General features: G+C 35.4%; 5 protein-coding genes and 2 long non-coding RNA genes across 24 annotated transcripts; 5 read left to right on the forward strand and 2 right to left on the reverse strand.

Moving 5' to 3' along the window:
- Positions 1-15,121: 15,121 nt before the first annotated feature.
- LOC109068705 lies at positions 15,122-16,535 on the forward strand. Of its 2 annotated transcripts, XR_006161433.1 has the most exons (3): positions 15,122-15,394; positions 16,267-16,344; positions 16,473-16,535. It is a non-coding gene; the product is annotated as an uncharacterized LOC109068705 (long non-coding RNA). The 2 variants fall into 2 exon arrangements; XR_006161432.1 differs by lacking the exon at positions 15,122-15,394 and having other exon boundaries at positions 15,957-16,344.
- A 22,115-nt stretch (positions 16,536-38,650) lies between these two features.
- Positions 38,651-54,173, forward strand: LOC109070679 (protein phosphatase 2, regulatory subunit B, delta). Its single transcript, XM_042768042.1, has 10 exons — positions 38,651-38,819; positions 39,049-39,123; positions 47,988-48,085; positions 48,172-48,337; positions 48,966-49,078; positions 50,230-50,407; positions 50,977-51,141; positions 52,324-52,493; positions 52,710-52,801; positions 53,586-54,173. Exons 1-10 carry the CDS (start codon positions 38,810-38,812, stop codon positions 53,863-53,865), a joined length of 1,347 nt encoding a protein of 448 aa, XP_042623976.1. The 5' UTR covers positions 38,651-38,809; the 3' UTR covers positions 53,866-54,173.
- A 2,218-nt stretch (positions 54,174-56,391) lies between these two features.
- Positions 56,392-66,808, reverse strand: LOC109070680 (BCL2/adenovirus E1B 19 kDa protein-interacting protein 3-like). Its single transcript, XM_019087216.2, has 6 exons — positions 66,511-66,808; positions 64,464-64,632; positions 64,289-64,367; positions 63,319-63,425; positions 63,053-63,202; positions 56,392-57,373 (listed from the first exon to the last, which is right to left on the reverse strand). Exons 1-6 carry the CDS (start codon positions 66,551-66,553, stop codon positions 57,331-57,333), a joined length of 591 nt encoding a protein of 196 aa, XP_018942761.1. The 5' UTR covers positions 66,554-66,808; the 3' UTR covers positions 56,392-57,330.
- On the forward strand, positions 59,951-61,521 carry LOC109070513. The gene is made up of 6 exons (XR_002014393.2): positions 59,951-59,995; positions 60,083-60,124; positions 60,193-60,367; positions 60,447-60,482; positions 60,581-60,725; positions 60,820-61,521. It is a non-coding gene; the product is annotated as an uncharacterized LOC109070513 (long non-coding RNA).
- A 1,258-nt stretch (positions 66,809-68,066) lies between the features above and the next one.
- Positions 68,067-103,213, forward strand: LOC109064803 (janus kinase and microtubule-interacting protein 3). Of its 15 annotated transcripts, none has more exons than XM_042768048.1 (24): positions 68,067-68,204; positions 73,270-73,508; positions 80,195-80,437; positions 80,558-80,800; positions 88,470-88,670; positions 92,213-92,332; positions 93,170-93,316; positions 94,493-94,624; positions 94,749-94,784; positions 95,136-95,207; positions 95,933-96,049; positions 96,124-96,252; positions 96,806-96,889; positions 97,928-97,990; positions 98,333-98,431; positions 98,550-98,648; positions 99,756-99,815; positions 99,930-99,995; positions 100,094-100,162; positions 100,858-100,935; positions 101,110-101,316; positions 101,503-101,568; positions 101,736-101,833; positions 102,683-103,213. In XM_042768048.1, exons 2-23 carry the CDS (start codon positions 73,374-73,376, stop codon positions 101,784-101,786), a joined length of 2,517 nt encoding a protein of 838 aa, XP_042623982.1. In that variant the 5' UTR covers positions 68,067-68,204; positions 73,270-73,373; the 3' UTR covers positions 101,787-101,833; positions 102,683-103,213. The 15 variants fall into 15 exon arrangements, with proteins under 15 accessions (XP_042623982.1, XP_042623978.1, XP_042623983.1 ...); XM_042768044.1 differs by having other exon boundaries at positions 101,767-101,833; XM_042768049.1 differs by having other exon boundaries at positions 99,756-99,809.
- A 2,777-nt stretch (positions 103,214-105,990) lies between these two features.
- Positions 105,991-117,545, forward strand: LOC109097697 (dihydropyrimidinase-related protein 2-like). 2 transcript variants are annotated; one of them, XM_042768059.1, is made up of 14 exons: positions 105,991-106,438; positions 110,306-110,394; positions 110,689-110,873; positions 111,919-112,081; positions 112,240-112,303; positions 112,916-112,996; positions 113,169-113,237; positions 113,308-113,428; positions 113,515-113,671; positions 113,980-114,121; positions 114,392-114,562; positions 114,745-114,924; positions 115,066-115,237; positions 115,738-117,545. In XM_042768059.1, the coding sequence occupies exons 1-14, from the start codon at positions 106,079-106,081 to the stop codon at positions 115,827-115,829; spliced, it is 2,046 nt and encodes a 681-aa protein (XP_042623993.1). In that variant the 5' UTR covers positions 105,991-106,078; the 3' UTR covers positions 115,830-117,545. The 2 variants fall into 2 exon arrangements, with proteins under 2 accessions (XP_042623993.1, XP_042623994.1); XM_042768060.1 differs by lacking the exon at positions 105,991-106,438 and adding an exon at positions 107,442-107,753 and having other exon boundaries at positions 115,738-117,543.
- Positions 117,546-119,033: 1,488 nt separating this feature from the next.
- LOC109076426 (kinesin-1 heavy chain) lies at positions 119,034-136,539 on the reverse strand. 2 transcript variants are annotated; one of them, XM_042768062.1, is made up of 26 exons: positions 136,264-136,537; positions 131,127-131,214; positions 130,831-130,904; positions 130,508-130,612; positions 130,171-130,219; positions 129,999-130,054; positions 129,836-129,923; positions 129,488-129,612; positions 129,195-129,299; positions 128,331-128,476; positions 128,097-128,245; positions 127,828-128,018; positions 126,653-126,721; positions 126,149-126,355; positions 125,677-125,820; positions 125,317-125,502; positions 124,920-125,037; positions 124,711-124,766; positions 124,395-124,504; positions 124,211-124,312; positions 124,064-124,124; positions 123,916-123,987; positions 123,197-123,301; positions 122,897-123,113; positions 122,043-122,178; positions 119,034-121,937 (listed from the first exon to the last, which is right to left on the reverse strand). In XM_042768062.1, the coding sequence occupies exons 1-25, from the start codon at positions 136,387-136,389 to the stop codon at positions 122,048-122,050; spliced, it is 2,880 nt and encodes a 959-aa protein (XP_042623996.1). In that variant the 5' UTR covers positions 136,390-136,537; the 3' UTR covers positions 119,034-121,937; positions 122,043-122,047. The 2 variants fall into 2 exon arrangements, with proteins under 2 accessions (XP_042623996.1, XP_042623995.1); XM_042768061.1 differs by having other exon boundaries at positions 127,828-128,245; positions 136,264-136,539.
- Between the last annotated feature and the right edge of the window lie 7,640 nt (positions 136,540-144,179).

The following is a 144,179-nucleotide window of genomic DNA, read 5'->3' on the forward strand; positions in this document are numbered from 1 at the left end:
CTAATTGTTATTAATTATGCACTTAGTATCTGAATACATAAGTAGATATGTGTGCTGCTGCCATGTGTGTTGGCTTCTATAGGACAGTTTCAATCAGCTTTTGATGGTCTTCAGACAAAGTACACATTTTAATTACTGTCACAAAGAGCTTGTTTGTTTTTTGTAAATATGTGAATTCAATGACTGTATGTTTCCATTTATCACATTTTCTAAACATCTGTGCTTACCTTAATGGAAACATCTGTCATTTGCATTATTTGATTCAAAGCATGCCATATATACAGGTCCTTTTCAAAAAATTAGCATATTGTGATAAAAGTTCATTATTTTCCATAATGTAATGATAAAATTGAAATTTTCATATATTTTAGATTCATTGCACACCAACTGAAATATTTCAGGTCTTTTATTGTTTTAATACTGATGATTTTGGCATACAGCTCATGAAAACCCAAAATTCCTATCTCAAAAAATTAGCATATCATGAAAAGGTTCTCTAAACGAGCTATTAACCTAATCATCTGAATCAACTAATTAACTCTAAACACCTGCAAAAGATTCCTGAGGCTTTTAAAAACTCCCAGCCTGGTTCATTACTCAAAACCGCAATCATGGGTAAGACTGCCGACCTGACTGCTGTCCAGAAGGCCATCATTGACACCCTCAAGCGAGAGGGTAAGACACAGAAAGAAATTTCTGAACGAATAGGCTGTTCCCAGAGTGCTGTATCAAGGCACCTCAGTGGGAAGTCTGTGGGAAGGAAAAAGTGTTGCAAAAAACGCTGCACAACGAGAAGAGGTGACCGGACCCTGAGGAAGATTGTGGAGAAGGACCGATTCCAGACCTTGGGGGACCTGCGGAAGCAGTGGACTGAGTCTGGAGTAGAAACATCCAGAGCCACCGTGCACAGGGGTGTGCTTTTGAACCAGAAACAGCGGCAGAAGCGCCTGACCTGGGCTACAGAGAAGCAGCACTGGACTGTTGCTCAGTGGTCCAAAGTACTTTTTTTCGGATGAAAGCTAATTTTGCATGTCATTCGGAAATCAAGGTGCCAGAGTCTGGAGGAAGACAGGGGAGAAAGAAATGCCAAAATGCCTGAAGTCCAGTGTCAAGTACCCACAGTCAGTGATGGTCTGGGGTGCCATGTCAGCTGCTGGTGTTGGTCCACTGTTTTTTTTCAAGGGCAGGGTCAATGCAGCTAGCTATCAGGAGATTTTGGAGCACTTCATGCTTCCATCTGCTGAAAAGCTTTATGGAGATGAAGATTTCGTTTTTCAGCACGACCTGGCACCTGCTCACAGTGCCAAAACCACTGGTAAATGGTTTACTGACCATGGTATTACTGTGCTCAATTGGCCTGCCAACTCTCCTGACCTGAACCCCATAGAGAATCTGTGGGATATTGTGAAGAGAAAGTTGAGAGACGCAAGACCCAACACTCTGGATGAGCTTAAGGCCACTATCGAAGCATCCTGGGCCTCCATAACACCTCAGCAGTGCCACAGGCTGATTGCCTCCGTGCCATGGCGCATTGAAGCAGTCATTTCTGCAAAAGGATTCCCGACCAAGTATTGAGTGCATAACTGAACATAATTTTTTTGTATTAAAAACACTTTTCTTTTATTGGTCGGATGAAATATGCTAATTTTTTGAGATAGGAATTTTGGGTTTTCATGAGCTGTATGCCAAAATCATCAGTATTAAAACAATAAAAGACCTGACATATCTCAGTTGGTGTGGTATATATATGCCCGAAAACCAGCCCTAAGGGTGTAAACAAGTCTGGCCCTGTGAGGCTCAGGCTGGAATGCAGGGCTCTAATGATGGGAAACACAGATTTTTTACAATTCTAAAACATATGCATTGAATGAACTAGTCTTAAGCAACTGACCTTTTTACATAACGAGAAACCATAAAAATTTTCATTTCATCTCTCCATTCAAATGCTCGGTTCACGCATGTGCATATCACCAGCTTGACAGTCTTCAGTCCGACTCATAACTGTTTCCTCAGTTCAGTGACAGGAACTGGACTGCTGAATGATTCGGCAAATCCAGTTTCATAGTATCATATACGCTGTTATTTTGGCTCATTTCAAGTCAGAGTGACTGTCAGGCTCGCCCAGTTTTGATTAAGTAAATCTGTGCTGCTCAAACCGCAAACTGTTTCAGACAATTCAGTCCAATTGTGAACTGGTTCCATTTGCCCGATGCTATGGATTACAGGTAACAATTTTGTAAATAATGATCAGCTTTTTCAACAGACTGATGATTTCCCTTCATAAGACCTCAATATATTGTCAGGAGCCACAGGTATTAATTTTGTGTTCCCCTGTATGCTTTTTTTGACTATCAAAGTGACGGTAGCCACTTGCATTTTATGAATCACAATGGAACACAGTTTCAGCTAAAAATCATCTTTACTTTTCTGCAGAAGAAAAAAGTCACCTGCATCTTGGATGGCCTGAGGGTGAGTAAATTAACAGCAAATTTTATTTTCTGGTGGAACTATCCCTTTAAGACAATTCAATCAAATGGATCAACTTAACATAATCAATTAATTTTATTAGGAATGAGTCATGATGTTGACTAGCCTAAGTCTTTTCTATTCAGTTGTGGTCTGATCAGCCCTAATAAGTCAGCTAGTTGTTTAGAGATTACCAACTAGTCAATTATGAATATGTTATTTTGCACAGGCTTAAAATTTATAATTTGTAATGCAATATAGTAACATTTTATGTTTGAAAGTTACATTCCCTAATGCCATCCAATATCGCATACAGTTCTTGGGCTTCCACTGAGTGTATTGTATGGGAAATGCAATCCACTGTGATTGACTCAAGGAAGCTGTTTTTGTGTGCTGGCCGTACTGATTAGTTTCAGATGTCTGCAGGCAGTCAGTGAGGCACAAGAGAGAGTGAGAGTGAAGGACAAAGCGAACAAGGAAAGACAAGAGAAGATAAATAATTATATAACCTGGAGTCTATACATCCACACGAATAACGCTGGACGATTGACAAGGTCATGTCAGGTGAACACTCTCGAGGCTTAACCATGTAACCATCCTTTACATCCTAAAGTCTTTTGTCATCCATTTCAAATCATTAGTGTTTGCACATTGCACATTTAATTTAAGCATTAAATCAATGCTGAATTAGACTCCACTATAAAGACAATCTTAATTTGCTCATACAATACTTGGTTTAGGGATCAAATGGTCAAAAGTCACAAAACAAACAAGATTTTCTACAGTCTATGCATAATGCTACATTTTCCAAAGTGGTTGCTATTTTGTTTACAGGGATTTTAAGCATGTTACTAGGGTGTTCAGTGTTGCTATGCAGTTACCAAAGTGTTGATAGTGGGTTTTATGTTGATAGGGTGCCCTGGTTGATTGTAAAGGTGTTGCTATGCAGTTACCAAAGTGTTTATAGTGGGTTTTATGTTGCTAGGATGAACAGGGTGGTTGTCGGGGTGTTGCTGTGCAGTTACCAATGTGTTTATAGTGGGTTTTATGTTGCTAGGGTGTTCAGGGTGTTCGTCAGGGTGTTGCTATGGAGTTACAAACGTATTCATAGTGGGTTTTATGTTGCTAGGGTGTTCAGAGTGTTTGTCAGGGTGTTGATATGCAGTTACCAATGTGTTTATAGTGGGTTTTGTGTTGATAGGGTGCTCAGGGTGTTCGTCAGGGTGTTGCTATGGAGTTACCAACATGTTCATAGTGGGTTTTATGTTGCTAGGGTGTTCAGAGTGCTTGTCAGGGTGTTGATATGCAGATATCAATGTGTTCATAGTGGGTTTTATGTTGCTAGAATGTACAGGGTGATTGTCAGTGTGTTGTTAGCAGTTACCCATGTGTTCACAATGTTTTATTTTAGCATGTTGCCAGGGTGTTCAGGGTTATCAACATGTTTATGGTGTTTTTTTTTTGTTTTGTTTTTTTTGGATACTGCTATGATGTTCATGGTGATTGCCAGACATGTCAGTGTCTTTACAATAATTTTTAGTTTAGTTCATTGCCAAGGTGTTCTGGATGGTTGCTAGGTGGGTATTTACCGCCACAGTCTAGTTATGGTCCTTAGATGGCTGGTGGTCTTTAGAAAGTCCCTCTTTTAGTTTAAGTCTATAGTATTTTTCCATTCATTTTATTGGACTGCAAACTCTAAGGCCTGTTTTACACACCCTGCATCTGCTGTGTGTGAGTGGCACATATCTATTTTGGTCCCTATATTAACATTTTACAGCATTCACACTGTACAGATGAGCAGTGTGACGCTGCATTCCAGAAGCGCCACTGTGAGTAAAATATCACTGAACCTCTTTTTGCTGCATGTCACACATCAGAAAACAAGTATTTTATCAGTCCACATGCAGAGACAGACTAACACTTTCACTATTCATTTATCAAACATGAATTCAGATGTAAGCAGTTTATAAATACAGTGGCATGTGATTAATTATTATCCTGATGTGAATTACATTTCAGAATGTTTGTAGTAGCCAGTGCTGGTTAGTAACTGATTACATGAAATCTGGATTATGAAATCAGATTCCAAAAATGACATACTTGTAATTAGATTATATTACATTTGTTACTTTTTTATTGATAACATGATTACATATTATTTACACATGATTCCTTATTTATCGATTGAACCTGAATTTTATATATTTTCTTCCTTTTTGGTTTTTATATCAATATGATTATCATATTTGAATGAATGTGATAAACAAGTTAGGTCAAAAGTAATCAAAAAGTAGTCTGATTATATTACCATAATCATGTGATGTAATGGATTATGCTATACTAACTAAAGTTTTTGTCATGCAATTTGCAAACAGAAACATACTACAATTTGCAATCTCAAGACAGTTCTCAATGTGTTAATCCAGAAATCAGTTGATTTACACAGCTTTACATACAAGTGTCAATTGAAACACCACATAGGGCTGTCTCACTGATTTAAATGAGTCTTAATTGTACCTGATCTCTCTAATTAAAAGCAGTTGAGTTTGTCAAGAGACTGAGACTGAATAAATTCATCTCTATTATTTTAAAGCTCTGTCTGAGATTACAGACTAAAGTCTTTCATATAAAAACCCAATGATATCTGGCTGAATAACCATTAATTCATTATTAACACTAGCCCACTGGCACACATTTAAAACACAGCCTCTATTATATTTCAGATTCATGTTGAAAATCAACCCGAAGGTGACTGGCTCCTCAGAAATGGGGGATTTAAGAATTAGGGGTTTGCATATGTTAGAATCGCACTGCTGCATTTCAAACACATTTCTTTGATATGCGTGTATAAGGATTATCATTTGCCTTACATCTGAAGTGATTCAGAATGTGCACAGTAATGAGAAATGGTTTCTTTCATTGCTTTAATGTTCTGCAAAGCCAAAAATACACTACCAACTTTGAGAAACACAGCCACAAAGTTGCAGTAATTAGTTGCATGGAGTATCAGAAAGATACACGCAATAAATCATGTGTCATGCTGCATCTTAAAATATATAAGAACACACAGTGTATGGTCAATTATATCCATATGCGTTTACAATACATAAGTCCCTTTGACACAAACAGATTATACAGAGCGATATTTCACCTCACCTAATTGGCCCTTTTCTGGACCCAGGCACAATAGATGCATCTGCCTGGGAGTAAATTTTGGGTCCTGATAGTGTCATCAATCACTTGGCCAGCAGCTTGGGCCGCAGGCTTTCACAGTGCCAGTGTGTGAGGATTTTCAGTGCCACATTGTTTGGTAGGGAGAACCACACTAAGTGGCTTTGTGCAATTTGACAGTCTGCAAACAACTGTGCTGTTCCAGTATTTCTGAAGATACTTTTGCCAGAATTAAGTATTGCATAAGTCCAAAACAGAAAAAGAAATCCATAGCAGTACTTTAAAAAGTCCTTTAAAGGAGAAGTGATTGCTGCAGCACCAAACAGGACTTCAAGAATATTGACTCTTTTATGAGCATTTTTAAAGAAGAATCACGTTCAATGTGTTTTCTACATTAAAATAAAAGGGTTATGTTTGTTTTTCTGATGCGCAGATATGACCTGGAGGAGATTCTTTTATTACTGAACCTTCTGTTTATGTTCTCCTCTTTGTCAGCCTTTTAACAACCTGTCAGATGGTTGAATGTTATGTCTGGGAAGTGTTGTTCCTTATAAGTGCCTAAAAGCCCAAATATATTATAGTTATTTCTACAGCAGTGTATGTGTATTCTGACACTGATTTGACTGTTTTTACAAACTAGTTTTGTGAATTCAGAATGGTTCCTTTTTTTATTTGATACGCAGAACAGAGATTTGATTCAGCAACATTTTAAAATTCTTTTAAATGATTCATAAAACTTCCAATAGTCTTAGACATGAAAAAGAACAACAATCTACTTCAGACATTTTATTGGACCAAAGGTAAATTGAAAGGAAATATAAATATTACTTTAAAATGTATTCCAGTAGAAATGATTAATTACTAAAAATATAATAATATAGCATTTTTCATGCATAATATAATATAATATAATATAATATAATATAATATAATATATAAAAAATAACTTAACATAATAGTTTTATGTATAATTTGCATATATTTAGCTTTTTTTCTTTTTTTTTTCTTTTTTTTTTTTGTAAGTCATTTTAAAGTGAATATTGACAGAAATTGATTATGCCAAGTCATATTTAAAGACTGATGCCGTTTCATTTGCAAGATATTTAATCTAAGCCTTGAGAAAATCAATGGATTTTTACAATCCTGTCTAAAATGTAATTAATTAAATGGTGTGAAGGGTTATTTTAATGAAATAATGTTGCAGTATTTATCATGTGCACATAATATAACTGATAGATAAATAGTCTGTAAATTGAAACTAAATCTGCAAATCAGTTTGTATAGCCTGACAAATCTAGAAAAACTCATCCAAACATTAATCCATCAGTTCCCATTACTGTTCTGAGGCTACAGACTTTGTTGTTCTACCTTCAGAAGAAACAGAGCATTCCTAAATCGATAAAACAGTCAGAATACCTTGAATTGATCTTGACATAAGGGTAAATCTGTGGTGTAGCAGGTCTAATTCCAGCAACTGCTCTTATCGGCTGCTCTCGAGGCAGAGGTTTGTGCTCCGTTTGCTCTCAGTGTAGTGGATATACCGCTGTCAAATATAAATGTTATCTTACGGCTGAGCAATGATGTGGAATAAAGAAGGCCCTCACAGTACCACAGTGATGCACAAATACCCCGGTGTAACTCAACATCTGCTTTTAAGATACTGTGTTTCATGAAAGTTTAACTAAAACTTATGTTTTACAGATTGGGCAAGAGGGAAAAGAATAAATAAATACTAACACCAAAAGAGACTTGAAACCCTCACTACTGTCATCTGACTGTAATCATAAATTATGAATATTTATTAAAATGCAACTTTTTAATTAATATATTAAATAAAATGTTAATTAAAATATAAATATGCAGTCTGTGTTTTTGTAAATCCTATGCAGAATTGGCTTTTGACACCATCGACCTGGGTCAAATCTGCCTTTTGCCAAGCGTTAAATAATCATTTGCACTCTATGTTATTATTGCATCCTGTTAATGTACAAAAATACTGAAGTGTAAATAGTATCTACAATAATTAGTAATTACACTTACTGCAAAGGTTGCTGCTGGTCCAGGAGAGCATTGTTGCAATCAAGTAAGTGTGTGTGTGGGGGGGGGGGGGGGTCTCTGAATTCTTAATCCAGGCCTGCATAGCACAGTACGCTACATTACTGAAAGTATTTTTTTCACAGCATTAGCTATTACGGTTGTTTTGTGACAAAAAGCATAATCACAGAGCGTTTTTGTAGAACATCTGTACCTGTACCTGTCCATTAGTGATGTACAGCTTGTATGTGTGCTTGGATGACACAAATAGATTACTGAAAAATAACAGAGATGGAAAGCAAAAAGGTGGGGAACCGATAGAGTGAGAGAGAAGAGAGATCCAGGAAAAAACAACAACAATAAAACTCAGAAGAATGAGTCATGGTCTATTGTTGAGGGAGTGCTCCTCGGCTAATGTTCATCTTCTATAGATAAAGCCAGACCTGCCAACTTTCTTTGTGTGTTTCATAACCGCGAACGAAAGCATCGCACCCATATTAACAGACAGAGTACAGACAGAGACAGAGTTTGTTGGTCAGATTGAGATGAATATGCAAGAAAACCTGTTTAAATGCCTGTTTAATTTCTACTTTGCTATGACGGCTATCAGTTACTTTATTTTTTTACTAGCCACTGGCCAGTGTTTGAGAAAAGTACAGTTTATGCTTTTGAATATCTCTTATGCTCAGTAAGTCTGCATTTATTTGAACAAAAAAGCAATAAAAAAACAGTAATATTGTGAAATATGATTAGAATTTAAAAGAACTATTTTCCAACTGAATACATTTAAAAAAAAATAGAATTTATTATTGTGATGCAAAGCTATTTTCAGCATCATTACTCCAGCCTTCAGTGTCACATGATCCTCCAGAAATCATTCTTATATGCTGATTTGCTGTTCAAGAAACATTTCTTATTATCATTGTGGAGAAATAGCTGATGAGATCACTTGATGTTACAGACATTTTTGTAGCTTGTTACTGGAATGGTTGCTCTATTGTGAAAGCAGTTGAGTTCCCAGGACTTATGCAGAACTATTAGAAAGTGATGCAAATATGAGTTTTGCAGAGCACCTGCCAATTATGTGTTGAATTCAGCTGGGCCGAATGCCAGACAGTAGAAAATGAAGACTTCAGATATCAAGGGAAATTGCAAGCCAGACATCATAGCAACTACGCGCTGCCTCCTTATTTTCATTCACTCATCCCTCCATCCATCCACCTGACCCAGAAAGCTGGAGCACTGCTATGACATGCAGGCAAAGCACAGCTGTTCCTTTCTTCACAAAAGCAGGCTGAGAGGGAATGAGCTGGCTGATATCCCACTGGCTCTTGGGCCTGGAATTCTTTAGAAAAGTATAAAGACGGTGTAGGGTCATGGAAGAGAAGGGGAATGTCAAGGCTCAGTGGGAAATGCAATCAAACAGTGAGAAGAGTTGAGAGTTGTCCACTTGTAAGAGATGCACTCTGAAATATTCATGTGAGAAAGTGTGAAGGAGAGCATGCTAAATAACATGGTGCAGATAAATCCCAATGTTTTATTTTAGGTATCTGATGGCTCTTTTTTGATGATTCTTTTAAAGCTCTTTTTATGAGATGGAGTGCTCAGTATGACATATATAAAAACCAAGACAAATTTCCCTTCAGGCCTAATAAAATATATTTTTGTTCACTTTAAGATACTTTCAGGCTGCTTGTGTGTACAGGGTTTCCAAGTCTTCCATGATATAAAAAAAGAGTTACGTTAATGCCAGAATACACAACATGACTTTTAAAAAAGAACATATTTTAAAACATTAGGCATTGTGCACTTGCTGACTTCGTAGTTACAGAGGAAAAACCTTGCATCATAAACTAAACAACTAAGCATCACACACTACCAGATTTTCAAGTCATTCTGAACACAACAAACTTACACAGAAACCTCTGATTGAAAGAAATTATAGTCTGAAGCTAAGAAAAAAAAAAAGAATTAAAAAAATAATAATTGATTATTGGAGTAGCCTACATTTTTCATGGATATACCATTTTGGTCTCTCTACTTCAAAATTGTATGCTTAATTCAAATTGTTACTTGCGGTTTCTTTGTAATTAAGTGTGAAAATTAAGAAAATTAAGAGTTTTTTTTTTCTTTATATTTCTAGTACATATTATTTTATTAGGATTAGGGCTACACGATGAATCATATTTTAATTGTGATCATGATTTCTGCAATTTATTAAGCTTAACTGTGTCTGATATTTGCATGCTGGTTATTAATCTAATAATTGTTTCAATTTAATTTGGCATTTTCATTCTTGTATTGGTAACAAGTTTCCACAAGCTTTCATGGTTGAGGTTGCCAGATGTCAAGAGTTTAAATCCCCCAGTCAGAGCTTTTTCATAAATAAACACATTTTCTGCCTGGTGGTTTACCTTATCTTTCCAACCTGGCAACCATGAATACACGCTGTCTCTACATTACAGCTGAAGTGCTGTGATCTGAAAATATGGCCAAATATGTAAGGGTCATTTCCACAACAACAATTATACTAAAAATTTTAAAGTTTTTTCTTTGTGCTTCGAAAAACACTGTCAAAACATTCCCCATTCACACAAATCCACGAAAATGACTGAAAACACTGCATTACGCATGTCAGGCCAGTAGTTGCCAATGTCACTTTGCCTGCCACATATGCATTCATGTAATGAACATGCACACCTCTGTCATGTAAATGAACGGTCAAAACACATAAACAGTTTTCAGTTTTTTAGTTGAAAATGGTGTAAACTGGTGTAAACCCCTAAGTTGGAGTTTAGTGATCTCTATTGAGATTTTCCGCTCAAATATAAATGTAATAAGGTCTGTTTAATCACTTAGTCTTTTGCGCTGTTTGCTGTGAACTAAATTTATGAACAAATCATGCAAGTTTAAATTCTCTTCATTTGTGCTTATGTGAATGTGCAAAAATTCTGATTTAAGAAAAAAAAAAGACAATATTCAATATGACAATAAAGAAATGACCTTCAGACCTTGAGATCTTCTCAGATTCCAGGAAGGGAATTGGAAAACTCTGGGAGTTTGATCTAATTACTGTAGCTGGATGCTACTGCACAGAGTCTAATGGTTCAGGACTTGTCTCATAAGCTTACTTGGTTGACCAGTCATTCAAATCCAAGATGCCATGGATAGGCGAGCTAAAATGTGCTAATGACCATAATTGAAGCACTCTCTGAACTAAAGCAGGGTGGAGTGAATTGACTTGACTTCAGGCAGCATTTTAATTAGCAAAGTTGTTCCACATCTTGAGCCGCAGGTGGAGGGCCTCAGGGATTGACTTATCTTGAGATATCATTATGGTGATTAACCACAGTGCCGTCGGAGAGGATTGAGAGCACTGTAACACTAGATCTAATGAATTAATGAAAAGTGTATGTTTCTTATGTAACCGGAGTAACCCGTGGCACCTCGAGTTGTCACTTTTGATACAAAGAACCATGTTTCTTCTTCTTCAGTAACTTCTGTAGTTTCCCAAGGGCATCTGCTCTTGTTCGTGAATACAGTACAGGACTGCATCCATCTCAGGAAGATGGTGTGCTATCAGTTGGCCACAGACGATGTGCCGATGCGTGCTACACAAAGGGAACAATATCCATGGAGGAGGAGGAAATATTGAGACACCTGGATAATGGAGGAAAGAGAAAAGAATGAACAAATTTATAGAGCCTCCTCTTCTCCAGCTGAGGCCACGGTCACCAATAAACCATCATCTGCTATCAGAGGAAACTGGGTTTTTTTATGCGGTTTATCAGCCAGACTCACACAGGCCTCTGCAACACTAATAATAACTAGAGCTGTCAGCTTAACATGTTTATTTACTGTGATTTATTAGAAGGAAAATAATGTGATAAAATAATTAATAATTCCAATTAAACACTGACACAAGAACATATCTTAAATTAAGTTTATTTTTCTTCCCCATTGGCAATTTTTATTTATTTATTTATTTTTATTTAAAGCATAAATCTAATAGCATTTAGTGAGGTTTATACTTAAAATGAAAAAAAAAAAGACTATTTATCAATGGGGTATAAGAAAACCATGGAAGCTTGTTTCATAAAAAAAGAAATCTCACAATTTAGACTTTTTTTCTTGCGATTCTAAGAAAAGAGTCAGAAGTGCGAGATATAAACTCAGAATTCTGTTTTTATTTTATTTTTTCAATTCTAAGTTTGCCTTTTGCATTGCTGTGTTTGTCTCACAATTTTTTTCCATTTGGATCATTATTCCCCTTTGGAGAAAGCTGACGATGTGTGTCTGTGGTTTAAGAAAAGGAATCCTGGCCTACAACCTCGGTGTGACCTTTCTAATTCCAGTCACCCTCTGTCTGTGACAGAAGTGAATTAAATCAGAGAAAAGAGGGAGAGAGACGAAGATGTGTGAAAGACTGAAAACGTCAAAGACAAAGATGAGAAAAGATTGTGAAGATGTGAATGTGTTTCAGCAAACAAACATATCTCTGCACCGCAGCATCAGTACCCTGGGTTCTCGCCTGTCTTGGCTGGAGCGAGAAAAGCGAAGAGTGGCAGAGGACTTTTCTGGAACTTTCTCTGAGGATTAGGAGCTTATGAAGGGAAATTCTCTCTGTTCTTGCCTGTATTTAGGCCATCTCTCCAGTTTTCCATTTACTATAGACTAGATCAGACTGAACTCATTTCAGTTCTTTGCAGGGTTTACTGTGAGTATGTTTGATGAGAAATATGTGTGTGGCCAATCAGTGACCAGAACAACCAAAGACTTAGGTTTAAAGGCTTGAACTCTTTCAGATCGGTTCTGGTTGGCAAGCTTTTTTAATATGAATTGACCAATCCCCACATGCACAATTTACTTATAAAAAATATTGTGATAACATTTAAAAAAAAAAAAAAAAAAAAAAAAAAAGAACATTAGAAATATATTACACTTGTTACATATTGGCCAGGCTAAATAATTTATTAATTTTAATTAAATTTTATTCACAGTTTTGAGTTTATTGACAACTGTTCAAAGTGAAAAATGGTAAAAATGTGTCAGTTCCGAAAATCAACTTTGTCTCTGGCTAATGCATGTTTTCAGTTTTAAATTGATTTAACCCCTGTGCTGTGCAATGAGACTGACAATCAACCAGTTCCAAAAAGAAATTTGAAGTCTGTGCTAATTGGAATATTTGGTAATAATATTGCATAACTTTATAAGCAATTTTTAAAAGGCTGATCATTTTTGACTGGGAACCCCACAAATGTAACAATGTGTAACAATGTACTAAAAAAAAAAAGTACAAAAATATTTGGGAAGTTGCTATAACCTGTGTAAGCGGAGTCAGTACATTTTAGTCCAATAAGGCAACAATATTAAATTAACAAGCATTTTCATAATAATAATAAAAATATGAATAATAAAATAAATAAATAAAAAGAAGAAGAAAATACTCTCATCCTGTCCCAAACTACATGAGGGTTAAAAAGACCACTTAATATTGAAAATATAGCTAAAAACGGGATGTGTGCATTTTGGGGTTAATGTTTTGAGCTAAAAAAAACAGAAAAAAAATGAGATACTAGGGAAAATGCAAAAAGAAATATGCAAAAATGGATATGGCTTATTTCCCATCGTTTCATTTTCATCCGGACTACTTGCATGCAGATTTTGTGTAATTTCCGCAAGTGAAAGAGTATGATTTCGCACATTTATATGGAAATTATATTCCTCCCACCCTGTAAATCACACACTGACACAAATGATGCTTGCTTAAGGGAATCCTGCGGGAATGCTAAGAAACACTGAACCACACTGTGACTCGAGCTCAGATGATCAGCTTGTGCTTTATTTCAATGTATTTTTCTTTGCTTAGTGAAAAATATGCAAAATATGCATCATTTTTAAATTTACCTTTTTCTTTACCTTTTCTTATTCAGTTTTCATTCACACTGTAAAAAAATAAAATAAAATAAATGTTCTGTTATGTAACCTAAAATGTGCTTTATGTAGTAACTACATTTTTTTTTTTCAAATCAAAAATACGATTTAATATGAATAATCAACCCGACTACATTACAGCATGAGGTAGAATAAGCTTCTTAAGTGCATTTTAAATTTTATGATTAAGTTTTATGATCATAATGAAGGATCTAAAATAGGACCTTTATGTGGCCATATCTTATTTTCTCTAGAATGCATATGTTAATATCCTCAATTTACCATTAAATTGAGTGTATAATATGTGACGTATATAATCTTGACTTGCTTAAGAAACATCATATATGGATGAACTGCATATATGCATAATTTTGTCTGTAGCATATACACAGATTTTGGGGATATTTTATGGAGTTGTTTGTTGTGAAATCATTAGTGCTTGAGAACAGATAGAAGCTGTGTGATAATCTAATAGCGCCTTGACAAGAAACAAAATGAGTGCATTTACATACCAAACTGACCGTTTGACAGATCAAACCAGAAGCGGTGGTAGTTTGATTAAAATTGAAATCTTTGTTTTGCTTGTCATCACAGCTTCAGGTGACAGCATAAGCAGAAGATGCATTGACAACCGAGGACAGAAATCCAAAGAGCTATATTATTATCCCATAAATAACAGTTTTATGGTGCTGTAATCAAATTCCACTCCAGTCTTGGCATTTCTAAATGATGCTTTATGACATCTTACTATGTGTCATGAAGTCATTTACTGGTATTATCATTTAATTTAGATGGAGATTTATCTAAACTGGATGATAAAGTATGATGTGCACTACATAATATAAAGCTATCTTTATTAATTATATGGTGTTTGCAGAGAAATAAAACTCACTGTTGTTTCCATGACATTGTTTTGTAGCTGGGTTATTGTATCGTGAGGGATAAAAGTCACGCATCGTGAGATAAAAAGTCACAATTACCTTTTATGCAGTGGCAAAAACAGGCGTCCACAGTTATCAGCCAGTGTGGTCCAAACTGGTTATAGTTATCTGTAAAATTCATTCTCATACACTTCTTCTCAAGAAACATGTTTGCGGAATTATTGGTGTCCGTAGGACAGATGTTATGCTGAAGTTTAGTATTTCAGATAAGAAGATCGTTCGGATTACTAACCCTTAATATGAACAAAGTAATAGTGATGATTGTGGATCAATCCACAAGAGGCAGCAATGGTGAACTATAAACAGGAAATATGAGAGAAGGGAAAATGGTGGTGATTATTCACTGCCGGTGTGAGTGACTGTATTGAGCTAAGCTTCAGATCAAATAGACACGCTCCATTAAGCCCACATGGTGGTAGCTGTAAAATATTTCCATATGAAAAGGAAAGGAAGGTCATTTCTCCTTTCCGTTGGGACAGTCACACACCTCTTCTGAAAAAGAAAGAACCAGCTATCTGCGGTCCACTTTATAGATGAGCGGGCAATGACGTTTAGTGTAACAAAACACCCAGATGATACACTCTAAAAAATGTTGGGTTATTTTTTCTACCCAACCGCTGGGTTAAGCCTGTTGGGTCATTTTATTGGGTTATTTTCTCAGCGTTGGGTAGTTTTTAGTGTAACCCAGCCGCTGGGTTACCGGTTGGGTCAATTTTAGTGACAGTTGACACAGTGAGCCCCTCCCCCTCCTCTACGCCTAAACTCTACCTTCGCGGTCATTTTGAATCACCTCAGGAGTCAAGAGCCATCGTTTTCCATCGAGGACAGCTGTTATTCGGAGAAAAAGGGTATGTGTGTGTGCCATTTTTGTCTATACAACTATAAAATAACAGAATATGCAAAATAAGGCGGTTCGATTGACATTAACAGTTTTAAAAAGTAACTCCTTGCTTCGTAAGCTTTGTAGGCTAGTCTGTTATGTTACAGCTTTTTCATGCTTTTTGAATAAATCGAACGTCTCCTTTGGTAAACATTTCCTCTGAAATATGTTACTTACAGTATATGAGCTATTTAGTTGGTTTAAGGTAGATATTGAGATATATGACGCGAGTGTCGCGTCATTAAGCAAACATTTAACGTTAACGTTAAGTTATAACGTTATATGCGACGCGACACTCGATCGCCTCATGTGTACATAAACTATCGAATTTTGTTCAAAATTAATAACTTAAGTACATCATCATGAGTCCATCTTCCAAACCGTGTTTTTGTCCTGTCTTGAAACACTAGGGTACGTACAATAAGTGTTTATAATCTGACTAACGTTACTTTAACGTTACACCTTTAGTGATTATTATGCAGCAATAAACTATCCAGTATTTCTTAATGCATGTTTTTTTACCTTTGATAATTGAAAACATAATCAAAACAAACGTGTTTTAATGAGAAAAGTTCAAATAAGTGAGCAAATGAAAAAAATCGGCATCAGGCAAAAAAATCGTATTGGTGTTTCCCTAGTGCAGGGGTTCTCAACTTTTGCAACCTGCCCCCCAAAAAAAGCTGGTTCATTGAGGTTGGGGCCCCAGAATATCTCATGTGCTTATCTTTTTGATATACAGACCATTGTGTCTAATTTTGAATGCTTTTAATGTTTTTAAATGTAATGCCTTCTTAAAATTCACAGACACTGCCTCTTCTTTGCTCATACTCCCACTGACAGGGTGCAGAATAATGGATAATTTTGTACAGGAGAACCTGAAAGAATGGAACTTGGAAGTCCTGATACCAAGCTTTAAAGGTAAACTTTATTTAGGTAAAATTAAAATGCACCTCTCTATATGTTCATAATAACCAAGTGTGTTCTGAGTAAGACAGTTTTCTTACGTTTTTCTCTTCTTGTCTTTTTTATTCTCTTTCTCTTTACAGATGAACAAATTGATGAAGAAACCCTCCTGCTGCTTGATGAAAAATCACTAGAAGCTATGATACTAAGCCAATTCTCAAATAACTGCTATGATGGCTTTTGTTCTACCCGCTTAAATGTTAGAAGTACTTGCGCTGTCCAATCTATTAATACTTTGTCTGTTCCCCGAATAATGAGGTCAAAATATAAATTTAATGTAGGATCTAGAAAAAATCTTATCGTGATTAAACCAGAGAAAAACGTAAAATAAATGAACAAAAAACAATTTTTAAAGTTTGGGCTCATAAACATTAGATCACTCACACCCAAAGCGGTTATTGTAAATGAAATGATCACAGATAATAGTTTTGATGTACTCTGCTTGACTGAAACCTGGCTTAAAACAAATTACTATACAAGTCTAAATGAGTCTACTCCACCAAACTACTGTTATAAACATGAGCCCCGTCAGACTGGTCGAGGTGGAGGTGTTGCAACAATATATAGTGATATTCTCAATGTTACCCAGAAAACAGGATACAGGTTTAAATCATTTGAAATACTTATGCTTAATGTTACACTGTCAGATATGCAAAAAGAAATCTATTGTATCTCTTTCTCTGGCTACTGTGTATAGAGCACCAGGGCCATATATAGAATTCCTAAAAGAATTTGGAGATTTCCTCTCAGACCTGTTGGTTACCGCTGATAAAGCGCTAATTTTTGGAGATTTTAACATTCATGTTGATAATAAAATGATGCATTAGAACTTGCGTTTACTAACTTATTAAACTGTTTTGGAGTAAAGCAAAGTGTCACCAGGCCCACTCATCGTTTTAATCATACGCTAGATTTATTTATATCACATGGAATCGATCTTACTGACATAGATATCGTACCTCAAAGTGATGATGTTACGCAAATGGAGAAAAGCTAACTTGGAAGTTTTTAGAATTGCGTGGAAAAACAGTATGTCCAGCTATAGACAGGCTCTAAAAACTGCCAGGGCCGAGCATATCCACAAACTCATAGAAAATAACCAAAATAATCCAAGGTTTTTATTTAGCACAGTGGCTAGATTAACAAATTACCAGACGCCACCCGATCTAAATATTCCCTCACAGTTAAATAGTAATGACTTTATGAATTTCTTCACTGATAAAATAGATAACATCAGAAATACAATAACAAATACAATAACAAATGTAGATTCTACTAATACTAAAACTTCTACTAATAAGTTTTATCCATCGCACCCAAAGATAAACTGCAGTGCTTTACAACTATAGGACAGGAAGAGCTAAATAAACTTATCACTGCATCTAAACCAACAACATGTTTATTAGATCCTGTACCCACTAAGTTACTGAAAAAAAATTTTTGTTACCTGTAGCAGAAAAATCGCTTCTCAATATTATTAACTCGTCGTTATCTTTAGGTCACGTCCCAAAACCATTCAAGCTGGCGGTAATTAAACCTCTTATTAAGAAACCACAACTAGATCCTAGTGAACTGGCAAATTACAGACCCATTTCAAATCTTCCCTTTATGTCTAAAATTTTAGAAAAAGTTGTGTCTGCTCAATTGTGCTCCTACCTGCAAAAAAATGATCTCTATCAAGAATTTCAGTCACGTTTCAGGCCCCATCATAGCACAGAAACTGCACTTGTTAAAATTACAAATGACTTGCTTCTTGCGTCAGACCAAGGCTGCATCTAATTGCTAGTTTTACTTGATCTTAGTGCTGCGTTCGACACCATAGATCACGACATACTCATAGATAGATTACAAAACTATACAGGTATCCAAGGGCAGGCTTTAAGATGGTTTAGATCCTACCTGTCCGATCGCTAACACTTTGTTTATCTAAATGGGGAGTCATCTCATTTATCACCAGTAAAATATGGAGTGCCACAAGGATCTGTCCTAGGTCCTCTGCTATTTCCAATATACATGTTGCCACTTGGTAATATCATTAGAAAATACGGGATTAGTTTCCACTGTTATGCTGATGATACTCAACTATATATCTCAACGAGACCAGATGAAACTTCAAAATTATCTAAGCTAACAGAGTGTGTTAAAAATGTAAAAGATTGGATGACCAATAATTTTCTCCTATTAAATTCAGATAAGACAGAGATATTACTTATTAGACCGGAAACAGTACACAGAATCTCGTAGATTACAATTTGCAATTAGACGGATGAACTGTTAATTCCTCTACGGTCAAAAATCTGGGTGTTAAATTAGACAGTAACTTGTCTTTTGAAAATCATATTTCCCATGTTACAAAAACAGCATTCTTCCATCTTAGAAACATTGCCAAGCTACGAAACATGTTACCTGTTTCTGATGCAGAAAAGCTAGTTCATGCATTCATGACCTCTAGACGGGACTATTGTAATGCACTGCTAGGTGGTTGTCCTGCATCCTCAATAAACAAGCTACAGGTAGTCCAAAATGCAGCGGCTAGAGTCCTTACCAGGTCAAGAAAATATGATCATATTACCCCAATACTACAGTCTCTGCACTGGCTACCTATTAAGTTCTGTATCAGTTACAAAATATTATTACTTACTTATAAGGCCCTTAATGGTTTAGTTCCTGCGTACCTAACTAGTCTTCTACCACGCTACAATCCATCACCCTCCCTAAGGTCACAAAACGCTGGACTTTTGATAGTACCTAGGATAGCAAAGTCCACTAAAGGAGGTAGAGCTTTTTCGCATTTGGCTCCCAAACTCTGGAATAGCCTTCCTGATAATGTCCGGGGTTCAGACACACTTCCTCTGTTTAAATCTAGATTAAAAACACACCTCTTTGACCAAGCATTCAAATAATGCATCTTATAATTTTGGACTGCAGTTATATCTGATCAAATGCGCATTATTATTCTTTAACTTGGGTTAAACTAATTAATTTTACTTGGCTGGAACAGCAGCTACGCTAATTATGTCTCTATTTTGTTTCTCTGTTTTGCCACGGGATTTACACAAGCTCCAGTCTGGATCCAGAACACCTGAGAAGAGATGATGCCCAACCCCTCAGAGGACCTCAGATGATGCTAACCCAGAGACAACATACAGAACTACCACATTTTGCTATAAGTTTGATTGCATAATTGCTGTTAATATTGTTAATCGTCTGTTGTTACGTCTTTTATTGATTTTTCTGAACATTTCTGCCGTGTGCACATAAACTGACAGTCACCACTGATAAGCTACTACTAAATATTGTAGAAACTTAATTTTCTGTAAAGTTGCTTTGCAATGATTTGTATCGTAAAAAGCGCTATACAAATAAACTTAAATTGAATTGAATTGAATTGAACTAATATATGAAGCATTGTACTTGTGTCTTATACTTGTGTATATAATGTAAATGTTTAAATCTAAGCTACTTTAATTTATTGATATTTATTTATTATATTTATAAAATGGAAGTTGTATTTATATTTTATATGTTGTTTTATTGTTCACTGAGCATGAAAAAATATCATGCTTTTTTGCTATATGAATTATATATGCTTTTATGTCTTGCATTTGGATGTTCTTTTTTATTAATAAATCTTCACCTTTTGAGTTATTACTGTTGCTTTTAGTGATTCTCTGTGATTCTTTTATTATTATTATTATTATTATTAATAAACCTATTTCAGGTTTGTTTTTAACCAGCAATGTAGTCATTTTAATCAATAATGGAGTTAAATAAAACAACCCAACAAGTTGGGTCAAAGATTTAACCCAACCGGCTGGGTTAAAACAACCCAACGCTGGGTTTGTCCATATTTGACCCAGCGTTGGGTTGCCAAAATAACCCAAGTTGGGTTGTTTTAACCCAGCATTTTTTTAGAGTGTAGGCTAACACACACAGATTATGCCGTCAAGGTCAATAGCTATTTAAGAACATTCCTTTATGCATCTACTGTATGAACAGGAAAGTCAAGAGGCTTTAGCTCTCCAAATATTAAACTATGATTCTCTCGTGGTTTGGACAAGCAGGCTAGTTACACCATCAGAGCTGGGGAAGATACAAGCAACCCATTTAAAGTAGTTGAATTAACGTCAAGCTGCTCTTTGAAAAAGTAGTGATGTACTCAAGCTAACTCAAGAAAAGTAGCTAATTAGATTAGATTCATTTAAAGGAGAGAGAGTCCCATGAAATCAAAATTAATTTATTTGTCTTTACAAAACATGACAGACTTACTTTCTTTTGCGGAAAACAAAAGATCATATTTTTAAGAATTAGTTTTTGACCATGCAATGAAAGTTAAAGGGTCCAAAACAACACTGGACCACAGTGACTTTTCTATATATATATATTTTTTTCAATTATATTTACATTATTCTTGTATAATTTTTGTGTTTCACTGAATAAAGAAAGCCAAAAAATCATAAAAAACAAACAAACAATGAAATCATTTAATTTTTTATTTATTTATTTATTTATTTATTTATTTATTTATTTATTGACTGAAATATTCTTTAAAGGGGGCAATATCATATTAAATAAAAGTCAGTAAGGCTATATATTTTTTACAATTATTACATTTGAACAGAAACACTAATAAAACTATTAAAACAAACTAACTTCTATAACTAAAATCAAAAACAGTGATGAACAGTATAGTGTTTAACTAAATATTTTGATATAGATTAAATGACTCGAATCGCATCGTTTTTGTGAACTGATTTGTTCAGACATACAGTACCATGTAAATTAAGTGGTTCACAATGTGAAAGGATTAGAAAACAAATCATAAAAGTTGTGAAAAAGATGTGAAAGAAGGTGAAATACTTTTGCCTTTTGTAGGAGTTGTATGACTGTTGATATGATAGCACAGATGCACAGCCAACATCTTGATTCAAATGAAACATTTAAATGGAAAAAAGTATTCATGTCAAACAGTTGATAAAAAGTGAATTGTCTAAATGAAACGATTCACTAACTGATGAATCTGATTTTCAGTGTACTTTAGGCTATAGCACACTGAAAGTCAGATTCATCAGTCAGTGAATATATATATATATATATATATATATATATATATATATATATATATATATATGCACTTGCACAAATAATGTGATGCAAATATTAAAAATGTGGGGGAAAAAATAGCTTGTTGTCTGAGAAGCTACACCTCTTTGTAAACATCTAAGCCCCTGAACAATCTAGTAATGTTGCTTTTCTATTCATCACTCCCCAACACTATACATTATCGAAATCATGTTCTTCGCTAGTTGCTTGATCTTGTACTTGTGCACCTCCAAAGACCTCATATTTCAGATGTTATCTTGGAAACCGGGTGTTAATAAGCTCATGTCTGCATAGCATAGCACATCTGCTTTTTTTTACAAGTGCAGAGTACACATTAACATTTCACAGCTCTTTTTAACCTGAGCCCTACCTCTCCATGTAAGTGAACTCTACAGGATTAAAGGCAGAGAATAAAGACAAATGTTTGCCACAAATATGGCTCTGGAAGATCATGAGGAGTAGTCTCTCTGTTCTCAGCACTGCATGTGGACCAAAGTGAGCGATCGCTCTCACTTAAGTCAAGATATCATTACTGGGTCATCCATCTCTTTCTCAGTCCCATCAAGAGAGAGATTTCATCTCCTAATGTGACTCTCTCACTGAGGAAGGCACAGAGAGAAGACAGATATCAGTCAAATTCTGCAATCATCTGCTTCCACTGGTATGATGAGAGTTTCTGTCTATTCTATGGGGTCGGCCTTCGAGGACCTCGGTTGCTTGACGGGCGAGAACAAACCTCGTTGGTTCTTGCAGAAGCTCAAATGTTCTTCCATAACATGTGGAAAAAATCCCACTGGTTCTTGTTTAAGTTTCCATTTACCATATTTGAACTCAATTAAATCCTAAATTAAATCTGTGCATATAAGGTGATATATTATGTCTCTTTAAGACTTGGATTAAACCACTTCATTTTTAGATTTATTTTGCGGGTTGTTTTTCAGGTCCGCAGTTTAAAGACACCACAAGAACGTGATATTTAGCCCCTAAAATGCTAATTTTACCAAGGGAACCCTGCCATAAAACGTGTATTTTAGCCCCCAGAGTGCGATTTTTACTGGGGGGAACCCCCTCGAAATGAGATTGGGCTAGTTTTAAAAGAAGTAAGTAAATGAGAAGTAAATGAGTTTGTTTCTTCACCAGAACAGATTTGGAGAAATGTAGCATTGCATCACTTGTAGATCCTCTGCCGTGAATGGGTGCCATCAGAATGAGAGTCCAAACAGCTGATAAAAACATCACAATAATCCACACAACTCCAGTCTATCAATTAATGTCTTGTGAAGACAAAAGGTGTTTGTAAGAAACAAATCCACCATTAGATGAACAAAAATCTTATGGGTTTGCAACAAATAAGGGTGATTAAAGAATTTCTTTAATTAAAATGTTGTTGTTTTTCATTTATATTTTTTATTCCTTTAAGTATGAACAATAATTTCAGGTTATTTTATTGTCACATTTTTGATGATAACATTTTAAATTGATGAAAACAGTGTGGATTAAACAGTAAAAACAAATTTTATATTTATATTATATATCAAATATTTATTCTATTATTATTAAAAAGAATAATGTATCGATGGAAATACTGTTCTTTTCTCAGGAGGTGCAGTCAAACATATTATAGTTAAGCTGCTTTCATTTTCCCTGACAGACAGTGAGACATTTTGAGCGTTCAGGAACAACTAGTAGTTATCCTGATGTTTCCCAGCTCTGCTGCATGGTTGGTCAGCTCTCATACCCAGCATGCGTCCTTTCAAAAGCTCCAGCAAGGGTTTGTGAGGACAATGCAAAGATTTCTGCAGAAAAACATCTCTGAGCAAAGACAGCCCTTATACCATGGCTTCAGAGAAGTGTTTGAAATGGCTAGTCTGGATGTGGCTGGGAGCCAGAAATGTCAAGATGTCCTCGCCTCTACTCAGTTCCTAACTTGTTGTTGAAGCTGTGTATAAGCATTATTCTCTTCTTCTGACAGCCTTCTTTGTGGAAAACCCCAAGAAACAACAGGACTGCATTCCAATTTGTTTTCAAAAGCAGCCACACATTTGAAAGATAATTTGTGGCTCTGTATATGGTGTTGGAAACCTTTAAAGCATTATGCTTTTCTAGTGAGAATGATGTTCAGTTCCCAGGTTTGTTTTCAAAAGCTTTCTGGGTTTTAATGACCCGTCAGCTTTGCTCTTATCTTTACAGAAACAGCAGCCTGGGATGAAAAAGGTCTGTTTTGTTTACATATATTGTTAATGCTGTCTATCATACAGTAAGCTGTGCTACCTAAGGATTGTAAAGTGTACAGTTTTGGAGGTAGAGTGTTAGATTTTCTCTTCATAAGATGTCTAGTTATTAATAAAGTAAAGTAAAGATTGTTTTACATTAACAATGATGTGCAACTAAATTTGGTGGAGCATTAGTAGACCAATATCCATCCTGAGTCCTTTGCGGCCACGTGATATTGTTTAACTGCAAATTCTTCAGAAATGTAGATAACTGAAGTTCTATTTCTATAGACATATGAGATGGCAGTGTTTCATTTTAATGATAATAATAATGCAGTGGTCTAGTTGCCGGATAAAGTGTCCTCCTGACATAAATGGATAATAATGCTAAAATAATCTTCTAATCGGTTTCATGTAGAAATATAATCAACCCTTTCTTCCTCTAATAAAAGGACATCAGCAAGGTCAGCAGTTGGCTCTTAAAGAGCTTCAGTAAATTGTAGCTCAGAATGAAATGGTCTGATTTTAAGTGTTTTCGTGTGTGTGTGTGTGTGTGTGTGTGTGTGTGTGTGTGTGTTTTGTCCTCTTTCCTCTTTTAGACGTTCTTACATGTTCCCAGCACACTGAACTGAATTGTTCAGGTCTAAATTTACAATAGGAACTGCTCATTAAAAATAAATATGCATATCATAACACAACGCGCTAGAAAAATACAAGTTCAAAGATTCTGTAGAAAATGCTTTTCTGCAAAATCAAATGCTATACTTTCTTAAAGGAATAGTTCGCTCACAAACGAAACTCCTGGAAATAAAGCAATGTAAAAGTCATGAATACTATACTTGTACACTATATACAAGTCTTCTGAAGTCATACGAAAGCTTTGTGTGAGGAGACTTCAGAAGCATTGTAGTATAGCGCGCAGTCATTTGGACTGCATTTATGGTTCTGGTATTTTTTGGGGGTTCTTTTTGGAAACAAGGATCCTGTTGTGTGGAAGAGAGATACAAAAATTACAGCAGGTTTAATAAATGATGAGCGATTTTTCATTTTTGGGTGAAGTATTCATTTAAAACTTTCACTGTGATCAAAACAGAGTTTATCACATAATTAATTAGGCTGTTCAATGCCTGTGATGGGATCTAGTAGCTTTTTGAACGCTGATGCAATGTGGGTTAAAGTTGTATCCCTTGACACCACATGCAGGACATGATAATTGGGCAGGTTTAAAAGCCCAATTATGTCTGGAGATGTGAAAAGAATGAATCTGATGTCAGGAAGATATCAGGCATGTGTCTGGAGGTATTAAGGTAAACAACACTAATGGGCAGGAGTCCTGAAAGCTGGTTGAGAATCAAATCTTGCCTCTGAGTTTGGAGAGATCAGACTGGTTTAGTTTTCTGTGCATCCGTAGTAGTTCAAACAAATCCATTAGGGTATGTTTACTGATTCATGTGTGGTGATGTGAGTGCTTCTTGCGGATATTTCAGTCCAGCATCACAATTGTGAAAAGAACAAGTAAACATGTCAGAGTTGCCAGATATCGTTAGAAAAACAAACAACTTTGTCTGTCAAAATAAGCCTAAATGAGTGACACCAGGATCTGGGAAAGCGGCTCAAACAGCAGGTGGGGATATCTGAAAACCGTTATTAGTGGTCTGTCATATTTTATTAAGCTATGGGGGCCATGAACAAAAACACAACTGTATTCTTGTTTTTTTATTTTTATTTTCTTTTTTTCATGCATAAAAATAGATCTTATAAAAAGTGTGTTCTATACTAAGTATTTTTAAGGCACACAAGAGATTTTTTTATATAATTATTCATATTTAAGTATGGCACTATCAAACCAACAAACTAATAATAATAATAATAATTATTATTATTATTCTTTTATTTTATTTTTAATTATAAATATTATTTTTAATATATATATATATATATATATATGCGTGTACGTGTGTGTGTGTGTGTGTGTGTGTGTGTGTGTGTGTGTGTGTGTGTGTGTGTATTTTTTAATATAAATAGCAGTTATCCTTCAATCTAAATATTCACGATGCATTGGTATTGCATCTTTATTGGTTTTGGTCACAGTAAACTGGTTGATGAAAAATATGTTATTAAATTCAATCCAAAAATGTATTAATAATTGATCATTTATATTATGCATTCCTGTAGAAAGGTCTAAAAAGCTTTGGTCCGATAACATTCACACAGACATACACATATTGGATCCGAGAGCTTTATGCTGGTTCTCTTTATGACAAATCTATTGCAATTAGCAGCATGTCACCACTGCCCAGTTTTACGTTGCAATTAGTAGTTCTTTACCCCCGATGCTTCATTTATAATGGATTCTTGTATTGGCATGGAGCATTCTGGATTAATTCCCCTGGCTGTCAACATACCCCAAAGATTTGTTTAATTAAATGTTTACTATAAATGACTGAGTCAATGGAAACCAATTAATTCTGTGCTCAACAACACTGTGTCCATAGAGGAGTTTCAAATAGGAAGTGGTTTACATGCAGACCATGCCAAGGTTTCACGTGGGTTTATCAATCTTAATATTTTTATTTTTATTTTACTTATTTTTTTGAAAGGGAATGATAAGACCGTCATATTTTACAAAGACAAATTTAGGTCATTTGATGGTGTAATGTCAGGCAATTTATTCCGATCTTAAATCAAGTCTTGTTTGTGAGAGATATTACCTCTAGTAAGGGCTATTGATTTCGGCCTTGCTCCTATCTGAATGTAGGACAGCAACGTATGTGAGCTGCCCCCTCAGGACAGTCATTAGTAAAAGGACTGACTGATAGAGGCAAACTTGTCACACCTCATGCTATAACCAGGAGCGTTTTTTAACATTTTTTCCATCATAACTCTCCCTTCAGACTACTACAAATCCACCTGCCATCTTTTGGTTTAAGAAATATTTATATGTGCCAAAACTAGCTGTTCCAGACTTCTAATGTATCTGAAATATGAGCACACATTAAAGTAATGTCATTGCTTTAATGCTTTACTACTATTATTTTACTTGTCAGAAATCTGTGTTTATGTGAATTTATATGAATATGAGTTAAAGTGGTCTTAAACAGGTTAATTTGCTTTAAGCTATTTAAGCTATTTTCTTTTTCAGCAGGAATGAACAAAGTATCTACATTTTATTAATGTTTAAGATTTTTTTTATTGCATTTAGTCATATATTTGCCATACAATTGCTCTCGATCACAATCACAGTATAAGCATCTGTTATCCATGTAAACATTAAACCAACAAACTAGAGTTAAAATAGATATCATAGGCAACTTCATATGGCAGAAGAAAAATATTGGATGTCCAAAAAACTGCTGTTATATTTTAAAATCTGTGTTTTGTTGAACATTTCTCACCAAGTGTTTTTCTCAGCCAGAGAGAGAACTATGAGCATGAATTGAAAATTGAAAATTGAATCATGACACCATATTGTTTTTCCTGCCTCTACGACTCCACTGCATTTTTATCACAATATCTCAAAACATGCTGCCTATAATTTACCATCTGTCTTGTTTCCATCTCTCACCTGTGATGCCCTCAGACAAAAAGTCAGCCTTTTTGGAAGACTGCTACAGGACACATATTCAAAGTAATGTGCCAAGCTGCTGCAGTCTTAAGAAAGCATAACAAACTGTTACTGAGGTCAGTAGTAAACAACATTTTTCAAATTGCATTATAATTATTGTGCACACAGTTTTTTAAGATGGAGTTTAGCGTTGTTTTCAGCAGTCAGACTCCCATCTAGTTTCCAAGTAAATCTCTTTCCAGGATGTGAAGGAGTCACACTGCAAGACTGAACAAATGAACTTGGAAGTATTTCCACAAATATATTATAAATGTTATTATTTGTAGAGGTAAAAATCTCCCTATTCCACTTACAAGCTTGAAAATGTGGAAACTGCAAGGGGCTAGTAAGTTATTTTAAACTTAAATAAGGAATTAACAATCGAAACAGTAGGCAAGCAAAGATGGAATAAACCTCATATTTTCGGGTTACTTCAATTAAATAATTGAGATCATATGGGTTCAGCAAACAAAAAAAAATATTTGCTTATGATGAGGTTCAAATCTTAAGTCTTACTTTGGTCAGGAAACAGCCATGCAAATTTGAAATACTTGTGCTTCTTTCCTACTCATTTGCAAATGTCTCTGGAATATGCAAAAACTGAAGGCCACAGAATTGCTCATAAATGCTAGCTTGGCGCTTCCCATAGTTCTCACTCACTGTGTCCTGTCACTGGGTTTTAATAGACTCACAGTATGTGAGCACCATTTGCTAGTCTCTTTCCAGTGTTTCACTCTCAGGAGTGAATCTCCATTGATTTAATAGGCACTGGGAATCATTAGAGCTCTACTGCTTCACCATTCACTGAGCATGATGGAACACTCGCCTACCTGTAAATAACGGTGAGGCAGGTGAATGCAGAAACCTGCGGAAAGTTTAATAAACACACTGTTTCTGTTAACAGAACCTTTGCACTTAAAGGGCCGACAACATGCCAATTAAACAGCACTAGCTACGAAACCTCTGTTGAGTTTTGAGAGATGGTGCCAACGAGCTCTTGGCCCACAGTGCCTCTGCTCTGTGGCAATATTGAAGCATGCTCCATCATGACAGGAGACGCATACTAAACTGAATACAAAAAATGACTGCACTCAAGCACAGCAGTATGCCACAGGCTGGATCTCACAGGGGAATGACTTGCTAATCTTCTCCAAATAGAGATGTTGCTCTGGGATATGTTGGGGTGATGCACAGGTACAAAGTATGACGTTTTGAAAACTAAAAGTTTAATGGCGGATAATTATCAGTGTTAACACACTTTTGTGTAGTATAATATTATCTTTTACAGCTCACAAAGATGAATGGTTTTGTTTTAAAGTGAAAATATGAGGAACATGTCTGAAGTAAGTGACTGAATAAATATTAGAGATGTCGCTCAATTAATGTCATGTGAGTTTATTCTGAGATTTGTGTCCTCCATCAGCATTGAATGCATTGTATTGAACTGAGAGAAATTCAAAAAGTTTTGCATGGAACAAGAAGTGAATACATTTGGAGACAGAATGTCAGAAGAAAGCTGATCACAACACAAAAGCCTTCACAGATGTGTTTATGATGGCTCAAACTTGACTACACCAGCTTATATATTTTTGAGTGTACTAAATATTTTGCGCTTCTTCAAAGCTTTCCAAAGGGCATAGAAAACTTTATAGTAAATTTGTATGTAACTTTGTAATAAGAATTGGATGCTTGAAATTTTAAACTTGCTTTTCCTATGAAATGACTCAAATTAGGTGAATATAGTAGTGACGTGAATATACAAAAACCTCCCCAAAAGTGGTGTTTCATGACTGTTCATTACTGATGTCACACTTTAATGCACGCGCTTCATAAACTCAGGATCAAAGCCTCAATTAACAGAAAAAAATGAAGATCAGTGTCATGGTACTAACAAAGCTGGACTGGATTGGTCTGGTTTTGTCATAAACAAGGTCTTAGTATTATAAAATGTTACCTTTCTGTCTATGTGCTTTCTTTCTCCCCCACTAAATCACAGAGAACTTTAAATGAATTAACTACCAAGATGATTAATTACGAGGAGCTTATTAGATTAGTGTTTATGAGTGGTGGGTCTGACATTTCAAGAGACTGAAACATCGCTGTAACAAGATGATGCATTAACTATTTTTTATCGAGCCAGACATACACAAACCAGACAGCTTGGAATAACAGCAGCCAGGATGGGAAAAAGGTCCTGTAGTATAACTACCAATCAGACACGCTGCTAGCATGGCATTAACACCAGTTGGGTGATTCAAGAGTAAACTATTTCAAAAGGCAACCTCATGGCGAGTATTTAATGCTGTTAGCTTTTCTATCACTTTGTGTGTTTGATTTCCTGCTTCGGGCAGTTTGTGGCGGCGAAGGAAGACCCCATGATCCTGTCAGCTTTCATTTAGGAGCCAGTGACAACAGCCTTACTGTGTTAAATCACTCTGTCGCATGGTATTACTGGGTGAACGCTAGCTGAGCTTGTGGAGTCCTGACTGAGTAATCCTGCTGATAAAATCACTTTCTGTGTTCGCACTGGTGTCTGCAGGATCCAGATAGGGGCTCAGACACCCGGTGCAATCCAAATACAGCGGGAATGAGCAATTAATCGCAGGGGTTAAAGTGTGTCAGCAGCACCACAGCGTTAATGTAAGCTGATGTAAGCCTCATTATTACTACAGTTTTTAGCTTGACGCAAGCTGTGTGGTTTCACTGTTTTCCTGCAAGCATATTTCTGGCTTTTTTCTTATCGTTCGGCATTAACATGTTTAATCAACAAGCCCCGGAGAACAAATGATAATGCCAAATGACTGGAAGTCAGCAAAGCGCTGCAATCCAAATAGATCTCTCTGGTTCATTTCTTTTGAAAATGAATAGCGATATCAAAGAGTAATAAACTGCTGAGTCAGAATATTTGCCTGCTGTAATTTTAATAACTCAAAGGGAACAGCCTCCCAATATTCAACAAGTCACGTCTTGATAGCCTTGCAAAATGTTTAAATGAGTCTATTAATAAAGACTTTGTTAAAAGGGCAGGTTATATGATATTTTTTGAGCTCTTTAATTCAAATGTGCTTGTGTTGTAACTTGTTACATGTTTCTGTAGAACTTAATTATTTACATAATGACAAGAAAGTAGCAGGATGCCTAAAGGCCGGTTCACATCAACGGACGATATCTATAAAGATAACGATAAAGATATAGGTCTAAAAATCATTCCCAATATTAAAGAAAAGCAGAGTCAACACCACAGCTATAACAATAAAGGCACAAAGAAATGATATAATTGGAATCACTTTCAGAACCATTTTTTCCAGTTGATAAAAACATTGACACCCAATCAAAATGAAAAAATTGTGTGCGCTTATAATAAACAGACAATATCATCCACTGACCTGGCAACCCTGCAGTGCTGTTGTTACTTCTCTATCACTCTGACCTCTGTTAATCACATCAGTCGACTTAATTAGATGAAGTTTGCTGTTCTTCTTACCGTTAGACAACAGATTAATTACTATGATAGAGTCTTTAGCTGCTGTAACAGTTTAATGTAGTTTATGATAAGCCAGAGGACACCTTCAAAATGTAGCTGTCCTAAAATGTGTCCGACGGCCTCAGGAATACAAAAGTCAAAACATGTTCTCTAGCTTCAGGCATTGTGTGGAACCTTTGCTTTTGAAAACTACATTTTTGACAATGAAGGAAATTGCAGTCATACTGTGTGTTTGGACAGGGTTCAACTCAATTTTAAAAAGTAAAGGTGTCCTAAATCATGTTCAGATAAAGTTGTCAGACTCCAGAATGCCCAAGGCCACCCCAAGCATCCAGACAGTGAGAAAACTCGGTCATCTGAAAATCAGATATGTTAGAAATGTTGTCCTCAATACTGTCCTTAAATTGGATGTATTATTATGGTTTTTAAAAGCTTTTACCTTATAAATATATGTATGGAGGATGGGTTTCCTAAAGGAATAGTTCACCCAAAAATGAAAATTCTGTAATAATTAACAACCTCCTATTATTCCAAAGGTACCATTAAAAGTAACTGAAAAGACAGAAAGCCACATAGGGTGAATAATGACAGAATTCTCCTTTCTGAGTGAACTATTCCCTTATAATTAAATTAACATGGCAGTCTTGCACTATTGTATCAAAGTTCAAAGCTTTTCATAGTTTCTTTGGATCTGCAGGGAAACCCCAAGGGATGAACCTAATCACAAAATATGTTACATCTCTTGTTCTGAGTCTTTGTATAAAACACAGATCTGTCTATCGGTGCTGGGGTTTACAGTGTTTGCACCAGAATAATAATACCCTTCAGTAGGGCAGATGGGAGGTCATTCCAACCTATCAGCCTTGATTTTTCCGCGTATTTGCGATACAATTGGCTGGAAATGCAAACAATTAAGCTGATAAAATATGCTCAACCTAAACGGTCTGCAAAACTCAAACAAGTTCCTAATGAACTGTTTTGGGAGGTCAGCAAACAGTTATTGTTCAATTTACATCCCAAGCCTCGGTGCATACGGAAAGAGCTCCAGTCAGGTTTGTGTTGAGTCGGCTGGTTTACAGCCCTGGAAAGGGCACTTGGGGAATGAACGCGGAGCATCGGCATTTGTTATGCCTTAAATAATTCAACAACACTATTCCAAGGCTTTTTGTCAGCAGTAATTTCTTGTGCAGTCTATTGTGACAAAACATTTTTGTATACACGTCACATGCATCATTATAGAGAACAGAACAATGTTACAATCTTACAAATGTTGTATTTAATGTAATGTAATGAAAAATGGGATTTTCATGTAATGTTGTAATGTAAAGTTAATAATAAATATAAATGTAATTAATAATTTTCAAAAATAATGATAACAAAAATGTAATGCATGAGTTTATGATTATAATTATTATATTTAACATAAATTAGCTTTATACTGATAATGTTTTTAATAATAAATGTTTTATTATTATTATAAATGTATATATTTTATATAAATTAAACATTCATGCAAAGGTATATGTAAACTTTTGACCTCAACTGTATATATTCTGATCAATATCCAATTGTGCAATAAAACTGTGCAAGCTAAAACACATGTACACACCTTCTGAATTAAAACACACCTTAAGGTGTGTTTCGCACTGGGACACAAGCCCTTACTAGCCGCAAAGTATGTCAGGCACAAAATTCAATTCTCACAGAGTTGTTTTACAGTGACCCTGAACCACAAAACCAGTCTTAAGTCGCTGAGGTATATTTGTAGCAATAGCCAGAAATACATTGTATGGGTCAAAATTGTTGATTTTTATTTTATGCCAAAAATCATTAGGATATTAAGTAATGATCATGTTCCATTAAAATATTTTGTACATTTTCTACTGTAAATATATTAAAACTGAATTTTTGATTAGTAATATGCATTGCTAAGAACTTCATTTGGACAATTTTAAAGGCGATTTTCTCAGTATTTAGATTTTTTTTTTTTATTCCAGATTTTCAAATAGGTGTATCTCGGCCAAATATTGTCCTAACAAACCATACATAAATGGAAAGCTTATTTATTCAGCTTTCATATGATGTAGAAATCTCAATTTTGAAAAATTGACACTTAAGACTGGTTTTGTGGTCCAGGGTCACATATTTGGTGCACTGTAAATGTTCAGTAAATAAACCCTCAAGCACTAGCCAGAAGAATAAGCATTTGTATTTTTGAAACCAGTAACACTTCCTGAATCAATGTCTTCACTGTAAACCACTGTTATGACATCTAAGCATCTGATCATCCCAGCTCAATAATGTGCTGCCTTATGCATGCTTTAATTTGAAGGTGATGTCATGTGCCTGTTATTGTTGCTCTTGCTGTGACGAATCATCGCTTGCTTTCTCTCCCCCGTCGTGTAAAGAGTCATCACATCAACACAATGTAATCACAAACATCAATCTCATCTTGCTCCTCCTGAACACTAGTGAGATGTCTCGACCAAACATAATACAAAAGCATTGTTCCAAAACATAGAGAGCTGCCAGCCTAGACAGAGCTGCTGATGGCTAGGATGCAGTCTTGGAAGACGGCTCCCTATGTAGGCAGTAGCAGTGTGTACAACAGCACTGGTGCATTTATTCACTGACAGGATAAAGTTGTATTCTGATTCTCTTCTGGTTTAATGCAGAGATTATAACTTGGGATTTTGTCCAGAGCATCTGCTTTCCAATTGTTTATTCAGCTGAGATTCTAAAGTTTAAAAGGCCTGTTCTCATTACTCCCATGACTCAGTTTGATCTGCGTATAAATAGTTCAGTGAAAAAAGTGTTATAAATTTTTCATGAACATGGAAAAGTAGGGCTGAATATCAATACAACTAATGAAATCAGAGTAAAGGGGTAGAAGATATAAGAAGAAAGAAGAAAATGGAGAAGCAGTACTACATGATACTTCTACATAGTCTTCTGATGGACAAAGTATGCTGTGATGATGAACTGAGTTCTTAAAGGAATAGTTCACCCATAAATTAAAATCTGATGACCTTCAGGCTATCCAAGATGTAGATGAGTTTGTTTCTTCATCAGAACAGATTTGGAGAGATTTAGCATTGCATCACTTGTTAACCAATGGATCCTCTGCAGTGAATGGGTGCCGTCAGAATGAGAGTCCAAACAGCTGATAAAAAAAATCACAATAATCCACAAGTAATCCACACCACTCCAGTCCATGAGTTAATGACTTGTAAAGCGAAAGCTGTGTGTTTGTGAAAACAAATCCATCATCAAGTTATTTTTAACTTTAAACCGTTGCTTCTGCCTAAAATAAAAGTCTTCTATCCATAATATTTGTTTATCCAGTGGAAAAATGTGTCTCGTCTGAATCAGGAGAGAAATATACACAGATCAAGAGAGTTCTAAATAAATATGTCTGTGGATTTTGAACAACAGGGGATGGACTTTTTCACTGGAGGAAGCGTTATTATGGATTATGGAATCATATTTTGGCCAGAAGCGATGGTTTGAAGTTAAATTGTTTTAATGCTGTATTTGTTTACACAAACATGTAACTTTTCTCTTCACATGACATTAATAAATGGACTGGAGTCGTGTGAATTGCTTGTGGATTATTGTGATGTTTTTATCAGCTGTTTTGACTCTCATTCTGACGGCATCCATTCACTGCAGAGGATCCAGTGGTGAGCAAGTGATATAGCAATACGTTTCTCAAAATCTATTCCAGTGAAAAAATAAACTCATCTACATCCTGAATGGCTGCAGGGTTTGCATTTTTTGTTGACCTATTCCATAAGTTTGCCCATAAAATTTACTTTCTGTCATCATTTACTCACTATCATGTCAATCCAAACCTGCATGATTTGTTTTATGTTTTCCCAATAAGTTAGTCTGGAGTAGCTGTCTTAAAACAAGTGAGCTAAGCCTCATGGGTCACCATTAACTCAAAATCATCAGTTTTATTTCTCTTCTTACATAATTAAATCTTTTAATTGAGCATCTGATTTTACATAAATAACAGAAACAATATTCCAAGGATACTGATCCAATGACAACAGTTATAGACTTCATGGGTGCTTGAAAGAAACGTGTCCCAGCTAATGTGTATTCAGAATTGTGAGAAATTGCTTTCATGCAATATAAGTGGTGTAATTTCACATTACGTCTGGAATGAACTATAAAGGCTATATAATTAAGGTGAGTGAGATGAAGGCATGTTTTTCTTCCTCTTTCTAAGTGGCCGGCATATTCAGAGTGATTTCTAAACTAATTTAATTTTGTTTATTACACTTAAAAGCTTGCGCTACTCCACACATCACTGGCAAAGGCTTTCATTTTCAGAGTGTCTGTTTCATTAAAGCATATAAAAACACTTCCTTATATAACACAATAGCATTTCCCATTTTCTGTTTCTCTCATGGTATAGGCCCTATACTACCCAACACTTATATTGTTCAGCGTACAAATTTAACTAAAATGTGTTTAAAATCTAGTGAAACTAATTAATATTAGGCCCTAATGTTAATATTAATATTAAAACGAACTTCATAGCTATATGCAAAATGAATAATGTGAAAAGTCTGGGTTTAGTATGATTATGCTCACCGAGCCTAAATTTATTTGATCAAAAAATACAGTAAAAACAGTAATATTGTTTTCTATTTTAATATATTTTAAAATATAATTTATTCCTGTGATACAATGCTGAATTTTCAGCATCATTACTCCAGTCTTCAGTGTCAAATGATCCTTCAAAAATCACACTAATATGCTGATTTGCTTAAAAATATATATTGTTATTAATATTGAATATCGAGTTTTTGTGGAAGAATATTGACAAAATTATATACATACATAATTATATATATATATATATATATATATATATATATATATATATATATATATAAAAATAATTATTATTAAAATTTCACATTTATATTGTCTATATTGTTAATTGAATTATTAATAATAATAATAAAAATCTAGTAATATTAATTATTATTATTATTTTATATATATTTGATATTTATTATTTTGTAGATTTAGAAATTCAGCTAAACTCAAGTTTCAAATTTTTTTACGTCACATTTTTTTTTTTTTTTTTTTTTTATCAAAGATTAGCTTTAAAGTGCCAGGTACAATCTTCAGAAATAAATGTCAGTTTTGTGTCATTTTTTGTCACTCTGTGGAACTTGATTAGATTTCTGCCTATGCTGCACAGATGATATATATATAAATAACCACAACAAAATGCTCTGCCTGCCTCTTATCTGCAGACAAGCAGCACTGCATATGTTAGACACTGTAGTAAATCAGGCTGCTGAAAGCTAAATCAGACCCTTAAATTACTGTTGATGCCTATACGGCCGCCAGGGCAGACGCATTATACACATTACCGTTTACACAGTGCTGGACGTGATGAAGAGGACATAGCTGCATTTAAAGTCTGCAGGCTTCAGTTAGAGTCTATTAAAAAGAAAAAGAGCCATTTATATTTAAAGACTGCCATCTGCTGGTCATTAAAGGTTTCTGTATTACAGTAAATCATCTTGGCCTACTAAATTATGGTGCAATCAATCCCTCAGTAGGGCGCTAATGCACAATCACCTTATTTATTGAATTTTGTGACTAGTTTGGGTGGCAATCAACCTCATAGGACCTTTTCAGACTTGAAAACGTCAACACAGACAGATTGACAGCATCTTTAATGTGACCAATAAAAGTCCTAAAATAATACAAGCTCAAATGTTCGGTTGCATTCAGAGAAGTAAAACATTTGGATAAATATTCCTGGTGTTTCTGAAGTGGACAGAGGAATCAATCAAAAAAAAAAAAAAAAAAATTACATTAATATTCATGAGGATCCTTCAGCTTTGTTGAAAGTTAATGGAAATATAAACAAACCCTAATCTTCTGATTGACACACAGGAATAGCAGAGCAGATTACTGCTGGCCAGTAGCTGATTAATAAACCATCAGTGAATTAATTACATATTATGCATTAATTAGGTGTTAGAGAAGCACTCATGTGTACTTTAAATCACTGCTCACTTATTCTGTTTCTCATTAGCAGTGCGGTACGATGTGTTTTTGGTGCTGTTATGGTTCAGGGTAAAGAATCCCCTTTGCAGGATGTCTCTGTTGATATACACTCTAATTTTGTCCTGCGCTGCTCTCTGTAAAACACGGATTTACAGACATCTGCCATATCCACATGGGTCTTGCAAAACAGATCAATTATTCATTCGATATTATTCTGTATGCTTTATTTATGTTCTTCAATGAAGAGCACAGTGTGATTTTCTCAAAGAAACTACATATAGATATGGTATTGCTGTTAAATTGGCTTTACAGTTATTTATTGTTTTGTGATGTGTGTTGATGTTTTAATCACAGGTTAGCACAAGAATAAATGCACAAGTACTCATGTGGTGCTCAGAGACTGCTCAAATTATCATTGTGCAGTTATAAAGAACCTTAAATCCACTGTTTTCAAACATACTCTCTCTCTTTTTTTTTCTCGTTCTCACACAAAGATAGCGGCTCCTCCATGTGGCAAACCTCTGCAATAACAATAAAGTACTGTAATGAATTATACTGTCAGAATACTCAGAGAAAAGTTTAAAAGATGTTAGGCGACCTTAGTTTCAGATTATATTTATTGTTGATTTATTTAAAAATGAAAATTATTTTCAAACATTTCATGCACTGAACTGCTTTAATCAGAAGAAGGTCTCTATGAATGTAAATTCTCAAATGCATTAAAATACATGTATGAAGGGCCAATAAAATGTGTTTTTTGTTTGTTTATTTTTTTTGTCATGTGCAACAGTACAGAATATAGCAGTAAAAGTTCTAAATTACTAAGATGAGAGAAAATTATGAAGAATGAGAGCAATGTTGCAATATAAAACACAACATAAGGTACTTATTACACACACACACACACACACACACACACACACACACACACACACACACACACACATATATATATATATATATATATATATATATATATATATATATATATATATATATATATATATATATATATATACATATACATATACATATATATGTAAAACCTACATATGTAAATATAACAAATATTTGGAACCCAGACACACACACATAGGTTTATGGGTGAACTGTCCCTTCATTTACAATTTTATTATTTTTTAATTACATTTAATTAAAAATATTATTTTTATTATAGAGTGTATGTAGCCTAGTTTAATATATATATATATATATATATATATATATATATATATATATATATATATATATATATATATATATATATATATATATATATATATATATGCCCAATTACACTTTAGTAATATTGTCTAATGATATGCATTTCCGTTTTCTCTTTTACTCTTCATGAACAAATGTCACTTTCAGCACATTTCAAAATTATGTTTAATGTTGTGGAGGAAAGGCCGGAATATATTTTCGAAGCAGAAATATATTTTAAATTCTCAAAACACTGTCTAAATTCTTTGTCCTGTCAAATTTAGCATTTTATGTATGGTAAGTAGGCCTACAAAATTACATAATACTTCACAGTTTTTGCATCATTTGACCAAACTACCGCTAGAAATGACAAATGCTAATGTATTCTGTTTACAAGACAGACTCAAAGATACATAAATACAGCTAGCTTTACATAAACACTGCTAGCTGGATGACATTTCACCTGTCACTCATCCATTCATCCAAACAAACAAACAAACAAACAAACAAACAAGGACGTTTGATATTTGCGTAACTTCCACAGCGTCTGCGCAAACCTCAGCGCAGCGAGGACGCGGCGGGCGCACGGCGCGCTCGGTTAAATGACGTCACTGTGTCATGTCGACGGGCGGCGTGCGCCATCTTGAAGCGAAACCAAATCACGGGCAGATCCCGCGCGCCTCCGCTTGCTCTCATTCCGCGCTCGTTCACACTGACCGCCCGGCTGAGCTCGAGGATAAGCCGCACTGAAGGCTCCAGGCACAGGCGATGATGGCAGGTAAACGCGCCGCGCGGGGGATTTGTGTTGGTAGGCGGGGGCGCGAGCGGCAGCAGTGCGGCCTAAACATCAAACCAGCCCCCTTAACTGACACTAAATCAAACCCACATCCACTGCACTATCTCAGTATGCATGCTCGTGCGGGCAGGGCTCGGAGTTCTGCGTGATGAAATGCTTTTTGGAGGCTGATCTGAGCATGCATTTCAATGCACTTGTGTTGTTGTTGCAGGGGTTGGTGGAGGCAATGATTTCCAGTGGTGCTTCTCCCAGGTCAAAGGAGCCATAGATGAAGATGTTGCAGAAGGTAAATATCGCGTTGCATTGGTTTTAAACTCCCTTGGGTGAGTATGCATGAGTGATGAACGCATTGGAGGAGTTCTGTATTGTAAAGCATGCATTGCAAGGTATGATATAAAAAGATGGAGGCAGGGGTGTTGAAGATCCATGAAAATGTACATGCTCATCCTAAATATTGTAATTAGCCTTAAAAAAAATTGTATATGGAGGGAAGTCAATAGACATCCTCTTATTCTTGAGGCTTTGCATTGCAGTGCTATAAATATTGTTGGCTCATTTGACAGAATGCTTTTGATGTTCTTTATTTCTAAGTTGCTTTGGGTAAAAACACCCGCTTAATGATTCGATGTAATAGATGGAAGGAATAATGCAGAGTCAGCACAGACAGATTATTTTGTTATCCATTTTTATAATATCCTGATTATTACAATGGCAAAAATATTTATGACTGAGGTTGCACTCATAGGCGTGTCCAAATTGTTGTCCAATCAAATGCTCTCAAGAATGAGAATTATACTCCCCCTTATGCCACTTAATTACAAAAATAGCACTAATTTTCATGCCTGTCCATTAAGCCAGATTAAAATTGCTTTGTTTTGTTGACAGATTTTACTGGGGGGGGATATGGATATCTCTTTTTATCACTCTATAAATCAGAAAATATCAGTAAAATGAATAATGTTTCACCATGTTTTGAGAAATAAAATGTTACATAAATAAAGCAAGTGATGAACAAACACCTCTGTAAAAAATCTTTGGAATATAGATTGGAATAAACCTTTAAAGTTTGGAATAAGTTCTGCAGAATTGGACATTTTTGACTGAGAAAACAACTTTTAAATATATGCTATGTAATTGTATATGTATGTAATATATGTATGTATTGCTAGGGTGCCTGGGGCATTTGCTAGGGTGTTGCTATGTGGTTGCTAGGGAACCCGGGTCGTTTCCAAGGTTTTGTTATGTTTGCTATGCAGTTTCTAAATTAATCTGTGTGTGTGTGTGTATGATCTCAAGAGGTTGCTAGGGTACCCAGGGTGGTTGCTAGGGTGTTGCTATGCGGTTGCTAGGGAACTCTAGGTGGTTGCTAGGGTGTTGCTATGTGGTTGCTAGGGTACCTGGGGTGGTTGCTATGGTGTTGCTATGCGGTTGCTGCAAAATAGTATTAAATCTCAAAAATTTACCAGTTCAGTCAAGTTTTTTCCTGTACTCAGACTAGCATTGACATGAAGCAGATGAGTGGCTGCTTTTTTTAAATAAAACATTGTCTGTTTCAGTAGGAAATATGGCAGCGTGGGAAAGAACACAGTGTCATACTGTTTTGTGAGGTTTTAATCCCATGAAGGCAATTGTTGGCAAACCGGCAGTCAATGTAGTACAGTAGTAGTAATAAATCCAAAAACATGTATTAATATGGCATGGCACATTGCGGATTGGTCTGCTGGTGGGCGCGTCAGTGAACATTTTTGCCGTTTTCTGGGGCTCCTCTAGGGAAGCACATCCTGCCTTTGAAACGGCGGAAAGCACGTCCAACTGGTCCGACCAGCTCACATTATCCATGTGCCGTGTCCGAGGGTGCGCTCTGCTCCATCCAGAGATCAGTCCTTGAGGCTTTACAGGGAGGTTTGGGAATACAGATGTGCTTGTGAGTCTTAGAGAGCAAATTGAGCTTTACTGGAGTGTTGAAATTGTCTGTTCTTATTTGCTTTTTATTTAGCTTTTGCATTATTTTGCAAAAAATATCAGGGTTGTGTTTCTTGTCATGTTAAATGAGACAAAATGTTTTATTCAGTTCAGAGACATTCGTAAGGAAGTTTAATGTTGAAACAAAAGTTTAGTAATTTAGTTGAGTGTTGTTTGTATGGTGGCAGATGGTTGTTGATGTTTTTGCCTCTTCCCGCTCTCCGCTTTGCCCTTCTGTGAAAAATAAAACGGATTTCTAGGAAAGGGACACATGTTGACTGGTGTAATATCATCTGAGCCGAGTGGCCCTAATGTGGAAGAGAAGGTTATTTAGAGACCAGACTGTGAGGTGTGATTTTTCCGAGTGATAATCTTTCTTTCTGTCTGTGGAATTCTATGGAAATGGGAATTTTTAGAGCTGTAGTGATAAGGATGCATGGAAATTTGGATTCAAAACAATATTGTCCATATTGTGTTTATTTTTAGCGGACCTTCAGACTGTGTGCTTGCAGGATGCAAACATAGAATTACATGTGCTCTGACTTGAGCTCTGAGAAAGTCCATCTAAGTGTTTCCTAAGCATAAAGACTTCCGGTTTTCTTTTTTTGCTGCTTTTGGTGTTTTAGAGCAGGAACCTGAGCATAAGCTGTTCTTATTGCCTTATTAAAGCGCCCCTATTATGGGTAATGAAAAGTTCATATTTTGGTTTTGGGAGTCCCCAACAACAGGTTGACATGCATGCAAGGTCAAAAAACACTTTCATTGTCTTATAATATGCATTTATTTTTTACCTTACTTGCTCAAGGACTCCCAAATGATTCGCTCAACGATTCATTTTTCCAAACCCCTCCTTTGCATGACGCTAATCTGCGGTGATTGGTCCGATTGGGCTCCGTTTCATTACATCATGCCTGTGATTAGGGCTGAACGATTTAGGAAAAATATCTAATTGTGATTTTTTTTTTTTTTATCAATATTGCGATTATTTTTTTTAAAGCTCTTTATGTTCTGTATTGTTCAACAAAGACAAGCTAAAAATCATTGTTTAGTATGACCAACACAATATTAGATCGATTAAACACAAATGTTCTTTTCTGTAGGCCAGGCCAATGTTACAATAAAATTAGGTGATGCATGGATTGATATGAATGACATTTTTATTAAAACAACTACAATCACAGTATTACGTTGACTGATTTGTTGAACTTCCAACCTTGTAAGCATGTAATAATTATGACAACATAAAGCACTGACAAATAAGCGTGTAAACATTAATATACAAATCACACAAACTAAAGTAGATTGCAGAAATATAAAAACAAATCTGTTGCTTTACCACACTACTTTAGGTAATTCAAAGTCACTATAGTAAACATGTAAACATGTGGACTGCACACACTGTCTGTTAACTTTAGACCAGTGCTTCTCAAACTTTTTTGATCGCGCCTAATTATTTCACTAAACATTATGAAAAATTAATGCTTTTTTAATAAAAAAAAAATACAGGGAAAAAAAACACCTGCATCACTTGAAACATTGAAAAATAGCATAGTTATTATTATTATTCTCTCTGTTATTGTGGTTTCATGCTGTCCGCTAAAGGCAAAGTACACACACAGGCTTTCCTCCTCAGCAACGACATTAAACTCCGTGTCTACACCAGACCCGAGCGGCATAGACCATAGACTGTATTTAGAAAAAGAGTAGAACCCATTATAGGCTAATCAGTGATGCTGTCTAAACTGGCCACCGCGACACGACAAAACCCGACATTAAACTGAAGCCCTATTTCTATTTATGACGTACTGACACAAAGTTAAAATGATTTGCAACGGTTGCGTCCAGTGTACAGTAGAGCTGTTGCGGAATGATGCGTCAACTGTAGCGTCTGGTATAGACACAGTGAGTGAAGCCAAGAGCAAGATATGCCTCGTCATATTTTCTGCATTTAGCTTTTGAATGACTAGCATCTGCCTGGGTCTGTGCGACATCATCTATGGCTTTTCTCTTCCCTTTTACAAACTGATCCATCTCCCATTCTAAGTTACGTTCTTTGGCTGTTTACTGTTTTATTTCTTTTCCTTTTCTGCTGATGGCCCATGCGCCCTACACTTTGAGAAAATTTGAATATACATATTACCTTATCATATATAATATTTGAAAGTCTTCAGTAATGAAATGCACAGTAACAGTGTTACTGCTTGAGTAATTTCAATGTGCCGTTTTGAAGTACGTTCATATTATATACGCTTTCAAACATTTCCGTGCGTAGCGTGCCAGGGTTGCCAGGTTTTCACAACAAAACCCGGCCAATTGCTACTCAAAACTAGCCCAATCATGTTTCGAGGGGGGTATGCCGATATTCCAGGTGGTAACATACACGTTTTATGGAGGGGTTCCCCAAACCGCGGACTTGGCAACACTGTAGTGTGTCAACTTGATGCTTCCTCTGAAGACTGCTTAGATGTGTTCGACTTAAAGCAGCGCTGATTAGACCAATCGGTGCGTGTCATCAAAGTACTGTGCGGACTTTAAGAGAGCGGACGTCTCTTTATGCTTTCTCTTGCTGTACTTTGATGTCATACACCGATCGATCTTCAAGTCCAGTTGAACACACCTCTTTACTCTCATGTGTCACGTGACTGAATGTAATCGCAACCTCTGCAATTGAAAAATCAAATTTTTAGCGCAAATGCAAGTAATCGTTCAGCCCTACCTGTGATGCCTGATAAAGCAGCGTTTGTGAGCACAGTGCTGCTTCGTGTACAGCGTTGCCAGGGAAACCGCTATTTTTATTGCTCCAAAAGCGGCACCTAGTGGCAAAAAATGAATTCGCATTTTCATTCAGACCAACCCAAAAAGACCAACAAGTGGGCGGGTAATATGCTAATGTTTCATGTTGGGATTCGTTTTAAAAACGACTCTGTTTCAATGATTCAGAGTCGACTCTTTCTTTTGAGAGACAATAACTTTATACACGGTGCACTTTCAGATTTAAAACTTTGCAGGATGTTTTCATTCACTTAGAGCCATGTTACACAAACAAAAAAATTTAATTCAAAAAAAACCATAATATCCCAAATTTAACTTTGTATATGACTTATTGGAATAAATGTGCAAAATGGGGATCTTATTGATTCTGGATTGTTTGTCTGACTGAACATTTAGGTATAAATAAGGTGTTTTGCACAGTGATATGCCAGACTTTAGTGCAATAAATAATCCATTAAAGTATACTAATATATATCTTGAAACAATAGCCATTGTTGTCAGTCTATTGTATCAACTACTGTTCAAAAGTTTGGGGTCAGTATAATTATTATTTTTATTTTAAATTCTATTTTTAAAAAAATCCTGTTTTTTTTTTTTTGTTTTTTTTACCTTATTCATCAAATAATCCTGAAAACAGTATCACAGTTTCCAAAAAATATTAAGCAGCACAACTGTTTCCAATATTGATATTAAATCAGCATATTAGAATGATTTCTGAAGGATCATGTGACACTGAAGACTGGAGTAATTACATTTAAAAAAAAAAAATTTTTAGGGGCCACAGAACAAACATGTTTTATTTTATTATCTTACATTTTAACATTTCAATCATACTGTCATGTGACTTTATCAGCATTTTAATCCATCTTTTAGATGACCTGGGGGAGCTAAGGTTCACTTAAAGTGGGAACTAAATGTATTTTCCAACTTGAAATAACAGTGTACAGTAATAAAGAGAAATATTTGTATACACATTTGTGCAGAAATCTCAGATATTATGTAAAGTGGAATTTATTTTTAAGTCTTGGTGAATATATTGTTGTAGTTGCTTGTTTGCTTTTTCTCTACCCCTGAAAGACATTTAAACAGGAAGTGAGTCATTTGTTTGTGGGAAGGACTGCACTGCAAACTTGAAGTTTTATGTTGATGTTTATGAGTCCATAATTAATTCGGGATCTCACATGAAGGGTCTGTGTCAAGTGTGCGTGTGTGGAGGGATTCCCTCACGATCTTATCTGTCCAACATGGCCACGCTGCACCCCTCGCTCACCCTCCCTGCAGACGAGCCAGTGCCATCCGTACCGCAGCTTCTCCCAGGCTCTTAAATCTTCCTCTGTCTTATGTGCGCTGCTGACAGCAACAGCCTGGAACTGTGCTATAATGGCCTCTCTCTATCTTTCAGAATGGGTATGTGTGCGTTTATCTCCGTCTGCCTCTCACGCCGGGGGCTCTGATTGTTTTTGAGCTTTGCGAGGTCAGGCTTGGTCTGCTTTGCCTAGCGCTAACGGACTCTTCTGTGATGTAACGTGTTGTTTGGGGTGCTGTATGATGCTCTTATTTGAGCTGGTTTTGGGAGGTGCTGGTGTAATGTTGCTGGAGGTTGTGGCTGATGTCTGATGTGGATGTCAATCGTTAATGTTTGCTTGGATGGGTTATTTACGAGATGGTCACCGTCCGTCATGTAGTACCCGCTGCTGCTGCGGCTGTTTTGGTTTGTGTTGTGATACAGTAGAGTGGTGTTTCCTCTCTGTCTGTACTTGCATCATCTTCATATGCACAGCACAGGATGAAAGATCAGGATAGTTAATGGCCGCGGCTCTCTATGCTAAAATTAATCTCACAAAATCATGTCTAGGTCACATTACACCTCAAATTTTTTTTTTTTTTAAATGTCTGACTGTTTAGTACCATTAAGATGCATTTCCATTTTTACATTATGACAATTAAACTGTTATTCAGCGTAAGAAGTTTACAAAAGTTTATAACCCCTCCTCTTTTTTTTTAGATTTTTTTTTTTTTAGATTTACTGATTTTAATTTAGATTTAAAATTGATGAATATTTCTTATTTTCGATTAATGTTTATTATTATTGATCAACATTTGTTGTCGTTATTATTATTATTATTATTATGTGAAATTTTCTTATTTTTTGCACACTATTAAATCAACTTGTTAATAATAATAATAATAATACATTATATTATATTAATAATGATAATAACAACTGTATTAGTAGTAGTAGTAGTATTTAACATGCTAATATAGTGTAAGTATAAAATAATTATTTAAAATGTTTAATTGATTAAATATCGTGTAAAATAAGTTTTGCTTTAATTTATTGCGCGCGTCTTATTTGCTTTCATTAAATTGATTATACTTGCATACCATAGTAAATAATAACAAAATACTTTTATTAGTATTATGTAGTAAGTATATGAAGATGAATAATAGTACTTAATATTTTTAAAATATTGAATTGATTAAATACAGTCTGAACTAAGTGTTGATGTAACTTTTTGTGCACCTCTCATTTAATGGCATCAGCTTGAACGTTATTTTAACAGGAGTTTAAGGGGATTTCATGTGCTTGGATATATCACAATGCAAAGAATTGGAATGGTCATCAAAATATCCTTCGTTTTCTCTATGCATCATTATCCTATATCTTTATGTTGATGTTAGAGTGAAATAAGACCGAGCATGTTGTTGCAGTGTTTCGTGAGGTTCACCCGCTGATGTTTGTGAGTCATCAGATTACTCGCTGTCACTGGTGTGACTAGAGATTGATTAATCAGACACAGACGGTCCAGAACACACACATGTCATGGACAGAGGCCGAGGCCGAGGCCGAGGCCGCCGCTTGTTTGTTGCTCATTAGCTGATTCCTTTCAACCCAGGATTTCTGTTGGTTTTATATCCTAACTGATGCTTTTTCTCTTTTTTTTTTTTTTTTTTTTTTTTTTTTTTTTTTTTGAGCCTATTTGTTTAAATGGACATAATCATTTGCTTACCCTTATGTTGTGTTATGGGCCCTTTTGATTTGTTTTTACAAAAGGAGAAATTCAGAAAACTTTGGTGCCTATTAACCTTCATTGTAGCAACAGTTAAGCCTCCTAAATGTGAACTACAGCCACTTTCATTCTTTGTGTCTTTTTAAAATAAAATTGTATGTACACGTTTTGCTTGTGAATGGATATCTGTTTTATTTCTTGTATATTATTGCTCTTTTGTTGATTTTGATTGCGTCCATTGTCCTCATTTGTAAGTCGCTTCAGAAAAAAGCGTCTGCTAAATGACTAAATGAAATGAAATGAAAATACATTTCTTATATATTTAAGTAATTTGACCAATATCTAAAAGTCAGCTTGAAATAGAATAACGAGTGCATTCTCCAAACTGCAGACTTGATGTGTTACATTTATTTTGTGGTCGCAGATCCCTAGCTGAGCACCTCGAACACTCTTAAAATAATAATAATAATAATAATAATACAGCCAAAAAAGTCATTCAGGTGAGTAAATATATTCTCACATTGGCTTTGATGTTACTCAACAGTGAACTTTCTGTGAACCGGGGTTTTTCTGTATAAACTGCAAACAGACCGTAAATCTTTTTGCTGTTCGTCATCTTATCATCTCAGTTTTTTCAGTCATGCTTATCTTTTAAACAACCTGTAGCCAAAACCAGGCCCTACCGATTCATTTCATTAAGATAGCTCCCATTTCTCCATTTTAATTCGCCGCTCATCAGCGGTTCTCAGTGAAGAAATCAAATGGCTGTTAGTTTTGTTTCAGTTCTATAATTGTACAATAAGTGTTTGATTATTTCTTGTACTGTGAACCATCGGCTAAATGAAGCCCAGGCCTGTGTGCGTCTCTGCCTGCGTTGAGCTAATTGTTCTGTTTCAGGAACACTGAATCATGTTTGTCCCTGTGTCCTTCCCTCCGAGCGAGAGAGATCAGAAGGGTGGAGAGAGGAAATGATCCACACTGACTGAGCATAGATCTGTTTTTACTTCAGTTTGAGCTTCAGGATGAAACATCTATCCTAGACTTGAATAATGCATATTTGATGAAATATGTTGGCATAACATGCAATGGTCAGTGTTGCATCGTAAGACCAAGAACATGCATTTAGGGTCAGTAAGCTGTGGATGTTGAACATATGAAATAGATTTGGAATATAGATTTGGTTTTACTCCAGACTGAGTTTAAAACATCTAAACGTAAGCATGCATGAAGATGAGTCTTGAATAATGAATATTTGAATGAAGACAAACATTATTTGTCTTTGGCATGATAAGCAATGATCAGTCTTGCACAGTAAGACCAAAAACAAAGCTTTCTGCTTTCTTAAAGCTGTGCATGTTTAATGTATGAAGTAAATAATTGACTTATCTTTCTTTCTGATATGCAGCGGACATTATCTCAACCGTTGAATTTAACTATTCGGGGGAGTTACTAGCCACAGGAGACAAAGGGGGAAGAGTCGTCATATTTCAGCGAGAACAGGAGGTGATGCAACCTAAAGATTTTCATTGCATTTATTGCACGATCCAATTGTTGTGTTAACTTATGTGTTCATTGTTTTTATTCCATAGAGTAAAAACCGCCTGCTCTCAAGAGGGGAATACAACGTGTACAGCACCTTTCAGAGTCACGAGCCTGAGTTTGATTACTTGAAAAGTTTAGAAATCGAGGAGAAGATCAATAAAATCAGATGGCTCCCGCAACAGAACGCTGCACACTTTCTCCTGTCTGCAAACGGTATGAAAACCAAATTGAGATGTTACTTCTGTTTTTGTGTTTTTTGTTGTACACCACCATTCAAAGGGTTTTTGTTTTTTCTTTAGCAGTGGTGCATTGAATTGATCAAAAGTGACAGTGTATATTGTTATAAAAAGATTTATATTTCAAAGAAAAGGAAAAATGTAATGTTTGTTCATCAAAAAAATCCTGTAAAAAAAAAGTTTCCACAAAAATATTTACTGTTTTCATATAAATGTTTCTGGATAATCAAAAAAGCATATATTCAAAATTTCAAAATTAAACAATAACACTTAATAAACCATAAATCATGCCAAAAAAACACATCTTTGGTGAGCAGAGACTTGTCATTTTAAAATACATTCAGATAGAAAACAGGAATTTTAAATTGTAATATTTTTACAATATTTCTGTTTTTGCTGTATTTGTATATCAAACAAATGCAGCCATGGTAATTATTAGATGCTTTCAAGAACAAAACTAATCTTTGTGAATGGTGGTGTTTCAAAATTATTTGAGCTGCCTAGGTCACTAGGTTTTAGAAAGGAGCTTTGGATGTGCAATTTCTGTTACTGACGTTTTATTTATTTATTTATTTATTTCTGTTTTGTTTTCTCTTATTAAAAAGACAAAACCATCAAGCTATGGAAGATCAGCGAAAGGGACAAACGACCAGAAGGATACAACCTTAAAGATGAAGACGGAAGACTGCGAGATCCGTTTCGGATCACAACACTACGGGTTAGTCTGCCTCTTCCCTTCCGATGACATTTCGAGTTGAGCGTGCAGCCAGTGAAGGTTAGCTGTGCAGTGAAGCACTGGTTTTTAGTTAATAAATATTTAATAAGATTTAAAGTTGGATGTTTCCAGAACTTGTTGTCTGTTGAGTACATGCCATGTGACACAAATGTACAGTATACACCAAGTTGTCAGTGGGGCAGGACTGTTTAAGGGATACTCCATCCCAAAATGAAAATTTTGTCATTAATCACTTACCCCCATGTCGTTCCAAACCCGTAAAAGCTCTGTTCGTCTTTGGAACACAATTTTAGATATTTTGGATGAAAACTTGGAGGCCTGTGACTGTCCCATAGACTGCCAAATAAATAACAGTGTCAGGGTCCATAAAAGGTATGAAAGTCGTCGTCAGAATACTCCATCTGCCATCAGACGTGCAATCTGGGTTATATGAAGAGACGGGAACACTATTTGTAAGCGAAGACAACAAAAATAACGATTTTATTCAATAATTCCTTTGTCAACAGTCTCCTATGTGTCGCTTCGTATGACCTTATGCTGCGTATGCTCTTCTGCGCCACAAGGATGCGCTGTTTTATTTCAAATTAAAGCTAAATACACGTAGAAACAGCACATCCTTGTGGCGCGGATGACACAGAAGCGTATACACAGCATATGGTGATATGGAGAGACACAGAGGAGACTGTTGACAAAGGAATTGTTGAATAAAGTCGTTATTTTTGTTTTCTTCACTTACAAAAAGTGTTCCCGTCGTTTCATATAACCCAGATTGCACGTCTGATGGCAGATGGAGTATTCTGACCACGACTTTCATACCTTTTATGGACCTCGACACTGTTATTTACTTGGCAGTCTATGTGACAGTCTCAAGCCTCCAGGTTTTCATCCAAAATATCTTAAATTGAGGTATGTGATTAATGACAACATTTTCATTTTGGGATGGAGTATCCCTTTTAGTCAAGGCGAGGACATATTTTGGAAAAACTGTACAGCAGTGTACAATAATTTTATTTAATTTAAACATTTTATATATATATATATATATATATATAAATTTTTATTTAAAAATAAAGCCCGCGCAGAATATTTGCAAACGAAAAAACATATTACGTAACTCTCTGGTTGTTTCGCAGGTTCCTGTGCTGATGCCGATGGACTTGATGGTGGAAGCAAGCCCGCGCAGAATATTTGCAAACGCACATACATATCACATCAATTCCATTTCAGTAAATAGTGATTATGAAACATACATTTCTGCAGACGACCTCAGAATAAACCTCTGGCATTTAGAAATCACAGATAGAAGTTTTAGTATCCTTCACACAATCAGTGACATTCATTGTTTTTCCCTCATTTTATTGAAATGTATCGTCCCATCTAGATCTGAATTTGTTTTGCTATTGTTATGTGAGTGTTTCTGCATACACGCATATATTGTGTGTATATATATACATGTACATATATAAGTAGTAGTCATAGTTTAATTTACATAGCCATTTTGCACTTTTAGAATGAAACCGGCCTTTATTTTTATTTTTTATTTTTTATACCTTTAAGACTTCAACATAAACATCCTCGGCGCATGTGAAATGAGGTAATGATATAGTTGGATCTATATGGTCTCATATAATAATCTCTTACACCACAATAGGTTTACAATACAATATATCCCCTTGAACACTTGTATTTTACTTTAAAACATACACATTTTTGTCATTGGCCAGGCTGAATATATTTAAAATGACACCATCAGCTCCTATCATCTTTTTTTACCAACTGTTTCTTCAGAAGCCAAGGCCTGCATCTCTGACACATCTCTAAAACTTTAAAGTGCGTTTGAAGTTATTTCTGTTGGTTTCCTTTACCATTTCCCCCCTCAGACATTGTAGATATAAAACCAGCCAATATGGAGGAGCTGACGGAGGTGATAACGGCAGCCGAGTGTCACCCACACCAGTGTAACGTCTTTGTGTACAGCAGTAGTAAAGGAACCATCCGCCTGTGTGACATGAGAGCCGCCGCGCTCTGCGATAGACATAGCAAATGTGAGTATTTTAAGTGAGTCCAGTCTTTTTTTTTTTCTTTTTTCTTGTATACTCTTGCGTCCCTTTATTTTCCATCAGACGTGGGAATGTTCCCTGACGCAGTGTCCTTTTCTCCTAAAACACGATCAGACTCTCTCACTAGAAGGCCGTGGAAAGTTCTCGTTTTGTCTGTTTTTGCCGTCCACTGTTTAATGTCAGCATGGCCTTGTGTTATGTAATCACTGGGTTATGTAATTAATCGAGCGCTCTGTTCTCAACTTGGACCTCCCTCCAGACCAACAAAGCAAAGCAGCAAACGCTCGTCTTTTACTTCCCGTCAAATCCACTAGTTACAAAACAGATGTCAAGTAAGTGCATCAAATTGAAGTGTGTGGATGGAATAAATGGACTGTTAGTGTTTTTCTTTTTCATTATATACACAATTCAGTCCTTTATTTTTGAAGTTATTTTAGCAAGTATTACATTCACAACTATTCTTAACAAAAAGGAAATGCGTGCTCTTGTTGATAAAGACAACTAATAAACTACAGGTCAGAATATATATATATCAATGTGGGATATATACATGTACTACTGTTCAAAAGCTTGGGGTCAGATTTTTTATTTTTTTATGTTTTTGATAGACACTTATGCTCACAGAGACAATAAAAGAATTATATTGAAATATCATAATGTAAATTAGCTGTTTTTAATGTATTTTATTTATTCATATCTATTTGTATATATTTTAAAATGCTTTTTTATCCTGTGATGTTAAACTGAATTTTCAGCATCCTTACTTGAGTCTTCAGTGTCACATGATCCTTCAGAAATCATTCTAACATACTGATTTTGTGCAAGAAATATTTCTTATCAATATTGAAAACAGTTGTGCTGCTTATTATATTTGTGGAAACTTTTTTATTTTTTTTTTATTTTAACCAAGGATGCTTTGAATGGAACATTCAAAAGAACAGCATTTTGTAACATTATAAGTGTCTTTACTGTCACTTTTGAGCAATTTAATGCATATTTGCTGAATCAAAGTATTATTTCTTTCACAAAAAATAAAAAATTCTAACACCAAACTTTTGAACGGTAGTGATCATGTGCATGATTTTGTGTTCTGCTCAAACAGCCTTTAATGTTTCTGCTGTGAGTCTGAAATCTCATCAGAAATATTGTGTTTTTGTTCCTCCAAAGTTTTTGAGGAGCCAGAAGATCCCAGCAGCCGGTCGTTCTTCTCAGAAATCATCTCCTCCATATCTGACGTCAAGTTCAGCCACAGCGGTCGATACATGATGACCCGCGATTACCTCTCTGTTAAGGTTTGGGACCTGAATATGGAGAACCGGCCCGTAGAGACCTACCAGGTACAGTAGAGATCTTATTGCGACAGCTGACATTCCAGAGCTTGTACGGTCATGTTTTCAGAACATGGTATTTCATGTCTACAATTAATACATTCTTCAAATACTGCCGGCACCTCCCCAAAGTTTCACACCCTCTTAAATGTGTTATTTTGCAAGTGATATGACCGTTCCTCTGTTGGTTTTTGTTGCTGATTCACATGTGCTTCTCTGTTTCAGGTACACGAGTACCTACGCAGCAAGTTGTGCTCACTCTACGAGAATGACTGCATTTTCGACAAGTTTGAGTGCTGTTGGAACGGTTCAGACAGGTGCGAAGCCATATTTAATTAGGGTGGCCGATTCCCACGGTCCCACATTTTAAAGCTGTTGATTCTTCCCAATAATGCGACTACAGGAAGAAAATATTTTCAGTTATTTACATGTGTTGGAAAGATAAACGTTCTGGCAAAATAATATGATATTAATTATATATATATATATATATATATATATATATATATATATATATATATATATATATATATATATATATATATATATATATATATATATAAGCATTATATTTTATAAACAAAATATATATATTTTTTTTTTTTTTGGAATTTTTTTTATAAATATGAATTTAAATATAAAAAAAGGGTTTTTTTTATCAAGTTTTTATTCAAATCTTTTATAAGCTTTAAAAGGGAGTCATTGTATTAATGTTTACTTTAGTAATAATCTTTATCCTGTATGATAAAATGATTTTATTTCTGATCTGGTGTTGATGAAGTGGTACTTGAACATTAGTGTTGGGATTGAAAGAATCAGGTTTTTGAACTGAATCAAAATAGTTCTGCACTAAAAACAAATGCTTAATGCTTAAGATACAAACAAAAAGATCTCAATCCATTTTCAACTTATTATGCAGATAATAATAAGTGTGTTCAGCAACATTGGCTTAATTGAAAACTGTAGTGCAGAAATGCTCCAAAAAAAAAAAACGAAAGCCTGGTGAAACTTTATGTAATGTGCAACAATTTTAATACTAATATATATATATATATTTTTTTTTTCTCCTCTCATCGGCCCCTGCACTTCCGTCCTTCTCAGTGCCATTATGACGGGTTCCTACAACAACTTCTTTAGGATGTTTGACAGGAACACGCGCAGGGACATCACACTGGAGGCGTCGAGGGAGAACAGTAAACCCCGTGCCATGCTCAAACCCCGCAAGGTCTGCACAGGCGGCAAACGGAAGAAAGACGAAATCAGCGTGGACAGCCTGGACTTCAACAAGAAGATCCTACACACCGCCTGGCACCCGAAAGAGAACGTGATAGCTGTGGCCGCCACCAACAACCTGTATATATTCCAGGACAAAATTAATTAAAAAAAGAGAGAGAGAGTGATTTAAAAAACCAAGAAGAAACAAAAATCAAGAAAAAGAAACATCCCCTCCTCCCCGTTTCCCCCCTGCGCAGGTCGGAGGACGCTCAAGAAATCTCGTACTTTGCAATGATAAGCCTAGTCGTTAAATCTGTAAGAGAAATATGGCCCTGTCGTTGACCCAACAATGAAGTGAAGCACTTGTTTTTCACACCAGGAAGCTGAGAGACAGACCGTATATATTGGGGAAAAAAAAAATCTCTTTGGGAGGGCGTCAATAATTCACAACAACCCCAAACCTAAATAAATAAAAATCAAGGAGAAGGCCGATATCAACCTACCCTCCAACCACGGAACCCATTCCAATCAGCATTAAGAGGCTAGATCTACTTTGCAAAGTCGTACATGTATTCGTCTTTCGGCTGAGCCTTACGTTTTTATGATTTGACGACCAAAAGTACGGCAACGCACCATGATGAGTAACGTCTCGCTGTCAATCGTATGTACTCACTGTTCACAATCCAGGCCTTCATGAGCGTTTATTTAATGCCTGTTAACATTCCTTCCCCTGGCCTGACTCTCAGGCCTTCATGTTCTACCTTTTAAGCACTTAAAACAGGTCTCCGTTTTGGTCAGTGGACTGTTTTGTTTATTTTTTCCCATTTATCTCGGTTTTATTTTTGTTCTGGTTTTATTTTATACTTTTTTTTTTTCTTGTTTTCTCATGCATAATATTATCTACTCACTGACTGTATCTATATATTACACCATCTGGTGTCAAACCACTTAATAAAAGTAACATAACATTACAAAGAGAAAGCGTTTTTACATTATGAGCAGGTATGTATGATTTTTTTACGTTCTATATTTGCATGTAATCTGCATATGTAGATCTGGAGCGCCAGTGGTTATAATGTGAAATCGTCCTGCTGAACCCGTATCGGCAGCATTATTGGGGAATTCGACCCAAAAAATTGAAATGACTTTCAACGAAAAGAAAGTGGCCTGATTTTTTTTATTTTTTTTTTTTTAACACAGCATTTGCTTGTATGTTGGACGAGTCTCAAAAAAAGACAGCAAACCAAACATAATTCCCTCATAATGTTCTGGTTGGGAAGCAAATCTCCTTATTGTACTACTTGAATTTGCAGTTGCACTGTTTGATTGAGGACATTGGCCATGATGAGCATCAGTATTGCCGTCTGTTTCGCTTTAGACTTTTCATTTTGAGATTACGTTTTTCTTTTTCGTTTTTACTCCGTAAAGGGATTCTGCCGCCTTAAGTCTGTCTGTATGTCCTATAATAATCCTCACCTGGTAACCTTGAGGACTAGATGATCTCAACATCCCATCGCCATCATGCAGTTGTTTTTTATTTTAGCACTCCATTTGTCCATTCATGTGCTGCTACGATTTGTGCAGCTTAGTATTTGGACACTAATTATGAGATATTATACAGTCGGTGACGGCCATCACAGAATACTCAAATCGAAACCGATGTGTTCGGTGCCTCTTGAGACAAAACTGGCTTTCCTCCAGTCAATCAAAGTTAACAGATCACATCCTGATGTTGAGATGCTCCTTGTGCTCAATTCATTGCGCACAAACTAAACGTATATCGCGTGGAATTTGATCTAAATGGATTTATCTCGCATCAGGATGCGGTTTAAAGAAACCGGTGACAACATGCAGCTGGTGTGCTGCTGAATTTTGACATGCGGCTGGAAAACTGATGTCAAGATGACAAACGTAACTTAACGGTTGACGAGTACAAAGTTGTTGTTCTAGCTGATTGTGACGCTCTTTAAATCTGGGAACTGAGAGGTCGGATGCGTACTCACAGACCTTGTTCCTTGTTAAATGATGAGGATGCTAACATTGTGAAAGTGTACACTTGTTTGATTATTTTTGACCAAAGTTAAATAAAATTTTAATTGTTTATCTGAATCGACACACTGCCCGACACTTATTCAAATGATTTCAGGTGGCCTTAGCAAACTTGTTTTTAAAATATTGCATTTTGCATATTGTTTGTGCAGTACAGTTTATATATTGAGTTCTATGAAAGTATGTGACTATGTAATGATAAACGTGTAAAACTGTGGCTCAGTGGCACATGGAGTCAGAATTGTGTGCAGGTATATTTAACTAATGTTCAAAAGTTTGGGGTCGGTAAGATTTGTTTTTGAAAGAAGTCTCTTATGCTCACCAAGTATGAATTTTATTTGATCAAATATACAGAAACAACAGTAATATTGTGAAATATTATTACAATTTAAAATAACAGTTTTCTTTTTGAATGTATTTTAAAATGTAATTACTGTGATTTTCAGTGTCACATGATCCTTCAGAAATGCTAATATGCTGATTTGCTGCTCAAGAAACATTTATCAGTTCTGATAATGGTTGTGCTGATTAATTATACTTAAAAAAAAAAAAAAAAAAAAAAAAATCTTACTGACCCCATATTTTAAAATAGTAGAGTAAGTGTAAATCTCCTGCAATATTAAGACAGATTCCAAGGGAACCGTTACAGTTGGCAGACATTTATTTGTTGATTCCCTCTGTTGATACAAAACCACTATGAAATTAACACATACACTGAATACGATTTTTAAAAACTACAAAACATGCACAAATTTACACAATTTCCCTTTTACTCCTGCCTGATTCATTAACGGTTTTATTTAAGGCAATCTTTGGGCTGGAACCCGGACCCTTCAGATAAATGTGATTGCAATTCAGGTGAGCAGTAAAGGCAAACTTAAGTTAGGCTTAAAGTATAATGGAAATTTATTTTATTTATTTCAATTGACATTCAGAAAAGTGTTGATATGGTACTTAACATTTTGTCTAGTATTTACTAAAGACCATTGCAGTTGTATAATACTGTATAATACTTGATTCCCAAAGCAAAGGTCCATTTTTGGAGTCTTAAACCTCATAAGTACAGAAGCAACTTCAAGGTAAAACAAGTCCTATAATATACCATCAAATGTTGAGATATGCCATAAGATATATGTAAAATCCCTGTTTTGATTTGGGGGGGATGGTTAAATCTCTTCCCAACTCTCTGTCTGCAGTGTCAGGTACTACATCTCTGGAGATCCAGCATCTCATGATCAAATATTATTCCCCTATTTCTCTCCCATCTCTTGTTTTATGATCCTCTCATAATGCTCTCTCAGTAGTCTTGGTACGAGTAAATGCAAAATTATGAGGATGCAGTATATCTAATTCTGTCAAGTTTAGCCTGTGCTGACAGCCCTAGAATGGATTGGCATTACGGGGGAGGAACTATGGTAAAGCCCAGTGGAATACACAAGGGGGAAGCGAGGCAGCGAGAGGAAATGTGTCACGTGACCTCGTCCTATCTGCGTCTACACAAGCACTGATTCACGATAAAGCAGCTGAGATGGTAGATGTGCGTATATGAGATTTGTCTCGTTTCTTGGCTTCTCCTGCTCCCTCAAAAGGTGCCAGATGTAGTAAAGCGCCTTCCGATGTACACCCTAAAAAAGATGAAATTTAAATTATCAGATATAGCATTGGTGGTCATTTTACTATGTAACACATTAACATGCATTTGAAGCACTTTCAGCTCTTTCAACTTTCTCCTTCAGGTTGGTTTTTCCATTTTCTGGCTGCTTTGAAAGCAGTCTTAAATCAGTGGACTTGTTTTCACGTCAGCAGAGCTGTGAGCCATCAGCAGAAAACTGCCAAGTCATGCTAACCCCTGTGGAGCGATAGCATGCATTCCAGCACGCAGACCGCATCCACTGCTGACTCCAAAATAACCCTGTATTTGTTACTATTAAAGAATCCATATCTAGTATTTTAATATCCTTATTGATAAATACAAAGTTTAAGATCATACATTTGCACAGCAGTCTTTGATTTATGAATTTATTGAAAATATGAAGTTATCTGTGGCTGTTGCTGGATTGCTATGTGGTTGTTAGGGTGTGCCTGTAATGTTTTGGGTTGTTGTTTATTGGCCCAAGTCAATAGAAACCACCCACAGCTCTTTAAAATATTCTGTTCCCTGGAGATGACTTGGTTTCCTCTTTTAATGCAAGTTTATGCTAATTAATAACAAATTAATAATATACTAATAAAATAATTATAAAGACCTGGGGCCTGTTGCACAAAAGTAGAATTAAGACATCCGGGATAAACGACTCAGCTGAGCTCAATAAAGCCAAAACATGTGCGTCCAGGCTTAATTGGTTGCACAAAGACCAAGCCAGGATGAGCAGACACGGATTCATTAAGCCAGGTGAAACCAATCCTGGATAGGTGCGCGCTCACGGCTCACTCAAATAGACCCCGCCACAGATCACAGATTAACTGATTTACCATGGCAACTAGAGCCGCGTACTTTTCCCCGTCGGAAGCACAAATCCTCATGGAGGCATACTAGGAGGTAAAATATATAATTAAGAAGAAATGCAACACCGCCACAGTGATAAAGCAAAGAGAAAAAGCGTGGCAAAGTATTGCAGACCGCCTGAATGCGTAAGTAGTGCACAATTACACACTCACCGCTCCGCTGAAACATCACAATTACAAATCAAATATTTAATTCACATCTCCAAAAACGCAGTTGTACTGTAATTATGAAACGGTTAAATTTTTTATTGAAATGCACTGCATATATGAGTGAAATTGTGTAACGTAACTCCATCACACTGTATAAAGCTATGATATATTATTATTAAAGCCTTACATTATTATTTTACGTTACTACGCTCAGTACGGTTTAATCTTAGCCGTTGTACTCTGCTTATTATGTTGTCCACCGGTTTTTTGTGTTTGTGTTTCCCCTGCTTTTATTAATGTAAAGCAGCTTTGACAGAATGAAACAATTGTGAAAAGTGCTATATAAATAAAATTTTCTTGAATACATAGATGAGCTATAATAATAATCACTTTAATTTATATAGCGCCTTTCAAAGGACCCAAGGTCGGTTGCTCACTGCACTGCAAAAATGTCTTTCTTACTTAGTATTTTTGTCTTGTTTTCAGTCAAAAAAAAATATCTAAAAAAAATCTTAAATATTTTCTAGAGCAAAATAACCTAGGAAAATAAGCAAAAAACTCTGCCAGTGAAACAAGAGAACTTTTCTAAAAGTAAGTGTTTATGGAAAAAGTAAACTTATTTCAAGAGAATTTTTCTTATTATATTGACAGATATTTAAATTTTAAATTTTTTTTTTTTTAATTTGCTTGTTTTAAGCACACATTTACTTGAAGTTTATATTTTTGGTCTAAACCTATACTTATTTTGCTAGGTCATTTAGAAAATCAAGAAAATACATCTTTAGTGTTTTTTTTTATTTTTTATTTTTACTGAAAACAATACAAAAATACCAAGTCATTTTTGTCAGTGTGACTCCATTAAATGTTCTTGTGATAAAGAATGTGTGTGTGTGTGTGTGTGTGTGTGTGTGTGTGTGTGTGCGTGTGATGTAGATTAAACATGAACGGGCCAAAACGGACATGGCAGCAGGTCAAAATCAAATACAAGAACATTCTGCAGAGTGGTATGGTCCCTGACTAATATTTAACAAAGCACAAGCATATATTGTACCCAGAAGGTGCCTGCTCACACATTGTCTGTACTGTTTTAGCAGTGAAAAAGAATACCCACAGACAAGGCACAGGTGGTGGGTCACCAAAGGCTGACCTTACCCCAGCAGAGGACATGGCCTTGGAGCTAAATAAAGGCAGGCCCGTCTTAGAGGGGATCCCTGGGGGTAAAGAGACGAGCATAGGTTCCTCCCAAGATGCCACCCGCTTCATTCAAGGTATGTCCTTCCATCTCTACATGGAATACAACCACATTCATATTGAATCAATTTGGACTGTCTGACTTTGGTTTACCTATTGCCTTGCAGTGTCTGGCAGCACTGTGTTCCTGTTAGAGCCACCAGCACAAGCACCAGACGATGCTGATCCAGTGAGTACTCCATCAAAGGCATACTGTAGGCCTGGCATGTCTTGTCTACTAGCTTCAATATGAATCCGATTAAATGTGATAGGGTGAAAGCCTCAGTGCAGCAGCAACAGCACATGTTGGAGACGATGATGATGAGGAGGAGACCATCTCTGTGGATTCCAGAAGGCATGAGGTATCATGTTAAGACTGTGAAAGTACTATTTACTCTACAATGGTGAGGAGTCCTCATCAAAATCAAAAAATCTAATTTCTTTTACAGGACCCAGATGCTATACAGTGGGAAAACCAGCCTGGCAACATAGTGCGTATTAATAAAAGGACACCACATCCTGCCAAATTCCAGCTGCGCTAATTGTATTGTGTTCACAGAGCTCACAAGCTATCAGAAAGTTGTATGGCAACCACCTCCGGCGCCAAATAGAACTGGCAGACATAGACATTCAGTACAAGAAGAAAAAGATAGAAAATCTTGCACTGGAGTCCGAAATAAAAAAAGAGGACAATTAGGAAACTGGACCTTGAAATAAAAAAACTTGAGAGGGAGGTGAGATATGCCTTCAATGTACACTGTATGCTAACTGTAACACAAATGTATTAATCATTATTTTTCTTTCCTCCCCCAGCTCCAAGAAGATGACACAGCTCAAAATAAAAATTAGGTATATTCTCGTAAAGTCAAGTGAGCCATGACATATGAGCTCTTATTGTGAGCACACAGGACGGTGGCATCTTTCTAAGGTATTTTTTATTTTCACAGCAATCAGTACAACCAAGTCATCGTTATAAGGCACCGGCCTCTTTTGCCCACCCCCCCAGCAGCAATGTTGTGGCAAAATGGCCTGGCTCAGTCCATGACTCCAGAATCTTTCGGGCCTCTGAAATCTATCAGTGCCTATCACAAGGTAAGCCACACAACCCCTATTTATAACCATCATGGCTGTGTCAAGAATATCACTGTGTTTATGAGGTAGTAATGATGAGATTTTGTGTTGACAGGTGAATTCTCTGGTGTGTTGCTGGGAGACAGGGGGTATGGCTGCCAGCCTTTTCTCCTGACACCTTTCACAGACCCCCAGGAAGCACAGCAGGCCTACAACCATGCCCATGCCAGGACCAGGGCCAGAGTTGAAATGACCTTTGGCCTCCTGAAGGCACGCTTTCACTGCCTTCACAAATTAAGGGTCAACCCTGTTAGGGCATGTGATATTACTGTGGCTTGTGCTGTCCTCCACAATGTGGCCTGCCTGAGGAAGGAGAGGGCCCCCAGAGTGCCACCAGCCATGGACTGGGACAATCCGGCAATCTTCCCTGATGACGACAGTGGTCGGCTGCTGAGGGACCAATATGTGTTGAATTATTTTAGTTAGTATGTGTGCTTTCAATTTAGGTAAAAAATGTCCTGCTGTGGCAGAGGAAATAGGGTTTTTTTGGGTTGTTTTTTTTTTTACGAATTTGGCCTCTTATGATGTTTGTGCGGTATACTGTGTGTAATACAAGGCTGCAGGGAGGCTACTGCATCCATTCATTTGTCTGTTCAGTTGATGTGTATGGATTTGTCCTGCATTTATTTTAGTGTGCAGACATGCAGCGTGTGTTATATACAGACCTTTGAATGTGTATGTATCATTTTGTATAATATGCTTTGATTCTGTGCTTTCCATCTTGTAGAGTCACTGTGACTTCAGTTTCGAAAGGAGCTGATAGTGTACCTGCTTTGTTTTGTCCTTATTCAATAAAGGAACATAATGCTACACATTGTGTTTTTATATTCATATGGAATGTGTATTTGTTTATATGAAAGAGTACTAGGGCCCCACTGAGGAAAAAGGATAAAGTCATAAATTTATGAGGCTGGTTCTTTCTGCAGAAAAGCAACATATTCTTTTTACAGTTTTGATAGTTATGACAATGTGATACTTCATATTCTGGCACATCAGCATGTCTTTGTTTATGAAACCATACTGAAGTACAATTTCACGAAATGCCCCACATCTGTCATTTTAACAACTGTCCTCCTTTAAAACAACTGGTTACAATATTATGACTTGTCTTTTTTTTTCCCTCTGTGGCCCTAATATTCTATCATTTTATATATAGCCTTATAGTCTATGGGAAACTGTAAATTATCTAATGATAGCAACATCATCTAAAAATCATTATTTATCCAAAATGATTGAAATTAATAATCACAAATGGTTTAAATAATGACAGTGGGTCTAGTTATATGTGATAACAATGTATAGTGAGCAGTGAAATAACTATTGGTTTCCATTTGTGGCGACTGCTGACTGACATTAGGGATGAGATTAAATAGATCCTGGAATTTAGCCTGGTCTGGAGCAGGCTAGCTCCACAGAATAAATCTCCATGGTAATTTATACCATAACATATCCTCCTGCCTCCTATCCAGCTTTAGTGCAACCGGATTAACTATAAAATTATCCAAAAACACAAATAAATCCTGTCTTAATCCCTAATCCTACTACTTCCCAAAATGCACCTGATCATATTAATACTATACTATTATAGTATTTATTAATATTTAGTATTCTTATATTTCCAGTTTTCATTTTATTTTAGATTGTTTTAGAGATTGTATGTGCTTGTCATTTTCATTATTTTGGGGGTTTTAGATTTTTATATAGCTTTATTTTTATTTCCATTTTAGTCATTTCCATACGTAAACTTAAATTTATTTCAGTTAGCTTCCAAAGCAATAAGGTGTATGATTGTTAACAAAAACTCAAACCATAAGCATTTCATTAATTGAAAAATAATAATAATAATAATAATAATAATAATAAAGTACATTTATCTCAGCTAGTTTCCAAGGCAACATTTTTCATTTTCATTTAAACAAAAACTGAATAAATTAAATCTAAAAACTAAAACTACATTTAAAAAAGACAAACACAACAAAATTACTAAAATGTTATAATGAAAACAGAAGATTATAAAAAATGTCTAATTCGAAATATAAACTATATATTTATAGAAACTATAACAGTATATCAATGAAACTAAAATAACACTAAGAGCAACCCCGATGTGTATATATAACGTTTCTTAAATAATGTTTATATTTTATTCCACTTCATTTCAATTATCATAATTTTAAATGGTTTTAGTTTGCATTAACAACTCTGCAGCTTAGAAAATGTATTAGTACACCAGTTATAGGCTGATGTTTTAAAAATTGAAAGTTTAGAGGGTTGTTTCATTTGCTCACCCGAGACCCACAGCAAGGATGTGCGAAAGGACAAGAGAGGGCAGGAAAACTTTGAGGAATTCTGCGGAGAAGATTCCTCCCTTCTTCATCACACTGGTGTTCCTCATGCTGAGGGTGCTGGAACGCTTCGGGTGCCTCAGCACAAACTCCCTGCAAACACATTCACTGTGTCATCTGCTTGAACTCGTTACTATGTTAAGATGCTTTTCATGCCAAGTTGGTTTATTAACGGCATTAAACTGTATGTTCTCTAAGGTTTTAGGTACTTGGGCGCCAGGTTTTCCGGTCGACTCGACCAGTCCCAGATCCAGTCTGCATTTTTCTTCATCAGGATCTCCACCTCTCTTCTCCTCTCCAAATAGTCTTCCTCTGACTTTAACCAGACCACAACAAAATTAGGATGGCTAACTGATGACTCTCATGTTTCTAGTTCTTTATTTCATCGGCCATCTTGTAAAGTCAGATAACCTATCAGATGACCTACATATAAACAATCATGACTTTTAATTGACTTTGATTTTATTGGAATAATTTGATATAAGTTTTGGTCCCACCTTCTTTTGGGTGTCTTTAACTACAATGTGTTAAAAACATTGTTGAGTGCAGTGCACTTATACTGTGTTCATGTTGTATTGCAAAACACTTTTGCTGCTATTGAGTTGGAATGAGGTTGTGGTTAAGGTAAGGTAGGTTTAAGGGTGGGTCAATAGTGTAATTATAGGAATTATTATATTATCACATGCTTATTTTAATGTTTGCACAATGTACAGTAAAAACATGTACAGTATGGACACAGTAGGTGCCAAATCATTTAAATGTTATTAAGATGTTAAAGACAATTAGTAAAACATATAATACATTAAATTAAAGTGGGTCCAAACTCTGTAGCTGATTAAATATTTTAGATCCATAAAAAAATGCAGATTTCCAATATCATTTTCCATGACTTTGTTTTTATTTTATTCATTCGCTTGTTTTTTAGGTCTGGAAACCACTATTTTAAATTTTTTTTAATTAAATTTCTCTAGGTCTAAATTTCAATTAATTAAATTTCTCAAAAAAAAAAATACCAATAAAAAAAAAAAAAAAATATTTTTTTTTTTTTGAGCATGAGAGCCTTGAATCTTACTTTATAAAGAATTTATCTAGTTGCATAAGAGTCTATATGAAAGCAGTATTACACCTGCACTAGTACAGTTTAACTGAATCAAGGTTAAATGTGCTGCTAATATTTACCTGTGAGCTGTTCTTTTCTCCAGAGCTGTGGACCTCGGAGCCCCTGCGCAAGTGCGAAGGAGTCTGAGATCTTAGAGGACTGGTGAGAGAATTGATGTAAGATTTTATAAAAATTAACATCTTGTGTGCATCTCAGTGCAGTTCATGCACTAAATTAAAATGTGGCCCTACTGACCTCTCACATGGCAGACTTCCTCTTGAGCTGCTCCTGCCCGACTCGTGCTGAGCATCCAGCAGCATCTTCTCCAGGTCTCCGCTTGGGGCGGTGCTGGCAGACTGCTCCTCCGAACCTTCTTTAGGAGTGCTGCCTCCTCCATTATTTAAATTCAGCTCCACCCAGGAACCTGCAGCAAAAGCCAAATAACATATTTCGGTCTTTAGTGTTGCATGAAGGTGTTTTTTGTTGTTGTTGTTTTTTTAAGCCTCTTTTGGATGTTCTTTATTATATAAATGTTAGAATTTTTTTTTAAGCCAAATTTCATAATTCTGACATTGCTATGGCAGCAGCATTGTTATTTGTTTTATTTATATATTTAAGTATGTATTGCAAGTATCACATGTCTTAAGCTGTTATGAATACGTTATCGAATGACATTGAAGACTGGGCTGGGCATGAATCAGTGATCATGACAGCGACCAGAATATCCAGACAAACAGAGAACATGCCAGGACTCGAGACTCAACCCAGCAGTCAGAAGAAAATAAACATACTGTAGCTCTGACTATAAATAGCTCATGATGGCAAAAAGGTGGTGTTGTCTGTGTGAGGTTTTATTTTTTTAATTTTTTTGCGTTGCTACACTCAGCATCCAATGAAACGAGGCTGTGCATAAACACCACCTTTCTCGAGTAGTGATGCGGACTTCTTTCTGCGAATCGGTTCTTTCAGACGGTTCGTTTCAAAGAACCGGTTAAAATGGCTTAGTGATTCTTTGCGTCATTCCGTGTCTTCTTCCCAATGTATTTATTTTTTCCTCTTCATTTTTATTTACGTGATATTAATAAGGTTATTTGCATTTACAAAATTCAGTACTAAACTATTTCGTGTTGATTAAACTGCCACAATTCGTTAACATTGTTTTCATTTTGTTTACATAATTTTAACCAATCACCCACAATTCTGTTGAGCTTAGGAATGCAATGGCCAATCAGAGGCGTCCAGATGAGTCATCGCTGAAACTCATCAGTTTTGAGTGCTCGCGCGTTCCCTTGACTTAATTCCGCGAATGTTCTCATCATAAACGACAAAGCGTAGATGCACTAACAAAGAGATTCATTTCACAGTGTAGACAGCTTCAGTGATTATAACGATAGTTTTTTTTTATTGTTGTTGTTGTTTTTGAGTGCTTAAATTCGCGATAGATCAAAGTGAGCGATAATGTCACTTTCTATATATAATTCGCTGTTTGAATAACAACGGAAAAGAAACGTTATATAGACTAATTATCAATTCCTAATCACCTTTATTCAATTCTAATACACACAAATAAACATCCATCACTACAACAAACACTTCATTATCCCTCAAAACACCCGTTTATGATGTCAACCAAAAAAGACCTCTTTATAATCATTAATACATTTGGCTGCTTTTAGCCTTACCCTGGAGTTGGTTTACCCTCCAGCTATGGCTGGTTGGCAAAATACTACCCAATCAAATCAAATCCGCTACCAATCACTCAATAATAAATCTATACAAAACCATTTATACACACTATACACAAAAACAGTAATTCGGCTCCTTAAGATGCGGACATGTTCAAAAGAGACACTTCTGAATCGGATACGTTCGAAAGATTCGGTTATCCATTCACTGAGTCGGCAAGTTGCCGAATCGAGAACGGTTCAGTTCGATTCCTAAATGAATCATTCAAGAGATCCGGCTCTAAATAATGATGCGTTCACAAATCGCAAAACGTGTCGCTTCCATTTCTATTATTGCAGATGAGATGACGTGCGTCATCACGGTGCTTTTTTAGCCACACCTGTTTCTTCTTATCACATATTATGCCGTTAGATATTAGCAAGCCTTGTACAATTAAATTTGCACAATTTAACTTTATGTGAAACCGGAATTTGATGGATGGCATGATAGTCATCTAATTTCGCATTGTTTTATCCTTAAAAATAATAATCATTTACATTGTGGCATGATGAATGTGGTTTTGAGTAGAAACATGCATAAAAGAACATTATCTCGAGCTGTTTTAATAGCTACATACCCTGAAGGTTTTCCTCGGACACGCTTTGTTTTTCAATCGACATTTCAGCTTCTTTTACCTACAAAACAACCCGCAGAGGATGAGTCCGTCTAAATTCTTAAACAAGAGTCGATAAGACACAGAAACGCAGTGTTATCCAAAGGCATGGGTCGCTCCACGCGCAAAACCTAGAGTTTGTCGATGAAAACAGTCCAGGTGTATGTATTCTGCACGTCCTGTAAAGTAAACAGCATATGGATTCATGTGACAGAAGTGGATCGGGATCTTTATTCCATGAATCCACACAGCTGGTGCTGACGCAACATGCAGCTGTCCTATGGATAAAAATATAGGGCGAACAGAATGACAACAATACTAGCACGAGACGCCAGATTGTGAATCTTCCCTCAGAGTTGTTGCCAGATTGTCCGAATTCTCCTCTAGGTTAGTGACCCAACATCGGTAACTCCGAGGTTCACCATAGGTTTTCTGTCTTTCTATTTATATATATATATATATATGCTATACATTTATATGTAATCTATATTGAGAGTTTTATTTTCGTTTTGAAAACTAAATATATACACAGAGCTAAATGTGTCTTCATTTTTGCAAATACTATTTATTTATTTTTTATTTTTTTGAAGTGCTCTTAAAAGTGTGAAATGCACAGGGATGTTTAATATACTAACATATCTCTCCTTGCAGGTATTCTAGACCTTCTTGGATTATTTCTTGCACTGCTTGCTGCTGTATTGGGACTGCTACTTCATTATAAAAAATTGCCGGTGGGAGCAATGTTTGGAAATCTTGTCTGAAAACAGCATTTTTGCAATTCTGTTTAAAGCACTGCACCTTTAAAATCTGTCATGTTATGTTTTGTTCTCCTGTCTTAGCTCTCCGTCGCCATCCGTTGGGCTGGAGGATAAACCATGCACTACACTAGGAGGAAAATGTTGTTCTGCAGTATTATTTAAACCATGCTCAATGGTGCAGTTTCTAGCAGCAACCATATGGAAGGAACAGCATGCTATGTGAATCTTGGACCGCTTCCAAATAAACAAGAGCTTTGTAGCGAGTAGAGTACATGTATGCAGTTGGTTGTTATTTAATGTATAGACAGGATGATGACGTGATGCTGTGGGACTGAGATGCAGTTGCAGTGCATTGACCAGCGGGCGGTCACAACAGCTGTCTTTCCCCTGTCTCTCTCACAAGGCAACCCAGGATAGAATCCAGGGCTCACGCATCCCGCAGAACTGCCAGATCCTAGTGTGTATGCATGTGCACCCGCCTGCGCATATGTGTGCGCGTGCCACCCTCCCCTCCTCCTTCCTCCCGGCATCATCCCTCGCTCTCCATCAGGGATGGTGAGGGAGTGTTTATGGTAAGTGCGAAGAATCAAATCTCTCTTGCTTCAAAATCTCTCTTCTTACATGCAGTAGCTCCCTGCCGCTACTCCTTTTTTAATGTTATTCCCTCCTGGTGATCCGGCGTCTGAATTGATGAGGATCCAGCTGTCTGTTCAGACCACAAGCGGCTCGGTTCTAAAGGGATTTAAGCATCTTCTGCATGGAATTCAGGGCATGACAACATGCATCCCTTGTCATTGCAGTGCATGTGTTGCGAATCACACAGAATGATGGAGGACCAACAGCTCCCTGGATAAACCCTGCAGACCAAAACAACACCACAACTCAAATCATGCACTTAAGGTTAGTTTTAATCTTTATGCATTGAATTCACTTCTAGCAGGGTGGCATCAAGCGTGCAATTACCATATAATGATCCTGTTATCGGCCTGCTGGGATGTTTGTCAGAACTGTCAAAGCAAACCGGTGCAGAGGGGGAGATGTTGATTAAATGATGCTTGTAGCAGCTACAGCCTCGCTTGCGCAGGTTGGAATAACATCCACAGGCTGGCGTCTGCCCACTGGGACATTTGTTGAAATGTTCTCGGAGGACCATCTGTGATGCAAAGAGGCTTGTTCTGCATGACATCAATTTTCTTCAAAAGCCTGGCAGAGAAACACAGCACAGGTTGCGTAGGTTGTATTTATGATGCAAGCGAAGGATGATGAAATGTGCATCTTTTTTGAGAATGCCGTTGTCTGGCACTCATTGACTTCAGATGTTCAGAGTGTTTGGAAGTTTTGACATGGCAACAAAAATATGAATGTACATAGGCACAGATTTATGTTTAAAGCACTGTTTGTGATGCAGATAATTGAAAGAAGGCGTAGATATTGACTAGATGTCACTTTCAAAACAAGCTTGTCTACAAACAGGTTGCATGAAACTGATGCACATATAATAACATGAGAAATGTGGATGTTATTGTAGCCTCTACAGTAAGTTGTTTTATATAATTGAAGAGGATGCAAATTATAGTAGCATATATTTTTTAAAAAATAGACTAATTAATGATGATGAATAGCATATGTTTAAGCTACTCTTATAATTTTGTGCTAGATCAGAAGCCTGTATACATGCTAAATATCCCATAATGTTTAAGATTCAGTGTTATTTTTGTTTCATTTATATACTATCATAATTTTTGTAAATATTTGAAATAGATTTAATTGGTATATTTTCTGTTTTCACTTAAATTTCTTGATTTTGTTGTTTTATTATTATTTAAATGCAGTTTTTTTAATACATTTTAATAAATGTAAACAAAAATGAAAATTGTTGCCTTGGCAACTATCTGAAATAAAATGAGTATGTATTTTTATATATATATAATTTTATTTCAAGTTAACTAACCCTGTTAAGAGCAGCTAGACATTTTTTATATTTCATTTTAGAGCATATTGCATAAAGTCTGCTGAGTCACTGTAATTCAGTCAGATTAGACGCTTAAAGTAATCTCTCATCCAGAACCTTAAAGAAACAGTTCACTCAAAAAATTAAAGATTTGTCATTATGTGCTCACCGCTTATAGCACGATATGGGATCTGTAAACCTTTTGTGACTTTTACAAGGGTTAAACTCAGTGTTGTATTAGCATTGGACAACAGCTGATTTGTATCCAGGAAACAACTTGTAATATTTGTTTATGTTTGATATGCCGGTAAGAGTTTGGTAAGAGATCCGGCTGAGGCAGAAAGTAATTGAGCTGTACCTCAGAGCTGTCAGTATAGCTGCTGTATGTATGAAAAATGCCGTTATCTTACCCAATGATCCACATAATGTGTTCAGTTCAACTGGGCAAAGCTGAAGGGTGTCTTTCATCACTTCTAAAGTGAGATTATGTTAAAGAATGAGGTTAGAGATGCCTACTTCAGTACAGGATTGCTGTCAGTGTCTATCATACTTTGACAAGTACTACAGAATATTGATGAAAATAAACTGTACTTATTTTGAACAATTTACACAATGTTTTTTTTTTTATAAATATTTCATTAATTGTTCAGTTAAAAGGCTATAAGTACATTTTGAAACTGGTTATTAGATTAATTAATATATAAAAAAAAACAAACAAAAATCAATCAGGTCATTATGTATTCTATAAATAAATATCTAAAACTCAACATAAAAACAAAATGTTTTATACTTGTTCAGTAATCAAACATGCATTAAATTTAAAAACCAAACAAAAAACAAAATTTAATAATTAATCATTAAAGGGATACTCCACCCCAAAAAGAAAATTTTGTCATTAATCACTTATCCCCATGTTGTTCCAAACCCATAAAAGCGTCTTTCGTCTTCGGAACACAATTAAAGATATTTTGCATGAAAACCGGGAGGCCTGTTACTGTCCCATAAACTGCCAAGTAAATAACAGTGTCAAGGTCCTTGAAAGGTATGAAATCCCACAAGGATGAGCTGTTTTTTTTTTTATTTAAATCAAAGCTAAATACACTTAGAAACAGAGCATCCTTGTGGCACGGATGATACAGAAGCGCATACACAGCACGGTGATATGGAGAGACACAGAGGAGACTGTTGACAAAGGAATTGTTGAATAAAGTCATTATTTTTGTTTTCTTCGCTTATAACAAGTGTTCCCATCGCTTCATATAACCCAGATTGCATGTCTGATGGCAGATGGAGTATTCTGATGATGACTTTCATACCTTTTCTGGACCTTGACACTGTTATTAATTTTGGCAGTCTATGGGACAGTCACAGGCCTCCCGTTTTTCATCCAAAATATCTTAAATTGTGTTCTGAAGACGAACAGAGCTTTTACAGGTTTGGAACAACATGGGGGTAAGTGATTAATGACAAAATTTTCATTTTGGGGTGGAGAACCCCTTTAAGTAAGCTACAATATTATAGTGCTTCTTTGAAAAACAACTGATAATTTATAATTTAAAACATAAAAACTGTCAAATGTCAGTTAAGTGATGCAGACATTCTATCCACTGCACTGCTATAATAGGACTACAGCGGAGCCACAAAGTACAAAAGTACAAGAACACAACCAAAGCTCCTTGAGGAAGCCAAGAGCATCCTGGGAAATTGGTGGATTTGATGGAGACATGGATTACATGCTCAATAAAAATGTGAAAACTGAGTGCTTTCAAAGCAAATGAATTAATTTAATGCTTACAATTCTGTATGTGTAATTATTTAGTAATTGTAAAAGTTGTTTAAACTTACAGTAGATGCTTTTCCTTCAATCTAAGGAGGTTAGAGATGTTTTCTGCCCTATTTTGTCCTTTTCCGACAAAATAGCTAAAACAGCAAGCATATCTTTTTAATATAAAGCTCTTTTTATTGCTCAGTTTTCTGTTTCATAGCTCAATAGACTACATAGACTTTGTCTCAGATGTTTCTCCATGGAGGAAGTAAAAGGCAACACTACCTCAGTTGTTGACTATATAGTAAGAGTAGACAGCAGCTCATTTGGTGTAGTTTGATTAGAAATGTTTGAATGCACACTGAGATCTTTATAATTTTGATTTCGATCTTGACAAATTTGAGCTTGGTTTGAGACCTTTTTTCTCAGGAGAAAAAAATGAGAAGCAGGAGACTTTTGCTCCATGTTGCTCTTCACCTAATCTCATTTCTGTCATTTTAGATGTGATTTGAGATCATGTATTGATTAAACTGGTGACAGGTAGTCTCAGAAAAATACAAAAGATTAAGACGCCAGGTACTCATATGGTCTTCTTTGCGAATGAAGAGTTAAACACTTGAAAAAAGACAATTCCAATTAGTACATTATCTGATGTTTATAGAAGAGATAAATCTATAATAATTATAATGAGGGACTTTTATCATTAATTAACCAATGATTATTTAAATGAAGGAATTAAGCAATCAGTGCTGGCCAACAGAGATTATCATTTGTGTGACGTCACAGCGATTATTCCCAGTGCTTGGAATCGTATCTCCTCTAGTTAAGGTGAACCTTATGATTGTGAAACTGTTTTTGACAGGTCAGCATATGAAAGAGAAAGGTGCTGCCTGTTATAAGCACAAAATTACAATCCAATTTGACATGGCAAGCAAGCCAATGAAGTTAAGAATATACTGAGACCCGTGTCTTCCTGCACCTCAGATAAAGGGGAACATCTAAGTGTTAAATTAGCTCTGTTGGTGGAAATAACTATAACACTGTTGATACTAATACCACTATCTAGAAAGCAATGGCTACAGAAAAATATTTACACAATATTTGTTCAGAAAATATGCAATTAAAAAAAGTGTGTATTTAAGGGATTTTTTTTTTTTATCTGTCAGAGAACAGACCCTCTTTTGAAATTCAGATCATGAGTCTGTTTTCTGCACTGTGAGCTTGTGACTTGATCAATAAATGGCACTAATACCATTTTCTCTTTTAAAGTCAACATGAAACGCAGTTTGCAACCCATTTTACTTCCATATTCCTACACTTCTTAAAATGATAGCGCTGCACACCAAAAAGAAGCCATGAAATCAGCTGAAGGTTCATTGCAAGGACAGAGCAATCCATGACATTTGAATAAAATATATTCTTTATTATTATTATTTTGAATAATATGCATGGATTAATTGTCCCAGGAATGTGCAAAGAGTAAATTGATCTTTTTTGATATTATAATGACTTTAAATTATAGGAAAATACACAGTTAGAGAGATTAGAATAGTGTAGAATACACTTTTAAAAATAAAGCTGCTTCACGATGCCATAAAAGAACCTTTTTGTCTAAATGGTTCCATAAAGAACCTTTAACATCTGAAGAACCTTTCTGTTTCACAAAAGGTTCTTTGTGTCGAAAGAAGGTTCTTCAGATTATAAAAAGGTAAGAAAGAGATGGTTCTTTAAAGAACCTTTGACTGAATGGTTCTTTGTGGAACCAAAAATGTATCTACTTATCAATCACAATAAGAACCAAATGAATAACCACTAATATAAAGGTGTCATGTTTATTTATTTATTTATTTATTTATTATTTAGAATTATTAATAAAGAATTTGGATGAAAGGTATCATATAAAAGTTGTCTTGTGTTGATTTTAAGCCTGATGACCTCAAATCCTGTATGCAATCAAATGTTTGTGCCGTTTAGTAAATTTCTGTTTAGTGCAGTGCTTAAAGATGACAAAATCAGTTTCTAGCAGAATGTATAATTGGGTTTTTATTCTAGAAAAAAATAAAAATAAATGCTGTATGTCCTGTCCAAACTTCCTGTTTTAATTGGAAATTTGTCAGCAACAGAAAAGAAAATTGCATGGGTTTTTTCATTTGTATTTCAAGCTAATTTGCTTTTAGTGAAACAGTCAAACTATTATTGTTCTGTGTTTCGGTGAGCTTCCTAAATGCTCGTTTCCTTGTGAACTGCAGGTGGGTGGAAAGATGTAGCTGAGGAACAAACGGAAACCAATCTTGACCGTTCACAATCTCAGGTCTTCCCTGAAAGGGGCGTGGCCTGTGGAGTACCGCCCAACATGTCCAAGAAACCCCACAGTGGGCGGCCCAAAGGGGAACGGCCTGATGCCATGGCAGCACTGCAGGCAGCCAATGAGGAGCTGAGGGCCAAGCTCACTGAAATCCAAATAGAACTTCAGCAAGAGAAAACCAAGGTTAGAATCTAGATCTGCTAATTGTTTGTTTACCAGAATACATGCGAAAGTGTTCTGACTCCATTTCAGAAATATTATTTTGTTTCTGTATTATCATTTGCCTACATTCAGTCTGGAAATGGCTTCTCAGCTGCAATATTGCTTTTAATGTTGACCTCATTTCCTTCTGTATATTTGAATGATTTATTTTCTCTATAGAGTTCAGTCTCTTTGTTGTCACATCATCTGCTTATGTAAATACGATTGCCTTTTAATTCTTGTTCTCTAAGAGTAAAGACTTTATGGCTTCATTAGCACTGGGAAACAGAGTTAAATGAGGGTGAAACAAACTATAGGCATTCTGTCAAAGCTGGTTCAATGTCAGTCTACAGTAGCTTGTGAATGACAGCAGGTCAGGTGGAAATGATTTGGCTTAGTCCATTTCTTGTGTCTTTTTGATCTCAAGGGTGAGGTTGGTCTTTGAGAGGCATGAGAGTATCCAAACCATCCATTTCATGGCCTGATGATTGACGGTGTGAACCTCTGTTCTTATGAACATCTCATTTGATTTGATCAAGGTTGAGCACAACTCACTAATGTCTCAGTTGTTATGTTTTTGCATTGAACTGAAGACATTCTCGGAGATGAAATACTAATGTACTAGATTAAACCTGTGATCTAAACCTGCTCATAAATAATTAAAAACAAAATAGAGCCACTTGGAAAAGACGCAATGAAATTCAGAATGTGATTAAAAGTAGAGTGAAAAACCATTTAAAGTCCAGTGGGGTTCACATTTCGGGAAAAGTTAAAATGGTCTTTTGTCATAGGCTTTTGAAACTTAGACTGAAAATGGCTACAATTTTTTTTCTTCTTCTTTATTGCCAGTTCAGCCTGTAATAGAGCAAATAAACAGCTTGTTCGTGTACTCTTTCATTCTTTCTTGTCTCTTTGGTAATCGACAATCAGTAATCTGTATCAGAATCAGCCCATTTGCTTACAATTGGAATTGTCCATGACAAATCATGATTGGTGCATTTGTAGTTTTTGTAGATAGCCTACTGGTTAGTTTCCTCAAACTGAATCCACTTAAACTGGTATAGACACACATAAACACACACAGTGATAGTGTGTACCTGGTATTCCCTACGTTATGGGGTCCAAATGTGTGTGTGTGGGTGTGTGTGTGTGTGTGTGAGTATGTGTGCGCGCGCGGGTGTATGTTTGTTTGTTTGTGTGTGTGTGTGTGTGTGTCAGACCAAGCATAAGCGAACCAAGCGGTTTCTTAGGGCCCACATGGCCACCAGGGTGCCCCTGAAAGTACATATGTATGTATATATGTATGTATGTATGTATTTATTTATTGTGATATATTATGTCACTGGGCAGTTGTAATTATACAAACACAATATTAAATAATAATTTTTTTTTTTTTTTTTTTTTTGTCATTTAATCCTTAATGTCCATGTTAGTTGATCTACAGTATAATGCGTGCTGGATGCTGCCGTGTGGATCTGTCAGATTAACATCATGTAATTCACCCATTTCTCCAGAAATGCATGAAAGTACGTGGCCAGTGAACTGGAAGAAAAACAGTAAACTTTATGGTTACTTATGTGTATTTGAAAGGAATAAAACATGTCACCAAATAAAAATATAAATTACTAAAATTAACTCTATCCAAATAAATCAAACCTTATTTAACAAACTATTTTTCCCCAGTACTTAATTGAAATGTCTATTTAAATGTCTGAAACCTAAAATAAACTTTATGCGGTTGAAAACACTGAACAGTTGTGATATGTGAAAAGCACTGAGTGCGTCTTTCTCCAAAGTTAATTAGCATAGCCTAGGTAGGGTATCTTCTTGTCTATGAGAAGTTCATGTTTGATTAAACTTCTGTAAATAGCCTGACATCTTAATATATTATGCATCACAGAAATAAATTACATTTTAAAATATATTCAAATAGAAAACAGTTATTTTAAATTGCAATAATATTCCACAATATTACTGTCCTTGCTGTATTCTTGATCAAATAAATGCAGCTTTGGTGAGCATTAGAGACTTCTTTCTAAAACTTTTAAAAAACATCTTACCAACCCCAAACCTTTGAATGTTAGTATTTTTTTGTTGTTGTTGTTGAATTTCCTGTCAAAATTTCTGTTTTAATATATATATATATATATATATATATATATATATATCTCAAGATCAATACATATATATATATATATATATATAGATGTGATACATTTGGTCACTCCTCTCACCCCTATCCTGCACATGGGTGTGTTTTCGTGTCTGCTCATTGTATGTGTGTGTAAATACTGCAGTGGCTCTCAAGATCAATACACGCATCTCAAGGTGAAAACAAATGACAGCGAGGTTCTGCAGGAAAGGACACTAGAAAGTACTGAAGGCCACCAACAAGCATTCATGCTCAGAAAGGATTCTGTACTGTATATTTAAATATCACACATGATATTAATGTACCAACCTTTCTGCTTGACCCTTTCACAGCCGTTTTAAGGGACACCATTATTACTCTAATTAATCATCGTAATGTCGGCCACAGTTATAATAATGCTACCATTAAGAAATGTCGGACTGATTTTAATAAGTGCTATCAGACAATGTATAGCAGACAGAATAATGAGGTTCAATTATCTCACAGTGGTCACTGTGTGTGTGTGTGTGTGTGTGTGTGTGTGTGTGTGTGTGTGTGTGTGTGTGTGTGTGTGTGTGTGTGTGTGTGTGTGTGTGAGAGAGAGCAGAGATCCTGCTGTGTTGTTTTTGGTTATATTCAGGACTTCTATCTGATTCTCCTTGCTGATGCAGTATGATCTTTGATTTATAAGCAAAGTGTAAATGATCTGGAATAATGTGTTTCTCTGTGCACATCCTTCAGCTGTGGGAGAGTTTTATTTTAATATTCTGACTATACTGCAGAACTGGGAAAACACTCTAACAGGCCAATTACTGCCGGTGCCAAAAGTCAAACACACTGCTGTACCTTGTTTTCTGTAAGATTGCTTTTCTGATCGCAGGAACATGAAATGCATTGTTCAGAAATGATTCAGGTCATCTGTACTGTGGAGACGGGGAGAAAGAGAGACAGAATTGATTCAGTATAATTTGTGATAAACAAAGAGTGTTTTGTGATTCAGTGTTGAGATCTGCGGGGAACTAAATTCAGCAGGCTAGTTTTTGTTAAATAGCCAAAAGCGAATCTTGAATTCTGCCCTGCCTGTGAATGACTGTCTCTGAGAATCATGTTACACTAACAGAGAGCCTGGAGAGAACAGCACACGGTTATGACTGCAAAGAAATGATTTTAAAACTGATAGTTCAGCCATAAATAAAAATCACTATTTACTTACCCTCATGTCGTACCAAACACTTTCTTGTTTCCACAGAACACAAAATGAGACTTTTTGAAGGCTGTTTCCATTTTTTTTTTTTTTTATTGCAATGAATGAGGACTGAAGTCTTAAAGGTTCAAAATGAAAGTTCAGTAGTGATGTCCATTTTGTGAATAAATCATTCTTTTGAGTTAGATCTTTTCAGTGAATCAGTTAACCTGATTCACAAAACCTCATATTGTGATTCATTCATGAATCAGATCCACTTCTCAAGTTCAACTCACTGACTGCGTGAATCATCAACAAGATTTTCAGTGAATACGTTTAAATTATGACCTCAAAGCTTGGAACATAGCGCAAAATTAGTAGTTTAAACTAGTTTTATGGTGCTTTTTATGAATCTTTAAAACACCATTCATTGTTATTGGATAGAAAAAATGGACCAGAACAATCTTCAAAATTTCTCCTTTTGTGAGTCATATGAGTCTGAAATTACATGCAGATGAGTAAAACTTAACTAATGACAAACTTTTCATTTATAGGTGAACATTATTTTATTTTTATTTATATACAATTATAGTTTTTGTTAATATTATAAATTAGCTTTTCTTTGTATATTTTCAGTTTTCATTTTATTTCTGGTAAAAAAAAAAAAAAGTATAGTAATTTATGTGCTTTTGTCATGTTTATTCATTTTTTAAATTTATTTATTATTTATTTAACAAATTTAATTTTAAATCAAATATTAATACTTCCATATTAGTTTTAGTGCTCCATCTTAAATTTAAGTTACTATTAAGTTTTTCATCTAATATTTATTTATATTTTTCTTGTATTTATATTTGTTTCAGCCTTATTTCAGTGAGCAAAAATGTTTATGTTAGACTAAATCTAACATTGATTTAGTCAACAATAATAACCCTGTTTATCCCTTTAAGATGTTATAAGATGAAATTCAATTTAAGTGCACTTATATAAACACCACACTTTACCACTGTCAAGCACAAAATGATTTTTTAGCCTTAGCGTGTGATTCAGAGATGAACTGTGACCGTACAGGCTAGTTCTCGTCATCATGCACACACATGAAAATGAAGATCTGGTCTTGCTGAGCGCAGTGACAGCGCAGCACTGTGTGAGAACTGTCAGATCCTCATAGATGTGCCGTCAGACTGCTGCTAGCAGCATGCATCAATGCAGCTATTGTGATGGGCTTCCTTAGACTGACAGTAAGAGGGGACATAGGAGCTGTCTCTACTGTTGTTAGGCCTGAATGAACAATACTCTTCATGTATGATGGAAAGAGACGGTGCTGGTGTCTCACACGGCATGTCTCCATCTGTAAATACTCCCAAGTCTGTGCTATTGCTTGGTGGAGTGGAACAGAAAGGAGAGGATTGGTGGTTTTTTTTGTTTTTTTGGGATCTTTACTTGACCCTATAATTGAATACCATTTTTTTTTTCTTGTGAAGGTCACTTGTAACACTGTCCTGCATCATATTTGCTAAATGAAATCCAATACTTGTTTCTAGCTTATTTTGGGATGCTGATTTCAAAAATAGTAGCAGTTTTGCTGTAGCACTTCATACTTTTTCACAAAATGTTTTGCATTTCGAAAGGAGAAAAAGAAAATGCAATGTTCTCTGCTGCATCTCTGGGTGCTTTACCACATCCAAACGACAGAAAATTACAAAGCCCATTTATTTATAAATGTGTGTTTATCTAAAGTTCTTTGACATTAAATAGAGTATTTGTACATATTGTTGTACTCCTTTGCAGACTGTAAGTTGAATTATACTTTTTTATACTTTTTATACTTATATTATATTTTGAATACTTTCGAAACGAAACTTTTGTACTTTACTTAACTGATACTTAAAATCCTAATAAATCAACAAAACTATTATGTAACAAAACTATAAATAAATGTTTTTATATATATATATATTTTTTTTTTATCTCAGCATCATCAAATTAGTTATTATTTGGGCTTTTTGCAGGTCCCCCCACCCCCCAATAGTTCATGAGGTAAAGAGTCCAAGTTCATGACTGACCGTTAGAATTAAACAGACTGTGTTTGCTCTTGAGCCTTTGAATATATGCAAATTAAGTATGTTCTGATTGGTTAACCTTCTCACACTGTTGTAGTTCAAAGTGTAGGATGAAGTTGTTAAATACTGAATAGGTGCTGATAAGTAAATGTGGTCGGTCATATGTTAATTAGCTCATGTTTTTGATGTCACTGATGAACGAGGCATTTTTGAGGCTTTATCAAATGTTTTTTTTATGGACTGGACAGGGATTTTTGCATTACAGAGTATATCTTCATGCATGTGTGTTATCAGAAAATGGCATTTGTGGACATGTCGTTATTGACGTTATGCCACAGGTGCTGCCAATTGAGCCCTGAACAGATACTGAACCCTGAACATTAATTTAAGGTCACAGATGGCTGGTTCTTCACCAGAGACTCATGGGATCTCACAGCCTCCAGCACTGCTGACTCTCACTGGACTCTAAACCTCATCCCCACGTGCTCTCTTACGCTGCATTAAAATGCAAACTCCCTGTAGGCCTAAAATTACTTCTCATTGCTGTTTTATTCCTTTGAAAACAGGCGAAAGTGTCCAGCGACCGTCTGACCCAGTTCTGGTCCAGGGTGGTGTGGTGTCAGTCATATAATTTCACCTCAGGGTTACTGCCTCCATTTGGCTGTCAGCGATCAGATCTCGATTTATAAAAGGCAGTGGAGCAGAGACTTTTACTTTCAAGACATTCCATCAGACTCCAACCTAGTTTTATTTAGTTGTGTTTGCTAAGGCAGGCATCTCAATGATTGTTGTTACCTGGGTTAGGAAAGTATTCAGCATAAGAATTCAACTTGTCTTCAGTTATGGACAGGGCTTCTGAAAGAAAGGGGATCAAAGTGGTCAGATTTACAATTTTATGTTTTGGAGAGCAGTGATTTTCTAAATCTGTTTTATAAGTTTAGGGCCTAAACATGGGGTATTCATAGCTTTAAATATAGCTTCCTCCAGTGTTGTCTTTGTTTTGTGACTGAATTTCAAGTTCTGTTAGTGCTGTCTATTGCGTCCCTGTGGCAGCATGTGTCAGAACAGAGAGGACTTGTTCTGATTTGATCCCATGTAAGGGTTATTATACATTATACCACACTTAATTGTTTCCAAATATTTTTATACCATTGTTGTTGTTTTTTTTTCAAATACTACACATAAAATATCCCTTCAACATTACAAATATCATTAAAATATGTCAAATATACTGTACATAAGTTTGATCCCATCAGTTTTTAAATAGTAAAGTGAACATCTATTTCCTCAGGTCAGTAAGCTGGAAAGGGAGAAGTCTCAGGAGGTCCGTCACGAGCAGCACAAGTCCACGGTGGTGGTGACTGAGTTAAAAGCCAAACTACATGAGGAGAAACTTCGGGAGCTCCACAGCGTTCGGGAAACACTCCTGCGTCAACACGAGTCTGAACTGGTGCGGGTCATTAAGATCAAAGACGGAGAGATCCAGAGGCTCCAGGCACTCATCAGTGCCCTCAGAGATGGATCCACCGATAAGGTACCATTGGAATAGAAATGAAATAATCTATTATATGTGTACAGAGTTCATCCTTTATTTACAGTTCCTCGACTGGCTGCAGTGTCCAAGTCAATTAATGAACATAGTTCTCACATGTTAGTGAAGTCTGCACTGATGGCAGAGGCGCGAGAGGAGTGCAGGAGGAGTTTCGACGGGGAGCGCATGCGACTGCTGAAGGAGATCTCCGAGCTCAAGGCGGTCAAAAGGCAGATGGAGGAGGCGTTAAACGTGGCTGTGCAAGCCGACAAGATAAAAGCCGCTGAGATCCGCAGCGTCTACCATCTCCACCAGGAGGAAATCAACCGCATCAAGAGAGAGTGTGAAAGAGAGATCCGCAGACTGGTGCGTAATAAAGTTTAGAACATGCACTATTAATCAGTGAATTCATCTGTCAGTACATCGGTCTAAATACATACCCTTATATATATATATATATATATATATATATATATATATATATATATATATATATATATATATATATATATATATATATATATATATATTTCCTTGGGTGGCAGCAGATAATTTAAAGCTGCTCAGGTTGAACAGAACACTTACCCCAGGTTTCTCCACAGGGACTGTCTGTTCCATTAATGTGCTGAATGCAAATCTTTTGTTAACTGGCAGAGCTTCACATTCTTTACAAAGGAAAACCTCATGGGTATCGCCATGATAAGAAATTTCCATTTAATTTGATGAATGGAATTATTAATTTACATTTATTTTGCAATAATTCACATAATTACAACACTTCTGTAAAAAAAATATATATATATACATTTCTGTACAAGTTTCATTCAAATTCAAATCAGTTGTTTGAAGTCCCGCCCCTTGCTTGATAAGCCACACCCACTTTGACTTTTTTTTTTTTTTTTTTTTTCTCACTTAGACAAGCTTTATAAACCATCCCATTGGAATAAACTACAGAGTTTTAATGCAAGTGATGATTTTCAGTCAAATGTGTTTATAAAGTTTTTGGATATTATTTGTGTGTGGGCTGGAATGAATTGTGACACTGCGACACATTTTATCTGCTTTTTTTTTCTTTTCTTTAAATAAATAGTTAAATTATGCTGTAAATTGATTTAAAAACAGCAGACACTGCAAATCTGAATCAAGGAAACATTTATTTACCTTGGAGCAAATGTGGGTGTTTTTACTGATGTTGAAACTGAGTATAATTCCCTGCTATGCACTGTGTATTATTTAGAAAAAAGAACAATTTATACAAGTGGGAAAAAAATATTGTTCCTATTCACTTTGGGTACATTGTCTGGGTACAAGTGCTCCAGTACTGTATCTTTGGATAATTTCTGTAAAAATCCATTCAAAATGATCTGAAAACACAAGATTGCCATAGAACGCCAACAGTTGCTAAAGTAGTATTGGCCAGTAATGTTTCTAAAGCGGGGCTTAAAGTGTAGACTTTGCTCTCCAAATCCCCCACTAAAGCTTCAAGGTTTTATATCAGTTGGTTCACATTTTATTTTTAGCCGCATGTGTGTGTTTCTCAAAATGTACTACACTTAAAGTGAAGCTGCTTTCTTCCCTTCAGAGCCTCTTGTTCTGGGCTTTTTGCCATCCGTTTTTTCCTGGAGTATTAAAATCTCTGTATCTCTGCAGTCAGTGGCCGCTGGTATCGATCGCTCTTGTGTGGCTGAGCGATCTACTCTATATCGCTTCAGGACTGAATGCGAGAAATGCTGTGGAATACAGGATTGAGGCAGGACTATGTAGGTATAGTAGAGGAGCAGAGTGATGGAAAAGATGCAGGACGTGTCACTCTTTTCTGAGAAGTATTTATATTTAGGGCTGTGTATATGGTAGATATATTTGCGTGGCTATCAGTAGGTTTACGTTTTTACATAACAGAGCAACAAAACATTGAGTAATGCTTTTGTACATCTTTTGTTATAAATATCTGATGTTGTGGTATTCAAGAAAATAATCAAATTAAAAGAAACCATTCAAGTAACTGGAAAATTGTGAAAATTATTTTTTTTTATAATTTTTTTAACATTTAAAAAAAATCTGTCTGTCTGTTAGTATTCAATGCCATATGAAAAAAAAGTTTTTATGTTTTAATATTATTATTATAATTATTAGGTTTGGTACTATTGCAGTTACATTATAAATCAATATATTGCTGTTGGTACCATTTAAGTAAATGGAAAAGTGTGCAAATTATTATTGTTATTTCTTTTCATTTATATATATATATATATATATATATATATAATACAATGTAATATAATGTTACTACATATATATATATATATTTTTCATATATATAGTATTTTAAATGTTATACAGTATAATTTTTATTTATAATAATACAATGTAATATAATGGTACTGCTATATATAATAAATAGCAGTTACATTATATAATAATATATTGTTAGTACTGTAGTAGTAATTTTCATATAATATAGCAGTACTGTCATTTACAACTGTATTATTATTATATATTTTTGAATATTGTATTTGCCCATTATACTGATACCGTGATGTAAGATTTTGGTAGTACTTCTCACCCCCATAAACATGTCCTCTTGTTTCTGTCTGTCCCTAATCTTATCCCATTCTATTAACTCATCGTAGAGCTGTTGAATACATGTTACTGATGTATTATCTGGTGGGTTGTAAATCCAAAAGGTCTGTATGCGATTAGAGTCCTGTGTTGTTGTTGTGTATTGATCTTTGGATTATTTATTGTATCGCAGGGCGGGCTGGGGATGTTAATCACATAATCATGTATAGTGAGCGGGGTGGCAGGGTATGCCAAGGGGAACACAGCTTGTGAGTGTGTGTGCATGTTTACTGATCCAAGTCCATGACTGTCCTTTATGGATGGGACTGACCATCCAACCAAAACAACAAAGCCAGCCCATCATTAGAGGTTCTTGCTGAGGCAAGCACTGTTTTTGTTACCGGCAAGTAAGATGCCTCAAATCATGTGACTGGTTGTTAGTTTTCTAAGCATTCAGACTTATGATTTTCATCTGATAGAATAAAAAAGAACTTCAGCATGCAAGCAACCACCCAGTAGAACTCAATAACAAACCAGCATCCGCCTAGCAATACCCTAGCAACCTCATAGCAACAGATATGGATAGTTGAATGGAAGCCAAAGAAAGCATGATGTCAGTAAGCTGAAATAATGAGACTAGAATGAAAGAATGAAATAGCAGAATGACGAATCACACAACGTTTCCTGATTGGTCAGCTGCAGTGATGACATCAGCACCAGTTGGTTGGATGCCAAGCCAGCTGTAGAAATGATCTGATGGGAGGGAGAGTAACTGTGCCTCTGTGATTTTAGATGAAAGAGACATGAAATAATGGGATTTATTCTGGTCTGGGTTGAAGTGAAACATCAGTCAAGGACATGTATTATAGGAGCGTGGAAGGTCTAGCTATATAAGTGCATTTACATGGTTGTTGGTACACAGTCTGAGAGGGATGTGAGCAACACATTGAATACTGAAATTGTTGGGAGGGCATCTTGTGCAATCCACAGGGGAATGCTGGACATTGAGTAGTGGATTTTTGTTTTAAGTAGTGCTGAGTCTCCAGAAAATGCATTATGTGGAGGATTCTTCATTCGTTAGACGATGCAAGTGAGAAATAGCCTATTGTTCCAAGTTTATTTCCCCATAAAGAAAACATGCATGTATGTATGTTGCACTTTATAATAATAATAAAAAGAATGTTGCTAGCATCTCGGCATGTAGTTCTTTTTTGGAGACACAGCAAATTAATTTCAGTTATTGAGTTTTTGGAATCATTTTAACTGTGCTCGTGGCATGTGTTCTTTAATTGCATGCACAAATACAGTGGTGCATGCTGTATATTATCTCATGTTAAAGCGCAAATAAAACTGCGAGCATGCAATGTTGTAGTTATGTCGTCAGTTAAGTCATGAAGTTACCAAAAAGAAGATTAAAGCTGCCTTAAATCTTTGAATGTATGTATAAGTATTAGCTATATGTGAGTCACATTTAAGAATATGTCTCTATGATACTCCCCTTCAGTCATAAGAAATATGCCATTAAACAAATATTAAAAATATACTGTCTTTGTTGTTTCTACATAAATAAAGATTGAATGTGAAATTATTATAATCACGATTAATCAGGATTTCAGAAATATGTGCGATTAATTAGTAAAAATTTTTTTAATTGATTTAATTGACAGCACTAGCAAAAACGTAAACTGCCATGACTTCCTGATCATATAATTTTTTTTTTACAGTAAACAGCCACCTAACCACCAATAACACCCTAGCAACCTCATAGCAACATTTTAAAAATATTCTGAATATGGCAAAACCCTGTCAAACACCCACAGTTCTTCGCATCATGGCAGTCTATTTTTATATTGACAAACATAAGTCACATTTTTCAACATAGTTTCTCTCTTCTCATTTTATACAAGATACATTTTGTGTGTGTTTATGAATTTAATAAGCAACAATAACAGGTAAAGTAAGTACCTTAATAGGTAAAGTGTGTAATATCTATGCCACTAGCATTACCAGATGGAATGGCAAAACTAATAAGTTTTAATATTAAGTAGAAAAATTGCACATCACATTTAATAAGTCATGGCAATATTTGTTTTAGTGCCTGGAAACTAGGAGTGTGATGCTCTTCATAGTTCAAATGTGTCAATCCTCTGCATGCAAACAGACTAAGTTTATTAAGCATGTGTTGAGTGTGAGTGGGTCGTGTTTAAAGGCTGGGTAAATAATGTTGAGTCTGTGGATAAGGGGCGTAACAGGATTAGTTTCAGAGAAGGAGATGCAGTTTTACACATGAAAGAGAGACTCAGTCGTCTGAGGCATTGAGATGTCAATTAGAGACGGGTTCAGACGCTCACAAGGGAAGGTGGATTACAGATGTCCCGCCTTTTCTGCAGAGATGGCTGTGCCTCGGCCATTTGAGGGAGTTTGGATCAGCCTAGTGTTGTTTAGAAAGGTTTTTACATCACTAAATATTCCAAGAAAAAAAGTGAGCTGCTTCAAGATTTTATGTTTACAATAAAATATTGTTATTATTATTACATATATATATATATATATATATATATATATATATATATATATATATATATATATATATATATATATATATATATATATTATTGACACATTTATCATCCTGTATAATAAGGCAAAACCCTGTGTATCATCAGATTTGTCATTTAATATATGATTCTAAACCTAAATGATTTAATATTTCTCTCCTTCTTTGATGTTTAATATACATGAAGAGTGGAAATTCAAATGGTTATGAAATAATGATTTGAGTTACAGTTATTTAAGTGAGAAAAAAAGAGACTGCGGAGTGATTGGAAACTAACACGGTACTGGGAAAAAAAAAACGTCAAATATACTATTTGGCAGCCATTATACAAAAATACCAGACTGCAGATGCTGCATTTAACCAATCAGAATCAAATACAGTAGGCGTGATATGTAGTAATAAATGCATATTCGTGCTGGTTGGCTTCACATTCAAAGCACAGGCCTGCCAGAACGCATTTGATGAAGGAAATTAAAAAAAAAAATTGGACATTTTTGCAGAGCAGCATTGCTCGATGTGTTCAAATCCATGTTAAGCAGCGCACCAGCAGGAGTTTGCTATTGGTGTCTGTCCCTCACGGGTCTGGAGCCCGGATACTGAATGTCCACAGACGATATTCCTAGATTTAATTTATCATGAATCACCAAGGAAACAGTGAGGCATGTGTAATGGCATACATCACAATCAACGTATTCATAAAGCTCTGTGTTTAAAATGTTAATGTCGTGTTATGTGCATTTAAGCTGAATAAGTGTCTTCCTCTAGCCGCAGGGATGTCATATAAGAGAACAGGACCTAATTTTCTCACCGAGCCATGTAGTGCTTTATATAACACAGATAAACATAGGCGCACACTGAGAATTCCTGCAGGAACCTTTGATCACCGTGGTAACGCCTACAGTGGGCGTGCCGATGTGAGTCACCTGACAGAGAGAATGAGTTTCCACCAGAAAGAGATAAAGAGATGTGTACTTTCATTCACTAAACAGTTTTTTTTTTCTTCATCAGTATGTTGAAGTAACACACTTTTTCTACAGAGATTTCAACTGAGGTGGTTGGAATGTATAGGCAAGACCAGGGCTAGTTGTCACACAGAATGGCATGGATGAAAATATTCTTTAGGTTTTTTTTTTTTTTTTTTTTTTTGTAGATGGTATGTGTTTGTACAGAAATTGATTTTCAGAAATAAACCTGAGAAATATTCACTGGAGTAAAAAGTGTGACAACTAGCCACAGTCTCTCTCTTTGCGTTGAGAGTTTAAATGATTTTTATCAGTCCATCACACTTTATACTTAACAGTCAAATATATTCTAATTTCCATTTCCATGCAGATTTTAGAAACTGAGATGTATAAATCCATGCGGTGTTTGAATCAGTGTATAATTGGAGCTTAATGATTCTTTTGAACTGCTGTTTAAGGTCTGTGTGAACTATTTCTGAACTGTACATGAGGCCGTCTTTCCAATTAGGTGATTTATTTAGAGATGTGATTTGTGAAAGGTCAGCCTAAAGATTTTGCATTTGCATGTTCAAATGTGAAAGGAATTGTAAAAGTGTAGTTAGCTCACAGAGAACTGACTATTACTGCAAACCTCAATAAAAGTGGAGCACAATAGGTATAGTAGCTATAAATGAATGTGTGTATTTTAGAGAGAGAATGTCGCGGTATAGAAAGCAAGCAGCACAGTTCATTTCTGTGAGTGGTGCTTCTGCGTATAGTTGCTGTGATGTGAATGTGAGGAGTTTATGAAATGGATTTCTATGGTCTGCCTCTTACTGAACAAGTATGATGGGATCACTTTGTCTCTAGACATGACGCGTGCTGTGAGTGTCAGAACACATCCAATAACACAGAAGAGTCTGATTCTCTGCAGGTTGTGTAGGTGAGCAGAATCACAAGGATTTATGTTACATTTTGACTCCTATACTTTATATAATTTATGCAGTCTAAGAAAAAAAGACAGAAACTGTTACTTGGGCTGTATCATTTCAAAAATGTACACTTTAGGTAATATGCATCATTTAGGGGTCAGTAAGGTTCAGAATTGTCCCTTTTGAAAGGGTTCTTCCCCAGTGACAGCTTTCTGGGGAAAAAAAATAAAATAAAATAAAATAAAATAAAAAACGTAAAGGTTCACAGAGAAATTTTAAATAAATAAATAGTAGTGCTGTCAAACAATTAATCGCATCCAAAATAAAAGTTTTTGTTTACATAATATATGTGTGTATACTGTGTATATTTATTATGTATGTATGAATACAAACACATGTATGTATATAAATAAGAAAAATATGTTTTTTATATATTAAATATATTTTTATATAATATAAAATATAAGAATATAAATGTATATACTGTGTGTGTACAAACACATACACACAATAAATATACACAGTACACATACATATATTAAATAAACACAAACATATATATAATTAAAACAAAAACTTTTATTTTGGATGCGATTAATCGCGATTAATCATTTGACAGCATCAATTATAAATAGTAAATCTAATTAAAAAATTAAGCAGTTTACTCCTCCTAAGTACATTAAATCAGCTTTCTGGAAAATCTGCTTTCTGTTGCTGCATTTGTTTGAATCGGTTCAACTTTTAACCCTTTAAACTAAAACCATAAAAAAAAATCTTAAAATAAATGTTAACTGAAAAAATTTATAAAAACTACATTTTATGAATTTTGGAAACATGGATGGATGGATGGATGGATAGATAGATAGATAGATAGATAGGCATACTAAGATAACCCTGGACTGCTGTGTCTGTGTTGCATTTCCTGTCTTGAGTGAACCAGGTGCGTTTCCTCCTGCGGACTGCCGGTCATGTTTTATATATTCTTACTACGACTGTGTCCTGTTTAAGGCAGAATGTGTGTGACTGTGCTGTGTTCTGTCCTGTAGATGGATGAGATTAAACTAAAGGAGCGTGCTGTCTGTGGGCTGGAGAGAGAGCTCAGCACTCAGGCGGGCCACACGTGGAAACTACAGCAGCAGAAACAGGCTGTAGACACTCAGCTGGCCCTGCTGCGAGACTCCAGCCCCAGACGAGAGGGCCCTTATTCACCCGCTGCAGGAGACGCAGTAGAGAACACAGCTAACCCTGTAAGCACCTCTCCTTCATTACTAAACCTCACTGCTTGCTGCACGTCTGCTTTCACTGTGCTCACCTGCTCGGATCAGTTTTCCTCAACCCAGATTTACCATAGTAAAACAAAGCAGTCAGGTTTCAGAAAATCCCGTTCTTCATAGAGAAACTGATTTTGAGCAATAACATAAAAAGTTTTCAAGACACACCTACCTTGAGCTCCAAAGTTATTAGGTGATGGTGTATGCTACTTTAAAAGCCACAAGCAATTCATGTTCATTTTTAAAAAGTCATGCCAGTTTCCTAGTAAAAAGCTGTACTAGAAAAAAAAACGTATGATTCTATATGTTTGGATATTATGCAGTAAACTTCAGCTGTAAGATCTTTTCAATGACGACTCAGTCAAATGGTTTATTTTTGTACAGTCTTTTTTTTTCTTTGTCTCATGAGATTGTGGGATGAGTAGTTCATTCATTCATTCAGAAAAAATCACTTTTCTATACACTTTTCTACCTTTGTCTTCTGAATACTTTTGAATAGCTTGAATACTTTTATAAATAAAATAATTAATACTTTTATTCATCGAGAACACATTTAATTGATCAAAAGTGACGTTAAAGACATGCTGTTCTTTTAAAAAAATTATATTTATTAAAAAACCCTGCAAAAATGTATCACAGTTTCCACAAAAATAAAAACCAACAAAAAATAATAACAACAATAATAAAAAATAATAGTAAAAAAAAAAAATGTATCTTGTGATGCAAATTAGCATATTAGAATGATTTCTGAAGGATCATGTGACACTGAAGACCGGAGTAATGATGCTGGGGGGAAAAGCTTTGTATCAAAGGAATAAATTACATTCTAACATATATTCAAAAAGAAAACAGTTCTTTTAAATTGTAATAATATTTCACAATATTACAGATTTTACTGTATTTTTGATCAAATAAATTAAGTCTTTGTGAGCATAAGAGACTCTTTCAAAAACAATTTAACAAAATAAAATCTTACTGCTGCCAAACTTTAACTGTAGCTTTAATTCAGATTTTGTAATATGATTTGTTTTGGAGCTGGTTGGTTTGGTTAATGGCTTATATTCTTTAATGAAACATTTTAAATGAATTGGAGAAATTAAATGAGAAAAATACTTCCAGAAACAAGGTTGCGTAAAAGCAATGACCGTTGCACTCTACTGTTTGTTATTCACAGCATCAGTCCTTGAAGAACCTCTAAAAAGATTATTATTCCAATCCAGTGTAAGAACATTCAGGTCGATGATCATCAAAAAGGTCATTAATGTGCATGTGGTATTAACTTCATGCACAACAGATTTCCCTTCTTTGTTTTCAAGAGAGCGAAAATGTTACAAAAGTCTGCAATATGGCACCGGAAAAAAAATGATTAATCGATAGGTTGGAATTAAAAATAACATTTTGTGCAGAGGTTCTGAAGGAATGTAATAGATCTGGGTTTGAGGAAGATATTACCGGTCCGGCTGCTTGTTTCATCTGCTGGAGTGTAAACAGATCTGTCCCGGGATCCTCACGCTTGAAAGCACGTCTCTAATGTTCTGTTCTTTCCTACATCACACATTACAAGCATTAGGATCATAATTACACCTCTTATTGCCTGCACAAACCCCTCTATAGACATAGACTGACAGATTTTCATTATTATTAGTGTTTTTAGTCAATTAACTTTTGTTAGTAATGATTGTATCAGAATGATCATCAACTAAACCAAACACAACATTAATTTGGCCATCATCATGTCTTAATTGAATTTAATATTCTGCATCTAAATAAACCATTAATAGCATGAGCTACTGTATTTCTAAATGCCAAATGCCTGGCATATTTGGCTTTGTGCTTGTTAGGTTTGCAGGTTTACTTATTTCCCTGCACACATGGTCCGAAATGTGTTTAATACAACTTTATTTGCAGAGTCTCCTGTTGCGACTTGAATAAGGGCCTGTTTAATTTGGCATACTGTATATTCTATTTTAATTCTTTCTCTGGAGTCTATGCATTTTACAGAGGATTTCATCCAAAGCATTTTAAAAATTGCATTTAAGGATTTGTGTTTCTTGGGATTGCACCATGCTACCAGTTGAACTACAGAAATTGCATAGGAATATACAGTATATGTATTTTTGTCTTGTTTATTAGTCTAGTTTTAAATGTTTTATGCTTTATTCTTCATATGGCTTGATTGCTGTATAACAGACTCAATTCACCCTGTGAGGTGTATCATGATATTAACTTACTGAGAGAAGCAGTGTTAGTTTTAAAGCAGCTGTTTATCATTTATTACAAATTAATAGTATTTACAATTATTTAAAATATTATTTCATTTTAAAAAAACTGTTTCTAGTTGAATATATTTTAAAATGTAATTTATTCCTGTGATGCAAAGCTGAATTTTCAGCATCATTACTGCTGTCTTCAGTGTTGATGATCACTCAGAAATCATTCTAATATGCCACTCAAGATACATTTCTTATTATCATCAGTGCTAAAGACTGTTTCTGGAGCTTAATATTTTTGTGGAAGTATTGTTCAATGAACAGAAATTTCAAAGATTATTTGAAATATAAATCATTTGTAACATAAATGACTTTACTGTAACTTTTGTTTAATTTAATGGATGCTTGCTGAATAAAATCATTCATTTCTTAAATATAATGTAATATATATAATTTGAGGGCTGTACAACAGACTTGTTTCAATGGTGTGGTGTAGAATGATATCAGCTGTACTAAGAGAAGCAGTGTTAGTTTCAAAGCAGCTGTTTATCAGTTCTGTCACACCAAAACTAGTGTTTCAAAAAATGATGCCTCTTTTCCTACGAGTTTAAACTCTCGTTGGGTTGCCCATTGTTTAGTCAAATTGTTTAGTTTTAGTCAAAACTGATATAAATATGCACATATAGAAATAGATGTAGCTGTGAGAGGGGCTGCCCATGTGTTTTCACTCTGTTATCATGCAGCTGAGAGCAGACGGCTGAAGATGAGAGTGTGAGTGTGATCTTTCCCACATTTCACCTTCTCAGGGCTGATAGGAGATGCATGGATGCACACACTTTACATGTGTGGTGTATTCTTGCATCTTTATAGCCGAGGCTTGTTTCCCAGCAGCAGAACATCCGTGTCTCTGGCTGTATTTGTGTTGCTGCTGGTTTGATGTCCACTTCTGCTGTGGTGGGGGCTGCTGCTTTCATTTTCTCTGCAGGAGAAAAGCTGGATTTGATCTGTGACCTTTCAGCTCTTTCTCAGATGTTGGCAATGCCAGAGCACTCGGACTCTGTTCCCTCCTCCGACTGTTTCTACGGTTACCTGACATAATGGAATATTTCCTAAATACAGCAGCACCAAATGGAATTGAAATTAAATAGATATAGAAAAAAACTTGACTTGATGTTTGTAGAAAGTGTTTGAAGAAGCCTTGCATTTTGACTGACAGACAGACAGATAGATGGATAGATAGATTAACATTAAAAATTATATTAATGAAGAGTGTTTTTTCCAGTTACCTGCAGTTGGTTTGTTTTCCAGATGCAGCAGTTGGATGAGAAGGATGCTCGACGTTTCCAACTGAAAATAGCAGAACTGAGTGCAATTATTCGCAAACTAGAAGACCGCAATGCACTGCTGTCAGAGGAACGCAATGAACTGGTGAGTCTGTGCTAGTGATAGGGTGATTTTTTTTCTCTTAAATTTTATATTTTATTTTAAAGATTTATTTTATTTAGTTTTATTTTATTGTTATGGTAAAAATATGTATTTATTAACATAGACTGTACTTGCTTTGTGTATGTCTTTGTGTATGTATGTATATGTGTGTCTTCTGTATCATGTTTACTGTAATAACATAATGTATTAAAGAGTGTTTTTGCCTTTCTAAGAGTTATTTGATAGTGTGAATGTTCTCTGTAATGGTGGTAAGTGTCTGAGCAGTGATGAATGACTGCAGTGTTTCCTCCTCTCAGCTCAGACAGGTTTAAAGATCAATACAGAGACAGAGTGATTTAAACATAGCAGCTGAAACCTTCAAGAAGGATTCGGATTCAGTTTACCACTCTATACGGTCCTCAACAAAGACATGATGTTCAAGTAGACTGAAATAGCCTAGTTGACTTCTCTATCCATTTAGATTGCATGTCTTATCTAATTTTCCAGCTAGTTAGACAGTCAAGTATACTTCCATACAGTAGATTGGGTGAAATGTATTGCTTGACGGCTCTTCAAAGTACAGTATAAATCAGTTTATTTTGCAAAAACACATTTTATTTAACCATTTTGAAATATTGTGTTGTGTTCAAAATGTGTAACTTCACTGGTTTCATTAGTAAGAGTATTTTCTGAAATCATTACTAGTACAGCTGCCTTTTATTTGACGTCAAGGGTCGAAATATTGTTTAGGGTTACTGCATGCTTTTGCCACTGCAGTTTTTTTATTTATTTATTATTATTTTTTTTTTACAATCTGTTTCTTTGTGTTTCTGTGCCCAGTTAAAGCGTCTCCGTGAAGCTGAGAGCCAGTATAAGCCGTTACTGGACAAGAACAGACGTCTCAGCCGCAAGAATGAGGAGCTGGTTCATGCATTGAGACGCATGGAGAACAAACTGCACTTCATCACACAGGAGAACATCGAAATGGTAATGAAGCGAAACAACTCACTGAATATATCCGTATCTGTATTTGCATAGCATGAGCCCATTTTAATTTAGTGACTTCATAGAATGTTTTTATTTGAAAGAACTTATTGTTATGCCACAGGACCATTTAAAATGAACTAGTGAAGGCAAAATTACTTTAAAAAATTAAAATAAAATATTATATAGTAAAACAGTTAAAGCTCTTAAATACTGATGAAAAAAAGTTGATTGGGTCAGTAATTTTTATTATTATTATTTATTTAGTTAGTTGTAAGTTTCTTAAGCTCACCAAGGCTGTATTTATTTAATTGAAAATGCAAATGCAGTAAAACAGTAATATTGTGAAATATTATTACAATTTAAAACAATGGTTTTAATTTAAAATAGAATTTATTTCTGTCATGGAAAAGCTGAATTTCCAGCATCAGTACTCCAGTCTTCAGTGTCACATGATTCTTCAGAAATCATTCTAATATGCTGATTTCAAGAAACGTTTCTTATTGTTATCGATGTTGAAAACAGCTGTGCTGATTAATATTTTAGCAGAAACCATAATACGTCCAGGATTCTTTGATAAATATAAGGTTTAAAAACAGCATTTATTTCAATCGACCTCGACTTTTCCTAAAGGCATTAGTATTTTATTTGCTAATGCAGTTTTATTGTTTGTATTAAATAAATGCACCTGCTTTTGAACAAATCAGAATTATTCGTATTGTAAATTACAGTAAATGCAGGATGGGGAGGCTGATAGAGCCTGTTCTGCATTGGTTAATTTATATCCAACAAGTGCTGCATTGTTATTAGACATAATTGGCCATTTGCAAAATGACAAAATGACAAAATGAACATCCATCTGCCTATTCTACTGCATAAACCTATAGATGTTTCTATATGTTTGATACTGAAGTAGTCTTTTCAGGTGGACTTTACACTATTTGCATAGAACATTAGCTTTGAATACTGAAGAATCTTTATGTAACATGGCCGTGTCTGCATGTAAAAAATTTGTTGGTTGAGCCGTTCAGCATCCAGCATGTACCCAGCCTTGTTACTGTTCATGTCTAAATGATCTGATCATTATGACAACTCATCAGACATGATTTAATTATCTGTCAGCAGTCTCTGTGCACACATCCGGTCACTTGACATGAAGAATGAGTTTTTAATTTGCAGCGAGAGAAGGCTGGGACGATACGCCGGCCCAGTTCTTTGAACGATCTGGATCAGAGTCAAGAGGAAAGAGAGATTGAGTTTCTCAGACTACAAGTGCTGGAGCAACAGAACATAATCGACGATCTGTCCAAGGTAGCAGAATTTCTTCACACATGGATGCACACAAAAAAAGTATTTTAAAAGCCACAATTTAGAAAAATAATTCTACATGCAAACTGTGTCTTGTGTTCTCTGATCGGCCTGTTTTCATTTCCAGGCGCTGGAAACCGCTGGATACGTGAAGAGTGTGATAGTGAGTCATTTTGCTTCTGGGAAATATTCACACTGTGAAATGCTAAAATATGTTTTATGAAAAATGAAATCAATAAATATTACCTAAAAAAACCAAGATTAAAATAAAAATCACCTTGTACTTTATAAATGATATTAGCAGCTGAAATGAGTGAGTAATGTAGTGTATGTGATGTTCAGACATAATGTAAATACAGTTGCATGCATTTCTTTCTTTCTGTAAAACTGGAAGTGTAGTGGAAGCAGCACCTTGTACTTTATAGAAATGAGCTGTTCATGTATGATAGAGAATCTGATGCAAGTTAATGTGTTTTGTTCTTTAATTTAATCTTATTTTGATCTTGTTTCTCAGGAGAGAGACATGCTGCTGAGATACAGGAGACAGGACAGCCTACGCAGGAAGAAGCCCTTCAGAACCTGTAGGGTACGCAGGCATCAGGACTGAACTACACATGCACATCTCATACACACTTTCAGCAGAAAATAGAATAATTACATTATTATTTTACATTACTGCTTAATGTAATGTCTCATTCTTATATACTAATTGCATTGTTCATACATTACATTATTCTTAATTATGCATTCGTAGTGTGTATATAATATTTGCTTTAAATATAGTATTATTTTATTTTTTATTTGCTTATATTTTATTTTGTTTTGATAATCATATCCTTTGAATAATTTTGCATGGATTATGCATTCATTTTATAATAATATTTTATGTATGAAATATTTACTTTATTATTGTTTTAGGTTTTTGTTTATATTTTATGAACTGATTAATATACTTTAATTATGCATTGAAAGTGCATTTATTTTTATATTAATATTAAAATGTATCATTATAATTATTATATTTTGTTGTCATTTTATGATTAAGCACCACTGCATTGATGAATCCTGGTGATGTTTTATGTCTTTTTTTTACGCAACAATTAACACCAATCAAGAAATATTTACATTATTATATAATATGAAAAATAAAATCCCAATTTATCATTTATTAAACTATTTAAAAAAATAATATATATATATATATATAGATATAATTGTATTTTTTTTTTTTTTTTAATTTTTTTTTCTTTTTCCTTACCTTCTGTGTATTTAAACTTCTTTGGGTTTATCTCTCTCTCATTCTCTCCATAGCCGGTGGTGGAGACGTTTTTTGGCTATGATGAGGAAGGCTCTATAGACTCGGACGGCTCCTCTATTTCCTACCACACAGACCGAACGCCCTGCACGCCAGACGATGACCTCGAAGAGGTGCATGTGTGTTTGGCTGTGTTTGTGAGTGTCTGTAAACTATAACCGTAAACCTGTCATCTCTCTGTGCTCAGGGAATGCTTAAGGAGGAGACTGAGCTGCGCTTCCGTCAGCTGACGATGGAGTATCAGGCTCTTCAGCGAGCTTACGCGCTCCTGCAGGAGCAGGTGGGAGGAACGTTTGATGCAGAGAAAGAGGTCAAGGTAAATCATTTAAACATCCCAGCCATGAAATATTTATATATTCACTCTCTTAACAATAACAACTTCTCAGCTCTTAGCAGATGGCTGTATAGTTCATACGAATATGATTATTTTTGTAATATTACACTGTGGCATAACCATAAAAGCTTTTTCAACCATGACAAATGACAGGACAGTTTGTCAGTCATTGGGTGACTGTAATAATATCTGTAATAATATCTCTTTGGTACAAAATCCAGCTTCACAAAACCTTTGTATTTTTCTCTTCTCAAAACTTTCCTAATCTAACTTTTAAAGACAAAAAATTAAAATTAAAATAAAAAAAAATCAACGTCACCATGAAATCAAAATAGACCCCATTTACTTTAAGCATGTTTTCGATGTTATTGTGAATGATTAATTAATGCACAGTCCCACCCTACATTTGTTTCCTAATTAAATGTAGTAATTTACTCAGAAATATGCAGAAGTAAAATTGGTTTAAATTTCTTTCTTTTTCTTTTTTTTTTTCTTTACAGATGTGCAAAATTTACAATTGTTTTGTCTGTTTTAGACTCGAGAGCAGCTTCAGGCTGAACTGATCCGGTTCCAGACCAGAATAGCAGATCTGGAGTGTGCTCTAAGTCATCAGGGACAGGTAGAACACCAGCATTAGTATGATTAAGAATTAATTTACCCAAGAATGAAAATTTGGCAAAAACTTACTTACCACTCAGGTCATCCAAGACGTAGATTAGTTTTGTTCATCGGAAAAAAATTTGGAGAAATTTTGCATTACATCACTTGCTTAACAATGGTTCCTCTGCAGTGAATGGGTGCCGTCAGAATGTGAGTCCAAAGAGCTGATAAAGACATCACAATAATCCACAAGTGATTATTTTTTCATTTCACAAGGTGTTAACTGATTTATTGCTTGTGGATTATTGTTTGTGATGTTTTTATCAGCTGTGTGGGACTCTCATTCTGACGGCACCCATTCACTGCAGAGGATCCATTAGAGAGCAAGTTATGTAACAATGTGTTCAGATAAAGAAATCAACTCATTCACATCTTGGATGGCCTTTCAACTGTTCCTTTAAAGACTGTGACGATAACACTTTTTCACATATGCACAGTTTCTTGGTGACTTTTTTTCCTTTCTATTGCATGTTCAAACACAATAGTAGCATCAAACTCTTGGAATATAATACAAAGAAAACCAAACTTTTGCTGTGGAACTTTTTGACCCCATTGAAAGAAGTGTAATTTGATGAGAGATGATGAAGTTTCAGTTTATATATATATATATATATATATTATATATATATATATATATATATATATATATAGATATATATATATATATATATATATATATATATATATATATAGATATATATATATATTTTTTTTTTTTTCAACTGAGGGCCGCTTATAGTCTAAATCAAGGTTTTTATAAGGCACTACACACACATGATGACAACCCTAAAACCCTAATCCTATATAATGTGAGCAGTGCTGGTCATGCATCAGTCTGGGTTGTGAGGGTTGCGTGCGCGGCTGAAATTGCTCTGGGACCAGAGATGCACTGAAGGAGAATGAGTCTGGGAGAGTGTTATAGAGGATTTTACACGAAAAGATCTGCTAGCTTCGAATTATTCAAATCATTTGCATTCATATTATATGCCTTTTTCAGGATATGAAGTGGATTGAGGAGAAACAAGCTTTGTATAAACGCAACCAAGAGCTTGTGGAAAAGGTGGGTGACATTCATGTTCATTAGACTGATGGAAGACGAACATCACAATCAGAGCGCATGGTTTCTTTGTTTAAAATGTTTCTATTAATAACACAGTTGAAGTTGTTAAAGTCTGACCTGTATGACTTTGGAAAACTCGTTGTAAAGACAAAAAACGTTTCTTTATTCAAGTTACAATGGCGCCAAATTACAGGAGTGATCCGAAAAATGACCCTCTTTCAGTAGATTGGTTTTTAATTAATTTCATGAAGCTGATTTCAGGCAGTGAATGCAGCTTATTTGGTTTCCTGTCAGATTGCCTTTTTTTTTTTTTAACCCACACTTTGTATTTTTTGTTCCCAGATTAAAAATATGGAGACAGAGGAGACGAGACTGAAAAATGAAATTCAGGATGCAAAAGACCAAAACGAACTCCTGGAGTTCAGAATTCTTGAACTTGAAGTGAGTCTGACTGAAGATTTTTCTACTCCAAAATCTATCGTGTGCTTGCAACTATTAAACTTCTGGAACAGAAGAATTGGTCTGTGAGAATAATAATGATGCTCTTATGTTTCTTCAGGAAAGAGAGAGAAGATCTCCAGCCATAAACTTCCAGAATATCCATTTTGCAGAGGGCGCGAGTCCCCTGCAGTTGTACTGTGAGGCAGAGGGTGTTGCTGTGAGTTACCCTGAACCATATGCCTCATGTCTCCATAGAGAGACCGGGGCTAGTTGTCACAAGTAACTATAAGGTTTTAATAATGAATGATCAGTTTGGGGCAAGTTGTCACAATTATACTGGGACTAAAATACAATAACAAATGTATTTTTTTATACATTCATTAATTTAAAGTTTTGCTAAAAAAAAAAAAAATGATGTTTTAATATCTTACCTTATGTTTTCATATATATAACAGATTTTAAATACAGATATTTACCGTTTTATTTTGTATTTAAAATTTTATTAAATAAGGATTTTATATAATGTTAACTCATTGTGCTTTCATAATTGTTTTATCTATTAAATCTTTTAAAATAAATGTTTTTATATTATCCTACACATAACACATTTTAAATACAGATGTTTTGCCATTTTACTGTACATAGTATTTTACATTTTATTAAATAATGATTTAATGTTGTAACCTTTTTGTTTTTTACAATTGTTTTACTTATTGAATATTTTCAAAGAAATATTTTTATATTACCTTACATATAACACAGTTAAGTACAGGTATTTTATTTTTATATATTTTGCTTTGTTGTATTTCATATTCTATTAAAAAACAATTTGCTATTGTTACCTTATGTTTTCATAATTGTTTTACTGATTATATCTTTTTAAAGAATCTTTTTATATAATATTGCATTATACATTATAACACATTTTAAATACAGATTGTGCCTTTTTCTTTATACATAGTTTAAAAAAAAAACAGTTCTTTCAAATAAACAGCAGATTTCTATTGTGACAACTTACCCCACATAGCTTGACAACGCTATTATGATATTTAAAGATATCATAATATATTTTATACCAATTATCTAAAAATCCAGACATTGATGAAAAGCAGAGGCACAGAACACCAGCTACTGTAGGTATTTGACTAGATTTAAATTCTTTTAAGGCGATTGTTGAATTGTATCTCACATATCAGCTGCAAAATCATTTCTTCTACACGTTTTTCAGATATCAGACCAAACACTTACAGTGAGTGATCCAGCACAGATCTAATCTGCTGATGTCTGGTTTAATATCTCAATTAAAGTGTTTCTCACACCACAGGACATTGTGATCACAGAGCTGATGAAGAAACTCGATATTCTGGGGGATAACGCCGTAAGTGTATGTTGATTTCATATGTAAATGTGTGTGTTTTAACACATGCCTGGGTGTGTTTGGTACACATGCATATCTCTGCCATTGATGTCTCGTCTTTTCATTGGACGTCACGCACAGAATCTGACCAATGAGGAGCAAGTGGTGGTTATTCATGCCAGAACAGTATTAACATTAGCAGAGAAGGTATGAGTCATACTTTTTAAATTATTGATATTTCATATTAATTTCATGCTGTTTTAATGATGGTTTTATAAGTATTTTGACGTATCTGTTGTGTCCAGTGGTTAGAGCAAATCGAAGTCACCAAATCAGCATTACAACAGAAAATGCTAGACATCGAAAGTGAAAAGGTAAGTTCTTCTTACTTATTTTACCCCAATTAAAAGACAATAAGTTATTTAGAAATAAATAATAATTTTATAAATAAGAACATTAAGCCTATGCAAAATGTTTATAATTAAACAAATTTTCCCCCAAATTCCAAACATTTTACTGTTGATTTTTTGATGTTTCTTATTAGATTCTCTGATTACATATATAAATACTTTACATATTTTATCTTTTTTTTTTTTTTTTTTTGTTTTGTTTTGATTTTTTATTTTTTTTTTGTCTTGTCTTTTGTTTTCTTTTGCTTTGCTTTGCTTTGCTTTGCTTTTTTTTTGTTTTGTTTCTTGTCTTTTCTTTTCTTTTGCTGTGCTGTGCTGTGCTTTGCTTTGCTTTGCTTTTTTTTTGTGTGTTTTTGTTTTGTTTTTTGTATTTTGTTTTATTCTGTTTTCTTTTGCTTTGCTTTGCTTTGCTTTGTTTTGTTTAGTCTTTTTCCAATGTAATAATTGGAATTTGGTCGGATTGGTAAATGATTAATATCATGACTATATATACTTAAAAAATAATAATGGTCCTAACAAACTCATTTTTAATTTAAAAATGTGTATGTAATTTAAATTATATAATAATACTAATAATCTAACTAATACATGCATTATGACATTTGTTAATGTGTTTTTACATCAAAACAATTATTTCCTCTTGTCATTTTCCTCCAAAGGAGCTGTTTAGCAAACAAAAAGGATATTTAGACGAGGAATTAGACTACAGAAAGCAGTCTTTGGACCATGCACATAAGGTAAGGACTGTGCATCATCTTTAAGAGATCACACATGGCCAGTGATCCATATGGTTTATTCTCAAGCACTGCAGAGGAGTTTTACTCTATTATGAGATGCAGTTCTGTCCTCCTGTGCCCCCTGGTGGTGCATGCATGCCATCTCTGGCCCACACCCCTCTGTGTTTCTCTCAGCGTATCCTTGAGTTGGAGGCGATGCTGTTTGACGCTCTGCAGCTGGAGGAGACGGGTGGGAAGGTGTCCGAGCTGCTGACCGAGCAGGACCGTGATTCGCTGAGAGGGGCTGTGGATCAGTGGAAGAGGCAGGTCTTGAGTGAATTACGAGAGAGAGATTCACAGATACTCAGAGAGAGGATGGAACTGCTACAACATGCTCAAGCGGTATATACATCTATAAAATATGAGAAATAGAAGTGAATGTGATCATGCTTATTTTTATTGCAACGTGTGTGTGTGTGTGTGTGTGTGTGTGTGTGTGTGTGTGTGTGTGTGTGTGTGTGTGTGTGTGTGTGTGTAATATTGGCCATGTGTTACTGTTGATTGATCTGTTTTTCCTCATCCCATCAGAGGATAAAAGAGCTTGAAGAATGGATAGAGGCACAGAAACGACAGATCAAGGAACTAGAAGAAAAGGTAATCATATAGATCACTCATCTATTATTTTCTGTCAAGGTCAGTACAATCATCTACAGTAATAATATTTTTATCTCAGTCAAAATGTAATGTTTATTTATTCTCTCCTCTTTGTTCCATTGTGGTGTTGTTGTTTTTTTGTCTTTTGTTTTTGTTCCCATGTTCAGTTTTTATTTTTATTTTTATTTTTTTCTTTAGCCTTCATTCTTTGGTCGTAGCTCTTCCAGAATGCAGGAAACGGTGCCATGCGGCTCATTGGACTCCGGTAGTACATGATAACTTCATACACACTAGATTATAAGAATAAATATTCTATATCACATCCACCTACGTAATCTTGATCATATTCCAAATTAAGAAATCCCCATAATGCAGCCAAACATAATTTACAGGGAACATGAATAATTACTTTACCTTCCAAGTCTTTCGTTTTCATTTGCCACGTGACAGACGCAATGAACGAATCGTTCATGAATGACGGATTACTAGTATGCTTATGTAGTGTGAGGACAATATAAAAAGATTTGAAGACTGTATGTTAAAAGCTTTGTGTTATTTGTTATACACTACCATTCAAAAGTTTTTGGGTCAGCAAGATTTTTTTTTTTTTTTAAGAAATGAATACATTTATTTAGCAATGATGCATAAAATTATCAAAAGTGGCTGTATATACATTTATAAAGTTACAAAAGATTTCTGTTTCAAACAAATGCTGTTCTTTTGAACTTTCTATTCTTTAAAAAATCATGAAAAAATACATATACAAAAAGAATCCTGAAAAAACAAAAAACAAAATATGAAGCAGCACTTCCTGAAGGATCATGTGACACTGAAGACGAGAGTAATGGCTGCTGAAAATTCAGCTTTGCATTATTGCTTTTTAAAATATATTCAAAACATAAAACAATTACTTAAAAAAAATAAAAACATATAAAAAAAATATTATTTAAAACTATAGTATAGTAGTATTTATACTGTATTTTTGATCAAATAAATGCAGCCTTGGTGGACATTAGAGACTTCTTTCAAATATCTAAATAAATAAATATATATCTTACAGATAGATAGATCTAGATGTCACCAGGTTCTGAGTGTAAATGTTGTTTTTGTTTAGCTCACAGGCCTCAAGTGTTCTTCTGTACCAGAGGAGGGTGACACACGTGTCATCAGGTGTCCCAGCCATCTCTTCTGCGCTGATACGAGACTTCAAACTGTTCACATCAACTCTGGAACATGGACATGGAATATGGTGCTCTCATCCTTGTGGACTAAAACTGTTTTTATCCTCCTGACCTTTTGAACTTTGCTTTGTGTGACCTCTGTGCGTGTGGAATTTAAGGACTCTTAAATTGAAACGCTCTCTCCTTTCCCTGCTGAGCAGGTGGTGCTGGAGGCTGCTTCCCTTTGGAAGCCTGATGGAATGAGAGGTGTTACGTTAAAATTCTTCCTCCCACTGTTTACACTCACTCTGCTTCAGTTCCTGGTGGTACAGTACGTCTGCTGTTTGCGTGGTGGCACTCGCCCGCTCCTGTGCATTGAGAGAAATGGAACTGAAGGTTTAATCCTGGAATTAAAATTGTCTGGTTTTCTAATGTACAGGAGCAATGTTACAAATAAATTTCTCAGAGGAAGACTGGAAAACTAAGAGGATGTTTCTGCGTCATTTACTGTTCATTGAAAATAAAGTGGCACAGTGGATTCTGAGGTACAGAAGAGCCTCTGAACAGAAACTGTGTAAGGTAAGCTTGATTTGGACATGCTTTGAATATGGTTCATTGAGGAATTAAACTTTTACGTAATATTTATGATATTTTTGTACTTCGGCAAAAAACAGAGAGTAATTCAAAGTCCTTTTTCTAGATTTCTTTCAAAATTAAAGGTTGGGAAATGTGAATGAATAAAAATACATAGGTTGTATATAATAATACTCTAAAATAGTAATACTAATGAACAGCAATAATACTATTTTAATGAAAATGCTTTATATGCTATACTTTATATATAGTATCTTAGTTTAATATATTAGTAATAATGAATTATAATAGTTTGAAATGAAGATAATATAATAATTTTATAATATATTTAAAAAAAAAATATATATATATATATAATATTATAAAAAATAAATATAATAATAATAATATAAATCTTGTATAATAATAGTATTAATAATAAATCTAAACAAGTTATATATACTAAAGATAATATATGTAGATCTTATAAATATGTTGTTGCTGTTATTATTTATTTATTTATTTCTGAATGCAAATTCAGTTTATCTATTTGTCCAGAAGGTTTTAGTTAAAGAGGACTCAGGTGGTCTTTAATGTCAGCAGCAGTTCAGTCAGTAGAGGGCGCTACAGAGCGGTATTAAATTTAAAATTATAAGGGTTTTTGACAAATTTGCAACACTGTATTGGAAAGTCTTAGTTGACGGAATTTCTTTAGAAATATTTTAGTGCAGTACATATTAAAAGGTTACTAAAAAAGTTTTAAATCAATATTGAGGTCTTGCACACACCTTGAGCGGGTTTTTTCTTTTCTTTTTTTAAGGAGCTAAACTAATAAAACTTCATCATGTTATGAACCTCATATACTTTCCTGTCAGGTAAAATTCAGCTCTGGCATGGAAGAGAGAGATAGTGAAGTTGGAGAGGAGATAGTGGTAAAATCTAGGTTTTCTGCCTCCGGCTGCTGCTTCCATCTCACTCTGTTACATCTGCAACTAAGAAATGCCACAGCCTTACAATCAAAGAGAAAACCAGGAAGCGGAAGGCTCTGGAATATGGGCTGCAGCTCACAGATACCCAGGAGTCCTTTGTGTTTTTTAGTAATAAAGAATTGAAAATCTTTTATGATCACAAACTTTGAAGGTTCTGCTTATCTACAAAACATGCAGGAAAGCCCATTTTTGCTACATGATGTGAATTTAAAAAGAGCATTTGATATGGAAATAAACAGCATGTTTAGTTTATTCACACATGCACTCTGCTGCTAAAATTGGTTATGAATTTATGATTGATTGTGTCTGTTACTGTTGGTGATTTTATTTTTTTCACAGTTTCATTGCATATTGATGTTATTGATGATATATTTTATAGATCTGTTTAGATTCCACACGTGTAAGAAATGGTGAGATCATCTCTCTGGTCAGGTATGAATGGAAATTAATGGAAATTAATCATGTATCTGTTTTATTAGATAGATAGATATATTAGAAATGCAAGCCCTATTTTCTCAGGCTATTGTTAGACTGCACCTACTGTGCTTTTATATGATCCATTCTGGCTGTAAAGTGTTTTAACACATTCACTCCCAGAGGCATTCGGCATATGGGGCACATCGTCAAGCCTCCAGATGGACTTTCCCAGATCTCCACATGCACAGATGAGACCAGACACACTGTAAACGACATCTGCAAGCATTTGGTGTGTTTGGCATCTGCCTTTTTGACATGAATTGCAACACTTCTTCCTAATGTAACCCATTAGCTCATTTTTGAAGGCATTGCTTGTCAGTACAATAGTTTTAATTGCACCTACTATAAGCATTATGCCAGCTGTGAATAAGTCATATAAATATATTGCACTACAACGTACAATTTCTTAAAGGATTGATAGAAAATATTTAGAAATGTGTGTAATGTATGCACTATTATTATTATTATTATTATTATTATTATTATTATTATTATTGGTGGTGTATGAAAGTCATACACATATGAATTGCTTAAAGTGATATGGTGCTGACTTCTACTTTTGTATATGATTTTCATAGAGCACAAAATAAATAAGAGTGCTCTGAAATCTATATGAACATTTATTTGTAATATTTTCAATGCAAGTTCAGTATGTCAAGGTATGTCAATTTAGGACATGGCATTTGTATATCATTACATATAATATCTATATTTTATATCACTATACATGCAGTTTTCATGACCTCGTATTAATTTATATTTGTGCAAATTATGAATAACATTAAAATATTTGTTATACAAAAGACCTGGATGGATGGATGGATGGATGGATGGATAGATAGATAGATAGATAGATAGATAGATAGATAGATAGATAGATAGATAGATAGATAGATAGATAGATAGATAGATAGATAGATAGATAGATAGATAGATAGATAGATAGATAGATAAAACTTGTTGACTTCTTGACTTTCAAGCCAATTTAAAAGTAGAGGAATATTGTAACGGTACAATAGTGTACCCTTTTCACACTTACACTTTTGTGAATGAGATAATCTGAAGAGACAGATTCAGAAACAGGACTTTGTATTGATTCTCTCTGATGACTGTTTGTAAAACAATCGATTTACCTTAATCTCGAGGGAGCTCGTGTCTTTCCTAATCCAGTGAGTGGAGGATTTCAGCACCACGCCTCTCTGGACAGCTCCTGTAACAGCACCTGTCTGTCTCTCTCTCTCAGTGGAAGTGTATCTCTGGAATACCAGCGCAAAGATCCCTCAAACAAGCTTCATATTTCTTCTGTGAGCCATGGCTGAGAGAAGACTCCTTCCCCAGGAGGATGACCAGGGTTCCCTGCTGTCCAGACTGGGCACCGACAGCCCTAAACCCCGGGTGAAGTTCGGAGGGATGTTCTGCAACATCGAAGGAGCTTTTGAGAATAAAACCTTGAATTTTGAGTCGTACAGCCCTAGTTCTGTCAGGAGAAACCCTCGAGGACGAGTGGACGATCAGAGGGATAATTTCAGCGACACTTCGAGCATGAGTGATTTCAGCAGCGTGAGTCAAACGGCTCCGAGCCGAACGCAGCCCACACCGTCCCGCAGTTCACAGGGTCAGACCCTCGTTTATCCCACCGAACCCGGGCGCGCGCATATCGGCCGACGAGAGGTAATCACTCCTCTTTCAACTATCCCTGTGTGTTATTGTCTATATCATAACCGCTCACTACAGTTTAAATTATACTAACTTGGTAGCTATTTAATTCCGGTTTGCATCGTGTTTATGTCAAAGCTTTATAAAAAAAAAAAATAAAATTAAAAAAGCAAGTGAAACTTGTAATTTCTCATAAAAAGATCACAGGAGATATGTTAATTGTGTATATAGATACGTACATATAGTAATGAATATGCATGTATGTATATGTGAGTGTATGTAGCCTATATTTGTATGCACAATATCATTCCAATTTCAAAAGTAATAAATAAATAAAATTAACTCTCGCTATTAGTAAAAAATAAATAAATAACTCTTTGATGGCGTCTAATACAGTTATTTTAACCATTCGGGCTTGCATTCAAAATTACATTTGATAATGATAAATTCAAAAATAGCTAAAGTAGTTATTTGGAATATTTTACTTTGTATTGTTTTTTATTTTTCCCTAAGATAGTGGATATATATATTAATGTGCATAATTATTACGGGTATTTAATTAATTTTTTTTTTTCGTTGTGACTTAGGCTAATTGTGCTTCTTGAAGTTTGTACATTACAATAAAAAAAATCGCTCATCAATGGGTTAAATTGACCCTATTATACTAAAACAAAATGCTCGTAAATTTCACAAATAATTACAAAAAAACGGAAGGTAACACATTGAAATAAACGTGAAAATTGTGAAATAAAATTCGTGTAAAATGTAGTAAAAAAAAAAAAAAAAAATCTTAGTTCATTTACAACTTAAAAAAAAATAATAATAATCTTTTCCTAATCGTGGTCAAACTACTTTATTGTAACTATGGTAAAGTGAACAATTCTAAACTCTTGTCGTTTCCCACCTACAAACTTATAACATGCTAGTTTGTTATTAAATGAGTTAATTTGTGGAAGTCCAAAAGATTTTTTTTAGAAATGTGTGTAGAGGCTGGACCTGGGGTTCTTCTGTTGGTTCCGCCTCGCCCTGAGTGCAGAATGGGGTGTGAATACTAAAGCAGCAGATGGTGAGCAGACACAGACAGAGGGTGGGGGCTCTGGAGGGCTTTTGTCTACAGTGACTATTGAACCCCGGTAATCTCAAACTAAACTACACCCCGAATCCCGACACCCGTCCTCGCGCCCTGTCGCTACGCCTTTATTCTGACGTGAGCGCGGATCCGATCGTCATCATCATCACCACCATCCCAGCTCGCGTTCTCGGAAATCAAAGCTGCTCCCACACCGGTGCCATGTCTTTCCCAGGCAAGAAGAACACCCCTCGCGTGACGGTAAGAAATGTTAGCGATTAAAACCCGAGGCCACCGGTGAATGCATGTTGGCTGCACTAACGGAGACACGGTGATGTTGAGGAGGAGGAGGATGCTTTTATTGTGCAGTCAAGGGTGAGCTTCCTCCGCCGCCGGCAACAACCTGCTGTCCTCCAAACACTGCTGAGAAAACATTTTAACATCTAAAATAATCAATAAAACAATCAAACAAACTTACAAAAAAGAATAAAAACGCAGCTTCAGTGATAATGTGTGTTTAATTTGCCATGGCGGCGGAACCGGCGGCTTGTTCCCGGTATCTCATGTCCATTGTGTCTTTCATTCATTCATGTCGGCTCATTTCTGTACCGGTCGGTCTGACATATGCGTAAATATAATATAAGCATTTTGGCTTTGTAATACAGTCGCTGCACCATTTACGCACATTACGCAAAATGTCAGAATTTCACGCACGTCGTTAGCGTTGAATTCTCTTCTCCGGCCTAGACGTTTGTCTGGGGGCCCTGCCCATGAGCACTGTCCCTTCACAGACATTATGGGGTGGGATTGTGATTCCTTTAAAGGAATATTTCACAGGCCATATATGCCTGTGAATGTTGAGCCTTTATATATGTGTGTGTGTGTGTGTGTGTGTGTGTGTGTGTGTGTGTGTGTGTGTGGTGTGTGTGTGTGTGTGTGTGTGTGTGTATATATATATATATATCTATACATATATATATATATACACACACACAACACACACACACACACACACATATATATATATATATATATACATACATAATTACATATATATATATATATATTAGCCTACAAAAAAATCTTATGCATTACAAACATATAGCCTGTGAAATATGCCTTTAAAGGAATCACACCATAGCATATACAGTACATGTAACATGTACTGTACTTTTTTAACAATTTCCCTGTTAATAAAAAAAAATTAACCCTTTGATGCACATATTCTGCTACAGTTTTTTTAACCATTAACATTATTTATTTATTTATTTATTTATTATTTTGTTACAAATAATAAGTTTACAATATTACTTTTCCATAGTTACTGTATTGTGGTAAAGTGAATGGGTAAATTCACTCTTTCACAGTTTCCCACTGATCATAACTGTGACCAAGAATAAAATATTCTTTTACACTCTTTTTTTTTTTTTTTTAATAACCTTTTGTAGGTGTTTTACATAGTTTCATTAATTAATTACGTTTAGAATATTTTACTATGAATGTTAGGAATCGCCTTGTTACACATAGACAGTAAAAGGGTTCAAAAGCGAGGATCCATGTGCACTGCAGCAGAGAGAAAACCCAGGAAAGAGTGATATTAACACGGCCAAATTGGATCCGATTCCCTTCCGCACAGTTTGGCATTGCAGCTAGAGTTCCCTGTCTGACCCACATTCAGAGCACAGAAACACACATATACTCCGCATTATATTGATTTGGAAACATTTGCATTAAAATAAAATAAAAAAAAATTATAAAGTGATACAAATTACTGTAATTATATATATATATATATATATATATATAATTCTTTACTAAAGGCTCTGGATATTCAGTACTATAAGGTGAAGGGTCATCCTGGTGTCACCCCCTCGCTGTCTGTCTCATCTCTACTCAAGCAATATTGTGGTTCAGAATTGGAAATGCTAGGCAGGGATTTGGGCGGTGCCAACGATGAGCCGCCTGTGGAAGTGTCACATTGCATTAAAGTGAAGCTCTGTGGGATGCACACCACCCCGGCACAGTGAATGTGGTGAAATACCCTTTAGCAAAATTCTAGAGATGGACAAAATTCTGTTTGGACTTTGTGCCATGAGTTGAGTTTGGCACTGTCTAACAGCACCGTGAATGATGTCTCACGCCTGGGTGACCTAACAAGCCCAGTTGCCTGGCATAGATCCATGCCAAGGGTAACTGAACAAGCATTGGTCCCCTGTAACTGGTTCTGTGATTTGGACTCATCAGAAATGGTGCAAAAAAGGACAGTGAAAAGTGTCAGTCACTGTGCATTGATGCAAAACAACAGTCATGCATGAATAATAAAGTAGATAGAAAAGTGTTGTTACAGATGAATGGAGTTGCCTGTTATCTTTCTTTTGTATTCTCTGTCTGGATTTTTTTAATGTCTGGTTTTTGAATGATATAATCTCTCAGATTAGCTTCTTAAAGAACGCTGCATAGTGCATAGGAGGATTTGCATGCATTATACAGCTCTTTGTACTTTGAAATGACTGTATATCTACATCCAAAGCTCTCTGGAACTGGGTCAGCATGGTTTCAGTGAAATTCAAAGCATTTTAGTTCAATATTATCTCTTGGGTATCTTAAAACTGAATATCTCAACTTCTTGGTGTCAGTAACACCAAACCTGTGTTAAAAAGTTAGAATATATGCAATATGCAAATTTAAATGAGAAATGATAATGGTATACTCATATGTGATGGAATGATCACTTTCAAGTTACATCACTTACAACTTTTAAAAATATCACGCTGCACTAACGTCATATTGCATGTCTTCTTTTTTCTCCACAGAGTGATAAACTCATCATTAAAGGTGGAAAAATCGTAAATGATGACCAGTCATTTTATGCTGACATTTACATGGAAGATGGAACCATTAAGTAAGATTTCATTATTTAAAAAATCTGCATTAGCCAGTCAAACATTTAAAAACATTCTAAACTTTACATTAAAAATTTGATAATTTATATTATATTATATTATATTATATTATATTCAGGGTTGCCAGGTCTGTATAATTTACCCACAGCATCAGTTTAAAAGTAGCTCAAGACTTGGCAACCCTGATTATATTATATATATTTTACATTTCATTTAGCAGATTCTTTTAGCCAAAGTGATTTAATGAGGGATATCACTTGCAATTTGTATTGATTTATTATTCTGGCATGCAGGCAGATTGGTGAGAACCTCATTGTACCTACCGGCGTGAAGACAGTGGATGCCTATGGGCACATTGTGATCCCGGGAGGCATCGATGTGAACACCTGTCTACAAGCCACTCACCTGGGCATGACCCCAGCAGATGACTTCTATCATGGCACCAGAGCTGCTCTGATGGGAGGAACCACCATGATCAGTATGTCATTACATCTACATCTTATAAGGACAGAGCAGAAGACTTACAGTAGTTATCAGATCATTAAACTCAAAATGGATTTCTTGTGGAAGAGAAAGGAGGGTCTCTGCTAAAGTGTGTGTGTTGTACAGTATTAGGGCATAAGAGCTTGTCAGGTCTCATAAAATCAGTTGAATTGGGGTCACAGTGCTGTCACTGTCTGTTCTCTTCTCTTCTGCCTAACTTTCCTCAGATAAGCCACTGAACTGCTGAACTGCTATGAAGTCATTTTAGGACACAGAAATCATTGTGTTTAAATGCATTATTTAAAATTATAGTGAAACACAAAACAAATCTTGCCTTTATGGTGAAGTTTTAAACAAATAATCTGTGTTTGGGTAGATAACAAATGAACACTAAACATTTTCCCTCAATATTTCTATGTGATATTGCTTTTATGCAACAGGTCCTTAAACGAGAATACTAAGTAAATTGCATCATAAACACAACACTTTAAAATATTCAGCACTTGTTTTCAGAGACACAATGGTAAATCAAATGTGTGCAAAGTTTCTTATCTATAAAAAGACAGAAAGCAATTGCTTGTGTAAACTGAAAACGTGATGCAGAAAAGGGATCCAGGATTTTTACCGCAATTTGCTGTGTGAAAGTGACTATTTGTATTTTTGCTTTTCACTATTATTAATCACCTTTTACTGAAGGTTTTTTTTTTTTCGTTCACTTCAGTTATCCTTCAGTGTGACAAATGATTTTTTTAAAGTACAAAATGCATGTAGTTACTCAATTATAACAGGGTTTCTGCATGTCTTGAAAAGGTCTTAAAATTGCCCTTCCACAAATGAAGGCCATAAAAAAAGGTCTTAAATCTAAGCAGATCATGGCATTATATGTTGCACACATTGTTAAAACTTAATATCCTCCTCAAAATTCTTGTCTTGTTTTCCATTACAAATACCTAAACATCCTTAAATCAAGATACATTTACTTGAGATGCAAACTGAAGATGAAGTGCATTTTTCATCGTCATGCTCTGCTCATCTTTTAGTTGACCATGTTGTGCCTGAACCGGGAACTAGTTTACTGGCAGCGTATGACCAGTGGAGGGATACGGCGGACAAGAGGTCGTGCTGTGACTACTCTCACAACAACAACATCACCCGCCATCAAGAACTGCTTTATGAGCAGCAGCATCATATTAAAAAAAAAAAAGATGATATAATACATCAGTTACTACTATAAAATTTTTTTTTCTTCTTCATTAGGTTTTATTTTATTATGTTTCTTTTTAACCATATAAAAACACATTCTGCATTCAGCTCCAAAAAGATAAATTATATTATAAAAACACAATTCTGTTTCTTGTTTTAGGGGTGAACTCCTTCCTGATCTTCATGGCTTATAAGGACAAGTATCAGAGCTCTGATACACAGGTATATAAAATAAAAATAAAAATAAAGAGGACTATGTTTACACTACAGTTCAAAAGTATGAGGTCTGTAAGATTTTTTTTAATGCTCACCAAGGCTGCATTTATTTGATCAAAAAAAAAAAAAATCAGTAAAAACAGTAATATTGTGAAATATTATTACAATTTAATAATTACGTTTTCTATTTGAATATCTTTTAAAATGAAATTTATTCCTGTGGCGCAAAGCTGAATTTTCAGCATCATTACTCCAGTCTTCAGTGTCACATGATCCATCAGTTATCATTCGAATATGCTGATTTGCTCCTCAAGAAACATTTCCAATTATTAATGTTAATGATTATGTTGAAAACAGCTGCTTAATATTTTTGTGGAAACATGATACTTTTTTTTCAGGATATTTGGATGAATATAAAAAAAGAATTTAAAATAGAATTCCTTTATGACAGTATTAATGTTTTTACTGTGACTTTTGAACAATTTAATGCCTCCTTGCGGAATAAAAATATTAATTTCTTTAAAAAAAAAAAAACTTACCGACCCCAAACTTTTGAACATTTAGCAATGTAGGTTTATAGATCCTGTTTCCAAGAACTAACACTCTCTGTGTCTGTAGATCTATGAGATGTTTAGTGCCATGAGGGAACTGGGTGCCATCGCACAGGTTCATGCTGAAAACGGTGACATCATTGAGGAGGTAACCATGATTTGTCACCATTAATCTACATTACTTCAATTGTTAATGCATTTCAACTATATTCTTTTCCAAAAGATACCTTCCTTTGTTTTCCTTTCCTTTCCAAAATATACCTTCGTTTCTTTCCTTTCTCCATACTTAAATGCATTCTTGGGTTTGTTTGTAACCTCAGGAACAGAAGAAGCTTTTGGATCTGGGAATCACTGGCCCAGAAGGACACGTCCTGAGTCACCCGGAGGAGGTTAGTCTTGAGGGATTGATCTGTTGTACCGCTGGTGAACATCAGCATCACTTCTGCTGTTCTTCTGTAGGTGGAGACTGAGGCTGTGTATCGAGCCATCACCATTGCTAAACAGGCCAACTGCCCTCTCTACATCACAAAGGTGATGAGCAAACCAGCTGCTGATGTCATCGCCAAGGCCAGGAAAAAGGGTACGAGAGTTGATAGAGCTCTATAATACTGTAACAGATACACAAAGACTCAATTGTTTGTGTCATGTGCATGGATTCATTTTCAGGTATGGTCATCTATGGAGAACCAATTGCTGCCAGCCTGGGCACGGACGGCTCGCACTACTGGAGCAAAAACTGGGCCAAAGCTGCTGCATTCGTCATGTCTCCTCCGCTCAGTCCCGACACAAGCACGCCGGAGTACCTCAGCTCACTGCTGTCCTGGTGAGCAGCTAAAATCATGCCACATACCAGCTTTTAATTGGAGCTTTTCACTTAAATTTTCATCGCCTCTGCTAGTTTGTGACCCTACACTAATTTGCGCTGCTCTTGTAAGATTGCATTGGTCGTAATGGAAATGATCTTACTACAACTGTTTTCTTTAATTTGCACATTGACAGTAGAACAAGCATAGAGCTTTTGACTCTCATCTGCGCTTTTAAGGGAATGCGGCCTAATTTGCTGTGTTTAGTAAATCCAGCCCTTAGTCTTCAGAAAGCATTACGCTTACTGACCGTCATGAACTGTTTCAGTGGAGATCTTCAGGTGACGGCCAGCGCTCACTGCACCTTCACCACGGCACAGAAAGCTGTTGGAAAGGACAACTTCACCCTCATTCCGGAGGGGACCAACGGCATCGAGGAGCGTATGAGCATCGTCTGGGACAAAGCTGTGGTAGGTCTCTCTTTCTCAACTAAATAAAAAATAATGCATCTAAGATGTTAAAAAAATTATATACTTCAACGATGCAAACCATACAGCTTTAAGTTTGCATTCTTTGTGATATTTGGATCCTGTATTAGCCATTATGTCATGAATTCCCAGGTCAGAGTTCAAACATGAACAGCAAAAGACAGAACGTCTGTGCATATGCTTGCAAATTCCATTTGTATGTAACAGTGCATTGTCTTATTTGCAGTTTCCGATAATGTTTTTGTTACATAGGCAACCGGTAAAATGGACGAGAATGATTTTGTTGCAGTAACGAGCACAAATGCTGCAAAAATCTTCAACCTGTATCCTCGGAAAGGCCGAATCGCTGTAGGATCGGATGCTGATATAGTCATCTGGAACACCAAGGAGACAAAAACCTTTTCTGCCAAATCTCACAATCTGGTAGGAGAATTTCACAAAAAGATAACCTATTAACAATGGTATTTTATTTATCCCACATCACTGTAAATACCTAACTATTGGTTTAGAGTGGAAACAGTTCTAGTGTTCTACAGCTGGATTCTGTCTAAACTCATCAGAATTCTGTTGAATCTGTTCTGATTCTGATCTATGTGTCTCCGCAGACAGTGGAGGTGAATATCTTTGAGGGAATGGAGTGCCGAGGTTTCCCTGTGGCGGTCATCAGTCAGGGCAGGATCGTTCTAGAGGACGGGAATCTCAATGTGACCGAGGGTTCAGGCCGCTTCATCCCCAGAAAAGCCTATCCGGACTTTGTCTACAAGAGGATCAAGGCACGAGGCAGGGTAAGAATGTCTGTGTGATTATGACTGTTGACTTATTCAGCACAGTAGTTAAATAACAGATAGAAATCCCTCACAGACTTTTCAAGTTTAAAAAGACTCAAGACGTACATTTTTTTTAAAATTATTTGTTATTTTTTGCAGATGGCTGATGCTCGTGGTGTTCCTAGAGGAAACTATGATGGTCCCGTTCATGATGTCATCAGTATGACCAAATCTATGTCAGCCACTCCGTCCACTAGAGGGCCCTCATGTCCAGGAAAGACCCCAGTGGGACCAGCTAGAAATCTGCACCAATCTGGGTTCACTTTATCTGGTAAGCACCTTTGATTTTCATATGTTTGTTGTAGTATAAAACAGTAGGGTTCTAAATATATCATTTGTTTCCATTTGTTTTTTTTATAATAATATTATGCATTTATTTACTTTTTACTGTACTGTTTAACTGTATCTACATACAGTATATACCGTTTTGGGTAAGTGTTAATAAAAAAAAAATTAATAATTTAAGATCATTATAATATATATATATATGGAGAAAAAAAAAAAAGAAAGTACAAAAAAAACCCACAAAAAAGTAGCTCAAAATTAGATCTGTGAGTCACCTATATATATATATATGGAGAAAAAGAATGAGTAAAGTACATCCAGAACAATGCTGCTGAAAAGTAGTGCTGTGTGTGATCTGTGAGTCTCTTTCTCTGTGACCTAAATCAAGTAGACATCATTTGGAGCTCATGCAGACGTGCTTTCATTACGGTGAGCTCTGTGTATCCAAACTAAAGGTGTTTTTTTTGTTGTTGTTTTTACTCAAAGGCACTCAAATGGATGACCACATCCCCAGGCGTACGTCACAGAAGATTGTAGCGCCACCTGGAGGCCGTTCCAATATCTCATCCCTCTCATGAACCACGTCCACCAGGGGATCCAACAACAGCAGTTCGGCCTCCTCCGGCTTCCAGTTTTTTATTACCTGAATCATGCAAATATTAATCGCAATAAATCCATACTGCCAACCCACTAGGCTATGCAGCAACTCACTATAGCTTTCCATGAATTCATATTCACTATATAATCTGCCTCTCCTCTGGTCAGACTCACTCATAATGTAGCATGCTCTTTTATCAGTCACCCAGAATCCATTCTGCTTTAGCGTAGCATTGATGGCGTAAAGACGGCAAGTGGTTGTGTTTGTGAACTACTGAATGAATCTCATTCTAGTACTGCCTTTTAACCGGTGCTTTCCTCCTGTGACTTATAGATTCAGACGAGACGATTAAAAAGGGAAGTGTGTTTTCTATGGAAGCCTGTTTATGCCACAGAAAAAAAAAAAAAATTAAATTAAATAAAACAGGTAATTAATACTTTTTTAAATTGCAGGAATTTAACTCTGAAAATTAAACTTTGGAGGGAAAAAAATTAATTATGAGATCTTAACTCTCAGAACTGTAAAATGTAAATTTGGAAGTCTGGAGAGGAAAAAAAAACAATTATGGAACGTAAACTTGAAATTCTGAGGGGGGTGGGGGGGAGCAGAATTATGAGATACAATTTTGGAATTCTAAGGAAAAAAACTGAATTATGAGATATAAACTCAGAATTGTGAGATGTGTGGATTCTGTGTATGAAATCATGAATTCTGACTTCTCTCATAAAATTGCGAGTTTCTGACTTTTTTCTCAGAATATGCAAATCAAACTGATGTGAAAAACTTGACGTTGATTTGATGTAAATTGAACGTCAAACATATTGGCCTACATATACATTAAATCAATTTCAGTGGGGAATTAACCTCCTATTTTCACCCAATTACCACTGGAAGAAATTGCTGTCCAAACTGAATTTAAAATGATGTTACAGCATCTCGTCTTCATGACTAAAGTTTTATGTCAGATTGATTTCGAGGTGCCTGCTGGGAAGTCACAAGTAGCCTTTTTATTTATTTTTTATTCCATGGTGGAAACAGGCTTCCACAGTTTTCTGCACCAGTAGTGATGTAAAAATAACACTTCATCTTTAAGAGATTGTGTTGCATTGTGCTTTAAAGAAAAATCAAGAACTACCCACTGATGGTCTTAGTTCTAAGATACACAGAAAAAAAGAAACTGTTATTGTTAGGCTTGTCCATGTTGTATCTGAGACTAGAGAAAAAAAAATGGATTGTAGACTTCTGCTTCTAACTGCATTCATGATTTACGGTTTTGTTTTGAAAGCTAAGACTCATCACACAGATACAGCAATCAGAAATGCATTTTTTGTATGTTTCTAAGATGACGTTTGGTGCTCTCAATCTACAGATCCAACACATGCCAATGTGTTACTGTGAGGAATAGTCACTTTTTGAACCCAGATGAACGTTTTTTAATTCTTTTGAGGTTTATATTCCTGTAATGCATTTAATCGCCAAGTCTTTTTGTAGTCTTAACCGGTATTTGCTGGAAATCTCTATATTAGATTTAATGTAACTTTCGTGAGATATTCCAGAGTTGAATGTGAAGGTCAGTGAAGCTGAGAGAAAGCGATCAGTGGATTGTCTTTTCTACCTTCTTGTTCATTCTGTAAATATATTTTGTTTTTCATTTTTGTGCATGGTTTGCATGTCCTCAATAATAAAAAAAAAGTTTAAAGAATAATTGCCATTTTGATCATTTCACTATAGTACCTATGTAGTTTTATTGTTAAGATCTTTATAAATTATTCACAGTTGTATTCACAATAAATAATAGAAGACCATTGTTAATTATATATATATATATATATATATATATATATATATATATATATATATATGTGTGTGTGTGTGTGTGTGAGTGTATATACAGTATACATATATATATATATAAACTTTGTTAGCGTTATGTTAATTAATATATATATATATATATATAGGTAAATGCATCTCAGTCCGTGAAAAGTCTCCATTGTCAGAATTATTGTATGACCACAAGGGGTGGGGTGATTCGGTCATTATAATTTGTTAATTAATTTTTTTTAATATTATGATTAGTAGTATTAGTTTTATTAGTAGTAATAGTATTTTCTTGACTGACTATGACAGCGCAATAGTGTTACTTAAAGCGTGTTGTTTGCAAAAATTCTAAAGTTTTGCTAATATTTATTCCAGAAGTACCTGTATATTAGTACTGTATGTATATTGTGCATAGTTTGCAAATCCTCTGCACTTGACCTTCCATTTGCCGTGTGACGAATGATGTCATTACAGAATTTTGAATTGAATTAAAAATGCAAAATAAGAAAACATGCAAATTTACAGTCATGACAATACAACTGTTTGTACAACTGTAATGATGCTGAAAATTCAGCTTTGGTCACAGGAATTTACATTTCTAAAAATAAAATAGAAAAAAAAAATTAAAGTGTAAATGTTTCACAATATTACTGTCTTACAGTATTTTTGATAAAACAAATAAATGCATTCTTGGTGACTTCAAAAACATAAAAAAAATCTTATTCAAACTTTTGAATGGTAGCTTTCTTAAACCAAAGTAACTTTCATATCATGTTCTTTCCACACAGTCAGAACTCAAAACACAATTTACAGTGCAAAATTTCACCACACTGACAGGAGCAAAGAGTTCCTCTGTTTATGTGCCAAAAGTATTTTCTGAATCTTTTATAACCCATTATTATTATTACTATTATTCCTTGGTCTTATTTTAATGTTCTTTCTGTTCTTATTATTAATGACTTAAAATCTTACTGACCCCAAACTTTTTATATATGTGATTCTGGACCACAAAACCTTTTTACCTTGTTAAAATTATTATATTAACAAGCTCAGGCTTGATGAATCGTAGAAAACAGCAAGCATTTTTTTTTTTTAATTCTTCCCCCACCTGGTCATGTCATGTATTGATCAAACTAACTAAAATAAATGTAATTTTGAGTAATTAGTCCCAGTATTTTTTTCCCCCAATAAGAAGCATGTGGACAAACGTTTACATGTGGTTCTACATCTTTCAGAATTTATGAACAGCAATATATAACCATTACAATCCCTAAATTCAGCCATAAGGTCAGCAATTTTACTATAGCAATAATAAGTGAAAACAGCTTAGCATGCAACTCTCAAAAGCAAAAACATACTCCGGTGTGTTTTACCTATACTTTATTTGCGTTTCATGTCAAGGGGTGAAAACTTGTCTACAGTAAGCAACTGAAGGAAATATACACAGCAATTCAATCGACAATCTGTAGAACCAACTGTACACACATCTGATCACCATTACATCTTTCCATTAGAGCCATTTAAACGGAGTGTTTTCCCCAGTAACTGTTAAAAATGCAGATTAAAGGCAAAACAAAACACAAAAAAACAACAACATTGACAGTCTTCAAAACGCAACCTCCTGCGGAAGCTCCTTAATAACAATAATTATAAAATTCAGTGAGGAATTTGATGTTTGAGATGTAAATTTTCAGTTTTCAATAAGTGCGTTTTTCAATTGAGATGGTAACATTTTAAAGTGCTTTTAAAAGAATTTGGCAAACAAGACAACCGTTAGACAAATGAGCATTAAACAATAAAATAAAATTGGAGGACAGTTGAGTGATTTCCTCTCCGTTGCTTTTCTTCAGTACTGCAAAACTTGCGCTACACCAGACTCCTATTGCACACAAAAGGTCTTAAAACACCATCTTCTATATTCCCCCTGCTACAGTACTACAGTAATTTACACAGGACACTAGTAGGATCTGGATCCAACTGACACGGAAACACAAAGGACAATGGAAACCAAGTACACTGGAATCTATATATACTTATCATAAGAAAAAAAAGAAGACATTTGTAGACTTAAAAAAATCAACAAAATAAAATGAACAGCAAAATCCCTAGTCTATAAAAGAAATAAATAAAACAGTATTATCTAGCAACAAAATGAAAACATGACCTAAAATGATTAAATAAACCCCGCCCACCATTAAATAGGCCCCACCCATTAACACTAGTCAATGAAAGGCAGTAACGTTGTGCTGAATGGAAAGCATTGGAACAGTATGAACTGTAGAGAGCCAATCAGCAGGTCTAAATAAGCAAACGCAAAATCAACCACAACAGACAATCTACAGTCATGTTTTGGTAGTGCGAGCCGGAACTAAGTGTTGTGTTGGTTTCCCTGGGTTGCTTGCAATGCTCAAACCACTGAAGATCCAACTGCCATTTCCGAAATGCAGACCTTCAAAATATGGACCCTATAATAGACTAAACCATACCAACTAAACAACTAAAATCAAAAAGAAATTACTCTAAAAAGAGTATAGGTATATTGTAACTTCAATGGCTGTTTGACCACTGCACAAACCTCACTCCAACAAAACAACACTATACAAACTCTTTTAAATGTAAAACAAACTCCAAAACTGTATTGCTTTAACAGGGTGTCTATGAAGGAGAGGGCGGGATGTGATCATTTCTATATTCAAGAATCCCTTAACACGGCTTAGTTCACCCAAAAATGAAACTCCTGTCATCATTTACTCACTCTCATGTCATCCCAAACCTTTAACAATTTCATTTTTCTGTCAAAAAGATGTTCATTTGAATAAAATGAAAGCAAGGATTGAAAAGGAGCACCAGAAACATAAAAAGCAGCTTAAAGTATGACAACCACTGAAAATCTTGACATCTGACATCTCATTTGCATTTAAGTTGTAACTCAAATATGGTGAATATAGACACGCTGTGGCAGGTTTGATGTCAATGACACCAAATGCCATTATGTCTCAATCGAAAGACCAAGGAGGGCAAGTTTTTAAGTGAATAATGTTTTAAATTTGCAGTTGTTTGACTTCACAAGTCGCTCAAGTCATAATGGACTTCTTGTCATTTTTGGAGCTTGAAATTGTCCATCCTCATCCATTTTCATTCCAAAAAGCAGCATAAACATTTTGATATTCTTTAGTGTTTCATGAAAGAAAAATCTAACAAGTTTGGAACAACATGAGAGTGAAAACATTTTTCATTGTTGGGTCTAATAAACTGCAAGGTTCCCTGCCAACCAAAAACAATAGAACAAGAATCCTGTCTGGGAATATGGTAGGAAAACTAAGAGAAGAAATCCACACACATGATTATTAATGATTTGTAGAGACTGAGCTACAGAGCAGCAACTCTTAAACTGTGAGAACTGAAGTTAAATATTGAAATGTTAAAATGAGCATGTGACAGTATTATTGTTTTTGTTTTTTTGAACCTAGCTATGACTCATCTAAGAGCTCAGGTTGTGGCATACACACAGGACTTTATGCTGTAACAATGATTACTCGTTATGTGTTCGTACAGTACTGTAAATATACCTGAACTTCAGGTGCGTCTACATTAAGCAGCCTTTTCGTTCTCATTTCATGGAACTGCATCTCGTTTGTCTACTTTCATCATAATTGAAATCGTTCTTCTGAACATCTCCATCATTACAAAAACTAGTTCAATGGTTCATATATACAGTTCAACTGTAGTGTTTAACTTACGTATTTAGTTGAAATGTTCAATAGAAACTACTGAAAGCAAGAGAGAACAAGCTAACTCTCTAAACAAACCCAAAATGTGAACGTACATAAATAAGGCTAAAATAATGCAGCTAGATTTAAATTTTTTTTGTTCATTTTTTTTTTTTTTTTTTTCATTCATTTCTGCCTAATACATTCAACTTGGCACAGTGAGGGACGTGGAGAGGAGGATGTGAGCAGAAACCTACTGTGCAAGAGTGAAGAGATACACACTAGTTACATACATCTCCACTGGTGCAAAAAGCCTGTATCTTTTTTTTTAAGTTATCTTTATATTGTTAAGGGGAAGATATGAGAGATAAGAATGGAGGAACATCTGTACAGCCCAGACGGGGATAGTATTCCATGTTTCATACACATATATATACTTATATTCATTTTCATATGTATAGTATTGTACCCTCCCGTGCTGTGGAATGCTTGTTCAGCTTTTTGGGGTGATATCAGCTTCAGCTGGGGCTACTTGGGATAAATTCAGCATTCAACAGCTGGAAAGAGTGAGCAATAAAGAGACAGAGGGTGAAATTATATTCACAACCCATTTTACCTCCACAATGTGACATATTTATGAGTATTTTGCAACATCTACTCACTTATTTTACTGTTTGACTCCGCCTCCACCACGGATGCCCACTGATTGGTTATTCTGGAACAGCCCCGCCCCTGAGCGGGTGACACTGGGGTGAGTGGGAGAGGCGACAGGGGGCTGACCGGGTCTGATTGGCTTAGCTTTGAAAGGAGGAAATATGACTAGTTAGTTAAGCCAAAAAACAAACTTTGATTGTTTACTAACTTGGTTTACTAAATCTATCGATCAAAAATCACTCCTAAAAGACTGAAGGATAGAATACACTATAAGACGTGTGCACAGATTTTCTGCCTAATTTGCAGTCTGGACAAGTCAACGATAGTCTGCAGGTACTGGGCATTCAGAGTTGACAGTTTTTCATAAAAAAAAAATCATCTAGTTTATGATGGGCACAGACTCTAATTTTTTATCGTTAGACTATGATTCCATCAAGTTGGAGGAGATCAAACATGTTTGATAATTTGAGCTCATTATAGAACAAATATTGTTGTAATTTGTCATGCATCTCCTAGCAATAAGACTCATGTTTCTGTGTGAGATCACTGTTTTTTTGTTTTTTTTTGCAAGTGTATAAGGCCTAAAAGTTGTTTTTAAAAGTTGACAAACCGAAAAGCTTCAAAGCTGGCTATTAACTGTTAAATTCAAAAGAAATCAAGAGATGAACCATGATAAATCATTTTAATCTACTAATATCCCTACAAATGTGAGCAAGCAACACCTCTTGGTAGCAATCAACAACTTTCACTGTTCCTCTCTTATAGTATGACCCTACCCAAATCGAAATTTCGAAAGACACGTGTCTTTCGTACACACTAGTAACTGCACTCTTTTAAAGTGTGTGTGTGTGTGTGAGCTAACCGATCTGTGCGGAGTGTCCTCTGCGGGCCATGTTCTTGGCTCTCACAGCCTCTTTGATGCGGTCCACCTCCTGTTGGTAGCGTTTGCGGTCACGGGCTGCATTCTCTTTGGCCTCTTTGAGCGCAGACTCTAGAGCCTTTACACGCTCTGCTGTGGCCCGCAGGCGCTTCTCCAGCTTGGGCAGCTCACAGCGCAGGTCAGCGTTATCACGCACCAGCTAGACAAAGGAAGGAAAGACGTCAATAAGCATGTGTTTTGAGAGAACGCCTGTGGTGTCCGATGTTTTGAGTGTGTGTTTACCTGCTTGTGCACTTTAGTGAGCTGCTCAAGGTTGTTCTCAAGGAATGAGATCTTCTGCTTTTGTGCCGCACTGCCGCCAGTGTCATCTGAGTCCATCTCAGCGCTCTGAAAAATATGTTAATGCATAACTCAGGTATGTCTGAGAGTGGTTGATAAAGCCCTAATTGGAGTTTTATTATATTTATTAGCTTTGAAGTCAGTGACAAACTAAAGGCTACTAGCCATAAAGAAATATTAAATAAAATAGTAAAATAATAAATAAAATAATTAAAAATGAATAATAATATAAAGTAAAATAAAAAAATAACAATTAAAAATAGTACTAAAAATTCTAATAATAATAGTAATACAAATAAAATAAAAAAAACATAAAAGGTAAAATAATAAAATAATTAAAGAATTAGAATAAGGTACAACTCTAATGAAGTAACACTAATAACAATAATAAAGTAAATAATACAAATAAAATTAAATGAAAGGATAAGCTTTGATGTCTGTCAAAGTGTCCTGTTTAAACAGGAACTTTAAAAAAAAAAAAGACAGCTATACACAAGAATCTATAAAACCAGTCTAATGTTTAGCTTTTAATAGTAACCATAGCTCAGGGTTAATCATTATAATTTCAAGAAATATCCACAATGAAACCGTTTAATTATCTGGAACAACTTTTTAAAACTACAAATTTCAGTTTGCATTTTTTCTGTTTGCAACTGTGGTACCTTCTTCACTCGTGTGGCCAGATCCTGAACAAAGAGTTTCCTCAGATTATGAAGAGTCTGCAGCTCTTTGGCCTGAGGAGAAGAGAGCGATCAGAGCGTGCACACATAAATACGAAACACCGCTCATGTACAGAACAAAATGATCTACCACTGTCTCCTCCAGGCCTTTGAGATCTTGTCTGGCCTGTTCCCTTCTGTCCTGCATCACCCTGTAAACATATTTCATCATTAAGACACCAGAGCAAACTTTTCTCGTATGCGATTCAAATCTCTGCATGTTTGTTGCAGGTCGTACGTCAGCTCGTGCAGTTTGCGGCTCTTCTCCTGGTCAGTGTTTTTGAGTTTCTCGTGCTCCACCTTCAAGCGCTCCTGCTCCAACATGATCTTCTGGTTCTGACTGCAGACAGAAGACAAAGTGAGAAAAAATGAGCCCATGTGGATTAATTCGGTGCCTGAAGATGTGTGTGTGTCTGTCTTACTCCTGCAGTTCAGTGATGAGTTTCTCCTTGGTCTCCAGCTCGTCTCTCAGGCTGCTCAGCTGTTTCTGATGAGCTTCTCTGTGGTTCTGGATCTGATGCTCAACTGCAGCCTGTGCAATCACACATTCAGAGAAACTATGAATCTCTCTATTAAAATAAACAAACTGAAATCTGATAGCTATTTTAGCAAAAGCCCCTTCTGAATCTAATTCAAGTGCAGAAAATATAATAGGTACATAAAGAGTATAATGAGCCAAACTCACTAAAATGTCTGGAAAACTCCTTGTTATGCAAGTGAAATGTATAAAATGCTTACCTTGACTTCATTAGCACTCTGTATCTCATTCTCCTTCTCCATGGCATGAACTTTTTCTGCACAAGGAGAAAAAAACCACATCACAACTCCCAGAACAGAACAGTCTCACCACAAGAGGGCAGTAAAAGTTGGTCAGTCTGGGCCACACAGTTTTTGTATGGGCATTAAAATGCATTTATGAGAGGAATGAAAAGCATGTGTATATGTACCCTGTGCACTGAGTTTGACCAGTTCCTCATTGAGAGAGTCCACGTTCTCCTCTAGCTGTCTCTTCTTATGTTCAATGTTCTGCAGATACTCTGTCAGGGACTTGATCTTTGCCTCATACTGTATACAAACACAGACAAATAAATCTCAATATCTTTTTAGTTTCCTTTAAATGCCATGCTAGTACTGTAATGGAGAGCATGTGGTGTTTCCATTTAGCTAAAGTCATACAATAATTATCTAATAAAACATAAGACTGTCTCTTATGTTCAGTAAAAGAAACTAAAACTAGTTTAAAATGCTATACTAGTGAGTAAATAATGGCAATTTTCATTTCTGGATGAACTACCGTAATAAAAGAGAAGATTTGTTGTTTTATCGTGCCGTTCTTGCATTTACCTGAGAGATACGGAGCTGGCAGGCTGCAAGCTCTTTCTCGTTCTCATCCATCTTCTGGTTGCTCTCGGCCTGAGTGCTTTCCAGCTGTTTGCTGCGCTTCACCAGAGTCTTCACCTCCGACTTCATCTTACTGATGTACAGACGAGCCACTGTGAACTCTTCATCAATGAGACCTCCACCCTCATGCTGCGGAGACAAAACACAGACAGAGAAAGAAAGAGAAATAACTGAGGTTAGAGAGAGAAGGTTGAGCAGTTAAAACAGCGCAAAGGAAGTGGAAAATAAAAAGCAAGGACAAAAAAGAAAACACACACACATATGTGAAATAGAAGTTAATGCAACTAATTTTTGCCCTTTTACCTTGATGTCATTGCTGCCTATGGCGATGCCAATCTCTGCCAGGTCTTTAAGCAGTGATGACATCATCTCAGTGACTCTCTTCTTCTGATGGTTGGTCATTTCCTTCAGTTTCTGCAGCTCAGAGTCGATAGATGCAAGAACGCTCTGCAACAACAGACAGCTCAGATCAGCAACCAGTACCAAGACATAATTTCAAATTACTTGCACTGATATAGTTACCCTGTCACTCTAAAATTATATTCTTTTAAATATAAGAATTGCTTTATCTTTTGTATATATCAGTTATACAACATTATTAATACTCAGTTGTTATTACTATTAAGGTTTTCTACATCAAACTAACTTGCATTCCAAACAAAAACAAAAAATCAACAAACAAAAAAAGAGAGTAGATAATTAAAGTAAATTATAACTTTTAGGTGCAAGAAACCATCACATATCATAAAACAATAGTGAAGATGTTTCTCCTCACAGATTTCTGGTTGAGCTCTTCACTCAGGGTTTCAAACTCCTTGGTCTTGTCCTCCACCTCCTGACTCTTCTGATCATAGTTGACCGCGAGCTCCTCGAGGGCCTGCAGCACCTCCTTCACCTCCTCTTTAGACGCCTCATTCTCCATCTGCAGACGGGTGAGCTCTGCCTGCAGGTTGTCATGGTCCCTTCGTGATGAGGCCAGCAGCTACAATACAAAGATTTTGTTTTTTTCCCATTGTGGCAATACTGTCATCACAGTAATTATTATTATTAGTGTCAAATTTTGAGAAGAAAGAAGAAGGGAATGTGATGGGATCTCAACTCAACATGTAAGGAGCATGTGCACTAGGCCAGAACACTATTTATTATTTATAGCTTTTAAAGGGCAAACCCCAACTCCCAAGTTTTTAGTCTCCAAATGATTCACAGCCAACTAGGAGACAGGGAATTGCTCTTATTTACAAGAAATAATGTAAATCTGATGTGTATGTTCAGCTCTCACCTCTTCCTGATCCAACATCTGCTGCTTGAGTTTCTCAGCCAGCTGAGACTGCTGATTTATCTCATCATCCTACAGGCAGACAGCAGAGAGACAGAGAAACACAGAATGCATGTAAGGAATGAGTCTATTTTACAACAGAACTTTGGTTTTTACATTATTATTAATAAAGAAAGTCTAAGAGAGCGGGGTGGTTGATGACTGATATTATGCAGTTTGGGGTCAGTATGATTTTTTATTTATATTTTTTAAAGTCTATTATATTCCCCAAGTCTACATTTATTTGTTCAAATCTACAGTAATGTTAATAGCATAAAGGTAAATACTATTCAAAATTTACAAGTAACTGCTTTCTATTTGAATACATTTTAAAATATAATTTATTCCTTTAATTGCAAAACTAATGAAAAAAGCATTTCAGCATCATTACTCCAGTCTTCAGTGTCACATGATCCTTCAGAAATCATTCTAATATGCTGATTTGCTATTGAAGAAACATCGCTTATTATTATTCTTATTATCAATGCTAAAAACTATATTTTTGTGGAAACTGTGGTATATTTTTTCGTCAGGATTCTTTGATTAATAGAAAGATCAAATGGACAGCATTTATTAGAAATAGAGAACTTTTATAACATTATAAATGTCTTTACTGTCACATATGATCAATTTAAGACATTCTTGCTGAATAAAAGTATTTCAAAGTTTTTGAATGGTATTGTATACCAGGGGTGAGCACAAGTAGTCAAATATTAAATCTGCAATTATCATTTGAAAAATAAAAACACCATTCGAATTTTACTATGTGTTGCTTTGCTGGCCGTAAATGCAGGGAATCCATGATAAATCTAAGCATGTAAAGTAAAAGTCAGTAATAACCAAATGCACAGGGAGGTGCTGTGTAACGTGTTGATGGTATTTGATCACAGAATGTCAAATATACATTTTTTATGAGCTCAAATATTCGATTACAATGCCCTACTGTATATTTCTTTGTAATAATTTAACCGGAGCAAATGATATGGGGGGGAAATGCAGAAATTAGACTTTTTATTTCAGACAATATATGAAGATACTAATGGTCTTGAAGATACCTAGCTTTGGTAATTATTGGCAATTACATTCCAAAAGCAAATGTCCAAATTCTTCATTCATTTAATGCCAGCAGTCCCTCTCACCTTGTCATCCAGCTGTTTGTAGAGTTTGGCCAATTCAGCCTCACACTTCTCACGCTCAGCATCAGTCAATTTAAGGCCGGGCACGCTGGGAGACGAGGTGAATTTATCATTATTCATCACATTATCCAGGGCTAGAACATCAGCGTTTGCCTTCTCCTTATCATACTGCTCCTCAGTGGGAACACTCTCACCTAAAACACAATACAGTTGTGTGTAATTAGCACTGAATACAGCTGAATGAGTATGAAGCGTGTGTGACACTACAGTACCGTTCCTCCAGCGGTTGAGCTCGTTCTCCAGCCAGGTGATGGTGTTCTTTAGCGTCTTGTTCTTCTCTTTCTCCTTCTCATATTTCTTCTTCCACTGCTCAGCTGTCAGCTCCACGTTCACACACACTGTGTTCTTGATGGTCTTTGCTCTGAGAACAGTGAAAACCGGAAAAATGACTTGTTGCTCAAAACGAAAGTTTAATTAAAACTCTCAGTGTGTGTATATCTCATCACCTCTGTCCGAACATGAGCGTAGTTTTGGTCTCGGCCTCGTTGAAGGAAGATGGAGAGCAGCAGATCACTATAGTTGTCCTGCAGTTTCCGCCCAGAGAATCCTGCAAGATCCTCGTCATCTTACTGTCTCTGTAGGGAACGTACGTCTGACAGGGGAAAGAAATATTCAATCATTATCCCTCTATCCATTTAATGACGCAGCTGATCATATATAACACAGCCCTGCATCTTGAAAAAAAAAAATGCTGATTTACAAAAAAAAGACTCAATATTACCTAATTTGATGATGCTGAGTTAAAAAAAAAAAAAAAAAAAAAAAAAAAGAAAATTGCCATTACAGTTTTTTTTCACAAAATAATATGATTTTTTCAAATTATATACATGCATCAGATTTTATGCACTTGTCAAAATAAAAGCAGGCAAATGTCAAAAGTTTAAATCCATGATTTAAATCATGATCTGAAAAGGAGTGGAAAAATATGTTTAATGTCAAAGAACTTTACATGAACACAAATGTATAAATACATTTTCTGTCACTGTTTGGATGTAGTAAAACACCCACAGATGGCGCAGAAAACATCTGGGTCACGTTTGCATTTTCTTCTGTCACTGGCCATAACCTTGAATTTAGGATTAGACATATTATACTGCCTCCAGATTCATTCATATATGTGAAAATGGCAGGGAATTGAACAAATAATTGTAACCTAGCTCAGAGGAAGATGGGAATCACGTTTTTGTGTCAGTTTTTAAGATGACTTCACCTTACAATTGATTGTGGAAAGCAAAAATGCTATGAAATGAAATTTTAAGCAAATAAGATGCAGGGTGGTGAATTGTACAGCTCGGGTGCATCACACCTACCGTTCCTTCAGCCAGAGCAGAGATGACGTTGCCCAGAGCGGAAAGAGATTTGTTAATGTTTTTGGCTTCATCCAACACGGCACCCTCTGCTCCGGTTTTACTGACCTACAGTCGGAAACATCACAAATGAAAGGAACATTAATAAGGAACTAATCAAATCACATATGCTATTATGGGTCCTGAAGGGAAACCAGATGAGAATGAAAATGTCTGTGAATGGGTTTAAAAAAGAAACAGCGAGAACAAGTGAAAGCGGGAAAGAGGAAGTGAAAAGAGAGATGTAGAACGATAACCTTCTCGCTTCCTGCTAAATCCACCAGGAAGAGTTTCCCACTCAGTTTCTGCTCCGTCTGTGTGTTCTCTTGCTTGACGTTTATCAGGAAGATACTGTGACTCCTGGAGCTGTGCTCGTTCATGTCTGACACACACCACAGAGATAACATAAGTTTCCATTTCCACTCAACTTTAACTACAAGCACACAACAGGACACTCTTTTGGTTGTTTAAACATCTCAAAATAAATCAAATAAGAAATCCTGAAACTACTCTCGCTAATGTACCTCAAAAAGCAGCAGGTGTGAAAAGCTTCAGCCTGCTGAAAACAGCTATGCGGTGTGCCTGACTGATTTAAATGGGCTTACTTGTAACAGCCACATGTCTGTTGGATTTGCCTTCATCAATGGTGTCCATCACTTCGTCTGGGCTACACACAAACCGTTCAGTACAACCCTGCAGATGGAGAAAGAGATCTGAAGCACTCCTTCACTAATACATGCACAGCTAATTACTAAAACACAGCCTCACCTTTACATAAGGAACTCTGTTCTTGTCTTCATGTACAGATAGGTTGGTCTTAGATACTGAAAGAAAAATTCTTTATTATTTTAGATGACAGATCACACTCAGATTAAACAATCTCTAATATATAAAACAATGCAAAAACAATAGAATCAGTATCATATTCAGTCATACGTACCATCCAGCAAATCCCTGATCTTGTCCAGGTAAATCTCAAAATAGGAGACCTGTCAATGCAGAAGAGCTCTGTGAATTTCATCACCAGTAGTCTGAAATTAATACACTGCTGTGCAAAAGTTTGGGGTCAGTAAGATTTTATGTTTTTGAAAAATGTCTTACAAAGGCTGCATTTATTTTTTATATATTGTGAAATATTATATTTATATATATAGTATTTCACTAGTTTCTCAGTATATCTCCGAGCTTCCTACAACTTCTTACAATTTTTTCCAAGTCTGAAAATGTCAATGGGAACCTTGTGAACAATTAGCACTTATTTTTTGTTAATTTCAAACCTTTATATGGAATTCCAGGTTTTCATCCATGGAGTAAATGTAGTTGAATATATCCTGGACGATCCGCGGAATAATGCCCATGCCATCTGGATCATGCAGGTTCCCCTAAACAATTGCACAAACACAAATTCAGTCGCTATGATAATGTCTGATGATTACAGTACAGTAAATATGCTGATAGTCCTGGTTAGCAAAAATGGAATCAGAAACAAAAACACACTGAGTTTGTTTTAAAGTAGCTAATTGTTGAAAAATCACAATGCCTGTTGCGATAAATAATTATTTTTGACTTTAAATATGTTTATTTCTAGATGAATTCTCACCTCCATGGTGTGTGTTTTCCCAGAAGAGGTTTGTCCATAAGCAAATATTGTACCGTTATAACCCTCAAGAACATCTGCAGGGCACAAACACAACAAAACATTCCATTTGAATAAATGTCTCATACAAGAAATACGCTATTTAGTGATGCTTAATTAATATCAATAAATCAGTATCAATGAATTATTAATGATTAAATATTAATGGAATCATGAAAGGTTTTGGAGTCAGTTAATTATAACTATTTCCTGAACCATGTGATCCGGATGCCATGTCTCCTGGAAGACTCCTTTCTCACCTTTAACTATCTTCTGAGCACAAGCGTTGTAAACCTGCTCCTGAGTAGTGTTAGACTGAAACACTCGATCAAACACATATGGCTTTCCCTGAAGAGAAAGAGACAGACAGAGAATGAATGATGGCTCATTATGCATACTGTATATTTGTTTATATACATATATGATAAATCAGCAGACCACAGTCATAAGACTCAAAGATGACCCTTCTTGGAAATATTTTACACTTAAAAGAGAATTAATTCAGACTAAACATAACCCTCATTACTACAGGCTAAAATACAAAACATCTTTCCCTCCTGTTACGAATGGCTCTGACCTTTAACACAAACAGCAGACTCAGTGAATCAGGTATGAAATTCAGCTGTTATAACACAATAAAAGCATTTTATAAGAGGTCTTCCTCCAGGCATGAGCTCACTCTGTACAGCTATAAACAGATTTAACAGTGCACATTCTGTTTGTTAGCAGCCCTGTTTTCAGAAGTTTTTGACTTATTCATTTCTCTAAATGTTTTAAGATTTTAAAATATCTTGAACTACACCATCTGCAAGATGAATTTCACTACAAAAATTAACAAGATAAAGGTACCAGACTCATTCTCATCAAATACAGCAATGCAACTGATGCAACTGAATATTTTTTGTTAAATACCAATAAGACACTACTAGTGGCGTTTTATATAAAACATTAAAACTGTGAGCTTGTGAATTGTATGTGATAAGCGTGAGACTGAATGCAGCTAAACATTTTTATTTTACTTTTAATGAAAAAGTTTAGACCAACAAGAAAATCAGTAATTCAATCAGTAACTGATATGAACTAGACTGAATCATCAAATGATTTACTAGCTTACTGAAACTGTATTTTAACTAAAAAAAAAACAAACACAATATGTTGGAGAAAAGAGTTTTGGTTATTGTCTAGAATGTCAGTCAGCTGTGCATCTCTAAAAATAGAGGTAAAAGCACAAATAATCTACTCCATAAAAGGCATTGTTACCAGTTGGACAATGAACATGTGTAATCATTGTGCATTAGATGGCTATTTTCCCTGATAGCATTACACTTGAACAATTCGAATTGACAGAAGTTTTAAGAATGTGATGTCAGCATTGGCAGTGATTACAATAGAAAGCTTGTCATAGGAGTAGTAAATATCCCTTTACATTCAGGTAAACTCCCATTCATTCACACAAGACAGTCACTATTCACCTTACAACTGATTAACACCCATCAAAAGACAATACATCATCACAATCCGGTCAAATATACAGCTGAGACCCCTCACGAGACACATCAGATGTCCTCTAAGAGATCCAGACTTTGTTGGGAAATAAAAATAAAAAGGGTGATTTGATACCCAAGAGCTTGAAAGAAGAGCCATAAAGATTATATGACATAATAAAAACTGGTTCGTGGGCTTTATTTTGATCCATAAGAGCTATGAGTTCTTGGTCTCATTGAATATGTGATATAAAAATACTGCTAGAAAAAGACAAAAAGGAAAAACAAACAGAAGCGAACAAACAGCAGCCTAATTCACATAGAATGATTTCTGATTCTTTTAAAGAATCAACTCTTTTGATTCTTCAACCTCGTTTTAAATCATTCTACACCGAATGAACTTTAAAGGTTAAAAAAGCAAGTTCTGTGATGAATCTGCTCATTAGCAGGGACACTTCCTCATGATCCTAATTGGCAGATTCTGGTTGATGTGACCACTCCACTCCAGACTGACTTCTTGTCAACCGTCCAAACAGCAAATTTCCTCACCATACCACTATAACACAGGACTAGATTACCCAGGTGAGGAAACAGCTGTGAATGTAACACAGCTAGGAAGATTAGTTTACCTGACCAACCTCTAACACAACATTACACACTCACATCAACAACACAAGCCTACCTCAAAAATTTATTAGAAGAGGCTTATTTTGGTGTTCAATGACCACTGCTAATATCAAGATATCTTGAATCTATAAATCTATACCTATAAGATCACATAATCTCAGCAAATGGCACAAATAGATGGAGTATTCTTACGACGACTTTCATACCTTTTATGGACCTTGATATTGTTATTTACTTGGCAGTCTATGGGACAGTCTCAGGCCTCCAGGTTTTCATCCAAAATATCTTAAATTGTGTTACGAAGACGAAATATGCTTTTATGGGTTTGGAATGACATGGGGGTAAGTGATTAATGACAAAATTTTCATTTTGGAAAATTGGGATGGAGTATCCCTTTAATGAACAGTAATTTGCATAATCTCCAAAAATACTTAAAAACAGACAATGCATCACTGACAATCCTTTACTATAATTTATGCATTTATTTCATACTATTATTAATAATAGTATAATAATATTTTCATTATTCAGTAGGCACATTTATTGGCTGATGCCAATAATCTTGGCCAAATATCTGACAATTCATTTCTGTTATAGTATTATATATAAACTAACAAACTGATACTAACAAACTAACATAACAGATTTTTTTTTTAGGTTTTATTAATTTTGTTAAGTGTTCATCATTCATTAATTCATTCGTTTAATATTTCCATTTAGCTTTTTTTTTAAGCTTTAGCTTTAGTAATTTTAGCAGTTGTACTTAAACTTTCAGTAAGTTGTCAAAGTAACATTTCTAACATTCATTTGTTTTTTTGTGTTTAACAAAACGTATATTTTATTGTACAGTAGCTTTGATTTAATTAACATTTGTAATAGTTTTAATAGTATATTTTACTGTCCCCAAGCAATCAATAACATCTACCCAGCAAGTTTACATGATACAGCAACATACAACTTTTTTTGTTTCGATTTTACATTTTCTTTAATTACCTCATGTACTATAAAGTAATTATAATGTAGAATAACTATGTCCATCAATACTAACATTTAACATGTCAAATAACATAACTTGAACATTCAGTGACCAAAATGTCTCAATAATCAAAGACTAACATGCATTAGAGCATGTGCTGTGTTTTAAAATATTAATAATGCACAACATTACATCTTTGGAATTTCAAATGAATTATTGTCTTCAGACAATCACAAGACTACAAGAAGAGTGTTTTTGAGTAGCTGAATGTCCCGAGGCCTCCTTCACAGCCAGGATTGGAACAGCACTGTTTACAGCTCTCAGTATTCCCGATGAGAGATTATAATTGTGCTCCCAATGGTCACCGAGATGGGAACGTTCGTCACATGTTAGTTTCAAACATGCATGAGAGCATGCGCTGTGTTTGCATAGAGACAAAGACAGAAGAGAAATGAACAAGCATAAAAAGAACTGTAATTACAGCATATTCCCTTATGGACTAATAGTGAAATGAGAACAATATCAACACAACAAGACATGCATAATCCCAATGCTGATCCTAGTATTTGCGGCTGGACAGGCAGGTTTGGTTTCCTTCGTTACAGCAAGATTTACTCCCCAATTTATGACCTTATCCACCTACTGAAAGCCATTATACCAACACACACACACGCTCCATTACACCAGACTGGGATAGTTGCTCTGGTGCTTGATGCTGACTTGCTCAAAACAGCTGGAAGACAAAACTCATTTGGCCGACTCCCAAATGCACACACACAAAACGCGTCAGTGCACTGGAAAACAAAAGGCCGAGTGTTGGTCAGACAGTATGGTGTCACTGCAGAAATGAAGGACAAGATGAAAAATTCTAGACGCGATATTGCAATTTCAATCAGTAAGACAGAAAAACCTCCAGGGCTGATTGTCCACAGCAAAACCACAAAAACGCTCCGCCTAATAGTCACCCGTAAACTACATAGACTGCAGGAGGGAACTTTAGGACGTGACTCAACACTGCATAAGACTATTACTACTCTAAATGAGATCCATAGCCACTGCATTCTGAGTTCAAACAAGTACTTAAAATAAATGCAAAAAGCATTATTATAAAAGAATAACTACGATTTCTAGCATGTAAAACCATTTTCATAATGTAAATGAATTAGTAATGATGCACTGAAAGAAAATAATGTGCAAAATCAAGACATTTTAATCCATAAGGAGGAGCCAATATCATGCCAAACCAATGATGTCAGCATTTTAATGAGAATTAGGCCTATTTCTTTTTTACAGTCTCTGGAGAGTTACAAATCCAAAACAACACATATAAAAACGACTTCAACTTCAGAAGAGCCACCATCAATTAATCAATAAACAATAAAAAAAATAAAAATTAATTTACTCTTTAAACTTTTAATCAATTTTAACTTTCACACCTTCATAAACAACATATTTTAATAAACTTACATAAAACTTGAGAGGTAGGAAAATTAGGATTATATATTGCCTAACTAGTGTCCAATATCTACAGGCCCATAAACAAACAAACAAACAAACAAACAATATGATATATGAAGCGAGTTTACTTCATTTCATGCTCTAAAAACACACATGTATTTGTCTGTTCCTAATAGAAGCATAAGGTTAGATATTAAAGCCATAATAAATGACTCGAAATGGTCTTTGTTCATTCATGTCATAAAAGTAGGCCAGATCATAACAGACCGGCATTAGTGATGTTTATAATCACATTTACTTCATCTATTCATTTTTAACGTTAATTTCACCTATTGATGTTAATTTCAGTATGAAATGTGCAATGTGTATAACGTTATATTTATTTAGCTTTTGTTTGGTTTTCTAAATGAAAACAAACTGATTAACATTAGCACAGGGGCTAGTGGTTACTTATCATCCCTTTAACATCAAACTCCATTTCAAAATGCACTAAAATGCTAAATTATGCCAAAAACGCTTAGATCCTGCTGTTTTTAAGTTCATAATCAAACATTTCGACATTGTACGTTACTGCATTAACGTTACATCTTAGGGCTGTTAGCCACCGAGCTAACGGTGATTTAAATCTCTCACTTTACGATTATGTTACTAAATGAAAGCCTCACGTACAACATTTCCCACACAGAGTAATGCTAAAACACAAATTACTATCATAGTTCCACATAAAAAGGTATTAAAGATGATATTTTCTGTCAGGGTAAGTTACGTCTGCAGGTGGTTAGCGGATGCTAATAGAAATGGACGGCGGGCGTCACAGCGGAAATTCATCGTGATATCGTGTTATAAACTCACCCCGACGATCACATTATCTTCTCCTTGGAATTTGGGGATGTATTTGTCTCCCCTCGTCACCTCCGAACTGTTTAAAGGCCGAAAACGGCACATGACTTTGATGGTGCACTCGGCCGGGTCCGCCATCTTCAGCTGTGAGGAGGAGGAGGAGGAGGAGGAGGAGGAGGAAGAGGAAGAGGAGGAGGAGCTCGGCGTGTTCGGTCAGTTTAGGTGGAAGTGGATTTTGACAGAATGGGTTCTAGATGGAGGGAGCGAAGTTGCTGGCACACCCCTAAAAACTCTCTCTCTCTCTCTCTCTCTCTCTCTCTCTCTCTCTCTCCCTCTCGCCCTCTCTCTCTCTCTCACACACACACACACACACACACACACAGATAATAAAAAAGAAGGGGCTAGTTGTCACACTGGGAAGCTGTCACAAAAGGCTATTTCTTAGTAATTCAGCCTTTAAGAAGAGTAAAAATACAACCTACAACCTACACTGACACGAAAAATAAAAACGTTAGAATACTTCACATTTTCATGACAAAATTCACCAAAAAAATAAAAATTCTACTGAGACATTGTGACAGCTTACCTCATAATGAATCAAATGCACACTAATGAAGTCTCAAATTCTACAACGGAGCTCCTTGCTTCTGTATTTGACACTGTGAAGTGTTTTATACGGTAGGCTATACTTTTCCAGTAACCCTCAAAATGCACGCGCGCACACACACACACACACACACACACACACACACACACTCACACACTGTCTTTTGCAGACGCAGCATGATTCATGGATCCGTTGGATCCTGATGGATGTGTGATGCCAAGGGATGTCACAGACGCTTTTGCAGAGCTGGAGGCTGACGTCTGGCGGATATTGGATGGTTAAATTTAAATGTCTTGTATCAGCTCTGATTCACTCACTTTGATTAAGCATAGACTTGTTGATTTATTAGTATACGATGGCTAAAGAAAGGTATGATAAATGAATATTCAAGATTCAAAACATAGAGTTAAAGGGGTACTCCATCCCCCGGGATTGGAACGACATGGGGGTTAGTGATTAATGACAAAATTTTCATTTTGGGATGGAGTGTCCCTTTAAGTTCATAATACCACATGAATGAAAATAAGAGTTTCATGAGGTATTATTATATGAGTATTTAGTGCCGACTTCCTGCCAACCATAACGTCATGCACACAGATGTCTTTGGTGGAAATAACTCATCACTGGTGCTGCATGGACACATATACCCGGGTGTGGCAGGAGGACACATGGCTGGAAATATTTCAAATCCTTGTAAGTAAGCAATAATAGCAATGCTTGCATTAGCAAATACTGATAATAATTACAGAGACAGCATTTTCAGAGGGGTCTCTTCTTGTACAGATTTAGTTCTGAGATATATGACACATTTTTCTGGTTTGAAAAAATTGCACTTTTGTATTGTCTCAGATGTCCCAACCAGCTACTACTTCAAACACATTTCATAATTGCTGAGATTGGGGAGTTCTTAGGAAGGCAGAGGTATCAATGAAATGGCATGCCAAAGTCAACATGAAAGATACGCAATCCATTTTACTTCAGTAACGTGATGGATTTGCAAGTAACACAGAATTTTTAACAAGAGAAAAGTTTTGTTTTTTGGTAGAAATTAATGTTCAGCAGGGATGCATTAAATTGATCAAAAGTGACAGTGAAGACATTTATAGGTTTCTGTTTATAAATGCTGTACTTCTGAACATGAATCATGAAAATCTTGAATCACAGCTTTCATAAATCTTTAATCAGCAAAACTGTTTTTAACACTGATAATAAGAAATGTTTCTTGAGCAGCAAATCAACATAAAAAATATTTCTAAAGGATAATGAGACACTGAAGATTAGTGATGATGCAGAAAATTCAGCTTTGCAGCACTAGAATAAATTACATTTTGAAATCTATTCAAATAGAAAATAGTTATTTTTAATTATAATAATATTTCACAATATTGCTGTTTTGTATTTTTTAATTAAAATAAATGCAGCCTCAGTGAGCATAAGAGACTTTCAAAAACAAAACAAAAAATAATTTAAACTACTACTGTACATATATTTGTACTGATGAATTGAGCAAAACAATAAAAGGATATGCATTAAGAAAATAAATAGATTATTTGTTTATTTCAATGCATGTTGACTTTTTCAGTTATGTGGCTTTATCTTGGTATTCATTATATTTTGCTGGGCCTGTAACTCAGAGCTCAATGGATGAAACCATTGTCTAGTATCATCCTCAGCTCGTTTCCTTACACCTGAATTTCTATTAGGGGATCAATAAAATGCATCAATCTCTGTGTCCTTTCACTTAACCCTCTGACACGTCTGCTCAAGACTGTGCAGGAATGTGTGTGTGTGTGTGTGGTTCTGTTATCTCTAGTCGTCACACTGCATGACCCAGTCACACCTGCTGCCACTCTTAGTGAACATCAGGACATCACCGCAGGCCAAAGGAAGCTGGAACAACACGTTTAAATGGACAGATGGATGAGAGAGATAGAGGGAGAGACAGAAAGAAAGTAAGCTCAGCTGGGATTCAGGGGAAAAAAACAGGCTTTTCATTATTACGCATTACTTACTATACTTCTTTATTTACTTACTACTTTTTTTTTTTAAATGAACTGTGGTTGTATGAAAAAAAAATAAATGTGATCCATTGGAAAAAAAAGAAGCATTTCTTCATGATCAAGATATAAAATAACTTTAGAAGTACATACAATTTACATAAAATTATTTTAATAATAAAAACAATGTAATTTAAATATATTTAAATAAGTTATATAAATAAATATATTACAAATATAAACGTAGTACATGTATTTTATAAATATTTATAAATAAATAAATACACAGACAAATAACAATTAAAAGTGAATAAAACTAAGAAATAAAAGCAAAATGTAAAACAATAAAACTAAAACCTTTTGGGTAAACTATGCTTTATTTTGATTAATTTACACAGGTAAACGAGAGGGCAGAGCTTTTCTTTAATACCATTTAGCAGTCATTTCTTTGTCACTAAATTCAGTACTGATGAATCTGCATTTTGTGAGATGCCATTAAAAGCTCATATCTATAATAATGTGAAATACAGGTATGGAGTGTTCATCAGCTTTTTTGCATTTTAAAAAATTATTCTACATATACATACATAAATACAGTACAGTAGTTAGTTAGACATCATCAGGAGGATAGACAAAGCATAGAGTGTTGTATGTGTGTGTTTGAGTAAGCCTGTAGGAAAACACCTGTTCTGGTTGGACAAGATCCTAAATACCCCTCGTTCTGTGTTTGGGGTTAGGCTGTGCAGGCCTGTTATGTTCATTCTGTGCTGGACATGAGCTTAGAGCAGATGTTGTGATTCATAACGCTTTTGTCACACTACATAAGCGCAACATAGTCTGAATATTTGTAAAGCCTGGCTTCATAATGCATTACAGGGTAGAACAGCGCCAACCTGTGCTGATAACAGTGAATAGCAGGTCAAAGCCATTGGGATATTCTTCTGTTCTGCAGTTTCATGGCTGTGTTCACAATGGAGTACTTGCATACCTCTGTTTATACCTAATTTGTATAGTATATATATTAAATATGTATAAATATCATTTATATATATTTGTATATTGAACTGTATACAACTGTATATGAATTGAACAATGGCTACTCTTTTACTTACCATTTAAAATAAAAAAATAAAAAAATCAGTAGTATAAAATGTACAGTATTCTGTAATTACACTTCTTTCTACTTCAAAATGTCACATTTAATTCATGTGGGATATGGAATTATTTGCAGCGGATTTGTGCAAAATTCTATCAAAAACAGTATGTGTAGCTTGCAATTCTAATACATTCCATGTCCAGGAAATAGAAAGGCACAGGTGCAGAAAACAGAATAATTAGGTATGAGAATAATGAAAATGAACGCAACTGGAGCATTGGGGAACTGGAGAAAAAGAATGAATATTCTGAGAGAATATTCCGAGAAAGATAATGGAAGAAAAGAAAGAGCTTGACAGAAAGACACAATACTCATTATTTTGTCTCTCAGTTCATTTGGGCCTGTCAGTTTGACTATCATAACATGCTAAGTAATTATAACTGTGAGCTGCAGGACGCAATTAGAGCTGTGTCCCATAAGTCTGAATTACACACGCTCTGCACTCTCTCTCTCTCTCTCTCTCTCTCTCTCTCTCACACACACACACACACACACACACACACACACACACACACACACACACACACACACACACACACACACACACACAAATGCAGAATAATAGAGGTAACAGTGACCAGTCTCTTTTCCAGCATTTCTATTTTCCTGCTCATTTTCTCCATAGGGATTAAAGAAAAAAAAAAACAATCTTAAAAGAGTTCAAAGCCATGAACTGAACCACATGATATGATCACAACATCACAAACTTTTCACAGTGGATAAAATGAATATGATTTTTACTTCATGAATCCAGAACCTTGGATTTTGTGCTAAAATAGAGTGCATCTTTGTTGTTATAATCACAATATTAAAACCTGATAAATCTATAATTATTTACCTGTGCACTATTATATCTACAATATAATATAATATTATGAAACTTGTTTAATATTATAAAACTTTTTTGCATTTAATGCATTGACATTTAATTTACCCCATTCCAGTTTAGGTAGACCAAGGTTATCAATTAAAAAAAAAAGTTCATTAATACAATTAAACATTAACTAAAACATAAACATAAAACAAAAAAAATAAAAATAACCCTTACACTTATTTTATTTCAGCTACAGTTGAACATCTTATTTTTGCTTTTTGTGCATTAATGAAAATGACAAAAACTATTAAAAAAGACAAACTTAAAAAAATAAATAAAACAGAAAATATTTTAAAAATCTAATTCAAAATATTAACAAATCCTACAATAGTATGATTAAAATAGTATGATTAATGACATGAAACGTAAATGTAATTTTCAGTTATGTTTATTTGAAATTTTATTTCGAATTTTATTTTACCTAATTAAAAATTTTATATTAATAATTATCAGTAATGTAACATATTCTAAATAATCTGAATATTTTATACATTTATATAATTATATATTTAATTATACAATGCAAATATGACATGCACTTAAAAACATACCAGGACTATGCGTATCTGTCAACAACAAACTGCAGTAGCATGTTAAAGCAGGCATTAGTTATAAGACGGGTGTGAGACGGGTGTGTTTGAGGTGTCTTATATAAGCATTCAATTTACAGGCCCTACTGGCTCCAGGATACTCAAGAGCAGCGGGAGCATGTAAAAGTATTTGGGTGTGATGGTGTATGCATTTCAAAATGATTCTAAATGTACATCATGCTCAGTGTCTGTCAAGTCCACACCTGTCACATACTTCACTCTGTGATGTGTGAATGCATTGCGTTACCATAGTTACACCACAACCTCCCCATCATGAGGTGGGAGTTAAGATACCGTGACAGGATTGAACAAACTCATTGTTGTCATTTAGGGATTATGTTCAGCACAAAGCTATAGATTATCCCTGCTGCTAATATGCAGGCAGCTGTTATCACAGCCATATGGCAGTACATCCCATCAGCCATCAGCAAGCATGAAATACTCAATTATAATACAAAACACATGGGCACATGAATAGACAACCAAAGAAACATCAGAAAATAAAGGAAAGAAATTTACATGAGGGTGGCTACTTATGTTTTCAACACATTTTTATGTCTTTTTGAATCTCATATGCATTGAATTTATTTAATTATTTATTTTGAAAAAAAAAAAAAGGCACAAAAGCTGTCACTGGGGAGGTATACTTTTTTAAAAGGTGCTAATATGCATCATTTAGGTATTTAACTAATATGTATTCTTTAGGTATTAATATGTACATTTAAGGTACCAATATGCATCTTTCTGGGGTAAATAAAGTACAAAAGTGTACCTTTTGAAAAGCTCTAGTGACAACTTTTGTACCTTTTTTTTATTAGAGAGTGTGAAGTAAAAATGTAGGTAAAATCTTTAAAAGAATAATTACTCACCCTGATGTGATTTCAAACTCTAAGCTGTCATTTTTTTCTGTGAAACACAAAAGAATAATAATAATAAAAAAAAAATCATTATGCAACTGTTTGAACAACTATATTACAACAAAACACACCATAATACTAAAGGTAAAAGTAGTCCACATAACCCATTTGCTATATTCGAAGTCATCTGGAATCATATGATTCCGATTCAGTCAATTTAACCCAAAAATGTCTGAATGATGTATTTGTTTCTTGCAAACTTTGCTTCACATGATATTAATTGACGGACTGGAGTGGTGTGGATTATTGAAATGTTTTTATCAGCTGTTTGGACTCTCATTCTGACGGCACCCATTCACTGCAGAGGAGCAAGTGATGTAATGCTAAATTTCTCCAGATCTATTCTGATAAAGAAACAAACTCATTAACATCTTGAAAGGCCTTAATTATTATTAGTCCTATGAAGCATTTCCACTAATACAATGTGCAACACTCAGAGTTACTGTAGTAAATCCATGGTTAAATGTTCACTAGAATTGTTTTAACATTTTAGAAAGAACTGGACGAAAGGCCACTTATGTTTATACATTTAAACAAATCATATTACATGCATTTAGAAAAAACACTGTTTTCATGTTACAACACAATAACATTTCCATCTTCCCTAGTTCTCTTCATGTATTTACAGTAAGTCCAGGCCACAGACTGAAAACTTTGAGTAAATGACGGATGTTCCTTGGCAACTGAAATATATTGTATGGTGTTGCACAAATGCCTTTAGACTTCAGGACAAGTTACTATAGCAACAGCTGCTATTTCATTTGCAAGGTTTTGTGTTAGCATTCTCCTGTTGCTTTCAATATACTGAAGGTTAATTGTTTGATCCCAGCAGGCTGTGACGGTGCAAACGGATCAAACTAGCCCGCTTTCCTCTGGTCCTCAGAACCGATACAGAATGCAAAACTAATAATATAGCTGCAAGCAGCAATGGCGGGCTCAAGCCATCAGTGCAAACGCCACCCCGGTGGCATCAGGTAAACTGTGCCCAGCAGGCACATGCATTTACAGTAACCCTCTGGCACTCAGGTTTTAAGGGATACGGCAATTAACGGGTTAATCCGAAGCGTCAAGACTTTGAAATCACATACACAGAACAATATTCATTAAGAAAGTGAAATTAAATGATTAATAAACTATTTATTCGAACCCTCGCTATTTTCTATTCTAATAAAAGTTTTGGCTGTGGAACATCTGTAATAGAGTTGGCTAGCTGGATGCAAATAAAGTCATGCCTTTTATTTTTCCCCCTGTTTGCTATTTCACATACCAGTCACTGAAGCGTTGTGGGCAAAGACACAGAAGGCAACTGAAACAATGTGGTTTAAGTCAAAGTGATTATTAGGGGTCCAAGAACATTGGTTTGTGTAGATGATGCAGTTACACAATGAACATGTCTCTTTTCAAGTAAATTATGAGTCCTTATGTGAGTACTATTATATGCACAACATGAAAATAGAAAACTAATATATTGTCCCTTCTACACTTTTTCAGTAATGTGTGATAACTTGAGAAATATGTTGTCAATATAATTAAACTAACAAAAAGTAATGGTATTTAGGAGCTGATAGCTTTTGCATAATTACAATAAAAAAATCCATTAAAGTTAAATCAAAAACAATGAATGTTTATGCATTTTTTATTAATGCACATAAATGAAACATTTTCAAGTCTTTGAACGATCTTGAAGTATTTGCTATCCTGTAGCGCCATCGTGTGGAAAACATTAGCATTGTGGCCTTCATTTTTTTGAACAACATGATGAAAGGGGCCAATATTTTTTGAATGAT

Source organism: Cyprinus carpio, chromosome A12, assembly GCF_018340385.1.
Source record: "Cyprinus carpio isolate SPL01 chromosome A12, ASM1834038v1, whole genome shotgun sequence".
In the NCBI taxonomy this organism is placed as follows: Eukaryota; Metazoa; Chordata; class Actinopteri; order Cypriniformes; family Cyprinidae; genus Cyprinus; species Cyprinus carpio.

Excerpts from the sequence above, each read along its gene's own strand:
- LOC109097697 (XM_042768059.1), top strand. The coding sequence starts at position 106,079 with ATGGCTGAGAGAAGACTCCTTCCCCAGGAGGATGACCAGGGTTCCCTG. Across the intron at positions 112,082-112,239 it reads CATCATATTAAAAAAAAAAA|AGGGGTGAACTCCTTCCTGA; the intron begins AGATGATATAAT and ends GTTTCTTGTTTT. Across the intron at positions 115,238-115,737 it reads ATCTGGGTTCACTTTATCTG|GCACTCAAATGGATGACCAC; the intron begins GTAAGCACCTTT and ends TTTTACTCAAAG.
- LOC109076426 (XM_042768061.1), bottom strand. The coding sequence starts at position 136,389 with ATGGCGGACCCGGCCGAGTGCACCATCAAAGTCATGTGCCGTTTTCGG. Across the intron at positions 124,125-124,210 it reads CGCAAACTGCACGAGCTGAC|GGTGATGCAGGACAGAAGGG; the intron begins GTACGACCTGCA and ends ATATGTTTACAG. Across the intron at positions 122,179-122,896 it reads AGGACACTCCGCACAGATCG|CTAAGCCAATCAGACCCGGT; the intron begins GTTAGCTCACAC and ends CTCCTTTCAAAG.
- LOC109064803 (XM_042768044.1), top strand. The coding sequence starts at position 73,374 with ATGTCCAAGAAACCCCACAGTGGGCGGCCCAAAGGGGAACGGCCTGAT. Across the intron at positions 88,671-92,212 it reads TAGAGAACACAGCTAACCCT|ATGCAGCAGTTGGATGAGAA; the intron begins GTAAGCACCTCT and ends TTTGTTTTCCAG. Across the intron at positions 96,890-97,927 it reads CTCTAAGTCATCAGGGACAG|GATATGAAGTGGATTGAGGA; the intron begins GTAGAACACCAG and ends TGCCTTTTTCAG.
- LOC109070680 (XM_019087216.2), bottom strand. The coding sequence starts at position 66,553 with ATGTCGATTGAAAAACAAAGCGTGTCCGAGGAAAACCTTCAGG. Across the intron at positions 64,633-66,510 it reads GTCCGAGGAAAACCTTCAGG|GTTCCTGGGTGGAGCTGAAT; the intron begins GTATGTAGCTAT and ends CTTTTGCTGCAG. Across the intron at positions 63,426-64,288 it reads GAGAAAAGAACAGCTCACAG|TCAGAGGAAGACTATTTGGA; the intron begins GTAAATATTAGC and ends GTCTGGTTAAAG.
- LOC109070679 (XM_042768042.1), top strand. Across the intron at positions 48,086-48,171 it reads TATTTCAGCGAGAACAGGAG|AGTAAAAACCGCCTGCTCTC; the intron begins GTGATGCAACCT and ends TTTATTCCATAG. Across the intron at positions 50,408-50,976 it reads AATCACAGATAGAAGTTTTA|ACATTGTAGATATAAAACCA; the intron begins GTATCCTTCACA and ends TTCCCCCCTCAG.